Source organism: Pholis gunnellus, assembly GCF_910591455.1.
Source record: "Pholis gunnellus genome assembly, chromosome: 3".
Taxonomy (NCBI): Eukaryota; Metazoa; Chordata; class Actinopteri; order Perciformes; family Pholidae; genus Pholis; species Pholis gunnellus.
In genome coordinates, this window is record NC_136529.1 from 3,452,447 (window position 1) to 3,596,625 (window position 144,179).

Genomic DNA, 144,179 nt, shown 5'->3' on the forward strand with positions numbered 1-144,179 from the left:
AACCCACCGATACCCCCAGACACATGGGCTTTGTGGTGTGCGGTGACTCCATATGAAGCCTTGTCTTTTGACCGGATAGCTTCATATTGGTAAATCAAAAGTTGTTGCCGATTAGATGTGCGGAATGTTGCTCAAAGACTGTGGGCCAGTTTAGCCAGCCAACGAGCTAGCTAGCTAGCAGCGTATGACAGCATTTTCTCAAGCTAAATTTAATGTTTTAAACAGTCAAAACTCCTCCGCAGCTGGACTCTTGTTCTTGCAAAACTATTGCAAACATAATGTGGCATAATGGAGATTGTACCTGCTAAGTAAAATCATTGAAAATATACTGTCTGAACTGTCGGTGAAGTCAGCTTACCTAGTGCGGCGGAGGCCGCCATCTTTATCACTGCTTTACGGAAGCGCGCACGTATGAAATTAACTGGCGCGTGACGTGACGTGACGAAGTAAATAAGTAGCGTTAAGTTCATATTTTTATTTCATATAAATTGCTTCATGATATTGCTATAGTTATGCTTTTTACACTAGTGTTTGTGTGGCCGTTTTAACATTAAATAGCTGGACTGGATATAGTATATTGTAGTTATCTGTCATTTGATTCTTCCTGGTCTAAAAGAACATTTCAGATATCCACGCTGACGTTTGTCCTATCCACTATTTTATTTTTGATATGTTTGACATCTATAGTGAAATATTGGATATCTGCAAAATATTTTTTACATGGAAAAACTCAAATTTCAGATATCTATTATATAATTGTTGCTAATCATAACGTAGGTATTATCTTTTTGGACATTCAGGACAGATATCCACAATACATTTGTAGATATATACAATGACATTGTTTCTAGTCATCATTTACATTTTTGATATCTGAAATTGCATTTTTACTATAGCAATAATGTCAGGTGTACATAGTCACAATACATGATTGATATAAGAAATTGAAATGATGGCCTATAACAATAGTATAGTAGATATATGAAAATAGTTTTTCCTATTAATAATTATATTGCAGATGTCCAGAATGTTTATTCTAGATATCAAAAACGGAATCGTGGGTGCCTGTATCTGAAAGCCAATACACATGAATGGCAAAAGTGACGTAAATTTTCGGAGGAATAATTAAAATACGGATATCTGCAGTACATATCCAGTCTAGCTATAAACTGTAAAAACAAGTTGCAATAAATGGCATTTGATTTAGATTTGGTGCTACAGTTTCCTACAATATGAGACCGTGGTGGTTATTGGAAGTGCAGGTTCGCCATCTACTGGACATTACGGATAGTGTCAGATAAAAGGATAGATTCACTTTTTACTGTATCTCCTGTCTGGAACTCAGCCTGTCAGGTGGCCATGTGAACACTGAAAGGCTTCGCTTGCTGAAAACATTTATACCGGCCAGACAGAAAAATGTGAAGCTACCCTTTTAACTCGTAGCGCACATCAACCGGATGCATTTTTTAAATTGATACCTTGCTTATATTGTATTTGCTTGAGAACATGTGTGGTCATATTGGCAAATTAATTAATGAGTTTTACTATATTCATGACTTTTTAATTTCTCCTTTTGAAAAAAACAACCACTATTTATCAACAAAATAAATGTTATTGTTGGGCTTCCAAGGGTCATTGTTGTCCGTGGGAGTTGAAAAAACATTCATATAGTAGCTGTGGTGCTTTCAATCATATTGTACTGAAGGATCTTTGTTGCGATTTGTTCACCAAGTTTGTTTTATTATTTCAATTTCATCTCTCTTGTTATACTGAAATGACAGCCAGGAACAAGGACAACAAAGCTGGACAAATAAAGGTAAATCATAGGGATGTTAAGTCCACAAGTAATGAAATAATAGCTTTTTACATAAATATAAAATATATAAAAAGCACCAATTACCAACAATACAATAGGGAATAAATTGTCGATATACAGGTCAAGTGTTCTGTAAGTTGTAAACTATATGTGCAAAGAAATAAATACTGAATGGATCATGGATCTGAACTAGATCATTATTTATAGTATGTACATGTGAAGATGGATCCCATTGACTTTGAGACGATGGAACTGGGAGAGCAAAATTGCAAAAGTCATTCCTGCACCACTATTATGTAAACTTGAAAGTGAGTCAGACTTATGACCACTGAGTTAATGTCATTTTGCTGTAGGTCATATTGTACATGCATGCAATAGGGAACCAGTTTGGAAACCATATGGTATATCAACAGATGTACAAGTATTTGATGAAATTTCACCGATGACAAAACATTAAAGCAGTGGAAAATCTGTAGTCTCAATGGATTTGTCTTGAGCAAAGTAATCCTGGAAAATAGGTTTGAATTTTGCATCAAGATCTCACTCCTCTTTTTTCAGTTCTTCGTTGGCTCATGCATTTACTTTCCACCAAATTGTATGTACACTATTGGAGGTACGCTGTTCAAGACCAAACAAATAAACAAAGAGACAAACAATTAGTTTGCATGATATCTCAAGCGTTGTAAGGAGATTCAAGGGTTAGGGTCCACTAGGGCCCGTCATAATAGTGTGCACCAGGGTCATCATTATAGTATGCACTCGGGCCTGTCTCAATAGCAGTGGCGGGCCGTGGATTTTATACCTGGGCCTTCAGTGCTGTTCAACACTTCTAATAACCTCATTATGACGTCACAGCTACGGGTTATTATTTGTTTCGTGTAAAAGCCGCATATTCACATAACACTGCAACATTTGACAAATGAAATAAAATGTTACATGAAGCTCAACACCTAGCATATAAAACACGAAATGCAGAGTGCAGATACATGAATACGAGCATGACGGGACGCTGCGTCATTAACGGACAATACAGTCCAAATCAATGTAGCACAATGACAAACTCACAAGAGCAGTCGCATATATTCATATGACAACAAAGCAACAAATCAATCCAGCAGACCTGCAGCGGATCCACGCATTCCACCACACGAGCACGAGCCATTCAAATATTATTCATAAAAAGGCCACGATAGACAAGTGAACAGTAGAGATAAACAAACGAAGTTCACTTACCAAATGCTGTCTATCCTCCTTTCTTTGTTGACAAAGAGTTTAATCCCAGTACATCAGTTCCAGTAAGAAGTCCTTCTCCATTCATCGATGCCAGTCGAGCCTCCCCAGTTATATTTCGCCTGGTCGTCGTCGTCTTCCGCCACCGGTCGTCGTCTTCGGCCGTGGACCGGCGAAGGGCAGGCCGCGGTTGTGGAGCTGTTTCCCTGCGAACGTGGTCGTTGAGTTGTAGATCCACTCGAGTCTCTCCAAAAGTACCGACGCTGAGTTAAAATGAAACACATTCCCAGCCATAACATGTGCAACGCTTCTCCGACGCTGCCTACAAATCCTTTTCCTGGCTGGTCAGGGCTGCTAGCTGTGGGGTCATTTCTTACTGTCCAGTTTGTTCAGAAATGTCCTTGAGAAAAGCGTTCCCAGTAACTCCGCCACTAAATCCGTTTCTCCTCCTTCCGCCATTTCATATTAAAAAAACAAAGCTAGGTAAAATGTCTTTCAAATATTTCCACTTGAACTCTGTCTGCTACAACCAAAGCTCTGCTAGCAAGCATTATGTTTTGCGGGCACATAGTCACGTGCCCGCCCACTGACCAATCACAGCACACTCTGCACCTTGCGGCAGAGAGGCATCTGGACTCTGAGCTGCAGTAATGCTGACGTAACTGTAGACCTGCAAACTGCTCTGGTGCGTCCATGAATCTCAAAGTAAAGATCTGATTGGTTGAAGACTATGTCAATCAACAATATCGTCCCCATTCAACTTAACCTGCACATGGATTCACTGGGTGAGTCTGCAGGCCTGAGGCCTCTCTTCTTACCTAGAGACACAGAGGTGAAATCTGATTAGATAAAAGCTCTACTTAAAACAAGCTGCACTGGAAGCAGAGCAACTGAGGAACACAGTAGCTGTGCAATGAGATAATAAGATAATGCAAATTCACTGTGCAAAAAATCTTCAGAAAGTGCACAAACAGGTTGCTCGAACATCCCTGAGCTGTTAAAGTAATAATAAAATAAAAAAATGGACTAATATCACGAGTGGGGTTCAGCGGGTTACCCACGCCTCTCTGTGAAGGGTAGACACACACTGATCCACTCAGTGTGGCGCGCGTGCAGCCCCGGACATCTAAGGGCATCACAGACCTGTTATTACTCAATCTCGTGCGGCTGAACGCCACTTGTCCCTCTAAGAAGCTGGACGCCGACCGCACGGGGCCGCGTAACTAGTTAGCATGCCGGAGTCTCGTTCGTTATCAGAATTAACCAGACAAATCGCTCCACCAACTAAGAACGGCCATTCACCACCACCCACAGAATGGAGAAAGAGCATCAATCTGTCAATCCTCTCCGTGTCCGGGCCGGGTGAGGCCAAAAACCCACAAAATAGAACCGGAGTCCTGTTCCATTATTCCTAGCTGCGGTATTCAGGCGACCGGGCCTGCTTTGAACACGCAAACATCTCCGCGACTTATTGAGTGGCGTAATAATCGCGCGACACAACGAATCGATAATGAAATTCGTTGCCAACTCTTTTAATAATCGATTTTTATCGACTTTATCAATTCGTTGTTGCAGCCCTAGTCTCAATAGCATGCATAAAGATCCGTCTTAATAGTGGACACAGATCCGTCTTCATAGTGTGCACTAGGGTCCGTCTTCATAGTGTGCACTAGGGTCCGTCTTCATAGTGTGCACTAGGGTCTGTCTTAATAGTGTGCTAGGGTCCATCTTCATAGTGTGCACTAGGGTCTGTCTTCATAGTGTGCTAGGGTCCATCTTCATAGTGTGCACTAGGGTCTGTCTTCATAGTGTGCTAGGGTCTGTCTTCATAGTGTGCTAGGGTCTGTCTTCATAGTGTGCTAGGGTCTGTCTTCATAGTGTGCTAGGGTCCGTCTTCATAGTGTGCACTAGGGCCCATCAGAATTGAATTCCAATGAAATTGGAAGTGGATCCAGCATTTCTAAAAGGATTTCTAAATATTATTACGGCATCTTCGAACATTTGTGCCATTTTCTCCAGAACGTTTCCCAAATCTTCTCCATGAACCTTCATGGATGGAAGAAAAGTGAGAGAGAAGTTTTTGAAGGGTGAGTTTTTATTCCCATCAGTTGTGTTAAAGAACATGAGAGCTGAAGAGCATTAGACTGGAGAGTCTGTCACTGTTTGGATATGTGATAATGAACATAGTGGGAAAGGGAAGGTTGTCCTTTGCTCCACTTCTACCCAAACCTCCCACAGCCCTATGGGGCCAGCCTTCCACCCGCTCAAACCCCATCCCAGCCTGCCCAGCTCCTCTCTCCTCTTTATAGACCAGTTGCTTGTCAGAGTGGCCCAGAGACTTTGGATGAATGGCTCAGTGTTTTTCACAGGGACAGGCATGCCCATTCACACTCAGCTTTTCCACTTTTCAAACTCACGTCTCTGTCCCCGTGCTGTGAATACAGGCCTGTGCTGAGAAACTTAGCCAGCCACACGGACCGAGGGGCCCCTACAGAATCATGGCTATAATGGTACCATCAACTTCAAAAAAGGTTCCGTACAGTGTTTTGTATTTAGCTGTCACTATGTTGAGAGCCATATGGAGGCAATAGAAATGCTCAAAATCTTATAGCACCTTTCAGTGGTGCTTCTGACATGTTCTACATTGTAATGAATTGCTGTAAATGTACAGTGGATTTAGATAGATAGATAGATGTAAACTTTATTCATCCCCAGGCGGAAATTAGTTTGTAGCAGCAGCAATTTACAGAGTAAAATAAAATATTACATATGGAAATGCACAATATATACAGTACAATAAAATAACAGAGCAGATATTCAATTTGAAGAAATAGAATAATAAAAAATAAGATCAAACAGAATAACAAATTAAAATGCTAAAAATGCACAGTATATACAATGAATTATAATGGTATTCAATTAACAACTAGGTACACTAAACAGTAGTGCAAGGATCACCAACAACAAGCAACAACCATGTAGCGTTGTTGTAGTCATTTGAAGGAGGATGATCTGGCCAGAGGTGATTTATTATACAGTGTTATAGCAGAGGGCAGGAATGTTCTCCTGTATCTGTCCTTGTGACAGTGGAGCTGGATCAGTCTGTTGGAGAAAGTGCTCCGCTGTCCCTGCAGTAGGTGGTGGAGAGGGTGGTCCGGGTTATCCAATATGGATAATAGTTTCTTCAGTTACAATGGTATCGAACAGTATTTCATAATAACTGTTGTAACATACAGTTAAATACTCATCCTTCGCATGTAAATTAACAGTTAATGCCGTCAATTAACCATAATATAGCTATAGATGACCAGAATTGATCAGCATAATACAGTAATACAGTAAGTGGTGGAAATACTCTTCTCTCAGTTCAGTAAGTTACAATCCATCAACATCCTAGTTGATTGTAGGCTAATGTTTCCGCTATGATGATAGCACATTTGTATTAATCAAACTGCTCATAGCCCACTCATCATTTTTGAGCGACAAGATGTAATCGGCTGTTCCTGAACATGACTTTGGACAGAACATCTAGTCACCCTTCTGAGCACAGCCATGTGGAGATCAACCGAGGAGCCTAAAGCTACGTGTATATGTCGTATATAAACTCACATTTGAACTATAACATCACAGCATAATATTGGAGGAAAATAAAATGAATTGAGTGATGCAGCCATAATTCGCCTGCTGTCTCGAGCGTCTGCTCTCTGGTGTCCTACGGTCCGGGAATCCCCCGAGCCCCTGTTTTGTCCCCACTGGATTGTTCGCCGACGCTCTGCCTGCCTCCGGTGTCTGCTGATCCGGGAATCCCCCGTGTCCTCCGGTGTCATGCCACGGGTACCACACCGTCGACCCGGCCTGCACGCTGTGTCGGACCACGGGCTCCACACAGCCTTTCCTTTCTGTAATCAGCTGTGCTAATAAAGACTGTTTTCCTGACTCTATCTCCTGTGGTCTTGCAATTGAGTCCTAGTCCTTGCATTCCCGTGACAGAACGAACTGACCAAAAAATGGACTCAGCAGGCCACCGTTGGGATGGTCGTCTCCCTGAGTGGGTTTTACCGTTTGTGGGAACCCGCCCTGCCTTTAGAGGGGCTCGGAGGGTCCAGAAGGCAAACTGTGACTTGTGGGAGTCAGGGGACCAATGTTTTGAGTGCTTTTCCCCTGATTGGCATGAACAGTTTGCGGGAACCCGCCTGGTCTTGGGAGGGCCTCCGAGTCTTCAAAGGGCTAACAGTGACCTGATGGACTACCCTGTCAACCCTCGAAGGAAGCAGAGGAAGGGTCAGCAATTTCCCGTTCCCTTTGGGCCGCTGCAGTTGGACCCACTTCGGGAGATGTGTTGGGCCAGAGGAGGGCCTCCAGGGCCGCTGAACCTCCAGCAGGCTAGCCTTGAGCTGGAATTAAGCCACCCTGTTGCCCCCAAGAAGAGGCAGAGGCAGAGGCAGAGGAAGGGTCGGACCCCCATTCCCGCTGGGCCGGAACCGACTCCAGCTCCCCGTGTTCGGTCGGCAATCCAGCCGACTCCAGCTCCCCGTGTTCGGTCAGCGATCCAGCCGACTCCAGCTGTCACCTTCGAGCCGCAGCCTCTCCCAGTCGCCTCCGCCTCTCACAGTCCCGGCCGTTGCTGCCTCAGCTCCGCAGCAGTCCGTTGCTGCCGTCGCCGCCTCCGAGCAGCAGCGACCTCCAGTTCCAGTCGCCGCCGCCTCCGAGCAGCAGCGACCTCCAGTTCCAGTCGCCGCCGCCTCCGAGCAGCATCGACCTCCAGTTCCAGTCGCCGCCGCCTCCGAGCAGCAGCAGCGACCTCCAGTCCCGGCCGCCGCCGCCTCCGAGGAGCAGCAGCGACCTTCAGTCCCGGCCGCCGCCGCTTCCGAGGAGCAGCAGCGACCTCCAGTCCCGGCCGCCGCCGTCTCCGAGGAGCAGCAGCGACCTCCAGTCCCGGCCGCCGCCGTCTCCGAGGAGCAGCAGCGACCTCCAGTCCCGGCCGCCGCCGTCTCCGAGGCGCAGCAGCGACCTCCAGTCCCGGCCGCCGCCGTCTCCGAGGCGCAGCAGCGACCTCCAGTCCCGGCTGCCGCCTCAGCGCAGCAGCAGTCCCCGGACCCGGCCGCTGCCAATGAGTTGAGCCTGTTCTTAGCAGGCTTTGCCATTTGGCTGAGCCTCGCCGTCCCTGAGCAGCAGCGACCTCCAGTCCCTCCAGTGCCTGCCGCCTCCGTGCGGCAGCGACCTCCAGTGCCTGCCGCCGCCGCCTCCGTGCTGCAGCGACCTCCAGTGCCTGCCGCCGACGCCGCCTCCGAGGAGCAGCGACCTTCAGCTCCAGCCGCCTCCGAGGAGCAGAGACCTTCAGCTCCTGCCGCCGCCGAGGAGCCGCGACCCACAATCCTTGCCGCCGCCGAGGAGCCGCGACCCACAATCCTTGCCGCCGCCGAGGAGCCGCGACCCACAGCCCCTGCCTGTCCAGCCCAGCTCCTCCGAGCCCCAGCCTGTCCAGCCCGGCTCCTCCGAGCCCCAGTCTTCCCAGCCCGGCTCTCCCGAGCCCCAGTTTTCCCAGCCCGGCTCTCCCGAGCCCCAGTTTTCCCAGTCCGGCTCTCCCGAGCCCCAGTTTTCCCAGTCCGGCTCTCCCGAGCTCCAGTCGGAGCCCCAGTCTTCCCAGTCCTGCTCTCCCGAGCTCCAGTCGGAGCCCCAGTCTTCCCAGTCCTGCTCTCCCGAGCTCCAGTCGGAGCCCCAGTCTTCCCAGTCCTGCTCCCCCGAGCTCCAGTCGGAGTCCCAGTCTGCCCAGTCCGGCTCCCCCGAGCTCCAGTCGGAGCCTCAGCCCGTCCAGTCCTGCTTCCCCGAGCCTCAGCCCGTCCAGCCCGGCCGTCCACCGGAGCCCCCGCGTCGGAAGCAGGTCCGGCAGACCGGCCGTCCGCCGGAGCACCAGTGTCGGAAGCAAGTTCTGCAGTCCGTACGTCCGCCGGAGCACCCGGCTCCACCACGACTCCAGCCGTCCGGTCGCCCCCCGAGCACCGGTGTCCGAGGTCGTCTACAGCTCCGTGTCAGATCCGGTCATCCTGCCTCCGGACCCCCTCCGCCCACCCGGGTTGGCTTGGTGGCTGCTGGGATGTCCCTCCTCCGGACCCCCTCCGCCCACCCTTGTTTGTCTTTCTGGACGTTGCACGTCTGGGAGCCGTGCCTTGAGGGGGGGGTTACTGTCAGGATCCCTGTTGGACCGTGTGTGTTAACCTCTGGTTTTCCCCAATCTCCTCTCCTCATCTGGCTGTCATTTCCCTGTTTGTTGTGTTGTGCCATGTGCTCGGGGATTTTTCCTCTGCCTCCAGTCACTCCCATAGCCACACCCCTGACTGGTGCACAGCTGCACCCACTCAGCCAATTACCTCTCGCAGACTGACACACCAGACTCTAGTTACACTAATCCTTTCCCCTGCCACTATAATAACCCTGGTCCTGCAGTCTGGGGTTGTCAGTTCGTCCCGTCTTTCACCCGCTTCAACCCCGTATCGCCTGCTGTCTCGAGCGTCTGCTCTCCGGTGTCCTACGGTCCGGGAATCCCCCGTTCCTCTGTGTCCCAACAGTTCTTCTCGCCGACGCTCTGCCTGCCTACGGTGTCTGCCTCCGGTGTCCTACGGTCCGGGAATCCCCCAAGCTCCTGTTTTGTCCCCACTGGATTGTTCGCCGACGCTCTGCCTGCCTCCGGTGTCTGCTGATCCGGGAATCCCCCGTGTCCTCCGGTGTCGTGCCACGGGACACACACCGTCAATCTGCCTGCCCCCCGGTGTCGGACCACGGGTACCACACCGTCGATCCGGCCTGCACTCTGTGTCGGACCACGGGCTCCACACAGCCTTTCCTTTCTGTAATCAGCTGTGCTAATAAAGACTGTTTTCCTGACTCTATCTCCTGTGGTCTTGCAATTGAGTCCTAGTCCTTGCATTCCCGTGACACATGACTATAATTTTAAAGCTAGAACATGAAAAAACACCGTCTGTTGTAAAATAACTTTTGTTTGTTCTTATTCTTTTCATTTGAAACTCAACCAGCAGACCTTCAGCATGAGTTCAATATTCACAGCTTTGATGGCAGTGAGATGAGCAGAAATATACAATTTAACACTTTTATGGATCACTTTTATGGTTGAAACAGTTATTACATATTGTTAAACATGAAGCCACTTTGCTTTTGGGAGATATTTATTTATTATTTACTTCATAGGTTCAGAGAAGAGGTTTTATGTTTATGTTATATTCATTATAATGCATTGAACTATTGTGGAAATGAAATTAATATAAAAATATCTTGACGAAACCTTGAAATATTCTGGTGTATGATTGCTGTTTGCCAACAGACTGATTAATTCATGGTTTCTCCAGAGTTCACCTGAAACTTTCCTTTTTGATAACTCTTATAGTTAGGGCTGGTTCAGGTTTATAGTTAGGGCTGGCTCAGGTTTATAGTTAGGGCTGGCTCAGGTTTATAGTTAGGGCTAACTCAGGTTTATAGTTAGGGCTGGACTTCCTGGGATACACTGAGCTCTTCTCTCCTCCTCTCCCTCATCTTCTGTATACATTCATGTCCCATGGGACATGAATGTATACAGAAGTACACCTAGATCGTGATTGCGCCTGCTGCCGTGGCCCTGCTTGACACCCACTGCTACTATCATTATTATCATTACTGCTACTATTACTGTTATTATCATTCTATTGTATCCAGTGCTAGTAGTAGTAGCAGACAAATCTCTATTATTATATCTGCTATTACTGTTATTCTTTGTATAATCTTCTTCTTCTTGGACCCGGACGGGCCCCATTTGGGGTTTGCTCGGTTCCGACATTCGGTTCCGAATGTCGTAGAATGGACTTTTCATAAATACATATTATTAATGGTACACACATTCTATATACCGAATTAACAAAGAAATTCTGAGCAAATTAATCATGTAAACCATTCTACACACTGCAAACACAATTATACACCATTATACTAGCTAACTAAGAAGATTTTCCACAATATCACGTATTTTTCGGCATGAGTCGGTGAGCTTCGCACTCCACAGAAGGCTACGAACAAAGAGCTAACAACTAGCATGGCCGACCAATACGTCTAAGAGCATTCGACCACGAATCCAGAGATATCTTCAGAATGTCTCTCTGTGAAAGCATTACGAACCTGACAATTTTCAATTTGAGCTGTGTGCCATCTTTATTTACTATTAACCAGTAACATATACACAAGATTTACCCATCTGAACAAATCTCACAAGTGTTTCTGTTATTAAAAAATATATATTATTCAAATAGACGTTGTAGTTAGAGATCTACACTCTCTTGAGTATGGGTATGCAATTTTCGAGCAGAGGCCTAAAAATAGGCTGTTGTGCTATTACTGTTGTTGCTGAGCCTCTGTGTGTCTCCCTCCCTCTCTCTCTGAAATCCCAAAGAATCCCGAGATATCTTCAATCTAGAATCAATCTAGTTTTATGACATGAAGCGTTACCGATACAGTGCTCAATAAGTTCCGATACATCGTTTAAAACATTAAACAACAAATAATTATAACAAATATTACTTCATATTGTGTATATAAAGATATATGATGGTTTATTTTTGCTGACATAATTATGCTGAAAAATTAGGGACCAAATATATATCATGTTTTGATTACGTTATTTACTGACATGAATTTATAAATGAGTATCATAACATTGATATTATACTGTATTGTAAGAGCAGATAAGACCCCACTATTGTTGTCTTGCCTTTGAACTTAGTGGGCGGGGCTGAGTGATCTTTGAAATGTGTGTTGCTTATCTAGCTCCAGTCCTCATTACAGGAGAATCAAGAGAGTGCAGATGAAAGGCTTCTTTTCACAAGAGGGGACAAAGGATACAGAGTCCCAGAGATGACAAATGTATGCGGGAGGTTTTGTGATCTCTGTGTGGTCCCCATTGATATGCATCGGAAGTCTCAGACCGAGACGCGTCCTCTGTATGTGGAGGAGCGGATGAGAACTGGACCCCGGACATCACAGAGCACAGGGAATATTTGCAGCTTCAGTTCCAATCATACCAGCTTAATGCTCAATTCATTCTTGTTTCATGCTGCATTATAGCTGAAGACTGGTGATTGTTTGATAGCCCGGAAAATATGTATTCATTCATCTCTTTCATTCCCTTGTAATAGCTGACCTAAAAAAGCAGTGGTATTTAAAGTGGGGTCATGCATCCCCAGGGGTGCTGGAGAGAATCAGAATCAGAACCGTTTATTGCCAAGTACGTTACACATACAAGGAATTTGACTTGGTGACTGGTGCATAACAATAAACAATGAACACAGTGCAATAATCAAGACATAATTTAATAATAGAAAAATATTTAAATTTACAATAAAATGTGGTAACAATCAAACAGACAACAGTACTTTAAAACAAGTATATTATAAAAGTGGCAAGTGTATTTAAATATAGAAACATAGAAAGGATGTGCAACTTCCTTTCTCCGTGCTCTACACTGGCTCCCTGTAAGAGCTCGCATCCAGTTTCAGACTCTGGTGCTAGCCTACAAGGCAGTGAAAGGAACAGCTCCTTCCTATCTCCAGGCCATGGTCAAGCCCTACACCCCCGCCCGACCACTTTGCTTTGCTGCTTTGGGGTGATTGGTTGCCTCGTCGCTCAGAGGTCCCTGCAGCCGATCGACCCGGTCACGGCTGTTTTCTGTCCTGGCCCCACAGTGGTGGAATGAACTCCCCACTGACGTCAGGACAGCAGAGTCGCTGCCCATCTTTCGGCGCAGGCTGAAAACTCACCTCTTCAAGAAGTGCTAACCTTAGCCTTCCACTTAGCACTTATTGTATTCGTATTAGTTTGTTGCACTTATTGTATTAGTTTGTTTCTGCACTGTACTTTTATGGTTTATGCTCTTAGATGCTTGTGTAAACAAGGAGATGCACTTATGACTTCTGTTCTGACTAGTAGTTCTCTTGAATACCTATGTTGAATACACTTATTGTAAGTCGCTTTGGATAAAAGCGACTGCTAAATGACTGTAATGTAATGTAATGGAGTGTAGCAGTAGGAAATTGTCCTGGGGATGTCAGAGTTGTTTATGAACCCAAGAGAGATAAGTTAATATTAATACATCAATTCATTTAAATCATAGCTTTCACCCTTTAAAGCCAGTCATCAACTTGATCTCTGAAAAAGATGAATTAGAAGAAAACTGTAGGTCTGTGTGTTTGAATGGAGGTCTGTGAAGAGACAGACTATTGGGATCAAACCATGATGGAAGGCTGCACGGGAGGCGTGTCTCCGGTTGACCAGCAGGGGTCTATCGCGTACTATCATTTACCATAGTAGCGCACGCTGCCTTCACGTGCTGGGGGAATATTTGAAGCACACACTGACCACACCACGGTGGAAGCCTAAATATGAATATGACATGACGTGATTTCAGTAAAAGCTCCTGTTTACCGGACCGGTACAGAACAGATTGAGTCTATCTTAGTGATGTGAGAGTGAAGACACTGATGAGCCCCGCACAGTGTTCACTCGCTGCTGTTTAAAACACACTTTAGATCGCTCTACAAATAATGTCTCCTTTCTGTTTGTAGGCAGAGGGGAGTCATTATTGTCGGTTTAATGTAAGAAAAAGATTTTGTTTGGTACAAAACTATGTTTTCCTCCAAACGTGTGCAAAGTTTTGCTAGAGATGTGTTTTTGTTGCCGGTTTTAACACGGCCGTGTTTTTAAGTGTTTCCTTTCCCCCTTTAAGTACATTATCATGTATATGTCGTTATATTCAATAAAATAGCGGTGTTAATTCCAGACTGGCCACCACAAATTAGACTTGTTTTCTCATTGAATGAAGTAACTAATTACTTTATGGCTTGTGTTTAGGAAATACGAGGAGCACTTGAAGGCAGCAGGATATACCTCTCTTTGCCAAACCTCCCGGAGAGCTGGGCGCTGAGCGCAGCACCAATCCATTCCCACCACCACCACTCACAGGCTACATGTGGGGGAAGAAACCTGCCGAGGAAAACCAGGCAGAGGAAAGAAACAAAACCAAGCATTACTTTTCACTGCATGGACTAAGTGCGCACTTTTTCTCTCTCTCACTGAGGCGTTAGGTGTGTAAACTAGTGAAAGTTGGATACCCGAGAGGACATTTGCAAGTCTGGACTGAGCGACAATGGAATTTGTGATCTCGTAACCACGAGCATTAACGTTATCTGTCTCGGCGGATTCGTCTGCGTAACGTGTTCTAGAACCAGTTGCAAACAAATGGGATACTCTCAATGAAAACGAGTTTGCTTCGCTGGAAGGAGGAGTGAACGAGCGTCTGGAGCAAGTGGCTGAAGAGTTGTCCACGGGGCAAGGTGAGTAGAGTCTGGTGTAGCGTTAGTCCGCCTCCATCAACACAACATACTCTTGGTATTTTGCTCACTGAAAATCACAAGTGCGTATGTTTTTTTTACTCGTTTCCCTTGAAATGACGAAGCCTCATTCGTGTGAACAGCGATATCAATGGAGTCGTAATGTTACTTGGAACAACTTTTCACGACAAACGTGTGCATGTTTTAACCCGTGCCGACTTTACTTTCTATCATGTTAAGGCTCGTTAACCCACGCGCGTTAGCTAAAGTTAGCCTTCCAAAGAGTTCGCTAACTTCTCCAGTACACATCCTCGAGGCGTCTTCGCCCCGAGGCACGAGCGTTAGGCTCGAGCGTTAGCTCTCACCGATGTTCATTATTTTGGAAGATGTGTGTGACCGCCATTTAACGGTATTTAAAAAGGCGACGGGAAAAGTTGCCATCACTGGCATGGATTTCATTCACAAGCACAGCAGGTCACACAGCAGCCGACGGTTACCAACCAACCTCAGGGATAGTAGTTTAACGTTACTTCACATTGACGTTACATCCCGGCCAAAACATTAGAATTTTACAAAAGAGTAGTCTCTACATCACCCACCGTGATTTACCATGAAGGTGAATGAGGATTGTGTGATTAACTGGTCAGCCAGACTTTAAAAACTATTATTTTTGAAATCAAAGTATGATATTATTTCTGTGTCATGTGTTTGTCCGAATTGACCAGAGATGTCTGCTAAGTCTTATAACATATCTTGCATTATTTATTTAGTTGAGTAATTCTGTTTTTCCATACATTAAAAACAAAATGTGGTCATCTTTTTCATAGATGTTTTTTTTGTTCACGGAATATGTGCATGTTTCAACACAATGTGCCTTTTTAGAAAATCAGTTTGATGATCAAAGTTGTGCATGGAATAACTTCCATTCCATTGTTCTTTCAGGAAAGCGTAAGCTACTTCATAATCTTCCCATCACAAATGGCCTCTTCCTATGAATTGAGCAGCATAAACCTTAACCGAAGGCTGTGGTGATGATGCAACTCTTTGAGATCGGAGGGTCAGATGTTATTTTGAAGTATTTGACTGTGTTCACGCTTGGTTACAAGTGTCATAGTTGGCGCTCCATCACAGGGGCTGCAGTGAGAGTGCGTGACCTTTTGTGTTTTTCTGTCCCATGGGTGATGGTCTCCTCTCACAGTTTGGTGCTTTCTTAAACCGGCCATCTGCTCCTATTGCCTCATAACAGAATGGGTGGCTTAGTATAAGCCGGGAAATGAGATGGAATATCCCCTCCTGATGATGATTGCTCATCTATTTTAGAGTGTTGGTGGCATTAGGAATACTAGGGTGTGCCCAGACATTGTGCCTGCAAGGTCTTGATTGTCTTAACTTCTAAATGGATGCTCACATTGAGGTTTCTCACATTTACTTTTTGTTTCCTTTACGTTAATACCTACAAATAATTATATAAAGAAGATCAACACTTTTCTGGTATTATGTTATTTTAAAAGCGGTAGAGAGCAAGTTTAGCTGCTTTAATACATTTTAAGCATTATAACATGGTTTATTTTGTGTTTGACCAAAACCAAACTATCCTCAGTGTTTGAGCTCTAAAATAACAATAGGCTGCAGCTAGTGTACAACTAGTCCAGTGTGACAAGTATAAGGAAAGCTCTCCATGGCTTCCTCAGTTTAAATTGTGCTTCATGTCAGATTATAAGTGTATGCAATTACAGGGCATGTTTAAGTGGAGCCTCTCAGATAAGTGGGGAACCCCGCAGAACCAGTAGCCAGCACGTTCTTGTACTTGTACCTGGATAGAGTCAGACACCAGGACCCGGCTGTCTGGTAAAACGACCTTTGGCCCGGTGTGTAAATGCCGTCATTATGGCGAGCACATTTGACCTTTTTTAAAGGCTTGACCTGCACTCAACTGAGATGGAAATAAATTGAATTTTAAAGGGTGCCAGATCAATGAAGAGGACTATTTGATGTTTCAATCATTTCGGTTTAAAAAACAAAAACCGAAGACTTTCAGGGCCAGTTGATGAAACCAAACTTAAAGGGAAAATTGACCACCTTTTCATGTGGATGTCCAGCTGCAAAATCTGTTGTTCCTGCACGCAGCGCTCATCTAACATGACAGTGACGTAGTAGACGATGAAGAACTACAGGCTGTTTCAGCTAGACTGTCTCTTGGTAGCAAGACGCTAGGAGGAGATGCACTCTACAGTGTTTTGGCAGAATCAAATACTCAGACGTTGGAACCACAAGTTACAGCCAAAGAAAAGAGGCAGAGGCCAAGAGGATATGGCCAGGGTACCTGCTGGCGTCGCAAGCTCCACGCAATGCATCCTGGTACATGTCTGCACTGTCTGCATGGGTCAGCTTGCAGGAGAACTCAGCTTTCAGGGTTAATATAGCACACACAGGAATTGATTGGACTGATTGGACATCCACATAAAATGTGGCAGATTTTCCCCTTTAAAGCAGGAGACTTTAAAAGTCGTAAACACTTCAATCTTTACGATTTCTCAACATTGAACTAAAAAGAAATAATTTTACTCGACCAATGAGCATCAACCTCCTTTACCGACGTCAGCATTGGGCCAAACAAGACAGGAGTTGTGACAGCAGAGGTGGTAACGGGCCTCTCCAATAGACAACACTCCCCCTCACAAATATTGTGCCACAGTCAAGGTGCCAAAGGTCAAAAGGTGAAAGGGGGTTGGGTGTCAACTGCTCTTGTTTTCTGTAGCAGGCAGCTGGACTGCAGGAAGCACGCGGTGTCAAAACAGTTCACCCCCCCCAACCAAACAAACATCCTCCATACAAACTGGAGTCAACCGTTGTCACCAGCTGTAGTGAGGGCGAGCGTCTGGAGGATGAGGGAACACTCCCGAGGTTTGTCTCGCTCAGCAGCCGCTGTGTCATTGGTGCCGTTGTTCTGGTAATGAAGAGGCGGTGAGACGTCAAGGACAGACCTCTGGCTTGATGAAATGTGACTGGCTGGGGACAGAGTCGATTAAGTATGTGTGAACATCGCAGCCCGGATGGAGCTGTCATTGCAAGGTGCCAAGTCGGATGTGATAAAGAGAATAGTCGGGTTCAGGTTTCACTTGTGATCTGACCTAGTTGGAAATAAAGTGTTTAAATCCATCAATTTTTGCAACTTTGCGAAATCTGAGAAGAAAGTCTACTGTACACAGCAATGTGTGTGGAGGTGTGGAAAGGAGCGTCTCTCAAACCGCTTTGTCATCCTTCACTCAACTATTGAGGTTCATAGACGTGGTGCAGCACCGTGATGCTTTGGAGGAGACTGTTCTTATTCCAGCATGTGTAAAGGCCTTTACACACCACTTTGTTGTTTTTTTCGTGCACCCTCGTGTCTTAGAATCTCAATTCATTCCATTTCCTGAAAGGATCATTTTGGACCAGAAACAAGCAGGTGAAGTCAGCTGACAGGAAATCTATGCAGTGAACATTCTCTGACATCCAGTTGTGATCTCGCCCTTTGGAGAGCACGATCACCTCAAAGGGGGTCAAAGTACGAGTTATTTGGACTGGACATGCGAGCGCTGTGCTGGCCCGGCGGGGGGTCGGGGGCTCCTCCTCTCCCATGGCCAGATTAAATACTCAATTTAATTATGTCACTGAGCATTAAGTCCGTAACCTTATCAGAGCGGTCTGGCTGTTTAATGGGACTTTGTGAGCCAACAGATGCACCAAGATTAGAGACAATATGCTGGGGCTGCAAAGGGATATAAGTCGAGCACAGAATCTGATACGAGGTGCCCCCCCCCCCCCTCAAGATAGCAGACTTTAAATATAGCCTCATCTGAGGACAGTACAGTATGCATCTCAAAGTGTCGCTTATTGTCAATGATTTGAAGATGTTTTAATGCATCCTAATTTCCCGCTCAGCGGTATTCTGTACATGTGTTCTGTGTTGTAGTAGAGTTCTGTGACACAGTGATTATGCACAAACATCCAGATAAAAGTAAAAAGACAGCCCAGAGGGGGTGGTTTGTGTTTCTGAATATTGATGTAGAGTTTCAGGCTGATTTTAAAAGAAGTCCCAGCAGCACCATGAATATATGATGTTTCCCGTCTGTACATGCTACTGGGTAGGCTGGTATCAGGAGGTGCCTGGTACCTCATATTGGTTTATGAGGCTCTAAGCCCCAAGCCGGACAGGATCAAGCTCCGGTCCTTCTGTGTCCGTTATCTGAATCAGCAAAGCCTTCATATTTTGTGCTGAGGATGTTCTTTGATAACGAGAAGAGTGATACCGCTCCTCAGGATTCTCTGAGGGTTTAATTAGACCGGGTAGCCTGTTCAGTATTCACATATGTAAATGGAGACCCAGATTAACGCAGTGCTGTGGATTGTAAAATAGATTTTGAGTGTTGAAATCCCTTTGAAGCAGCAAGTGAAGTGCTCTGTGAGAGTGTGAATTATTAACTGTTCAGGGTAGTGTGTGTGTGTGTGTGTGTGTGTGTGTGTGTGTGTGTGTGTGTGTGTGTGTGTGTGTGTGTGTGTGTGTGTGTGTGTGTGTGTGTGTGTGTGTGTGTGTGTGTGGGGTCAGTGTTGAAGCAGGAGTACATGTGATGGTTTACTTCTTGAGAAGAACTCATTTACTTGCTAATATCATTGACACACATTACGCTTGAAGGTGTTTTTATGTCGAACATTTAACGGAAAAACACAAAAGTGTTAGAGTATACAAGACGCTGTTTAGTTAAAGTCCTTGTGTTGCTGTTTGCATTAAGACAACTTTAATTACTTGAGAAGTTCATTACATTTTGAGGAATGTAGCAAAGTATTGCAGTACAGTAGTAACTCGGATATTGAAATTAGCACTTATATGGAAAGATTTAGTGTAGAAAGCATCCAGTCCTATATGTGATGCAGAGGAAAATGAGACCATAGAAGAGGGAACAGGGATGTAGTATTTAAACGGTCCCGGTGTGGGGAACGAGGACACTGAGAGGAAGGATGTATTTTGAGTGTCCAGAAAGTAGAAGTCTGCTTTATTTTCTGCATAGGGATGTCGTCCAAAAATGGATATGGAAGTGGTTCTTTGTATACATACCGTGGTTCCACTTCTCTTTTCAATTCAAACTTCATCATCCGATCATGCAGGACACATTAACTGTCAACTCTCACTGTACACTGAGAGTTCACATCTCGCTCGCATTGGGATCTGATCAGCCAGACCACATACCGAGGTGGCTCACACTGAGTTCAGATCTCAGCGAGGTGTGGACACAATCCGTACAATTTATTAATAGTAAGTCTACATTACCCTGTGTAGAATACAGTAGAATACCCTGTGTAGAATATAGATAAACTGTATGCTGTATGTCAGGGGTGGCCAACCCGCGGCTCCCGAGCCGCATGCGGCTCTTTGCCCGGTTTCATGCGGCTCTTACGTTCATATCGAAGTTTGTATTTGTGTTTTTTTAATGTTCGTGTTCGCTTCGCTTGAGTTAAATACGGTATTTTCGTCAAACGCGCATGTGCGGCCACAGATTACGTTCCTCGTCGACCCATTTAACGCCGAGACGGACTGTTTGAAAGCCCCGCTAGTCACAGATGAGGCTGCGGCTGAGTTGGAGATGATCGATCTTTGTGAGGAGGACCAACTCAAACCTGCTTTAAGGGACGGGACCATTGAGTTCTGGAAAAGTGTGCCAATGAAAAAATACCCCAATGTCAAACGGGCTGCGCTTAAGATACTGTCAATGTTTGGGTCAACATATGTCTGCGAGTCTGTGTTTTCTACCCTGAAACACGTGAAATCAAAGCATCGATCTGTTCTGACTGACACCCATGTGAAAGAATTGCTTCGAGTGGCAACAACGGAATACAAGCCAGATTTGAAGAGGATTGTTCAAGGCAAGGAATGCCAGAAGTCCCACTAAGTAACATGCATAGTAAAAGAAAAACACTATTGTAAATTATTATATTTTTGTTTGTGGACTTAGTTGAACTGAGAGTTTGTCTGTGTGAGACAGTGCACACAATGTTCATTGTTGAAAATGACTGGCCTGTGGTCTTAGGAGTCAATTTCTGTCATTATCATATTGGTGTGTGACATTTACAATAAATCTGGCTGAGCAAAGGTATGTGTGTGTGTGAGGAAGGGATAGGGTGATGTTCATGTGTGCCCATGTGTATGATGTGGCTCTTTGCGGTAACACAGTAAAAAATGTGGCTCTTGGTCTCTGACTGGTTGGCCACCCCTGCTGTATGTCCTCACGTCTTTCTCACTCTTGTACCCTCTACAACCTCCATACAATTACTTTCCACAATTCAACGCTCCGAGCTCAACACTTGACACTTTCCGCAGCGCTCGTTTTCTCAGCGTTCCCCTGTGCCTGCATTCATGCATACCCGTGCTCCAGTATCATTTCCCATCCGTCTGCAGGGCTGAAGTAGTAGGAGGCCCTCTGAGAAAGGGGCCCAGCTGGTGAGATAGGGTGACACATATGAGAAGGGCTTTGTCACCGCGCTCGCCATGAGAAGATGAGACCTCTACCTGGGGTAGGTGAGGGTGGAGGGAGCACTGAACACATACCGCTGTTCTTCTGTACTTATGAGGTCCTTCAGTGGAAGTCACCAGCTCCTCTACCCTTAACCTAAGCTGTAGTCCCCTGTATTACCTTCAGGCAGAGCCTAATCTCAGTCTGATCCGAATGGACCCTAATTTTAAACCCAGATAATGCAGACACAAGATTAGATGAGTAGATTCTGCACTTGGCAAGATGGTCACAGTTAGGTTGCCACTCAACAGGTATTTAGGTTCACTGTCATTTTCTTGCAGTCTTGTTATTGATAAATACTGTAATTTACATATTAAGGCTGCAGCTAATGATTAGCTACAGCTATGGTGATTAATCAGTGTTCCCAAATGTTTTGCTTTGTCCACAACTCAAATATGTTTAGTTTTTCTGTCACAGAGGAGTAAAGAAACCAGAACATATTCACTTTTAGGAAGCTGGACTCAAAATCATCAAAATATTGATTATTGAAATAGTTGCCGATTGCGTTAATAGTCCATATTAAGTAATCGATTAAAAAGATTGTTGTCAAACAACAGTAATTTAAAACATGTTCATTATCATGCACTAGTAATAACTAAAATGATAAGAGGGTCTAAATAGTTTTCAGTCATAGCAGGTCACTTTACTTAGTACTTCAAAATAAAAGCACTCTAGAACACAGTAATACTGAACTAATATCATCACATACCTCATATTTCTCACACATCTACAGCTGAATAATGTCAACAGTATACCGTGACATTTGTTCTATAAACTGTTAGACTAGGCAACATGAACGACATTATTTAGTTGCTTTTAACAAAAATGTTCACAACATATACAGTAGTAGTGTGTGTTGTATAAGAATATGGCTTTTGTTTCAGAAAAAGCTCAACAGTGAAAGTAGCTGGAACTTTGATTAAGTACCACCTCCTGAGCAGTAGGTGTCCGTACTCGATAGCGATGCGGTCCCACCACCGTGGGTCGGGTAAGCGCTGTATGAGCACTGTGCAGTGCGGCGTTAATTAGCTAGCCAGTAGGACACACACACACACACACACACACACACACACACACACACACACACACACACACACACACACACACACACACACACACACACACACACACACACACACACACACACACACACACACACACAGTGCTTCCATTCACACAGTGGCTATCGGATGAAGAACTCTATTGGTATTATCTCTTTTAGGTACCGGTATTGCTACTGGCATCGTCATTTTTTTTAAACGATGCCCTCCTAAAGTAGATGAAGAGCAATGGAAATGAAAGCAGAAGGCTAAACAATGGCTACATGTTACGTGTTGTTAAGTTCCTACAGTGGAAAGGACTGTGTGACCTCATCGTACTGCGCCACACTGGAAAATGTGTTCATGGGAAAAGCTGGCAATATAGCCCCACCCCAAGAAAACATCCTCACTTCCAAGGTCTAAAACTCCAACCAGTTCTCACCGCTTTAGAAGTGCATGAACACACCACACACATGAATTCGCACACACATTTTTTCATTCACTTTGGACTGGACGTGCATGTGCAGACATTTTAAGGAGCTCCTTAAAATGTCTGCACATGCACGTTCCTGTACATGCTCCACAGCGATGTAGCAACATGCTAGAATGCTGTGCCTGCTCTTTGCATGTGTTGGTGCAAGAATTTTGCTCGTGGACACTTTTTGCTATGCTGGGTCTCTGCAGCCATGGAAGGGGTGGTCTGCAGGTCTTGGACCCCCTTCCTCTTCTCTCCGCAGAGGGGGAGACGAGAGAAAGTGGCCCAACCACCTTTTGTCTCTTTTGTTGAAGAGGAGGCTGAAAAGACCAGCCAACCAGAGAGGGTTTGTGAGGAAAAAGTGGGGGTTAGAGAGGTGAAGGCATACCTCAAGGAGAGAGGGGGGAGGAGAGTGAGAGGAGGATGAGAGGGTCTCCTCCCTGTCTGTCAGTTGGAGAACAGCTGGTGTTTACTGCAGACTCCTTCTCTGTCTCCTCAGAGGAAGGACAGGTGAGTGGGTGTGGCTGAAGAGGGAGTGTCCACCATCTGGGAGATAACCTCCAGCGTTTAGGCTGTGCCTTCCAAACAACTTTTAGAAAATATGCTTTGTGAACTTTCCTCAAGAGTTTGTTGGATTACGTTGATTTTAACACTCAGGCTATTTGTGGGCAGGTTCAGCGACTGGTAGTCGGTGGGAAATGACTTTTGCGCTTGCTGAATTGTTCTTTGCAACACATGGCCGCTTTCAGACAGGTGGCCATTCATCCGGGATTATGATTTGAAACAAATGGACTAAGAAGCGCGCTTGAAATACAATATCATTTACATGACGTCAGGCAAGCTAACTTTGGCTTTTGACTCCAGAGGCAACAATACAAGAGGCATCTGCTGTGGTGACTAGCCACGTTTTTTTTCTTTCTCACTTCGTGCGAGTGTGTGTGGCTGTTGGTGGCACGCAGACAAGCGTGAAAAGCTGCGTTTTGAAATACCGTCAGCTGACGGTTGCCAAGTGGCAACCATGAAAGCTCCTGGAGAACAGTGAGCGCTTAGTTTCCCTAGAAACGCCCTTTTTCTCAAGACGGCTCCCCCTAAATCGACTCACCCTCCCCTAACTCCCTTTAAACGCCCTTGGGGGAGGGACCCTCTGTCCTGGGAAAAGGGGGGTTGCTATGGAAAAGCCAAAGACGAATGTTGGACAGGCGTGCTAAAAGTTCAGGACCTTGGCGGGCTGCTGGTGGACTCTACTGGTACAGAACAATGTCCCAGGGATGTCTGAAACAAGCGTACCTAGCTTCAGGTATGCAAGGTGGATATCAAGAGAAGCCATGCCCTTTGAAATAAGACGGCAGGCTTTAAAATGGGCTCACAAGCAATCGCCATCAATTCTTCCCAGTGGGTCATGTACTCGTTCAGTCAAAGTAAGCAAAAACACAAAAAACAATCAAAATTGTTTTGGAATTACAATATTAGCATAGCATTAATTCAAACGATCAATTAATCCATTAAATATTGAATTGTTTCTAAGAAAGGACACATGGCCATCAAAAGTTACCAGTGCTCAAAGTCAAACATCCCAATTTCTTATTTTGTCAGCTCAAAAGCTTCCAAATTCCATCCAATGATGAAGACCATAAGATTGCTGTAAGTGGACCTTGAGTTAAGATTTGTTCAACCAAAAGTTTTCAGCTTGCAGTGGAATGAAAAGGAGAAAAGTGTTCCTGTCAGAAAAGCCAGTAAATGTTTGGTGTTTTAAAATCCTCGTTGTGATAACTTAGTTGCTGTCACCGCTGTGCTTATTGGGAGCTACTGGTAACCTTATGTTATCCTGTTAAAGTGTCACTTGTCATTTACAGACCGTAGACACGTTGCCTCGGCAGAGCAGTATTTTTACAACCTGCCTATCATGTAACGTTTCCTGTTGGTTCTCACTCCCACTGGGGTCAGGGGTCACGGGGCTCTGTTATCCTTGCATTGACACAATACTCCCTCAACGGGTCACCACCGACGCTTTTAACAGCACAGAGGTACTCGGGCTCCTGTTAAAATGTTTGTATGAATACGCGACTGCATCTGTGCGGGTTTGTGTGCGAATGTGAACGCCCTGTGAGCCCTCAGTGTTTCCTGGCAACCCTTGCCACTCGCTGCTAAGCTGAGCACAGTGTCGCAGTGTACAGGCTGCACTGTTGCTCCCACTGGGTTGGACTTACGAGGCTTTGATTTAGACATTCCTTAAGCCGATCTGAAATTTTGGTTCCGTTCCTCGTTTACTGTACTGTAATCCTGGCAAATAAAACCAGAACCACGCCGTGCGACTAATTCCCAGTCCGGAGTATGTGCTGTGTGTCTGCACACACGGTGCTCGGGGCCCAGCTCGGTGTGAAAGTTGTAATGTAATAGCTTACAACATACTAGACTTCTGTGTGTATCCCAATGAGCCTTGAGGCAGCTTTCATAAATAACGCTCCCTTCATGTTATTAATGGAGAGCTTTCGGTTTTATTTTTTCTTGCTTACTAGGAATAATCTTTTCCACCCGCTCTCCCTCAGTATCTTTAATCTGGCTGCAAATGAACAGGCCTCTGTTTCCAGGGTTATGGGGCACTCTGGAGGGGGGGGGGGTGGGGTGGTGGTGAGTGTGTATGTGTTTGCGTGTTGTTCGCCCCACCTCCAAAGTTCATGTAATTCAAGCAGCCGTTCAGCACAGTAGAAACCGCTTACAGTGATCACGCTTACAGTGACCAACCACTTATATGGATCAAAAAGCTCGGGACAGAATCATTCCTATACGAATGCTGTTAACATTCTTCAAATATAGTAATCAAGTAGTCCGCTCACAGTGTTCATTTTGAGTCTTTTAATAGATGACAACATATGGAAAACATTTTAAGACTACGGTAGGCTAACGTTAATTCATTATTTTCTTTACTCCCATGGTACTTTGCCTTGTTGGAACCTGTCTTCTTTCTGCCTGGCTACCTGGACACAGGTACATGGAAATCTTAACAAGTCTTTTTCCTCTCAATGAAAATTGAATGTTTACGGGCCAAAGCACCTTTTGGTCGGACCCGCCCTCGTCAAGTGGATTGATAATGCCTGGTCACGTAAAGCCACCAGAGGCAAACTGCTGATTCTCTGCCGGCTCAGAATGAATGTTTGTGAGACCAAACATTGTGGGTGTGCACGTATAGAGCTCAAACCTAGAAAGTCTGAATCTCTTTCTGTCTTAGTCTAATATACATATCATTCTTAAAGCACTGGTGTAAGTGGATACTGTTTGACATGGAAGTGGGATATTCAGGTTCATTATCATGGTGTCAATCTAACCATGCATACCAGCCGGCCACCCTAGCAACTTTTTACATTGTAATGAATCTTCTGTCCTGTAGACAGATAATCAGCAGACTATCTCAGACCGTCAGTCGTTAACATTCCTTCCATTGAGATGTCAACACAGCCCAAGTCCTAGGACCTGCAGATACAACCGGACCGGTGACAACATATTGAGATGGTTTAAATACATAGTGTTGCATAAAATGCTTTTGTTTATGTTTTCATTATTGTATAATCACCTGAAACTAAGGTTTTCGTTAGCTTAGCGTGAACCCTTGATATCTACAAAGGGAGCTGGTCCTCTTCACGTAGTCCTCCATGTTGCACCGCCATGTTTCTACAGGAGCCCAGAACGGACAAACCAAACACTGGCTCTAGAGAGGGATGTTCACGTTTTTGTAGTAACTGTGGTACCACAAGCCAAACCGTGTGAATTTTGTTGCTTTGAAATTAGGCGAGGCGAAGGTCCTGAAAGACCAATGTTAGCTGAAGAAAAAAAGTTATAACAATCTGCCAAAATAGTTATAATGTGATTTGATATTATTTCTCCACATTTCCATTGGGTGTTTTAGACATTTGGAAACAGTGTAGTGTTTTAAAACGGCTAACTCCCAACTGTGGAAATCAAACACATGGCACTGCTGAAACAAAATAAAAAATATAATTGTCTGAAATAAAATGAAGAAAAAACCCAGTTTTGCATCCTTAAAATCTACTTGGCCTCCTCTCACTTAGTTTCTCTTTGAGTACTAAAAGAGCAGGGCAGTAAAGTGTTGGTGGTTTACCTCACGCGCCACTCAGCAGGAACGATGATCAGCGAAGGGAGCCGTAAAGTTTTACAGCTCGAACTACCCCTGCTGTTTAACACTATTGCTGCATTTTACAGAAACACATTAGACATTGTTTCCACTGGAGCAGCTCAACACTGATTGTTAATTATCACGTGCCTAGACTTTCACCATTGTGAGCTTATGTTACCGTCACCTGCACACGGCCTATTGTTATCTTAGTTTTGTACGGGGCTCGGAGGCTAAACATGGAGATGATATGGCATCTTCTGTAGTTTGTTATATTTTTCATTTCATATGATTGCTTGGAATAACGATTGGAATTATGATGAATGTGTATGTTGCTCTGAATACACTTCTTATCGTGGAAAACATTGCAATCTAATAATCTGCAAATCCTTAAAGGCCTGCACACCCACACAGGTTTTTAGAGTTATTTGGGCGGATTAGACCTCCGCTCAGGTTGAAGGTAGGCTGAGTCATGGTGGAAAATTACATGGCACTCAAACAGTTAGTACACGCCTACACAGTCCTGGAGAAGAGGTCCAATACCAAAACAGATATATGTAGACTGTGCTGCCCCTCTCACAACAGTCCTAAACACGTATATATTGGTTTGATATAATTTTGGGTACATGTTTTGGTTTATGTTTTCAATTAAATCAATTAAAAAAAAATTTCTGAAGGGAATTTAGTGCTTCCATATTCATCTCATATTCACGTGTTCCTAGAAAAGTGACACATTGTATGCAACACACATAAGGACTCTGACATGTGTACATGTCCCAATGGGGTCCAGCCGGAGTGGATTCCAGGAGCAGGAACACAGTTTCAGATCCTCCACATGCAACAACACAATCTCATCAAAAACACACACGCACTTCTACCATCCAGTCACACAGGACGATGGCTTTGGTGCCACTTATTCCGCTGTGTTAGGGCTTTACCCAAAATATATTAAAGCCACTATGATGATCTTTAATTTAGTGTTGATTCTGACGCCCCCTGTGGACGAAAGCTGCAGTGTTTGTTTGTTTGATGTGTGATGTAATGAGACAGTGGGAAACTGGGACCGGTGATGGTGAAACCACGTTGAAAGCTCTCCGTCTTCATCAGGCTGAACTCATGTTGGGTCTGTTGCTTCCAAGTTATTTTATGAATGAATCAGACTGTTCAGCCATGTAGTCATACCAGTCAGCATGTTACATGTAAAGATGATTAAACCTCTAAATCTTCAGGAACTCCTGCTGTTGACCTGTGTCAGTCTGAGATTTTAAATATAAGTATTCCCTCCAAATCCCAAAACCCTGTTGGCTGCTTGGTCTTTACCAGACAGATGATGTCCTCCCCAGGTCCTTATCGATCACACATGTTCAGTCTGCTGCCTATTGATCATGGCCAACAAACTGATTACTATAGTGACCCCATGTCCTGTGTAGTAGAAGACAATCAGAAGGCGATGGCCTCATTTAGATCCCTTGCTCATTAGTGTCACTGCAGGACTCTAACCTCTGCTGGATTTGATTCGCTAATGTTTGCTTTTCCAATATTTTAATGGAATTTATGCAGTTTTATTGAGATGCGTTACTTTAATCAAAGCTATTTTCCTAGCTGCGGTGACGGGGTTAGCAGCTCATGAAGCGTGCGGTTCTCTCGTGGACTTTACTTGACGGGAGAAGCAGACTACAGGTGTGGACGGCTAAACAAACCAGTAATCCTCTAAGAAGTTGGACCAGGATCTTACCACAAACCTCTGCTCCTCCTGTTGGTCTTTTTGCATGAATGCACTTTCAAATTATGTGTTGTATTGAAATCAGCAATTGTGTAGACATATATTGAACCCTGAATGTGTGCCTCATCTCTTTGACAAACAACCTGTGTAGTGGTGCAGCGGATCAGAAAACTCGCGGTTCAGATCGGATCACAGATCGGATCAGCACTAAAGAAAAAAACGGGAGCAAATATAACTTGGAGATCCCTGATCTTGTTGTTTTTGCCGCCGATACCAATTGCCGATCATTGATGGTTCATATTGTTGTTTGATTATAGCAGCTGGTCTACAAGGCTTCAGACTCAATCATAGTGCCCATGTTAATAGTAATTAAGGGAGATGTCATTCAGTCCAACAGTGTGTCTAATGGATTGGTTTTTAATAGTTTTTGGACAACAGTGAAGCTGTATGGCACAGAGGAAGAAGATGTATCAGGGTTTAGAGTAGAGGATCATCAGCCTCAACCTTTAGACCGTGTGGAGGGGAGCCTCTCTTTCTCATAAAACAGAAGTAGCTGTGCTTGTGTGACTGGCACTTCATCAGATTTGAAATGTTGCAATCCCATGGGAGCGCTGGCTGCCACCGCTTATTGAATGTAGTGGAAACACGGCATGGACGTGATGTGATTTTCTCCCCATAATTTGCAAGAAATGAAAATTAAACAACCGTTCCCTATGGTGAACTAGGCGTCGGTCCGGCTCTGTGTTTCCAAATCAGACAGATTAAGATGCATCATGTACATGTCGTCTGTGGGTCAGTTTATTAACACAATATTTTCACGCAAAGAACAATGGGAAACACCTTGTGTTTTTGTATTCTAAAAGTCAGTGATGCTGCTCTGTCAAACTGATGTCCTGATTTAGTGAAGGAGGTGTGGCCTGTATAACAGCTGTACTAAATGCTGTAGGCTTCATGGGTTTGGCACAGTGTCAGTGGGGTATATCCTGATTGATTGCCCTCGGGCCTCTGCCTTTGCTGCTGCATATGACTCATTAATCAAGCGTCCTCTGAAGGCAAATAGAACGAGTTCACACTTGGTCCTCGCTCTACTTTGCGTGGATTTGAGGAGGACAGGCTGTGGTGCTTGAGGTGAAGTTTAGTCTGCCTGCTGTTGATTTAAGCTCAACATCGTCTAGCTGCTGTCTGCCTCGTCCAGATCAGACTGACTGGTGTAGTCTTTGACTTTCTCCACAGATGTGTGACAGTGCTTAAAAGGAGTGTCTTTCCACTGAGGGCCCCCTTCATACACGTTCCACCCACATTTCATTCACATAAGACCGCTGTCACAGGTTTATCTCCAGCCTGCAACTGTAGTTTCACTATACAAAATAAATCACAGAAGTAATACAGTTTTAGTTTCAGCTTTCTATGCACATGCGGCCAAACCTCTGCTCCTTTTGTCCCTCTTGAAAATCTTTACTCTTTTTAAATGAGTCAGGAAGGTCCTCAGATGTTTGAACCTCAATAAATCAATTCCCATTTTGTATCACAAAGCCCGTTAACCAAAGTAAAATATTTTTCAGTGGCAGCACTGATGTCACAAAGCCGGGTCAGGTGACGTGCATTGACCCATTCAGTGTGGGATTAACCTGTGACTGTGTGTTGGTTACAACCCCCCTTGATTTTAAACTTAAAAAACAAACACATTTTGATAAATGTGGTGGGAACAGGAAACTTTTACAGCACAATTTTAACAAGCTTTATTGCAAGTTGTGTCTTATTGTAGATGGCAGTGTTGGACGGTCCACCACTTTGAAATATTTTAACAACTATTAGATGGATTACAATACAAATTCTGGACAGACATTCATGTTCCCCAGAGGAAGAAGCCTACGGGATTGAGTTTAATTGTGGCACACACTTTAATGTTCCCCTCAGGATAGATTGTAATCTTTTGGTGATTCCTTAAATTCTTTTATTGCGTCATCATTTTGATCTGTCCAGTGGTTTGGTTCACCACCAAATACCTGCAAAACTAATAACATTCCCATCACTAACCTTCCCCAACCTGTACTGTTGTTTAGTTCTAATTAGCCAATGTCAGCAGGCTAAGACGCTAAACTAAGTCGCTTGTTGTTTGACCAGTCGCAGCCCCCTTAAATGCAAACGTCGTCATCCAAAATAGCATCTAATCAGCAAATTTACTTTGTTCATTCATCTCCAGCATAAAGCACTTCACAACAAGCAAAGTGAAGCATACAGGGATACAGAACTTAAAGATAGATTGTGGCAGGTGATGGTAGAGCAGCTTGGAATTGGGAATGGTCACATAACAAAGGACATGAACCCATTGCACTTACCCTAGTTGTGTGTGTACAGCTCTCCTGTGCAATGAGGCAGTATTGCAGATGTTTTGGGAGAACTCATGTCACTTCCTAATGTGGTTTAGATAATGTGAGTAAACTGTCTTGCCTTGTTGGGCTTCACTGTCACTGCGTTTCCAAACGTGAGCAAGTCCTTTGGTCTTATTTTGTAGTTTTTGCCACGTCGGTTACAATAACCTTGTGCTCACCAAAGTAGTTATGAGCGCCAATTATTCATGTAGGGCCGTAATGCATTTAAACACTAAATTTAAGTTCTATACCGGGTCTGTTTACCAGACAATGATTCAAAGATGCATTTAAGGTACATTGAAGGGAATGGCGTTCCAATCTTGCAAGAGTTTGACTTCACACACGATGAGGGAGTGTGTGTGTGTGTCTATAGATAAGAGATTATTATAACATCTTCAGCTTTCTTTTGTTCAGGAATGTTTTTGTCACATATTAAAAAAGGCAGTGGTAATTAAAGTAGGCAGATGAGCTGTAGTCGATGACCCTTGTGTGTGTGTTTCCCCCACTGATTTAAAAAAAAAAAAATCAATCACGGCTGGGGGAATTGGCACACATGCCATGTGTTGTTGTCAGATTATGGTGATGCGCTCATCCGTTTGTGCATGCTATTAGAAAACATGGCTCTGCAAATGAATGAATTGGCCACAGAGGCAATGTGCCGCTTGTCATGTTCAGCGTGAGAACACAATTAGACCTAATGACCAAGCTGCCGCTGGAAACCGCTCATCCTCTGTCTCATTAAGGCTTAGAGACGGACGCCCAGGCTTTCATTAGTTCACTGTGAAGTTAAAAGATTACTTCCCAGAGAGATTTCTGCAGTTTGGATGTGGTGACACATTTGGCTCTGGCTCGAAGGAATTCTACCGCAACACTATTTTGGTTTCAGTTAGACACCAAGGCTGCCTTTCTCGCCGGTTGGTATAACCTCTGTTCATTCTGAGGCTGAATGACCAGATGTGTGTTGAGGAATGAAGCAGGATGGCATCAGTCCTGTGCTCAGTTGTATTTAGACCCTGTGCAGATTTTCCAAGGAACAGCTAGGAGAAAAAAGATGAGATTTCTGGTATTTAATTAGAGAGCGCCACAGCCAAAGGCACACTGTCAAAGGTAGTTTTAAGGCCGACAGCTTAACGACCTCCGGAATGGTGGCACTGTTGGTCTTGGTAACGCCGTGTCATTTCCTCCCCTGAAGAGCTGTTTTTCTTTAATGTGTTTAGGATACGTACATGTTCCAGCGCCGCTGAGCCGACAAAATTAAGAAGCCAGAAAAACATGTGCAGGCTAGCATGTGTACCAACTTTCCACAGCATCGCCAAGTGGAGGGTGAAAGCTCACACTAATTTTAGAAGTCCATCTTTTTGAAGTCTGTTTTCACACAGGAATCCTTTTTGAAGGACGTGTCTCCTGTTTACAGAAAATAAATCCCTCCACTGTGCTGTGGCAGGGATATTTGTGTTTCCCATGTTAATCTGACCTGATTTGAGTTGAGTCCGTTCCTTCCCGGCGCTGTCAAATGGTCCCTGTCTATTTGGGTCCGTGGACATGTTTGAGAGGACTCCTGGGTGGGTGGTCCCTCCTTATAGTCCCTGGGGTCGGGGGTGGATGTTCGTCCGCCTTTTTTGGCCCATGATTCACTGGTTTTGGCAAGGGCGAGCGAGCACGCCATGTCACCAGTTGAGTCACTGTACATTCCTAACAATGGCACAGTCCCTTTTCATGGCCACAAAGGGAGCCATTAAGGCTCAAATGCATCTGGATTCAAACCCCCCCCCCCCCCCCCCCCCTTAACGTGAGAGTACGCTCGGCTGTAGTTGTGCGAGTGCTCTTGCATAAGGTTTTTTTCATTTGGCCCAGCGTCAAAAGGACCATTGGCTGAAGGACACGGCGTCACGGCTTCCAGTCTCAGAAAGCAGGCCATACCCACCACTGTCCTCAAAGTAAAGGTGCTCCAGGCTCTCTCTGTTTGCTCAACCTGATGAACCATTGTGTGACACAAGTCGACTTTAATCCGTGAATAGGAAACTCACCGAGGGGAACAAACATCAGAGCAAAGACCGCAATCCTTCCTGTTCCTATCGCGTCAATCCTATCAGCACATCAATCTCAGCCCACAATTCCTCCAAACAGCTTTCTGCACATTCAGCTTCAAACTTGTCTTCACGCGGCTCGGCCTCAGGCCTCACCCAGTCAGTCATGGTCAAAGAGGAATCAAAATAAGAGTTAGTGAGTGTCTTGCGTCAGAGCCAACTTCTCACCTGAGGGAATCGCCACAAAACAAGACTCGACTCGTCCTGGCCAGAAGGCAGAGGTAGGAGCCGTGGGATCATCTGGTACAGGGCTAGTTACTTTAAAACAGCCTTTTCTCTTCTTTTTTTTCAACCTCGAGGGAGGATTGGAAAGACTCAAAAGTTTGACCAAGCTCCCTCCAAGTGAAGGCAGCATTCCTTGACAATGACTGTCAATGGAATGATTCTGCTTTACAGCTTCAGGACACCTGTGGTGAAGGACGAGCATAAAATGAGAATTCACTCGGGTTACCAAAGCCAAGAAGAACGAGCTTCACCTTTCAGAATTGGGCCCATGCAGCGTGGTTGTTTGAGCTCGGAAATATGCACTACAATAGAATTCAGTGACATTTTGTTCAACCCTTTGTGTATTACATTTTGACAGACTACAGCTGCCACTTTTTATTTGAGCTACTGTTGGAACGTGGAAAAAGTTAGATCCTGTAACTGTCTTGATTGACTTCAACAGGCTGAGGAAACAATTGCAACACTAGACTATCTGAGCAGTAATGGAGCAAGCATTTGGGATTTGACACAATGGAAAATTGTCTGCTTGCAACTGCTTTATGGTATGTGTCCACAGGATCCGTCAATTCCACGTTTCCCTTTCAATGTCCATGTAAGCAGCGGTGCAATGCATTCTGGTAGTCCCACTTTGCATTTTGAGAGAAGGGCCTTTCCTCAGGCTACTTTGTGCAACTCCCAGAAAAGTTTTAAACTAACCTTTGTGGATCTAAAAGGAAGATGGATACATGGCTTATTTCTCGCCTCAAATATTTTCATTAACAAAGTTTTGGTACTCATTTTCCTACTATAACAGAAAACTGTCTTTCAAACAAGCTGCCATGTTTGTCCGGTTTGAAATCAAGGATCAGACGAGTGATGCGTTTGTTCTTTCAGGTACCTAGTGGCTCATCAAGCGTCCAATACTTGTTGTCTACCCCTTGCATCCAAACTCGCCCCTGTGGACACATACCACTGCCTGTTTTATATATTTTTTTAACTATACACTTTGGACTCATGTTCTTCTGAATGAGAGGCCATATGTCATGTCTACTCTTCTCGGGGGCAGCCATTAATCTTTGTTATTGTACTGAATAGTTGTCCTGTTTGAGAATCAGAGGCCCTCAAGAAGACATGACCGGTGTTGCAAATGGTTTAAGCTCACATTGTAGAAGGCATTTTTCAGCCGTTGACTCCCGCTATCCTCATCTGTTTCCACATCATGGTTCCTCAAAGTCTGTTTGTGTTGTACTTTATGTCACGCTTTTGCCTTTTTAGGGCAAAAAGCTCTAAAAATGCCCTCTGTGGATTTTCTAACTGCTTGTCTTCCTCCAGGTTTGGACCAATCCGCATTGGAGCCATGGACCGATTGGAAATGGCAGCAAAAGAGCACTAAACCTCAACAGGTAGAGCATTAAAATGTTCCCTTTTCTTCTGTGAGTGGGAACAGTGTAAAGGTGATTTTTCTTCTTACACCAAAATAAAATTGGTGGCAAGAGGGCGATCACTTTTTCAAACTATTCAATTCGTCTGAATTACACAATGGCCCGTGGGATTTGTTTCCTTGTCCTGCGGTGTCAAGTCCACCACCCCCCCAAAACCGCATCCCGCCATACTCAGAAGCTATTTAAAGTGTCAGCGGCTGCTCCCAATTACCCCTCCCCATGCCATACCAGAAGCTCAGGCCATGCAAACGGAGGCCTCCCCACTGCGACTTTTATCTGTTTGTTTTCATATTTCCCTTCCCTCGGTCGGCCCTCCTCCCTTGTGCTCTTACTGTTTTTGCCTTAGCCAAGGATTATTGTGTTTTTCCTCCAGCTGACCTTGGTTATGTAAACTAAGGCCTGATCCCCCTTTCCTTGATACTCCTCCCTGTCCCACCGCTTTGCCTGGCTCCTATCCTCTGTGCGCTCCCACAAAGCCCAGTGTTTTGATTACATTGTGAAATTGGAGCCAGGACTATTTATTCCCAGGCCGGGATAGCGCGGAGGACCTGGTTGGAGAATAAGCCGGAGAGGGAGTAGCCAGGAAGCTTTTGTGGTTGAATCAGGCGGATGGTGTTGGTGGGGTGAACTTTTTTATGTCTTCTCATAACCTGTCTTTGTGGGCTGTGCATCCAGCCAGCTGTTTCAAATAAACAGAATGCCCCAGGGTCACATCTCACTGTCATTACAGTGACAGTGACTGGCCCAGTGCTTTGAGACATCATCCAACCGTTCTTTGGCTGGAGGACCAGGCTCAGGCCCTCTTTTTGGGAAGCAAAAGAGAGACACACACACACAGAGACACACACACACCTAAAGTGTTTTTGAGATACCAAATCTTCTCTCTGAGCTTTACAGCAGGAATACTGTGCAGTTAGCAGAGAGTGGCTGAATAATCATATTTACAGAGGTGGCGAGGTGCAAGACTGCCGTCCTGTTGAACTGAGCTCCACTATTGCACCTCTATATTATATATTTATATATCTTGACCGTTAACCTCTATGGAAGGTTGTAGTGCTGGGCGGTATACCGGTTTCAATTTCCCGTACGATATGAATTTTCCACATACCGTCGTACCGGTGCATAGCCAGAACATTGCTAACAGTCTTCAACAGGCTGCTAAAGATGGTGTTCGCCACCGAAAATAATAGCCGTGGAGCTAGTTCTTATCTGTATTGAGACGGATCCCTAGTCATGGTCATAACTTTATAACAATTAACAACCCAGAACTAACGCTCTTTAACAGAGCAAAACACCACAACACAACAGTCTGTGACACATAAACAATTTGTAACACTAATAATTGTACATTTATAAACTTTCACCGCCGAACTGCATGCTGGGTACAGCTCACTCGCCTGCTAGCACAACAGTCTGCTAACAGCTGGGAGAGGCTCCGTCCTCCAGTAACGTTACATTACAGAACAGCGATGCAGGATAAACATAGACAGACCGGAGATGCACCGATAGAGTTTGACACATATGCAACGCTGATTACGTGTAATATGTGTGGTATTTGTTATAAATGTACGTTGGTACGTAGAGGGTGATACGAAGCTGTACTTGGAGGGGCTTAGGACCCAGGGGAATGTAGGTGAAGGAAACCGAAAGAGACGGAAGACACGCCACACAAACAGCTGTTCACCGCTCGTCACGATCCTGTAGAACAGATTCTCAACTGGTGGGTAGTCGCGGACCCGTTTTCAGTGGGTCGCGGGCCTTTGCCTTCAAGCAGCGGAGTTATTCACGCTCCTTTCCAGCATTTACGGCACTTGTTCAGCGGCGCAGGAAAAACACAGGCCAATGCAGTTTAGCCAATCAGATAAGGGTATTTTGATACGTTTCCTTACTCCAGTGAGATGTACCCACACCGTGACACAGGGAGGAGAGACAACGAAAGACATCATAGAGCAGATCTCATGAGAATCCAAATGTGAAAGTTAAATATCTGTGGTCGATTTTACCAATTTAAATTGCTAACAAGACTGCATTCCCAAACCAGTGCTGTGAAAACATTGAGTTCAAAGTATTTATTTTCCACACACTTGAACTCATGGTGAGGTGTATGAGTTCGAAAAGAATACGTGGTACTGCCAAAGTTAGGCAAAATACCGTGATATACATTTTTGGTCATACCGCCCAGCACTAGAAGGATGCAGGACAATACAAATTTTCTGCTTTCATTTCTCCTAAACCAGTGAAATATTTGCCGACTCTACTGGTTTATTGGGGACCGGACTGAATCCATCCCCCAATAGGGGTGTAGTGGTCTGATACATGGATTTACATTGATGACCTCATTGGGTGGTTCCAGACAGAAGTAATCAATCCACACGAAAGGCGGTTTCTAACCATAAAATCTCTACTCATAGTTTAGAAATTATGTTACCTCATTTACAGGGTTTAAATTGTGATAAATGAAGTGAAACAGTGAATCAGATACCATTTTAGACGACGATGTTTGCATGTACCGTGGCTCTGAGTGGTCAAACGGCTTTTAAAGGATGCGAAAAAACAAACCCGGTTCCAAAACTCTAATGACGCACAACGTTTTGGACTCTGTGTGATTGAAACAATGTGAGGTTATATTTATTTTTACATTTCAGATCAAAACTACGGACTCAGTGTTCAAAGGTCTTTAGACTGCACCATTTCTCTTGTTGACTTTTGTCTGGCTGACACTCTTACCTTGAATTTCTGGACATGGACATATTTAGCTACAACATTGCTCAGAGGTTATCATTGAGTCACCTTGAGTCTACATCAACTCTGCACTCAGCTGAGTGCTGAAAACAGGCAAACATTTAAACCAATGGCTCGCTCTACATGACCCTGGGTCACACATTTCACTTCTATTACTTTGTTCTTCAGTTCACACACCGCTCCTCCTCCACTAGCTCAACTGTGTGTCACTTCTCTGTCTTTACCAGGCAGCAACCTCCAGTTCTGCCATGTGAAGCCAACGTGCAAGTGTCTTAAAACCTGCAGTATCTCTACTGACCAGCAGGGGGCGACTCCTCTTATTGCAAAGTAGCAGTCTGGTTGAATAGAAGTCTATGAGAAAATGACTCTACTTCTCTCTTGATTTATTCCCTCAGTAAACATTGTAAACATGAGTTTATGGTCTCAATATCTAGTCTTCTTCAATACAGCATGATGTTCATTTAGTAAACTATGGTCCATTTAGAGTGAAATTGACCATAAAGCAGGGTTTGCTTTAGGGCGGGGCTACCTTGTGACTGACAGGTGGCTGCCGCTACCAGAGACATATACGGCGTCTCTACGTGACTCCTCCGCATTCCAAATATGATAACTTCCATTCAGAAAAAATATGGCGACGGCCGTAATTCAAGATAACGACGTCGAAATCGACGAACTTGTGGCTTCATAACGGCAGTCCACAAACCAATTTGTGACGTCACCATGACTACGTCCTCATCTTATATACAGGATATGGTCTTTACCCAGCTGATCAGTACACACACACACACACACACAGTATTGTAAACACACACACATCATTTGCTTAAACAGGTCATAAATGTATCCATGTATGTAAATGCAAAACATTCTAATACACAAACCCTGAGGCTCGCCCACACACACTTGTATACACACATTTCCATACTTGAGTTAGTTTGGGAATCGGGTGAAGTTCAGTCGTGCCTGTCGATGTTATCATTAGTGAAATATTGGCTCACTATTGTTCTCGGACCATACAATGGTGACACACACACACGTGCACACACATCACATAGCGAGGCCAACCGGAGATGAGCAGCCGAGCATTAGATTACAGGGAAATGATCAGCCAGGGTAGACAGGAAACACTGCAGGGGAGTGAAGAGTGTGTTTGGACAACTGTGTGTGTGTGCTTTCTCACCACGGAGAGTCTCATACCAAAAGCAAGCAGAGCATATAATGGTGTCATTTTAAAATACACGTTTTGGTTCGCTAGAACACAAAATATGATCATTAAACATTTAGCTGCCTCTGCACACAACGTGACAGAGGTGAAGATGAGAAAATGTAGCCGCACTGATACCAACTGTGATCTGATTTAAGAAGAGGATACGCAAAGCAGGGAGGGACTCTCACATGGATCTTCTGTTGTCTTCATCCAGGCATGATTATTCTAGTGGTATTAGCAGAGACAGAGGGCTGCTTCTCAATCAAAGTCCTCAGTGAGACGCCTGAGTTTCACTTCTGACTTGTTTCGTTGAAGATTAACCCTCTTTTTTTTCACATTTGCATGCATCAGTTTTTAGTGTTAACAACAGCAAAATAACCTCACCTGAATAAAAAAAATGTAAAATGAGAAAATACTTGATAATAAGATGAAGTAAACATGCTGCGGCGGCTTCGCTGCGGTGCTCCAGCTTTTTTGCATTTTTTCACCACAACCGGCCCATCAACACCCTCTAGAGATGCACGACACCGACTCAAATACCTAGATCTGATACCAGTGGAATTTAATTCCTGCATTTAAAAGCTTTACACTCTAATTGTAATTCCTGTACATTACAAGTTTCTGGTGTAAAATGTATTATTTTAGTGATAAATAACATTCAGTAAATTTGAATCTTTATTTTTAACATGTTATTTAACAAAGTTGGGAAAGCAGTGTTTAAGCAGTGCCTGATGTTGCCTTATTCATGAAATAGTGTTCGCAGTCACTTCCACACAGTGACACCCCGTCCACCAGCACAGTCTGCACGCTGTGCCAGCTAGCATCTGATCACACCCAATGATTTGAGTCCTGATTCACAAGACAACATTCATACATTCAACAGTCATACATGCGCTTCTTGATTGTAACAAAGACGTGCTAACAGCTGTTGTCATATATCGATTTGAGTTGTGTGGTATGCCATAGCTCTTCAGCCTGCATCATGACCGTGTGTTCCAATGAAGCAGTGGCAATGCATAGACCTCTGCAGAGAGGGATGGATGGGGGGGGATTAGTGCTCTTTTAAGCGTATCAGACATCTTAACTAACATTAGGGGGTTTCATAAAGAATGTGGAGTGATACCAAATAAACCTGATTAAATGAGCCCACACTGCATCCCCTGATGAACTAAAGTCACTCTGTAACACTGCTGGTGTGTTTGGCTTGGAGGTCGGGTTTGTCACTTCCCGTTCGCTCTGCCAGGTTCACTTACTTGGTGATGTGTGCAGGTACTCCTCCAGAGCCATGTGTATTGCTTTGGTGAAACGTGATCCCAAAGGGTCTCGAAACCAGATGAGAATGAGACCGGTTTCTGCTCCATGAAGGGGTGTCTACACTGCTCCAAATGAACCGGTCCTCTCAGATGGGTGTTAAACGCTGCTGCCAGCAACCGTCCGAGTCAGAGTGCGACTCAAAGCGAGGTGAGACTTGCTGATGACGATGGTTCCTCTCTCGTAGAAGTGCAAGAGTCGGCGCTTTCCAGTTGAGAAGAGGGTGTTAGTTTGGGAGAGGCTTTCTTTGTCTATGCGGAGGAAAATAAGTTATGTATTTTCCATCATTCATTAGACTTCCAATTAGGGATGGTTATTATGATTTTATCGTTACTAGTACTCTTATTGGTCAGTTTCCTTATACTCTTTATCTGTTGTTTTTGATTATATTGTGAGAATCACAATCAACATTGCTTTATTATTCTTGTATTTTTTGCAAATAGTCTTTCTTGAGCAGCAGTAAAAGTAGTTCCAAAATCAGTAAAATACATTTACAACAAAACAATGAGTGATTTTCTCTGATTTATTATCCTGTTCTTCTGATCAATCTCCTTATGGCATCACTAACGTTACCTGCAGTGGACGAGGATGGATGCAGATTGATGTTCTGCTTGTTGGCTAAATGTTGTGATGAACTGCTGTGGTTTCCTCCCTTACTTGTGAGGGTTTTACTGCAGAACCGCTAACTCTGGACCTTACCAATACTCTGGGTTTTAATAGTTAAGAACCGTTCCATCATCCGCTGTTGGTGGGCAATTAATGCTTTGCTCAGTTTGTTTTGTCAGACCAGACTATCGTAGAGGTTGATATCTTTTTCTGAAACTGAAGTATTCATTGTAATTATGGAAATGTCCTATTTATTATAAACAACATGAAAAGATGATTCAATCCTCATTACTTCCATTGAAGCAAAGTCCCATGTTGTGAAACGTTGCTGCTGGTTGTTAACATCACTGGTCCTCACCGCTTTGTGGATTAATGAACGCTGCTTTCCAGGCTCCCAGTGGAACATGTGGACGGGGTGTGGTGTGACTCATACAAACAGCTTTGTAGCCACATGGCAGAGTGGTGCTGCTGAACCATACCGGTTCCCTCTGAGGTTAAACGATATGAAACGGGTTCATTCACATCATAAAAACGGTTGACCCGTAGTTCTGTTCCGTGGTCCGTCTGATGAAACAAATGGACATTCTGTTTACCCCCTTGAGGAGGCGATCGAAACCAACCGACCCCCAGATGTGACCAAATGGGACGTAATGATGTTTGTAATCGGTACTTTAGTGGCTTTGAGTCTGTCGGCGGTGCATCCATTATCACTTGGTGTGTGTTGTTGTTGTGGGTGTGCCAGAAGGATGTGGTCCTCTCTGAAAGTGGCTGCTAATCATAAATCCGTTCTCCAGAGGACTGTAAATCACTGACGGGCATTTGTTCCACGGGACTAAATGTTCCAGACGACAAAGAAGAGTCGGGCTCCAGCTCAGCCACACATCACCAGAGCAGGTGTCTTGTTGGAGAAGCTCACCGACGGCCACCTACAGGCCTCTTCACACCGAGCTTTCTTTCTTCTTTTGGTGCAATTCATTTTGTCTACGTTTTTTCCAAATTTTATAATATAATAAAGGCATTAACCTATCACGTTGTGTGAAACGGACATATTCAAGACGTACGCTACAGTGTACAACAACCAACAACACTGTAGCCCCAATCAAGACCGCAAACTTTATCACTCCTTTCAACCATGACAAAGGCAGGACAGACCAGATCCATTCCTGCTTACCTTTCACAATGAAAGCCCCAGACATATACACTGTGTAGCTGTTTACCAGAGGGAACTCGATAATATATCTTACAGTACCTTAAGCTATGCAACAGTTCAGCTCAGACAGACAGCCAGACACTGTTCTGGGTCAATAGGATCCTGGTCCTCTACCTGCATGAATCGAGTCAAACCTTTTGTTGAAAAAGTGCTGCAACTTTTGCAAATTCGCATCACTGCCGGTATGAATAGTTTTGATGTGAAATATTCACAGCTGAGTATTTAGCATTTTTGTCTATACATCACACCGCGGGTGTGTGAAGGCCCTTTCCATTTCCTTCTTCCGTTCAAGTAAACCTCTGTTCCTCCTCTGTCTGTCCGACAGGATGTGAAAGTGTTAAACAAACCAGTGATGTAACACCGAGCACGATCAAACCGCGCTCATCTCCTCGGCCTCAGCCAGACAAGGTGACTTTCCTGAGCGAGGCAGCGAGCAAAACAACATAATCAAATCATGTCATTTAGTCGTCCTCTCTTCTATTTCTTTACCTTTTTTTCTTTTTTTTTTCTTCTCTGCATCTTCACATGACTTCCACAAACGAGTGAGAGCAATGCAGAGTAGAGGCCACTCGCTCATTTCACTGATTGTGTCCCTTTCATTTCTTTTTTTTCTGGAAATATAAAGTCACCTCCAGTCCTCTTTGGCTTCCCGGACGAGCAGAGCAGGGTGCAGAATCTCAATCGCTGCTTGACCATTTCACTCACTCACTCAGGCTTTTCAGCAGCCTTAAGCTTCTTTGTCCATTTGGTTCCATATTCCCCCTCCTAATGCCCCCTCCCCTCCTCCCTCCTTCAAGATGCTCCAGACCTTCAGGATTTTTAGACCCAGCAGGGTTGAGTGCTTTTTCTGGGTGGTGAACCGCTTTTTGATGTTGGAATTCTGCGCTGTCAAAAGTGGGGGGAGGCTGTGAAAAGGTGAAAGAAAAAGTGGGTCAGCTGTGGTTTTCCCTTCCGTATTGTGCGCCACTATGAAAGGAAAACGCTGAAACAAGGTTTGGTGTGGAAGGCCTTCAGCCTTTGTTGAGATCTTTAACACACCCCGACTACAAAGAACTTTGTCTTTAATCTTTTGTGTGAACCCATACCCAAATTTCGGGATGCAAATTTGGCCAAACCCCTGAGAAAAAGACTACAAAAGCAGAAGCAGTGCTGCATGAAATGTGAGTCTTCATTTTGGATTCAGCCCTAATTAGCGCGTCTCAGCTGGGCCGTGGCCTCTGCTTTTTGCTATTCAAATGTATTAAAATGAGAGGATATGCAATTTTCATGCTCTGCTGTGGTTATGTTGTTTGGTTTTGATTATTTGCTTGTTCGTTGCTGAGGTTTTGGCTATGCAGCTGTGTGAAATTCGGTGCTTTATCATCTCTTACAAGATTGAACAAAATGTTCATAATACCCAGAACAATGAAGTGTGCTGTCTCTGTTTCTAATTAAGACAGTTTGCTAGATTTCCAAACGATGAGTCTTTCCAGACACATCTTAACCACGGCGAACATCTTCATGTCCTCTTCTCCTCCACCGTGTCCCGTACCCTCTCCTCTCTCATTTAACCACCTCTGTTCTCCCTTCCCCCTCCATCCATCCAACACGGACTACATTAATGGACTGAGAAAGAGTAAAGACTCAGAGACGGAAAGGCAAATTAGAAAGGCAAAGCTGGACAGTACGGGGGGAGATGAAGAGAGAGAATAGATTGAAAGAGACAATAGACCGATCAGGGATGGAGGCAAGATTATACCCAGAGGGTTACAGTTAAACACATGAGTCTGATCAATAAGATGTGCTCGCCCCGAGGGAGCAGGCTTGACCCTGGACACACACACGCACACACACATATCAGGGGATGAAAGGACAATACACACCCCATTTTTCACGCTCCCCCTCCTCATCCCCTACACATTTACACTGAGACACCATCACTGGTCTCTGGGGGGTGAGGAGGCTGACAAATTGGAAACCTGTCCTCACTGTTTCTTTTTGCTTTAAACCACTGACCAATTTACCCGTTGCTAAGCCCCGCCCCCTGCTGCTACGCCCTCAGAGCGACGTTACCATGGAGCCCACACTGTCACTAACTGCTCTCTCTGATTTAAATATTATCTCATTTTTGGAAAATGGAACAAGCTATTTCAGAGGGAAGCAGACAGAAGGGTTTGATGTACTGTATATCCAGGATGTCAAACTGGTTCAGCAGTGAAAACTGGTTAAAAGTGAACCACACATCACCTGGTGATGGAGACAGAAGACAATGAAATGAAGGAACAGTGTTCCTGTAAAGAGGAGTAGGTCTTCATTCACTGTCACAATCATTAAAAAAGCTAAAGCAGCATGTGTATACATTCAGTATACCTTCAGTAACTAGCATAGCATATGACTGCTAATGCTAGTTAAAGATGCGCTAACGTACTCTGCTAATGTTAAATCCACGAGGTTTAGGTAGGAACATGACGTTTTCTTCCAACCTTTCTGGGTAACGAGTATCCCTGTTATACAATGTTAAACCATGACGAGCTCCAAATCCACCACCAGCCTGAACATGAAGAACATATGGAACCGTTGCATGAGATTCTATCTACATCTGAGTCTCCATAGGGAACATGCCAACGTAAAGATGGTTGAAAATCACAGGAGAACAAGCCGCACAATGTCACGGCCTGAAGGAAGCTAATTAGTAATGCAGCTTGGTCGTGGAGTGGCTCCTCTTGAGTCGTAGAAGATCTTTGATTGCCGATGCCGAGCTGGAAGAACCGGCCCAGACCTGCTGCTGTGAGGGAGAATTAATGAAGACATTCGGGAATTGAAGCAGCACTGCTGTGTGCGACTCTGTGTTTGTGCTAACATGTCGATTTAGATGTTTGTGTGTGTGTGTGTGTGTGTGTGTGTGTGTGTGTGTGTGTGTGTGTGTGTGTGTGTGTGTGTGTGTAATTACCGGTCTCTAATTTACTGCCTGCTTGGGCATCTGTTACCTGACTCTTTCAAAGCCCACAGATCCAAAGGAGTGGCGACCAGCAGCCTGTGAAACCAAACACACTTAGTATCCTCATCTGCTGTTTACTAGCAGTGCAAACCCATCCGACACCGGAGCTGCATATAGCCTCGGTGTAAACAAAGTGTCGAACAAATGGATTGGAGATTAAAGTTGTGAATTTACTGTGTAATGTGTAATTACTTGCTGGTGAGCAGCATCAGTCATGGTGAGACACAAAGCTGCTGTGAGTCTGGCTCTATCGGAGCCGGCCAGCAGGGAGGACAGAGTAATGACTAGTATTTAGGCTGCTGTCAGGCCACTGTGCTGATAACAGTGTGTGGGAGAGACTGTGGAAATAGACTGTCAATCCTTCAGTATGACTCCCATAACCACTGCAGCACCCCAAACACACACACACACACAGTCACACACAGCCACACACACACAGACGTCGACCAAATGGGGTAAGATAAAGTTCGGGGGAGTTGTTGTGGAGCTTTAAGCAGGCAATCCAGATATGCTCTGCCCCTTGAGGGTTTTGAACAAGGAAGAAATAAACACTTTTTTTCCTCTTCTGTGGTGGGGGACTGAACCACATCAACACGATGAAGTGCTACTGTGAGAGGCCGGTCCCTCCCTTTAATTAGGTCTTCAGAAATCTCTATTGCAGAGATGTGATGCAGACTGGAGCTCTCCACTGGTCCAGTTGGGTCCTAGTAACCCAGACCCGTCTGATCAAGTTTGGTTGTGTTGCACTCTGCTGCTGATCACGTCGTCCTCGTCCTCTCAGGAGAATTTGAACTGCCCTTTCCGTTCGTTCTATACATTGTTACCAGTATTGTTGTTGGGTCTGTTCAGATCAACTGCTTTTTGGATCCGGTCTCATAATGCTCCCCTTTCAGACGCATGTGGGTTTCACACAGGTTTCCTGCATGTCTGTTCTGTATTGAGTCATGAAGACCTCTGATGCAGAGCATATGGCAGAGACATTAGCAAACCCTTCAACACAACCTAAGGCCATGTCCACTAGTGCTGGGTGGTATGGCCAAAAATCTATATCACAGTATTCTTTTTTTTTTTTTTTTTCCTTGACTGTTTTTATATAGGTTTATAGTGGCTTATGCTACTGTCAGAAGTACATAGAATATAAAAACATTTTAATGTCATCGTGTATAAAGGCTTTGCTTACTATGGGGTGTGCTCGTTTGATCGTATAATGTTGGGACAGCAGTGTGGCTGAAGTATTGTCTCGCCGGTAAGACGTACCTTGAATCCAGTGTTTTAATCATTGCTCTTTCTCGACTGTCTGTAGCGGGACCATGTCCTTGCATAGCTGGATCGTTATTGCGTTCGTAATGTCGCTCCACCGCTTGCTTTTCTTGTCCTATGCAGCGCCTCGAGCAAATGCCTCTTCAAGCGATGTGTGACCCTTTGGCTTCACTGTTTCACTCACGTTAACGTTACTGGTTGACGGCCTCGAATCCGACGGCTGTAATCACACTCTTGGTATTTCAACTCATGTTTTCTGCTGAGGTGATGGAGTAGGTTGCTCGTTTTACCACCAGCGGCAACAACAGTGGCTCGACAAACTTTGCAATATATAGTCTTTTGGACGTCGGATTTTTTAAAACCAAAACACTTCCAAACAGCAGACACGGCTCCTCTCTTGGGCACAGACTCTATCGGTGCATCTCCGGTCTGTCCTTGTTCATCCTGCATCGCTCCTTTCTGTTCTTTCATGTAACGTTACTGTAGCGTTACATTAGTCACGGCGTGACTCTCCCAGCTGTTAACAGACTGTTGTGCTAGCTAGCGAGTTGTACCCAGCATGCCGTTCGCCGGTGACATTTTATAAATGTACAATTATTGGTGTTACAAATTGTTTATTTGTCACAAACTGTTGTGTCGTGGTGTTTTGCCCTGTTAAAGAGCGTTCGTTGTGGGTTATTAATTGTTGTTATAACCATGACATATTTAGCTGCCTGTTGAAGAGTGAGAGCAGTTGTTTCGGCTACGCACCGGTATGACGGTGTGTGAAAAATTCATATCGTATGGGAAATTAAAACCGGTATACTGGTATACCGCCCAGGACGAATGTCCACATTACTCCGTTTCCATTTGAAAAAATATGTTTTGCTACATTTCCACTGAGCGTCCACACTACGCCGGCGTTTTGGAGCACCAAAAACGGATACGTTTGAAAACTCCGGGTTGCGTCTTCGTGTGCGATGACGCCCACACCCGCGTTCGCTACTTGATTGGTTCTTAGCAGTCATGACGTCTCCTTCCCTGATTCGTCACACGCCTATCACGTGACCCTTACCTGGAAGCTCAGAAACAACAACATTGATTACCGATCGACTACCAGGTTAATTTAACATGGACAACTGATTACAGGTGTTGCTGACCTTGTTGTCTTTACTAGCAGCTGTTGTTCAGTAAAAGTCTGTATTATTACGGAGGAAGTAGCTGTTAATGGAGCGATCAGTGACCAGCAATGCTATTCAGTAGGACAGATAGTTAAGCCACCAGCAGAGCTACGAGTGAGAACAGACAACACAGAGGAAACGAGTGAGAGACGTGTGTTGACCACATTTATGGACCCATAATCTAGTAAACTTTTGTGTAAGTGTTGATTTTAAAGTAAATTTGATGTGAGAGAGAGGGAGATAGAGTAAGACCTGCAGCGCTGTAAGTCTTTTAAAACTGTTTGAGTTTATAGAGGAAGATTTTAGAGAAGATCTTAAGTATCAAACACAACCTTTCATTATTAAAGACTACTTTATTACTCTGTCGTATTTCTTTTTAACTAAGCAACCAATCTACTTCCTGTTTACATCGACACCCACGTGCATGCCCAGTGTACGTGAAGAGCCACGTGATATTCGTTTTCAGCCGTGTTAGTCTGGATGGAGATCAATTCGAAAACGATGCTGAAACACCGCGTGGACGGAGATTGTTTTTGTTTGAAAACGGAGTAGTATGGATGTAGCCTAAAAGATGCTGTTTAACTGTGTTTCCCACGGGATTTTGGGTGGACCTCAGACCCTGTAGAGGGGTCAGGGGGCATTCTCCCACGGAAGAAACTTTTGTACATTTTTAAAATTGAATGCATCAATCTGGTGCACTTCAGGAGCAAAATGAAGAGGGCAGCGAAATCAAGAACTGTGTGCTCTTGTAAACAATTGAATCCTAAAAGTCATTGGTTGTATTGATATGAATGATGACAACAAAAAGTCACTCCCAAAGCCTGGTGAACGAGACGGTGTCAGTGTTTCAAGGACCGAGCTGGTGGGTTGCTGACTTCGCCACAGACCCACAAACTGTCAGACGCACCGAAGACGGTCCGCCCCGGTAGACGGTCGTGCCAGGAGCAGGAGGTCCCGTCCCTCCACGCGGCCACCGTCACCTCGGGCCTTTTAAATCCTGTCGGGGAAAGGAACTTAACTCTTCCACAAACAGTTTTCCTTTTTGGTCCCTGGTTTATGAGGCCGCAAATATGCGCTGTAGTGGTGACGCCCCTCCGGAGGCAGCTGGTAACTCCTGTCCCAGGTCATGGGAGGGCAGTAGCTGGTAGAACCACTTTACTGAATACAACACAGTATAAATCCAGTATAGAAGTAACGGTATTTAAATCAATATTGAGACAGCAAGAGTATGAATGAGAACCGTTATCAGGGCCCGTTATGGACTGTGTCAAAATGTGACTTTAAGGGAGCAAACACACTGCCACTGCAGACGAGAACAAACAGAGATGTGTTTGTGCATAGTCCATGGCAGAGTCAGGGTGTGGTTGTATGGTGGCTGGAGATCTATTGTTGTCTGATTGTGTCTGCCTAGTTATAATCCTGAACAACCTGCAAGAGTGAAGGTGTACACTCTAACCCTGCATGGGTAGGAGGCTATGTTACAAATCAAAGTTTTACTACATTAAGGGTCAAACACTCGCCGGTTTGGTTCTTCTCACATCAGCAGGGTGGCTGTAAGTCCTTATCATACAGGAGAGCAGCGTTGATGCTTTGTTCTATCCAGTTTCTTTGTAAAATAAAAGTCCCATCGCCCTCCACAAAGCCGCTAACCCCTGACCTCAAACTCAAACGTCTGCTCCGTGTGGCCGATTACGCTGCTGGACACGCCGTGACTGAGACCCGAGCAGGAAGTGAATATGGAGGCCTGCGTCATCGCTTTCACAGGGCTCCGTTTTCTGCCTGTCCAGACATAAATGCAAACCCGGGGGTTTTCAAACGAAAGGGCAGAAGTTGTGTGTTTTTCAACAAAAACCTATTAGTGTGGTTGTAGCTTTAGTGGGCAACACACACACACTGATGGGGGCCTATTGTGTTTTTAATGTAGCTCTTCATCCCTTGTATTGGAACAGAAGAGGTACTCACATAGTACCAACCAACCCTAACAAGCAAATACGCACTCCTTTTTTCCCCCAGCCTCCCTTGTACTGCCACCGAGGGGGGGGGGGGGTGGATGCAGAATGGGACCACTGGTGCATTTTGATTGCACCTCGACGGTTGGGATGAGTCATAAATCAAACCGGTGAGCTGTCTCAGCTCCCAATCATCCCCCACATGCGTCCTCTTGTCTTAAATTTGGTTTGGTCTGGTCGCACTGGGAGTTGAATGGGAGCGTCCTTACATGCAGATGGAGGGGGTGAGGTGCACCAGCAGCCCCTCCAGGTTTAGCTCCATGGGACGGGCACGTTGTGGATTTTTCTCTCCGAGTGGAGAGGGAGTGCTGTGGCTTTTACCTCCCGGGGCTGGGAGGAGGTGCCCTGTCATAACACCGAGGTGTGTGGGGGTGGGGGTGTGTGTGTGTCTGGGGGGGGGGGGGGGGGGGGGGGGGGAGGTTGTGACACACAAACAGCTTATCAGTGCCCAGGCAGCTGTGTACCTGACGCTGTTTAATCTCATTGATCCCATTACCAGCAATGGTGTTTCTGCGCTGGTGTCAGAGCTGGATGTGGTGCTCGGTGTTGGACGGATAGCCGTACACTTCACTACGTAGAAGTCTTAAAGGAGCACCACAACATTTTGGGAAACAAGTGTATACTAATGTTGACGTCAGTGTTCTCTTTGTGTGTCTAGTAACTATTTCTATCCAGTTAAGACGAGACAGGCCAGCCTGCTTCCATCCCAGGTGAAACGGTGTAGCCGTGTTTCCATTCACGTATTTTGCCGAATACGTTCTGACGTAGCGAACATTCAACCCACATGACTAATCAGCTGTTTCTGCTGACAGTGTGACATTTGGTAGTTGGTCCTGTGGGTAACATACAATCAGTTGCCAGTTTATTAGGTACACAAAGCTCAAACTAATGCAGTGTAGTCCAACAGCTCTGCAATAAGAGAACTCCCTTCCTGACAGTTAGACTGTTCAGTTTTAGTTGAAAGTGTTTTGTTTCTGTTAGCCCACCTTATTTGATACAAACGGGTAAACTGATGAATTTTAAAATGCGCTGGCACTAAAAACATACAAAAGTGTTATTTACAAATTTGCACTTGCATTATTATGCTATATTATCATATCAGTGACATGCAATGGTCTAAAATGACTAATATTGTTTATCACCATTATTTCTGTGAAACAATATGGGATCTGTAGATGCTTTTTCATGGATAAATAGACGGGACACATTTTTTACAGTGTGCCAGTCTCTACCCTCATTCACGCTGTCTTAAGGGTTTTCACCTGTGTTCTAGTTGTGACACTGATGAGGGAAATGTTTTGTCTCTTCTCAGCAAAAGGTCCCCGATCTCCATTGAGCACCACGTCTCCTGCCATCGTGGCTCAAACCTGGAAACTCCACATCTAGTCTGTGTCCAGGGACTAACCTCATCCCATCAGCGGTGGAACACTCTGGATCAGGTCAGATTTGTTTTCTTCAGCTCTTTTTTTTTTTAATCAAATACTGAAATGTTTGGGCGGATATGGGTGGAAATAGCTGGACTGTGTGCTGTTGTTGATGTACCTGCGGTTCTGCCTCCTGGCTGGATGAAAGCAGAGTGCTGGCTGCTGCCTGCCTCCCAAGGTCAGGTCACTCAGACCTGGTTTGGATGTGAATGATGCTCTGGGTGAGCTCAGAGCAGAGGCGCTGTTATCCCTGCCTGTGTGTGTGTGTGTGTGTGTGTGTGTGTGTGTGTGTGTGTGTGTGTGTGTGTGTGTGTGTGTGTGTGTGTGTGTGTGTGTGTGTGTGTGTGTGTGTGTGTGTGTGTGTGTGTGTGTGTGTGTGTGTGTGTGTGTGTGTGTGTGTGTGTGTGTGTGTGTGTGTGTGTTGGTGACCCTTGTGCTGTCTGGAGCACAATGATGAATGAGACCGTTAGTGGAGGTGTGAGACTTGACTGCGGATTTCTTTACTATCCAACAAATGTACTCACACACACACACACTACACGACTCCTGCACACAGTATTATTTACAGCCAACACATGACTGTTTTCTTCCATTTATTCCCCACTGTGTGTGGCACTGGGTATTGTTTGAAAGGTTTTGGATGCAGATGTTAGTGTGATGCACAGGTTTTGATGCCTTACCTTTCCCTTCATCAAGTACTGCTGAGTATTTACATATTTTCCCTTTCGTTGATAAGCAAAACATCTGTACATGGTATTTATACCACGTCTTATAGAGGATTTGCAACATCAATGCTGCATGTGCAACATTGCACAGTATATACCCATGATGCACAGCAGAGGTTGTAAAACCGTGTAATGAAATAGCACTGGCTGGGATGATTTCACAGCTGACTTCATTCACAGTTTAATTGCCTGCAGTTTTAAATTGCATTTATTTTTAAAGCAAGTTTACAGGATACTGTGCCAACGATTTTTTTTGTACTATATTTTTTGCATACAGAACGTAGTTATGTGGATAATTTACCTGTCGACATAAATCCGACATATAATAAAAAGCCGTTTTCTGCATGTCAGATTTTTCAGTCGTCCGATACATTCAGAGCTCAGGAGTTACCGAATCTTGTGTTGAGACAATATTTAAAGTTACCAGAGGAACTTTTAACTGTTATGAAACCGTCTCAATTTACTCTGATTACTCTATATACCCTGCATCAGTAAACAAGACCGTCAGAGCAAAGATTGGCTACTTCTATATCTCTTTAATTCATGCTCGTCATCGGTGCCACTGTGTCGGATTCTTGTGAAATCGTGCAGGTTCACCAGAAACTCCTTCAGCTCAGACTCCAGCAGAGACCAGCCCGTCACGGACAGACCCAGATCCGGCCCCGGCGGCTCCTTGCGGTCCCCGCTGGGAGCCAACACAAAATGGAAGTTCCTCGTAGAAGCAGTTTTGCACAAAGAAAATGATAACGTTGCATACATTGTAAGCTTATCAGTGTCAGTTACCCTCAAGAGTGTGAATGCACCTCTGCTCCTTTCAAATGAAAGCCTTTCATTTCTCAAACCTCACATTTGATGAATGCCCAGTGAACAACCTTTTAAGCCACCACACAGCTGAAAATATCCACAAAACGTGGCTCAACCCTAACCCAGAACACTGCAGGACCCACCCAAATCCAAATATCACCATGCAACCAGCAGCACACACAGTGACGTTATTGTGTATATTCAGCCACAGCTAAAACCGGCCGCTCCACTGTGTGCTTCTCGGAGGACCAAAAGTCGTGCACTTTTCAGACGAAGATCCATTTTCAAGACCCTTTTATGTTCCCTATTGTCTAGTGTAACAGAAATAATTGAAACCCCATTCCTTCAGGTTCCTCTTTAAAGGCGAGCTGCGCCGTTGAGATTTAACTGTATATTCCCAGTTGGAGGTGAGGCTGGAGCTAAGAGGGAAACGTTCCCTCTGTGAGCATTTAAATTTGAATACCGAGAGCTTCAGAGATGCTGCACTATTTATGGTGAGCGAGTGAAGAAAAGAGCACAGGGGTCGGGGGGTGAGGCGTTCCTGCATCAGTACTGCCAGCACTCCAGACAGAGCAGAGGGAGAAATGGAGTAAAGAGGGGTGAGTCTGTAATACAGTGGCAGCAGTAAGCCATGGGCCTGGCTGAAGGTGTAGGAAAAAGTAAGGAAAGATGTTCTTATTTCAAGCTTTCATTTTGTGTTGATTAGACCTGTGAACAGAAGTGGTAGTGTTTGAGTCCCTTTAGAAAACCTACTGCAGCAGGGTGCGACAGTCTGCCCCGCTCAGTCCTGGTTCTGGTTCTCCCGTGCCTCGACAGGGGATGGTGACTGGTGAAGCTGCATGATTTGGTCCAATTTGGACCCGGCGGCACCGATAATAAGCATCAGGCCGGAGAGGTAAACATTTAAGAGATGGATGATGCTTGTTATTTTCCTACGTTTGCTTTTGAATCCGAAATAAAATAATAAAAATTCCATATAATATAGCCATATGATATTAGCGGGGGGTCATTTACCTTGATAAGGCACTCCAGACAGTTTTTGTAATTTATAGATGACTCCTAATTTTAACTTTATGAATCAGCTGTTCAGCTCCTCCGTAGCAGCGCTTTCAAAGCGAGCGACAAGAATAAATAGAAACTGTTCATCCGACTAAAGTCCAGCTCAAAAATAAAAACTGTGCTATCAAAGCGATTCTGCCGCTGACGCTCAGTCCGGACACGGTGCCGCAATCTCAGGAAGAGTTGAGACACAAAGTCAGTCTGATACATTTTGGAGGCCACTGAGTAACTTCTTCAGAGTAACAGGCCAGTGGGCAATGGTTAATGACCAACATTGAGTAGCTTCATTCATTTAGCTAAAATCAATAAAATAAAGTCCAGCACGGAGTGTTAACTGGGAGCAGGAGAGGTGCCAGTTCACCTCTTGGGTACTGCTGCAGTGCCTTTTAAGCAAGGCACCAAACCCCTAACTCCTGGTATCACTCTGACATCTCCCCAGTTCTCCAACAGTTACTGCATGTCTCTAGCCTCTGTGTGTGCATGTGTGTGTATTTTGGGCCTATATAAGTGTAGAGAAAAAATATAAACAGAGTGTAAAATGAAATTTCCCTGAGGGGATCAATAAAGTTCTTCTCTTTGCATTCACACCACACGAGGATGAGACCCCTCCGTTTGCAACAGGTCTGAGTCCGGCTGTTTGTCTGTCAAATGGGCTGACACAGGTGAGTTCACCATAGAGGTTAGGTGTCAGTTGGGACGTAAACGGCATTTATGCAACCTCAACTCAGACATATTCCTTTTTAATTTGCATGACGTTCCTCTGGGTGTCAGTTCTGTCCAACCAGCATGCTTTGCTCCAGCCGGTGGCGGCTCACCAAGGGTGTCCCAAAACCACGATGGCAAGTCCACCTTCAGGGTGGTCCGCTGTGGCAGAGTAGGTTTGTTGTGAGAGATTACTCACAGCTTCAGACAGCGTCTCCATTCTCAGCCTCATCGCCCTGAAAGGTAACTCGCTGCAGTTATCATGGTGTTACATTAGGTCATGTGACACATTGTGGCCTACACACACACACACACACACACACACACACACACACACGCACTGTCTACCCTCCCCATGACATATGCAGAAATATTAACTACATCTGCATTGTGAGCAGCTATTAAGAATCCCCCCCCCTGAGCTCCATAATTGGCTGCTGGGCTGTGTCTCCCAGCCTGGAGCACTAAAGATGCTTTCAAAAAATTTATAAATAATACATTACTCATTTTTACAATATTACTTTCTTTGTAGAGTAATACATCACTGATTACACTACTTTCTAGTTACCTAAACTGCAGAAGTACATCTAGATATTATAAAATGGAACGTGGTAATATTATTTTATAGCAGGTAATCAAATCACAGAAGCTCAAGTTTATTGCAGTCTGTACAAATAAAGTGGTGCTACTGTATAACCTACTGCGTGTGTTCGTATGCCATTTTTGCCCCGGTAGAAAAGAACTGGCAGGGTGACGGGGAGGCAAAAAATCCAGGTCTGAAAAGTGGACCCAATGTTAAAATGCCTTAAAGCTGCATTCTCTCTAATGTCCACCAGGGGGCGACTCCTCTGGTTGTATAGAAGTCTATGATAAAATGACTCTACTTCTCTCTTGATTTATTACCTCAGTAAACATTGTAAACATGAGTTTATGGTCTCAATCTCTAGTTTCAAGTCTTCTTCAATACAGCATGATGTTCATTTAGTAAATGATGGTCCATTTAGAGTCAAACAGACCATAAAGCAGAGTGTGCTTTAGGGCGGGCTTACTGTGATTGACAGGTATCTGCTGCTACCAGAGATGTATACGGCGTCTCTACGTCACCGCTACACATTCCAAATATGGTCACTTCCGTTCATTGGCTGCAAAACAGGGCGGGGCTACTTTGTGATTGATGGGTTGCTATCACAGCGTTGTACGGTCTGAGAGTTGTCCGTGTTTTCATCTTCGAACTTGAACCCATTCACAGTGTGTTTTCAGTTCATCAAAGTTAATTGTAACATTTCGTCTCCTAAAAATGTCTCAGCTGTACTTAGCTCCACCCTCTCCTCTCACTTCTGGGTTGTAAAAAACTAAGATGGCGACGGACAAAATGCCGAAGGCTTCAAAACCGTAGTGCACAAACAATGGGTGACGTCGGGTGACTATGTCCACGTCTTGTATCCAGGCTATATTAATTACACCATACATTACATTGTCGATTCCAGCGCTGCAAAGCAGCAGCAGGTCCAGCACAGCGATGCTCACCTCAGAGAGGAATCCACGGTGTTTAACAGCCTGGTGCAGAGCGGTGGCCGCCTGTGGTCAACAGGAATGTGTTTGGGGTAGAGATTATCTCCAAGGGCCCTCAGTGGTTGTTTGGTGGACTATGGCTTGTCTTATGAAAAACAAATGTAATGTAATGCCTCTCACTTTGCTAGAAAATGCAGGAGTGTTACCCATAATAAAACATTCCATCATGGTCAGATATCATTGTCTTTGTTTGCTCAGCTTTCTAGGAAACAGACTTCTAGTAGATTTGCGATGGTGTTGCTTTTAAAGAGAATCAGTAGCAAGAGCAAGCGGAGATATTTTTTGCTGAACAGATCTGTTAACAAATAATTAGTCCTCTTTGGTTCAGCCCCCCAGAGACTCCGACTGCGTGAGCGCTTGATTCTACGTTTGTCTCGTTTATCCCCCCATGTATCATCCCATTAGCTGCTCACGACTGTGGAGCCTGCGAGGCCCTTCATGTTTTTTTTAGTTTTTTGTTACTGTGTCGCTGTGAAGCTCATTTAGTCTTTTTTTTTTTTTTTTTACTGCACTCCACACTGCAGTCCAGTGAAAAGAGCTCCAGCAGTGGCCCTCAAACTGTTTTACGACTTCACGCTCACCTTTTATATGTTATGCAACAAGCCAGACTCCGCAAGCAACACACACACCCCAATGTTTTATTAAGGCAACACTATGGAAAAGCAGCATTAGCGGCATGGGACCACAAAGAGCCTCTTTGTTCGGTCGGTGTGTTTTACACACACACACACACACACACACACACACACACACACACACACACACACACACACACACACACACACACACACACACACGGCATTCAGAGAGGACCAGACAACACAGCAGTCCTACTAACATTTACCCTTCACTCTCTCTGCGCTGCCCTTGTTATTGCTCAGACCGGCACAGAAAGGAGCCTTTATGTGTGTGTGTGTGTGTGTGTGTGTGTGGGTGTGTGCGCAGGTCTGCCCTTCCCCTCCCCAAGAGCACGCTATCCATGCTTTGCTAAAATCTCCTCTACGGGCCGTCCTTCAAGAACACTGCCTTTTTAATATTATCCTCAGGTTGCCACAGCTAACAGCCGCTCAGAAAAGAAGACCCATGTTATAAGGGAAAGAGGATTATGGGGGGGAGGTTCAGTGTTTCAGAGGACCGTTGGAGGCTAATCCTTCACTGAGCTCGGCCTCACAGCAGCACGGCTCATCTGGCTACTAGAACCTAAAAAGTGTCCGGTTCAGTTCTTCCCCATCATGTAGAGCAACATTCGTGCTCACAGCGTTGAGTCCTTGGTGCCTGGTGGTGGACTCCATAGTGACAGCCTTTAGGTTCCATGTTGACATGTTTCACGTCTTATCATTATTAGCATTATGTTTTTGGGTTGTCCATCCATTCGTACAGTGCAGTGATTACATCATTTTCCTGGCTAGTATAAACTAGGCTTTAAAAGCAAGGATCAACAGATAATACACTCTAGGGCAGGGGTCTTCAACGTTTTTTAGGCCAAGGACCCCCAAACTGATAGAGAGATGGAGCAGGGACCCCCGACTACATATATTGTATACATTTGTGTTTTATATTAAACTGGGCCTGGTGCCATGTATAAACATACCTTGTTATTGTGCATTCAATACTAAGCTTTTCAAATAATACACAGGTTGATATATTCATGTTTTTATTTTAAACGTGCAGATACAGTCACTGCCATTTAGAAACATACTGTGTCAGCTGATGCCAATGCCAATATCAACAATTGTATGATAACCATACATACAAGCTATTCAAATTGACGTTTTCATTTTAAACATAAATGTGGAAATGAAAGTGAGTGATGGCCTATTAGTGCCACTGCCATGCAGAAACATAGCTGTTATCTTGCATACAACACTGAACTATTACAATAATGGACAGATTCATGTTTGGAAAAAGAAAAGACCTTTGGTCTAGAGGAGTTCCTCTTACATAACACCAGAGCGACGTCAGCGGATTGTTTGCTTTTTATTAACAGCAGTTAAAAACTTTCAAAGCCATTCAGACTAATGCAGTCATGAGAAGTGGTATCTGTTAGTTTCACTTAGAGATACCGCTAAAGACAGATCAACATTCTGTTGAGTGAGGAACGGATTGATAACGGCACAGCCATGCACTGATGACATGTGCAGAGGACCAGGGTCTTTATTATCATCTCTATTAATGCCTCAGTGACACAATGATGATAGGAGTGTCCAGAGATCTGTTTCATTGTATTTCTACCTGACAGTCTGAAAAAAGAGACTCAGTTGTATATCCATATTAGATATTGTTTTGCATTCATGAGCAAAGGAAATACTGATGAATATGCAGCTTTCTAGTAGCAGACGGTGGATCATTTCAGATAATTGTTGAGCCGAACTCTTCTTACTGTAGAGGAACATTAAAAAATGATAATTAAGAATAAGTTGGAATAATTTAAATGGACTCAGAATGCTGCCAGAAAAGATAATCCCTGACACGCAGCCTTTTTGACCTCGCTCTCTCGCACTCCACTTCACTCAATATTATGTGGCGTATTTGTGGTATTAAGCTTTTCTTTTTACTCCATGTCTTGTTGAATAATCCCAGAGCTGTCTCCACATGTGGAAAGAGGACTAGACATTTTAAGCATGTAAAATTATTATGCCAGGAAACAAAGAGGAAATGCCACGATGATGTTATTAATAAGCTTCCTCTGCTTCATTTCCACTTTTCACTTTCAGTGAAGTGAAGTGTAAATCCACATTGAACGGATCTAAGCTCTGGTAATTCTGAATGTTTGTACGATATTTCATTGCAATCAATCCAATAGTTCTTAAGATATATTCACTGAAGTGGTGGACCGACTGCCGGACTGATCAGCTGACACGGACTGAAACTGGCCGATCCTAAGTCCCGCCCCCTTAGTTACTGTTGCAAGAACAGACAAGCTTGACAAAAAGAAACATGGATAAGCCGGTTCCATTTAGCCGCAATATAGAGGCTGACAGAACGTATATATTCAACGTAAAACTTTTCCCGTTGTGTCTAAATACATGACACCAAAGTCTGAGATACTGAGAGGCGGCAGGTACTGTAGCCTTACTGAGAGAAATAAATAAAGGACAAAATCACGCAGCTTTACCAGGAAGTCCTTGAGCTCAGACTCCAGCACCGACCAGCCCACCCTGGACAGACCATAGACTGTGTATAAGAAGAGGACGTAGTCATCCTGACGTCACCCGTTGGTTTGTGGAGTTTGTTTTGAAGCCGTCGATTTTGCCATCGCCAACTTGTTTTGCAGCCAATGAAAGGAAGTGACCATATTTGGAATGTAGAGGAGTGACGTAGAGACGCCTTATACGTCTCTGGTAGCAGCAGATACCTGTCAATCACAGTAGCCCCGCCCTAAAGCATCCCCTGCTTTATGGTCTGTTTGACTCTAAATGGACCATCATTTACTAAATGAACATCATGCTGTATTGAAGAAGACTTGAAACTAGAGATTGAGACCATAAACTCATGTTTACAATGTTTACTGAGGTAATAAATCAAGAGAGAAGTAGTCATTTTAGGAAAAGGGGAAGTTGACTGAGGTTCTAAGCACAAAGCGAAAAAGGGCGGGGCTGAGGAAAGGTCAGTTGTAATCCTTAGAGCCATGCATGGCTATGCATTATTATAGTGCCATCTACAATAAGTGTAGTATAGGTACCCTGACGTTGGATGATTAAATGACAAGTTATGTCATATTTTGACCAGATTTCACATCAATGCCTGCTTCGACCTTTAATATCTTGTAGTTTGGGGCATCCGTGCCAGATTTGGAGACAATGGGCTTCGTGATCTTCCAGGAGTTTACAAAACACTTTTGTGTTGGACTCTGAAACAGCCAAGACAGGAGCTCAGTTGAATAGCAGTTTCAGTAAAACCACAGCACTGGGCCAGTGAGCATCATTAAAAACAATTTGAGAGAGTTTGGGTTGGTGTTGTGAGTGTGTGCTGACTGGCTGTTGAGCTCCACACACACACACAGGAAGAGACAGCAAAGTGTAGTTTTTAATGTGGATGTTGCTCGGGATACGGTCTTCAGCTCTGTTGCTAGGAAACTTGCACCAATCACGCTTCGTTTCTTAGCTGCACTGTTGCTTTTGATTCTCGGAGTCAGCATTGCGCTGACGGCATGAAATCCTGTACTGCAAGGCCAAGTAGCATTAACAAGCTGTCAAGGCCTGAGGGGGGAGTGTGTGTGTCTGGTCCCCTCTCCGCTGACTAGAGTCATGAATATGGAGCAGCTTCTGGCTTTATTCGTTCACTCACACACCACATCAAACAAAAGATAAGACTGTCAGAGCGAGGCTAGATCAGCTGACAGCACTGGATCTGGTGAGGCGTCGAGAAACCCAGGTGGAGGTGAACCAGGGCTGGCTGGGGGATCCGGAGGGAGTGTGTAGACCAGGTGTTCTCTGAGTAATGTGAATACTTAATCATCATTTAAGATAATCATAAAAATAGATTACCTGAAATGTCCATTGTAAAAATCCATTCCAATTTGTAACTTTTTTGACTGAACCGCTCATTTGAAAGTGTCTGGCTGTCACTCTGCCCAAAGGCCTCAGCGTGCTTCAGAAGAAGTGTCAGTCTTCACAGGACTACCACTGGCCCTTTACTTGTGCTCCACTGACTGTTATCCCCATTTCCTCAATTTCATCACTGTGCTGCAGCCAAGAGGAGGCTGTGACAGCAGGCTTTTTGAAGGCATGTCGTACAATCTGGTACATTTGACGCATGTTGAGGCCTTACAGACTTGTAATCAGGTCTAAAGCTGTGTCGCCACAGGGTGGAATCATTTTGTGCTCAAATTGCTCACTGCTCGCTCCAAAAGAAAGTTGCGTTGTATTTAATTAGGGCTGAATTGAGGTTTTCTTTATATTCAAAGCTTCTATTGAGTTTTTCAAATGAAGTAATGTCTGTTGTCGTATTATAAAATAAAATCCTTTCAACAAAATGTCTTAATTTGAATAATGTGATTCATCGGACTAATGAGTTAATTAGATCATCTTTCTTGAATAAATACAACTCATCAGTGCGTGCCTCTGTTTGTGTGAGGCAAACAGTTTATTAAATACAATGTAAATCTTGCCTTTGAAAGGCTAAACACCAACACATAGCACAATATTTCGCTGGGTAAACACATGGAGTGAATTTAGTAAATTATTGCATCTGTCTTTTTCACCTAACAACCCTCTGGAGTTATTGGAAATGTTTGCATCACACGAGTCTGCAACAATTCTACGCAGTCACCAGTGGAATCTAATTCTATGAATAGTACAATATTAATAATATCAGTGTAGCCTCATTTTTATCTGCAACCGTGCTGACAGACCGGCTTTAAACACGATGAATAGACATGCACAGCATTCACACGTTGATTAGATCACAGCGTTTGTGTTTAAATGTAGGCTGTCATATGGCTATTTAAAACATGTGTCTGGTGGTTGTTCTATATGGCAGAAATTCTGGAATATTTATTGCTTTATTGACCGGACAAAATCGAATCTAGCATTAACCCTGGCTGCCAGTGTTGCTTTAATCTACAGTATATGTCTTATAACGTCAACGAGAGCCTGATTCTGACCATGAAAGTCTTGAATACTTTAGTTTTACTGTTGACATCCTGTTAATGGATGTATTTGTGGCTATTCAGAAATACAGTGGCGCTGCATGTGAATCATTTAGGGTTATGTTGTAGCCATGCCTTTCACCCGTTAAACATCACAACTCGGCATCTTGTGTATCAGAAGGTCTCTGCTCTCTCAGCCTGCTCACCACGTTGTCATTCATGCGATCACTGCTACTGTGAGCGCTGTGTGTCCAGCCGCCTGTAGGCCCGGTACTGCTGCTGTGCTGCACAACTTAGTGATTTAAAGAAAGGCAAAAAATAGCTCTTGTCCTCCCTTCTTCTCCTCTCTGTCAGAGGAGTTTCTGCATTCTTTCTGATAATGTGTGCATAGTTCTCCTCACCATAATCAGCATGTCAAAACACAAGCTATAATTTGCCTGTGAAGGCATTGCCTCATGAAAACACAGATGTGTGCACACGCTCACATTGACTCTCGTCAACGTTGGTGCTAGACTTTGTACGGCCTACATGATGCATGAGGACTATGATGTCTACAGATTTCTATCCAGTAATATCTTAAGAAAAAACAAGTTGACCCTCTGAACCACAAGCAGTTTGAGTATGTTTTTTGCTCTGGTCACAGTTTTCTCTATGTGGCCTTTATTTTCTCTGCAATATAGAAGTTCTGCACCTCTATGGAACCAGCACAGTTATGGCTAGAAGAAGGCATAGCTCCAACATGTCTTTGGTGCTGTACAACACCGTTACAATGCTATCAATTCTTAGGCGAGTCAATCATGGCTTCCTAGTTGCGCTGAAGAAAGCAGAATTTAATGTTCTTTACAGAATCTTTTTAGAGAAAGCGGTTTATTTGTGGTGAGATTTTAAATGAGACATGTAGAATATGATGTTTTCGATTAAATATCTCAATGTTACGCTTTGTGTTTGGCTGCTTTTTCTGACAAAATCGTTCGTCACACGTGATGTGTTCAAGGACCGTCAGAAAGATGACAATCTGACAATAATGACGTTTTTTACAGCCTCTGGTTGTGATAAACGGTGTAGTTTTGCTGATTGTTTAAAGAAAACATGCTTTTCCATCCCGCCGGCGGGTTCTGGGGTTCAGAGGGTTCTAAACAAAACCTCACCCAGATGTTACGGTGTTGTTTCCAGAGGACACTGTCGGCACAGTTCACGGTGCTCAGGGTCCACGAAATAGAAAGTGAAGAAACCGCACCAAAGCTGTCTGTAGCATATACAAGACCGCTGGTCCTCCATGTCCACCTGTGCAGGCACAAGATGGCCCACAGTGTGGAAGTCCACTTGGCCCGAGCTCAAGGCAGGCTGGAGCCACACGCTTGTGTCCATAACTGGCCCAGGATCTGCGGTGGGCGGGGACGGAGCAGACCAATGTCAAAGGTCGTGTTTGGCTAATTAGCTTCTGGATGAGTGCCGTCCAGCCCACCAGAGCTCCTGGTGGAACAGCACAGCTATTCACTGCACGACTTCTGGAGCTTCCAGCTGCTGTCTCACTCCGTGCCTCCTGCTGGTGGTGGCGGGGCCTTGCTGCTCTCCTGCTCCACCCTCTCTTCCAAATATGGTCGCTTCTTGTGGCTCCAAAAATACGAAATGGTGACGGAAAAAATGCCAAGCTAGAGGCTTCAGAACGGTAGTCAACAAAATAACGGATGACGTCGCGGTGAATACGACCACTTCTTAAACACAGTGTTTGCCTCAGAGCTCATTCTGACTCTTATGTCAAGTGTCTCTTCCTGCGGTCATCTTTTAACTCTTTAAACCACTCAGACCCCTAAGCAGTTAAGTGTGTGTGTGTGTGTGTGTGTGTGTGTGTGTGTGTGTGTGTGTGTGTGTGTGTGTGTGTGTGTGTGTGTGTGTGTGTGTGTGTGTGTGTGTGTGTGTGTGTGTGTGCACCCTTCTATTCTGTGTTTGTGTGCGCGTCCCATTGGAAATCTGCCATCCACAGTGACTGCCCCGAACAATGGAATTATACACCAGGATTCAACAAACACATGCCACTCTATACTTTGCCAAAGCCAGTGCGGTGCAGGGGTTAAAAGCATGCACGTGTACACTACGCATCTGCCACTGTGTCCAACAGCAGACAGTAAGCCTCTCACATAGACGTCCTGTGACTAGAAACACAACAAACACTTCCTACCTTTAACTTTAGGATCATCACTTTACCGTTTAAAGCAGTCTAAATAAAACCTGTCTTCCTTTTTCAAAAATGAATGAATTGTTTTAAACACAGTAACAGAATATTGATTCATATTTTTAAAAAATGGGATTGGTTGAGTCTTACAAATCCCATCAGGAGCACTAAAAGGAGGCAGAAGAACCTTGTGTTCTACTGTCAGGCTGTAGTGACACTTTGAGTAAATGTGACTAAAAATATTTTCACTAGCAACCGTGGCTTTCTAAGACTCAGTGGAGATGACACAGGTGACATATAAACAATGTCTTTGGCCGGGATTGAACACGGGCTGTTGTGTAGTTTTGTAGATGTGAGTTATAACTTCGCCTTCAAACATTAGTGCTTCTCCGCTGGAGTGCGATCAAAAGTTATTGCTCGCACCGCCGTAGACGCTCTAGGATGTAGACGCTCCTACGATGTGAGCCGCACCTGTCTGCATCTGAGTTAGGATCCAGATAAACTGGTGACTTTAATGGCTTCCAGTCTGGCAGCTGTGGCTGTTTATGATCGCCCTGATGACTCGCTACTTGCTTTCATCTGTGCCCTCGTAACATCTAATCCCACCACAGACATCATGATGACGGGACTCAGCGGACTGTTGCAGCGACGCTCGGAGGTGTTGCTCACTTCTTTATTGTTCTGCTGTTTGCTTAAGTGAATGCACTGTAATAGGCATATAGGGTTATTGTGCTGTGTTATTTTGTTTTACAGACTGTAGCTGGTAGGACCATCTTGTTTTGGCTTGTCTATTGACTTAATGATGAGTTAGTGTTGAGCTATTATTCAAAAGAGGAAGATAGAGAGATATCAAAAGTTAAAAAACACTTTTAGACTTCTATTTGCTCTGGTGCTGCTGAACGTGAGTATGAATATCAAATCTTAAAATTCACGAGCTTACTTATTTTCTTAATTGATTTCTGACTTGCTGTGCTGTTTTGAATGAAAGTTGATTTCCTTCAAACGAAATGAGAAAACTGTCACAGTCGACAACGGAGTGAGATATGTAAACGGTAAAAAGAACTCAAGTGATGCAGGAGGCGTCCTTTAGTGGCCGAGGTCACATCTGACCTCAGCTCAGTGAACACCACTGATTGACGCATGCACACGTTTGGTTTAGAGGCTAGAGGGGATCCCTGAGAGCGGACGTCCGTCCTGTCTTGTGTCCAGGCTCACCCTCTGTCCCCCCCGGGGGATTCTTGAGGGCCATAAACATTTAACGATCATGGGAACTTGGTTTAGCCACCCAGCTCCTCTGCAGGGACAAGTGGCTCTGTCCACCGAGCCATGTCCAGAGAACCCACTGTCCTCATCCCTTAAAAGGACCTAATGAGGGAAACTGAGGGACTTTTTATGTGTTAATTTCTGGAAGGACGTTTTCCGGAAGAGAGCGCAGGATGATGATCCTGAGGAGGGGGGGGGGGGGCCTCCTCTTCGCCCGCTCTGCCTGAAGTTCATCAGCCGAGGAGGAATGTGTTCTTTTAGATGGGCGGCGATTGGCGGGATTTCTCTATAAATAACTTCTTGTCAACCAGCCAAGCAGGGCTGTCCAGCTCCAGCAGCAGCAGGCCGACTAATGCAGACACCAGTAACCACGGCGCTTCTGCACCAGCCTGTTAAAGGGAGAGTTCAGTTATACGAGGTACTTTTACATCGTCAGTGTATTGACTACAGTAGATGGAGTATAAAGAAACCGGCAGGAGTACCAGCACAGGAGCAAAGCTATATACTGCTGTGGATGTATTTCAGACACCTAAACATATATCAGTTGAAGTGTACGTCTATTTTTAGACATTCTTTACAGCTTGAGCTTAGTCTATACTTGCCGTAGTGAAGCCGACACGAGAAAATGACGTAGTCCCGCCCTGAATGTTTGTGACGACACGTGATCACCTGACTGTCTCACATACACTACCGTTCAAAAGTTTGGGGTCACTTAGAAATGTCCTTATTTCTCAAAGAAAAGCACTGTTTCTTTCAATGAAGATAACATTAAATTAATCAGAAATACACTCTATACATTGTTAATGTGGTTAATGACTATTCTAGGTGGAAACGTCTGGTTTTTAATGAAATATCTACATAGGAGTATCTGGAGCATCACATTTGTGGGTTGGATTATACTCTCAACATGGCCAGAAAAAGAGAACTTTCATGTGAAACTCGCCGTCTATTCTTGTTCTTAGAAATGAAGCTATTCCATGAGAGAAATTGCGAAGAAACTGAAAATTGACACGAAATTGTCTGGGTGACCCAAAACTTTTGAACGGTAGTGTAGTTCACTGATAAAAACACTATTTACAGGTCTAGGGATTATACTAAGGAGGCCAATTTGTTTTTAAATGTTTTAGAAACAGGAGGTCCCAAAAATCTTAATTTGAGTAAATATTTTACAGGATATTCAACCTTTGTTTGTATGTAATAATAACGTGTTTCTTTACAGGACTTGTACAAAGGCCATAGAGTAGTCCATGAATTTGAGATGTGAGTTTACAGATAATTACAATCCTGAACCGCCCTCGGGCCTCCTGCGGGGTGCTAACGGTTTACACAGCTCGTATATCGCGGCAGTAACAGTTGTGCTGTGGAGACCAGGAGGATGCCGGCGGCCGGTGTTTGTGTAATGGAACACCGCAGGCTCTCACAGCCACTAAAGCATCCTTTGTAAACACTGTTTGTTGGTGTAAGACAGTGGCTGACTGCAGAGGGCTGCGCTCACTAAAGGCCTCGCTGTGTGTGTGTGTGTGTGTGTGTGTGTGTGTGTGTGTGTGTGTGTGTGTGTGTGTGTGTCTAAAGTGTACAGAGGAGGGACTTCTTATTACAGGCGTGTGAGTGTGCTCGTGTACGTTTGTGTGTTGATGTTCCCAATCGTGTCACTAATTAGAAACCTGTTTTATTTTCCCCTCCCCCTCGTACTGAGAATGAGGGTGTTGAATGGGCCATTATGAGTAGACACTGGAAGTATCTCTCTCTGTCTATCTCGCTCTCTCTGTCCCCCCCCCCCCCCCCCCCCTTATTATCATTAGTCACATTCCATCAGTACCCAGTGAGCACTGAGGCTTGCGAGCACATGTTTGTGGCGATTCCGCTCGTTGTTTCCACCTTCTCTCTCTCACCCCCGTCTTCCCCTTTCACCATTGTCTCCCCGTAACCCTGTTTCTGTCCACTAATGTCACTCTGCCAGCTCTTTCATTTCAGCCCCCCCCTGCCGTTGCCCCTCTCTGTCTCCTCCAGAATATGGGATGGCTGAATTGAAAATGAATGAAAGGCTGGACTCAATGAAGCGGATGATGGCTCAATTGAATGTGCCTCTCAGGAATGCCTGGTGGTGTTGTGCAGTCCTTTGGCTGCAGCTCAGGCTCCAGTCCACTTGTGCTGTGTTGGGTCGATTCTTCTCAGCTGGTCCTGTCCCTCTGCTACGTGTCCTCTTAACAATACCTTACTAGTACTAGTGAGAAAGTAAAGCGATCTCTGATTAGAGGACTGAGGTGGCTCATCGCTGTGTGTGTGTGTGTGTGTGTATATATCTGTGTAAATATATATAAATACACACACAGTTTATATATTTACACAGATATACATGTATGTATGTGTGTTTGTGTATATACCTGTGTTTTTTGTTTGAAAACCTACTTTATGATATGAACTGAGTCGACTTACTGTTTCTGCAGACTGGGCTGGAACAAGGTGGAGTCCATCACCTAAAAGTAAAGGAACATTTAGATAAAGCAATTACACGGCGCACATTTCCTCCTCTCTCCTCTCATCAAACTGATACATTTTGGCTTACTAAAGTCACGACCAAAAAAAAAACCCCTTCTACTCGGAGGCGAAATGTGATTTCTAACGTTAGAGAATCGAATCACAGGTCCATTCTCTTGTTCTCATGTGTCTGAAACTGTGAATGAAGTTGAGCCTGATCGGATTATTCACTGCAGGAAAGTGAAACCTCTTCCAATTGAGATCAGCTCGGAGCAATGGCCGTTCAGTGTACTGTAGTTTTTGGCTATTTGATTTGCAGCTTTCAGCAGATTTAGAAAGAAGAGGAGTCCTTTGGCCCGTTACTGTTTGATGAGTGGAGTGACAGCCTGCACGTTTTCAGCGCTGTGCTCCAAACCCGACCTTGTTTCTGAGAGGAGGAAACAGGAGAAGCAGTGTATTTGTTGAACTAGTGCTTCCATGAGTTAACATGCTTGTCATTCCTGTCTCGGCTCTGCTGGGCTCTGGACCGGTGCTTTCTCAGGATTATCTGCACAGGGCTGTAAAGCTCCTTCCCACCAGAGAGTCGTGACATGCTGACTCCAGAGTTCAGGCTCCGGGGCCACAGAGAAGCTGCTATTTCACCAAGTACTGAAAACTCTACCCCTCCCGGGGTCAAAGGAGCGAGTCTGTCTTTTGCTTTAGATCTGATGATTTGGGGTTCGGTCACTGAGGCATCCATCAGTCTGCTTGACCTTTGTGCTCTGCTCGGTCTAGAACTGGAGGTGGTTCTACATTGAGCATGCCAGTGAGTGGAAAAACAAACATGTGCACGGAAGTGCCTGCTGAGGAGTTTTAGATTCAAATCACATTTGGTTGATATTCTATAGATAAGAATGATCCTAATTATTGTGCTCTAGTAAATATATTTCACTCCGTCGTTGGCCTCTTGCCAGGTCTTTACCCTCGTTCCCACATACAGGAGATCGCCACCAACAAAGCCAGCTTTCTAATGCTCCCAGTGTGGCAGCAAAAGAGGTGTGTGTGTGTGTGTGTGTACACTTGGTGAGGACCGGCCTGTTCAGTGGGTTGAATAGTGTCTTTTTCAGTCTGTCCCCCCCCCCCCCCCACGTTTGGATAAACCCACTGGAGATCCGCCTGAACTCGCAGGAGATATTCCTGCTTCTGTGCCAGCGGTGGAGGAGGAGAGGCCGGTAGAAAGAAAGAGGGAAATAATGAGCGGGAAACGGGAGGCTTTACTGTATATGGAGAAGAATGGGAGAACTTGCTGTCATAACTGACTGCTGAGTTTTACAGTGTTACACAAAGTAAGCGTGAAACCACCGATCCAGGAGCTCAAACAAGGGAACTCTACCCCTTCTCAAGCTTCTCATGCCAGCTTCTTTTACCTCAGGGCAACTTGCTCTTCTGGCAGGGACTCTGAAACCAGATGGTTTTGTACCTTGTATCCTAGCAATGAGGGAGGATTGTATACTGTGTGTGTGTGTGTGTGTGTGTGTGTGTGTGTGTGTGTGTGTGTGTGTGTGTGTGTGTGTGTGTGTGTGTGTGTGTGTGTGTGTGTGTGTGTGTGGCACTGAAAGGCCTCTTGGACTGACACTACTTGGCCTCTGCTGAGGGCTTTTTACACGCAAAAAAAGCGGATGTAGCCAGTTAGACATGGGTCTGACAGGAATTTCAATGGGTATGAGCTTCCCACGACTCTTAGTGGACTGCAGGGATGCCAACAAATACAAGGTGTTTGAACATCACAGTCTGTGATAATGTCCTTTAGCGTGAGGTTTGTCATCTCTGCATTAGCTGCTGTAAATCACACTGGGTATTCTAGCATAGAAGGCTTGGGTATTACGGTATACCAGGGTATTTAACAAAAAATATGCTGTACAAGTAGCTTTAAAGATGCAAATAAATATTTTTCCTCTTACCTGTGGTGATATTAATCAATCTAGATTCTTTTGGTGTGAGTTGCCAAGAGTAGAGATGTCTGCCTTCTCGGCTTGTGGTGCTAAAAGCGCCAAAAAATACATTTGAATTCTCTACAACAATGTCTGTTTGACCCTGTTGTTGGCGGTTTCATTTTCTTTTCTTTCTACCAAGCTACACCCTCAATCTACTCATGGACGAGATGCTCGTGACAGCGCGAGATGTAAACACGAATGGCTGTAACATTAGCTAGCTCAGTGGTGCTAGGTGAGCTAGCGGTATGGAGTATAGACGCACACTTCCTTCTGTGCGGGGATGCAGTAGGTGGGTGTAGTTTTGTTGAAAGAAAATGGACCCTACATTAAAACAAGGTTTTTGGATTATCTTGAGTAACCGGGTCATGATTTCATGAACACAGACATCTCTACGGCTGATATCTCCAACACTGCAACTCGTATCAAAACAATCTAGATTGATAAATAGCACTACAGGTAAGAAGAAAAATATGTATTTTTGATTTTGGGGTGAACTGTGAATTATGTATGAAGTCCGCTGTAATGTAATATCTGTGAGCGTAGCAGTGCAGTGTGCAACAGCATTTTCCCTGTGTGGCCCTCAATCATATGCTGGCTCCTTAAATTGGCACTCAGTCATCACAACTTTGAGAACCCCTGGTTCAGAGTATACTGATGTATATTCTCTCTCCTTTGTGTTGCAGGTTGCGTCCAGAAGGATGTGCTTTTAAACCTGAGCAGCTGGGAGGTCAAGAGGTGACATGCCTCTGTAAAACACCACTGGAAACAAATGGTGAGGAGTCAATGGTTCACATGTCTCAGAGAGTTTGTTACGCTTAAGGGTGCTTTCACACCTGTAGCTGGGTTCATTTGATCCGGACCAAGGGGAGAATGAAACCTTGTTGCAAACTTGCTGGCTGGTTCAGTAGATCCATCGTTTGTGTTTTAGATCTCACAGTTTAGGGGCTTAATCTACCCAACTTCCTCTGAAGAAACTCATAAGAGACTTTGGCTTTTGTGATTTACTCACGCCAGATATTATAAGAGCACATGGCGACGCAAAAGAGCCCTGCCGTCGTCGATGCTGCCAGGTAAACAGTGTAGTTGGTCTCTGGCCATTCATTCCTGCTCACCAATCTACCTCACGCAGGGTATGGAAAACTGCAGGTTATGATTGGTTAGAGTCCACTAGTAGCCTACCATGTCTCTCAGAGTTCATGACTTTATGATTGCCTAATGATACATAGTCGTGTTTCCATTCATTTGTCAAGGGAATTTTAACTGAACTTTTAATATACCGTACTGAAAATATAGGCGCAGTTTCCATCAACTGGTTTGGAGCGAGCAAACTAGTTTATAAACCATCTGACCGTCTACGAAAGTAAAACGTTTTAATTGTTTTTTCATGTCAGCTAGTTGCATGTTTCCTGTTTTCTGGAGACGAAGACGAGCTTTTGTGGTTTATGGGACTATCAACAGCTGATCAGTCATGTGAGCTAAATGTTCACTACCTCATCATTTATTTGGCATTTCCATATCATCTGTTTTTTGACAAATGCGAAACCCACCTTAAGCTAGCGTAAAACGTTTCTACAATTGAGGAAGTTTTATCGAATTTTGCCGTTCCCATACAGCTTTCCTTATGTGCATAAAAATATGTAAATGGTAACACAGTTATTGACACAATGGCCTCAGCAGGGAGGGGTCTGGTCCCAGCATTAGCTAGCTAGTTGCAGTACAGACATGACCAAAAAAAGGTTTCTGGAACTAAATGTGTGACCATATGGGGATCCATGACATAATGTATCTGTGTGGAGGTCTGTCGCACGAAAACTTTTGACGACTCCTAACAACTTGTCCTGTCTTCTGTCCACCAGCTCTGCTGCCATGCCTCTGGGGATAGCGCGTCGTCTTTCAGGGTTAGCAGTCCAGAGGCTGCTGTCGCTCCTGCTGCTAGCCGTCGGCTGGCCCCTCACACAAGGATCAGACTCGTTCCCCTCCAGTCTTTACCCCACCTTTATCCGGAACGACACTCTGTTTGAGCACTTGGCCCTGCATCCCGACCCCAGTGTGAGTCGGGTCTACGTCGGGGCCCGGGATCACCTGTTCCAGTTGGATCGGTTCCTCCAACTTGAACTTCAGGCTGACACCGGACCTGTCACAGACAGTCGGGAGTGTTTACCTCCTGTAACTGAGAGCAACTGCCCTCAGGCCAGGCTCACCAGCAACCACAACAAGCTCCTGCTGGTCGACCCTTACTCCATGGAACTCATCACCTGCGGGAGTGTCAACCAAGGAATCTGCCAGAAACGTAATCTGAGTTCTGTGGATGAGGTGCGTTTCTCCACAGAGAGGCCCGTGGATACTCAATACGTAGCAGCTAACCACCCCAACGTTAGCACCGTGGGACTCGTGGTTCGATCTCATCCTGACAGGCAGCCAGTACTGTTTGTGGGGCGGGGTTACACCAGCAGCCACCCACCTATTTCCACACGAAACCTTGCCCAGGCACCCATTTTTTCTTATGAGGAGACCGCCAAGTTGGCCGTGGCTGGCCGTCTCTCGGAATACGACCATCATTTTGTCTCATCATTCGCCCACCGTCAACATGTCTACTTCCTCTTCTACAGGCGAGACCTAAAGTCACAGTCACGGGAGTACCGCACCTACGTCTCTCGTGTTTGCTTGGACGACCAGGCCTATTACTCCTACGTGGAAGTGCCCTTGACATGTAGTTCCAGGGCAGGGAAAATTTACAACCTTTTGCAGGCTGTCCAGCTTGGCCTCACCGAGGACGGCACGGCGAGTCAAGGCTCAGAAGTTCTTCTCGGTGTCTTCTCCACCCGTTTGGCTTCATCGACTCTGCCCAGCGAGGACTCAGCCCTCTGTATGTTTAACCTCCAAGACGTGGACCGCAGGATTAACGCCACCAGAGACCTGTGCTACACACAGATGGGTAGAGAAACAGGACTGGAGGCGGCCTACATCGAGTACGAAGTCAAATCCAACTGTGCCAACCTGCCCGAGGTGAGTTGTACAGTTTGCTTGTTTCTGTGGTTGCTTACTAACAATCGCCCAATACATAATTGATTTGACTAAAATAGAAAATGTGTCCTAGAATGTATGTGGTTCAGACAAATGACCAATGAGATGGACCTGTAGAAAGGCTTTTAACCATCACTTTCTCCAGTGAAACCGCACAGCGGTGAACACGCTGAACCAGATAGCAGTTACACTGCTCCACTCCCATGAGTCACTGTGTGTAATTGTATGTTTGTGTGACAGGGTGTTACTGAAAAACGGCGTGCATGCTAAGAATGACTGCCTACAAGAATAAGAGTGGCCTTGTGTCCTTTTTTTCACATGCTTCCTACTGTGCTGTTTCACATTAGAGTATATTTTCTGTCTCTGAATGAAAAACGTGAACCAGTCACAATCAAATAACCCACTATACTTCGCATACACAAGTATATGTTGTCCAAGCCTTTTTTATTATCTCGTGTGTGTGTGTGTGTGTGTGTCCATGGATGATTTTGCATACTGCTGCACCAAACTGCATAATGTTATTGGTGCTCACTTATGGCTGCATGCTTAAGGACCTCTCGTGGTTGCAGTGACTCACACATCCTCAAAACACCTTCAATTGCTTGTTTGATACTGCAATTGATTAACTGCTGACTCCTCACTACTCCTAACCGGCCCCCAGCTGGTAGGAGCCACGAGTGAGACACAGTGGGGGGAAACAGTTTGCTTACTTTTATTGGTTTGGACAGTGTGTTTGGTAAACGGCTAACGGAACTACACACACAGCTGCTGTGTTTCCAGAGACACAGATTGTTTTGGTGCAGACATCTGCATAGGTTAATATTAAAGCATATCAGTTGTGTGAGGAGTGCAACGGAAAAACACATGTGATACACTTGCAGTCTAGACGGGGGGTTAGCCAATTGTGGGCCGTATGATGCAATCAATCGCACAATACAGCCGTGGTCGTTGCAGACAGATCTGGTTGAGAGCTCTCCTGAGTGCAGATCTCTCTTCTTTTTTTTTTCTGTGATGACTCTATTGAATAAAAGCCTCCACCTGCATCTGATGGTGTCCAGGCTTGTCCTATTCCAGCAGTGACATTTGTATCAGACATTTTTTTAACAGACAACTGTAATGCTGTGGAGGAGGGATTTAATTAGATTCATCCATGCACATGTGCATTAAGGTGTTTACTGCATGTAAACATGGACTTGGATGGACAGCGTGGGCTAGTTTGTCATCCTCTTCTATTATCACAGCTCTGACCCCTCAACCTGTGCAGCCGTGTACAACAGATCGGCTCTAGGGAGAAGGTAGTGCGGGCAGCGTAATTTAATAGTGTTGCTGGTCGGAGAGAGATCGATCGGCGGCATTAGCCGTACTTAGTGGGGTGGGGTTGAGGGTAATGTTTAACAAGCCCTGACAAGGACGGATAAAGGCACACCAGTCGGGGACAAGGCTCTGAAGGGGAAAGACATACAGAGACACAGATTACAGTGGAGCAAAAAGTGAAAGTAAAGTAAGTAAAACGGTGGGGTAGGAGGAGGAACGGGTCGGATATGAATATATGTTTGTGAATATAAATGTGAAAAGAGGGGGGGGGGGGGGGGGGGAGAAATCAAACCATATGGCTAGAGGGCAACAGCATGAAGAGATTTGGAGCCGAAGAGATTTACAGTGTCATTAAGATTTCAAATCTCAATTGGATTCCTGTACACAAACAAAACCAAAGCAGCTTCATCCCCGTTCAGTGTTTGCCAGGACAGTCCAGCTGCACCAGGGACAGACCATCACGCGAGGTCTAAGCTGTGCGGAACAGGCTTTGTTATTGAAGATGAGGTTTAGGACTCCTACCAAATACTAGTGGCCGAAATGCAACTTAAGCAGCCTGAGCTGTTATTACCTCCCTCAGTGTTTGTGGTGAATCTCCAGATGGTGGAACAAACACCTTGTTTGTTTGTTATGGAGCAGGCGGCGACCTCAGTTTGTGAAAAGTGAAGCCAATGGGCAAGAGCCTTAAACTTGCATTCTGTCTAATGGCCATCGGGGTTTTTTTTTTGTTTTAGAACTTAAACCCTTTCATAGTTGTCATAGTTGCTTATTCAGCGTTTGGTTGTACCTAACTCCACCCCCTCGAGTCACTTCTGGTTGCAAAAAACCAAGATGGCGACGGCCAAAAGGCTAAACTCAAGGCTTCAAAACCGTGGTCCCCAAAACCAATGGGTGAAGTTATGGTGACTACGTCCACTTCTTATACAGTCTATGGTATGGAGATCAGAACTGCGTCCATAGCAACAGTCTTTCTAATAGTGTAGTAATACAGTGCAATCACAGGCTCTCATCAGCCAGAGCAGTCTATAAGCTTCCAGGCCATGCTCATAGACCGGATGTCATAGCTTCATAACTATTCCAGTAGTCATCATACAGTTTAGGGTTATTCTTAGCATGCAGTCACCCTGCTTGTTTTCCTCCTATGGTTGGCTTCTCATCGTGTGGACTACACTGGCCGTCTGAACTGTCCTTCACTCCCCGTGGTTAACTTCATCAATACATGAAGCTACTCGGACAGCTATGTTATTACACCAAACTTCGTGTTGGACAGTTTTGTGACGCATATCAGCAGTCTCTATTTCTCAAGAGCAGGCCAAATAAGGAATCCATTCATAACAACGCACCAACCAGCCAACCACATGTAATCCATCAAAACAAGGAGCCTTCAACAGCCAGAGCTCTCAGGTTCATTGCCTTTGCTTCCTATTGTCGAGATGACCGATCATGAAGCAGCGACCCCGCTTTCAACCGCCGTTGTGGAAAAATAAATTGCCCCGAACGAAGATCAACAACAGCGCCGCCAGAGCAAAGACTCCCTACTGCCAAACTGTGGAAGCAAAAACAAATTGTAGCTTTTCAAGCAGCGAGTGTTTAAGTCGCTGGAATCCAGCGAGTTTGTTCCCAAACCACTCCACAATAAATTCTGCAGGGATTTTACTGACCACAATAGGAACACAGCTGTTTTATTTTTGGTAACGAATAACATTTCCCTTGATGGGCTTCTTTTTGAGCAACACAAGCACAAATGATGTGTGTTGTCTAATCTCCATGTCACCTGACATGATTTTGCTCTGCCGTGTCCCCGCTGTAGAACACTCTGAATGCGTACCCCTGCGGCTCTGACCACACCCCCAGCCCGATGGCCAGCAGGATGGCCGTGGAGGCGGAGACCATATTGGACAGCCCGTCCGCCCGTCTCACCGCCGTGGCCGTCAGCGTGAGGCCGGGACACACCATTGCCTTCCTGGGAGACTCCAAGGGGAACCTGCACAAGGTAGCGTGAGGTCACAGATTTTAAGCTGTGTACGGACACACACACACACACACACACACACACACACACACACACACACAAAGAGGTGTACGTGTTGAATATGCGCTTACTGTAATTTTGCAGATATTCTGCTGTTATTGATGGAAATATGAAGTAATAGTCTGGCATACCCTGCAACTTTTGAGTTCATGCCCTATTTGGGTAACATGTGTTGGGTGTTTGACTGTAATACCTGTCCCTGTACAGACACGGTAGTTACCCCAGCAGACACTCTTCTCTGTTCTCTGTTCACCTCCAGAGGCTGGCCGCTCTCTGTTCATGTGCCAACCAGTGAAGGTCTAAAATAGTCTCTGTGTGAAGAGGCAGGCAGGCTGATCTCAGCACTCCAGAAATAATCTCAAGAGTCCTGCTGCATCTTCACTTATGTTTCCACCAGATTTTCCCATTGTACTAACTCAAATGATGAGAACATAGATCTCCAAAAACATCTGTGTGTGCCGGGTAGATCAGTGCCTCTGGTGACCCATAGCTATTAAAAAGATGTTGTCTGGCTCATAGATTGATGAGTCATAAGGTACCTGCTTGTAGAAATAGGGAAAGTAGTTGAAGTTATATTTGAACACTGTTATTTAGTATTCTGTTATCATTTTTACCAGTTTCCAAACAATTTCTGCTACCATGGCCTGATGAACCTGTTAATTGGCCCAAGGGCAGAGAGCAAAAGTGCAAAAGAACAAAAGTGCAATAACATTTGGTTTGTAAACACTTTAAACAAATAAGGTGCTTTTTAACAGCAGTATTCTTTTCATACAACTCGTGTATTCTTCTTGTGATAGTGCGTCTTGAGGGAGGCTCAAACGCCATGTCGATGTGTCCTTGAGCAAGACACTTAATCCCAAAATTGCTCCTGTAGCTGTGCCTACGGTGTAGAAATATGATCGAATCTGAATTGTAAGTCGCTTTGGATAAAAGCGTCTGCTAAATGACTGTAATGTAATGTATCAAATATATTACATTTTTGTCTACATTTCTCTTTGAGGTGTTTTTTTTGGTACACCTAGTTCCATCTAATGTCCATCCAATACAACTTTTTTAAGCTCATCAGAATCAGTTTTTGTTGACACCAACCTAAATTATGCCAAGCGAGTGGACAGTATTCACATTTAGAGGCTTAGTGCCAGTATGGAGGACAGGAAGTAGTAAATTCTAACGTGTCTTTGTATAATAGAAGCTCATTCTGCTTTAAAGGGGGATGCCCCTGCTGACTCCGGGGTCCCACTCACTAGAAATGTCCCAACCTTTCAGTCACAGTGAGCAGCCTGTGAGCGCTCAGCTCCATGGCTGGATCATGTGAAGCTGCTCTGAAGTGACATTGTCCTCTGCGAGGCTGTCAGTTTGATTCCCAAGGTGTTGCAGCTGAATTTGGGGGGGGGGGGGGTTGAGTCACGATGGGGTCATGTATGGCAGCGTGTCTGTGGGTTCAGACGGCGGTCAGAGTGAAGCTCCGCCAGACGCAAGGAGACACAAGGAATGTCCTGATGTGGAAGAAATATTGAATAGAGAATGTCAGCTGAGCATGTGTATAAAAGCAATGTATCACACCAGGGTTGGACTTGTTGATCACAGAATACATTTGATATTTTGATGTTGATTTGTAATAAGTGGACTAAGCTAGAAGGTCATTGGAGCAGGGTGGTTTTGGGAGGCCCCTTGATATCAGGAGTTTACAGATCCACACACAGTCGGCTCTTTGTGTGGCTTGTGGTTGAGGCCCCCCCCTGCACATGCAGAAGTGGCACAATGACAGCCATTAACGTATTTCTGCACAGTTACGTCACACAGAGCCAGAGCCAGCTCAACAGCGAGCCGCACAGCGCTGTGACCACAAAACGGAGCTACGTGCTCCAGTTGTGCGCCGTCACCGCTGACTGGCAGACCCGTGCGCTTTCCAACAGAGCGACTCATTCAGAATGATTGCGAGTTACCGGTCAGAACAGCAGACAGTGTCACGGTCATTAATGGATGCATTGTCAGTCTGTGTCCTCCTCACTGCAGCCACCAACAGAGAACATTTCAATTGAAACTGTGGCAGCACCCTGTTCACCTGATGTACTCCGTGTGAAAGAAGTATGACCGCTAGATTCTAGTGTGGTCGGGCAGACAGAACAAAGTGAGCAAACATTTTAAGAAAGCTCTTTCTTTTTTCAATATTAAATATTATAGGAACAAAGTTGTTATTCCTCAGTTGTCTTTCTTTCATTAATTCATTCATTCATTTCGTCATTCATTTACAGTCAGCCTGTGCCCTCTAGTGGCTGTCAAAATTAAAGTGACAAAAAGATAAATAAACCTTTGTTATTATTTAAATATGTCTATGTTGACGTCTTGTATAAAGGTATGTTCGGACAGAAGGCAAAGCGTGTCATTTGTACGGAGATGGCCGCCGGATCACTTGAGCACTCTGTGTTGAGTGGTTGAAAACGGAACAATGTACCAACTGTGCACATGTGAGCTGTAAGCTAGCCAGTCTCATCTCCTTCATCTGTCAACCTGTCCATCTGTCTGTTTGACGCACACCAATTGTGGAATTGGAAGTGTATCAGTGCATTTGCGTGGCAGCTCGAAAACTCACCAGAAACTCTGGTTGTTTTCGACATTTCCCTCCAGTCGCCTCCACGCTGACGACAGCTGTGCCGGAGGCCTTTTATTTTTTGGGTTATCCGTCCCTCCATCCATCCGGTCCATTCTCAGGAACAAATCAAGGAAATTTCAGCAAATTTGGAACAAAAGTCCACCTGGACTCAAGGATGAACTGATCAGATTTTGTTGATCACAGCTCAAGGTCACTTTGACCATACGTCCGTCCCATTCTCGTGAATCAAGCCTCATGTTGTGTCTGAACACGTCATGTTGTGTCTGAACACGTCATGTTGTGTCTGAACACGTCATGTTGTGTCTGCTCACATGCCCATGTGTACAATCAAATAGGTTTCTGTAGCCTAATTGTTTGTCATACTGGCCCTGAAGGGATCAATTTGCTGTTTTTACTGATTCAAACCTCTTCACTGAGTTCATATCACGTTTCCTTTATATTTTCCTGTTGCTTGAAACACAATCTAATCTTCGACCCTCTCCAAGTTTTGTTGACCTCCAGTCTCTGGCAGGTAATCATGGTGCAAAGTGATTGGCTAATTGCAGTTAGCTGCTTGGAATAACTAGAGGGCTGAATGGAATTAAGATGGAGTTCAAGACACTGGAGCCAGTATGACATTAGGGGAAGTCAAATTCCTGAAACCTCACCAGTCTTCTAAACGGTTGCATGAAGACGCGTTGCTGACCAGTGAGGACTCCGCCTCTCAATGTTTGTTTTGTCGAGGTCTGCTCATGGTGGAAGAAAGAGAGGGTTTGTGCAGCTAGCATGCAACGGCTAGTATACAGCTTCCAGTTCAACTCTCTGTCTTACATTTCCCACTCCTCTCTTGACAGTCTTTATATTTTACATCTTATTTGACATATTTTGTGTTGGGCTCAAATTTTACCCTGCCCTCGAAAAACCTTGAATTTGTAGAATTCTGTGTCCCTTCCACTCTTTCACTTGTTTGAAGAAAGGAATGTCATTGAGTCATCTGTTGTGTGGTTACACTAATTTGCTGTAATATGAATGGACAGATATGAAAGCATGGACAGTCTGTCTTTGAGGAGCTGTGGGATCAAAGAGTGTCAAAGCTAACCTCAAAACCGCCACATACCTGGAGGACTTGGATTAGGCTGGCATTATCCTGGCACGCGCACGCACGCACGCACGCACGCACGCACGCACGCACGCACGCACGCACGCACGCACGCACGCACACACACACACACACACACTGTGATATCCTGTGAAACCTGAACTCACAGGGCAGATGAGGGAATCCACACTTCCTCCTGAACTGTGCTGGATCTTCCCATTAGGGTGATTGCGTCTTTCTTCCAGCAGAGTTCCCCTCACAGTGGAGTATCTCACTAATGACATCAGATGAAAGCTGATGTTCAGGCTCCTGTAAATAACATCAAAGGGCTAATGTGGAACAGTTGGCCAGGCTGCCCTCCCGTATTAACCCACATTACAGCAGCTCCGCAATTTTAACAGGCAGCACAACCTCAGACGGCTCACGGAGGCCTCCTGATCTTGTCTGGTTGTTTCTGGGCTCTGACTATCTGGTTACATTTCTTTTAACACTTAATTTCCTTTTTATTTTTGTGGTTATGTCAAAATACATACACAAAATGTGTTTGCACCGTAGACTGTATATAAAACTGGATGTTGTCACCGTGACGTCACCTATTGGTTTGTGGAATGCCGTTATGAAGCCTCAAGTTTGGCACCTTGGCCGTCGCCATCTTGTTTTTTTCTTTGGAGCCAGAAGTGAACCTGTTTGGATGAGAGGGTGGAGCTGTGGACAAGTGAGGGGCTAGGTAACGTTAGCATAACAAATGCAAAGTCCAGCTAGTGCTAGCTTGATTAGCAATGTGCAGGCATAATTCATGTCAACTGTGATGGTATGCTAATTTTGGCAAGCAAGAAACAGGCTCGTTTGTTCTGTACTTACTGGGAAACAAAACAAGGGCCGACCCCTAAGAGTCTTTTAGTACACCGAGCTGAGCTAACGAATCAGATATGGTGAGCACAGGCACCGATATCTGCTGGCTTGAATTAGTGCTAACATATAAATAATAGCACAGACTTCTTGAACAGTCTGTTAGTACAATAAACTGCACAGCAAGCCATGTGATTTGTCTCATAGCTGCATGAGACATTCTCCAAAAGGCACCAACACCACAAGCACGGCCGAGCTAGCGGCTAGCCACCTAGCACCCACCTGACACTCATAGCAGCCACACCCTTAATTATGCATAGCTCTAAGCCTTAATGTCATTTAAATGGGTGAGTTGCATAAAGATTCACTCCCCCATACAGTTATGATCAGGGAAATTAACTTTAGAGACCCAAACTGTCTGTTGTTATAAGCTGTACACATGTTTGTTCCTGCTGTAAAGTTGGGCATTTAACCATCATGTGGTGCAGACTAATCTAGATAAACTTAATATCCTTTCAATGTTGTTCCTTAGAGTTTAAGGGGAATTCCACCAATTGTACACACCAAAGTCTGAGTGATAACTGGAGCTATAGTGGAGTTACCCTGCATATGCAGCTGTGTAAAGGCTTTAGTGTCTCCAGATAGAGCTGTTTGAAGTCTGATAAATGTCCTCGAGTGATGTCACTTGAGTCAGCGTTGACAATACGTTTGGAGAGTAGAGTTAGAAAGAAGTGAATTTACCAGACCTCTGTAGCCCGATGCTCATCTTTTTGAAGCTAGAGACTCAAAGTCAGCCGCTTTTAGCATAAACACACACAAAGCACCAGTTCCTCAACAAGGCAGAAGAAAAAAGAGAATACTCTTGTTTTTCTGCATCAGTCCTATTTCTAAACTGTCCATGGTAAGTCTGAACATGTCAAATGAGTCCAACTCTAAATCGGAGCACTTTTTGAGTTCCTTGAGCTTCTTCTTCCCATTTCTCTTAAACTTTGGACAAAACAACCGTTCGCGACATCAAACGGACTTTTCAAAAATGTGCTCCATTTCACAGGGTCACATTTTGCATTGCAGCTCAGTGCATATTTGTATGTCTATTAAATCCTTACATAACCCCAACATTCATGTGTGTGTGTGTACATTTCCTCAGGTGTTCTTGGGGCCAAACGGCGAAGTGGAGGAGTACTCCGTCATGTCCATTCAGCAGAACACAGCCATTAGTTCGGACCTCATCCTGGACCAGAAAGAGGAACATCTCTTCATCATGACTCATAACATGGTATAAGCACACACAGATAATTTGCGCTCTTGTAGACTCATTTCATGCTTTGTTTCCTCAACGCATCCTTCCTGTCATGTAGTTGTACAGCTAAAGAGAAATAATTCAGACTCTCTTGTTTCTGCCCCAAATAGCAGCCTGTATTTAGGATTATTCTAATGACCATATTCTCATTATGCATTGTTCCACTGGAAAAAGTGGGCCACCTATTTTTTAATCAGATTTCTGGGAGCTTAGTGAGCACGGTATTTGCACGACTGATCATGATTGTGTTGTCCTGGTTGCAGCTGCAGAAGAAGCCCGTGGCTGAATGCCAGCAGCACCCAGACTGCCATTCCTGCCTGCTGGCCCACGACCCCTACTGTGGCTGGTGTGTCCTGGAGGGAAGGTGAGATAAACCACCTAAAGTCCTAATCTAGCTTCATATAACGTGTGGCTGAAATTGAATTGAATTACAATTGAATTCTAATTTCTGACTTCAGAAAACACTGTCTCAGAAAGTCTCTGAATAATAATAAACCATTGTAAACTTCAGTCTATGTAACCTCACCTGAACAGCAGCCACCATTGCTACAAATAATAATTACAGATAAAGCTAATTGCTAAGACGTAGCGTAACAGTAGAAGAAGTCGAAAAGCGTGTTATGCCACTTACGCTGCAACGTCTGTCTAAAGTTTGCTATTTAAAGTGTGCGCTCCTATTGCTTATGTTTTTATTTCTAAGAGGAAGAATGTAAAATACATTCAAAATGAACATTTCACAGCAACGTGAGTAGTTCATTTTTTAATTTAACTGAAATAAAATGTGGAGTGTTGACATGTAGTGTTGTATCAGCTGCTGGCACTCTCGTTAGTTTTCAACGTGTTTTTGCCAAGTCATGTTTGAGTTTGCTCCGGTGGGGTTGTGTTTGAGTCTGATGAAAGAAATCTTCGTCTCCCTCCCATCTGTGTCTCCTCCCCTCTCCTCACTGCTCTGCCTCACCACCCGGCCTCCCCCTCCCTCTCACCTGGATGTTTTTCTCTCTGCTCCTCTCTTACCATCCTCACTCCATCTGTCATGTTCTTCGTGCCTTCATAACAGTCCCGTTTGTAAAGTTTCCTTGTTAGGAATCTGTTTCCTAGTTCAAGTTAATTTTTCTCAACTTGTCACACACTACTTTTATTAGATAGTTTTAGAAGCAGAAACCAGACCCCTCTGCTAATCACAAAATAACATGTTAACAGTCCAGGGAGGAGTTATTGTGCAGTTTTACAGTCACAGTATGATTTATGGATTTGCATTATACACCGAAGGTCATTTCCATGCTTCAAGTGTAAATGGCTGTTTTATAGAGTTTGAGAGACAGATGGTGAGCTGAACTTGAAATCACAACACACAGTGACGATGATGTCGGCGCGTGCTTTCCCTCGCAGGTGTGTGTTGCAGTCGGAGTGTTCTCGTGGGAAGCAGCCGGGTCAGTGGCTGTGGAGCTTCGACATGGAGCAGCAGTGTCTGGCTGTCCAGGACCTCAACCCCTCCAACGTCAGCAGGGAGGCGAGCAGGACGGTGAGTCTGCAGCACAGTGACACAAACCTGAGCAGCGATGGAGCAAAAGAAAACTCTAGACGTACATCCGCCCGCCCGTACACACATCTGCAAAGGATCTAAGGGAGGATGATCAAAAGCATCCTTTCTGGTTTCTGCTGATAAAACGTCCACCTCAAGCACCTACAGGCCTTTTCCAAGAATATCTTGCAATACCTCCCCCTCAATAATAACAGTCTCCTCACATACCAAAACACTGTACGCCCACATATCACCTCGCCGTAAGTCATCCAAGACTCCCTTATCAGCCGGAAGATCGTGTGTGTGTGTGTGTGTGTGTGTGTGTGTGTGTGTGTGTGTGTGTGTGTGTGTGTGTGTGTGTGTGTGTGTGTGTGTGTGTGTGTGTGTGTGTGAAGATAGTGATCAGAGCCCTGTCATGTCCTGGTGCAGGAGAGAAGTTACAGTATCTGTCATCTGTGTAGAAGATGGTGCCTGTGGATAGCAGCATAGGCAAAAACATTTGTACAATACACACACACAGTGTTGCATCATGGGAGATGACGACTCAAGAACATTTAGTCTTTTAAGTCTAAATACAATGGGTGGGTGTGAGGTAGACCAGTCAGGATCACATGCATATTTCCCTGGAATTGTAAATGTTAGAGATGCACTGATACAAGTACAAGTACTAACATGTGTAGAAAAGAGGTTCAACACAAAACTGGACAAACCGATCAAGTACCAAACCAAGAGGTAAATCTCGTCATATTTATCGACTGAACATGGCAGAAATGATGTGGGCCATTAAAAGCAACGTCATGATGCTGGTGCAGTGCCCTTTAGGAGCCGACTGCTTATCTGATAAGCAGAATGCCCACAGCATTTGAGCCGGCTATAGCAAGACTGTACAGAGAATGAAAAGGTCACTTTTGCTGGCTTGATCCAGTGATGTTTGGAGATTGCTCAAAGTGTGTTGGGGGAGCAGTGGAGTAACAGATTTGGACACAATTCAAAATAGCAGAAAATTAGCTTATAAGGATAGATTCAATAGGACCCACAAAATCCTGAGAATTACTGCTCAATAGTTACAGACCAAAACGTAACGTTCATGGTTATACCGCCACCATCTAAAATCTCTGCTTTTCTTTGTCTCCTGAGATAACAGCTTGAATATCTTTAGGGTCTTGGGTTCGAGCAATTTAATGACAGCTTGAGCTTTAGGAAATTGTTATGAAAATGTCTCAATATTTCTTAAAATGTTATGGACCAAATCATGCATTAAAATCATACTAAATAATAATTTGTATTTATTAAAAAAATCTGGTACTATGATTTGGGGAAAGAGTTTACTTTAAGAGTTACTAATTGATCTGAATGGAATCAGTTCAGGTCCAAAAATCAACACACGGTGATCTATGTCCTACTGCCGTCCTGCAGTGGAAGCCACGCCCACCGGAGGGAAAAACAATAAGGACTGACACGCTGACAAAATGCCCGTTGCTAGCTAAAAACGGGAGATTTCTGCATGTCAAAGGACTCTTTTAGCAGCCTATGTCTACCAGTCTTTCAATCGGAAGATCAGAGGTTCGATCCCCGGCTCCTCCAGATGGGCGAGACACAACCCCCGATTGCTGTCGAAGGCTGTGCCTGTGGTGTTTTAATGGGTATGAATGAATATTCGTGATGCGCAGGTGGCCCCTGGCATAGTAGCCCCTCCCATCAGTGTATGCGTGGGTGTGATTGGGTGAAAAAGATGTTGTGTAGAGCGCTTGGAAGATTAGAAAGGCATTATATAAAAACAAGTCAATTTAATGCTTTAGCTTAACTTACAAAAATATAGTTATCCTAAAACTGATATTTGGACACTCTGTTTGCTGCACACTTAACGTTCGACATACTGAGAGTCAGGATACACAGTTGTCCCATTGGTCCCGATGATGTCCTCTTAAAGGCTCAGTTCTTCTGTTCAGCAGCTTATAAATACTGTGTTCGGGGTTCTTTAACTCGTTGGCGGTGCCTCCCACCACACAGCGGCTTTGTGACAAGGAGGCACCTTCACACAATGCAAAGTCAATGGAGAGTGATGAATTGTCTTCTCCTCCGGTGTGGGCGGGACTCAATTGCGCTCTATACTCTCTGATTGACAGATGATATGTTGGAGCTGTAGGCGCTAACACAAACCCTACATGGCTGAGGAGGGACGGTGGGGCCAAAATAGAAAGAGTATGACAATAAATCAAGTATGATTCATGCTCCTGCAGCAAGGGAATCCATTTCAGTTTTCAAATCAAATGACTTCACACTGACATTTACAAGTGAGCAGATCCGATGAATCAGTCATCATGACCTTCAGTGTCCTCTGTAACAGCACAGGTGTGGCCTCAGTAATGCAGAGGTTTCTGTCCGTTAACTATATCAATAACTAACACTTTATCTTCCAGACGGGGAACTAAAGCCGTAATCTATACCGTCGCCGAAGCCACCAGACTCCATCGGAAAAAAACAGTCATTTTATCTGGTGGAACAAAGAAATTGCTGATCTACTGCTGCCTTGATCAGTTGAGATGATCTTATGAGCTCCATTTCTACACTGTGGTTTTAAAACAAACATGGATCTGATGAGGGTTTTGAAGTCTCCCACATGTTCAGTAGCGCTGTCTGAAGTGATCTAATAGGAGTTTGAATCTGTTTGTTTTTTTGTCTTTCGCCAGGTGTCTCTGTCAGTCGCTGGACTTCCAGTGTTAGAGAAAGGCGAGTCCTACTCCTGCTTCTTCCAGGACAGTCACAGTCCTGCCGCTGTCACCGAAACCGGGGTCACCTGCCATTCTCCCGACACCAGAGTACCCGCGGTGCCTCCGGGACAGGGTGAGTGCTCCTCAACCGCAGACCTGAACGGTCTTTGTTTCTGGAACAAAACCGATGAAGCTGACGTTTAATTACCGGTTTGAACTTTTCAACTTTGCGACAGGAGGATTTGTCTGCATTCTGTTATGAGATTATTTTTGTGCATGTTTGGGTGCCCAGGCAGACCATACACGTATGCAGTTCAATCCCTGCGTCCATGAATGTAGGCTAACCCAATCCATTGCCCCTAAAACCAGCTTACACAGCAGGGAGTAATCTGTATTTTAAAGCATACAACTCCCAATAAATGTATTTCATCGAGGGATTCTATGCTCGATATGTGCTTTGGTTTTCCCTGGTTTGTGTGATTGTTTAGTGAGCTGAGAGCAGAGTGCTGCTGCTGTAATAAGTCAGCGGCAACGATAAAAGAAGATTTAAGGGGCTTGTTAATGAAAACTGAAGCCTCTACAGAGGTCACCCTCACCAAAACATTCACATGATTTGTGTGTGTGTGTGTGTGTGTGTGTGTGTCTCTCACACACACACACACACACACACACACACACACACACACACACACACACACACACACACACACACACACACACACACACACACAGACACACAGACACAGACACACAGAGATTGGTTCCCATGCCTGCATTCCTGAAACTTGCAGCTTGTTGTAGTTCTCAGGGTGCGGGGCTCAGGAAGAATCAGCCCGGGGGGGTTTACTGAGATATGGACACACAGGCTGCATTTAAGGATCTATCTGTGGCTTACCTTTACTTAAAGAGGGTTAGTGCCCATGCTTACTTTATAACAAAAAAGGGCAACTGTTGCTTTAAAGTTGGAGATCAGATTCTCACCTGACTGCTGCCTTTTTAACAATGCTTCTCATTTGAACTGATGCAAAAACACGTTGTACCATTTTTTTAACTCTGGGTAGGCCGGACAAGATAACTATACTATATATAAAGAAATAAAACAAATAGATAAAATAAAACTATGCAGCCAAAACAATAAATAAAATGGACTCTTGGGTTCCGTTAACAAAAGTGTGCGATGTCTGCGCTATGCACAAATCTTAAAAGGCTGTTTATTCTGGCATCACTTTTTTACGTAAACAAAAAGTAAACACAACGGGCAATGTTGAGGTCTTCTCCATATATTGTACGATAAATGATCACGGTCACATGGATTGGAGGCGACCGGTACATTTTTTTTAATATTACCCAAACTGTGTGTAGTAAACAGAGTTTTCGACTTAGCGTCAGACGGCGCGCGAGCGCCAAGCATGAACGAAGGCGAACAACCAACTAGTGTAACCGGTAAAAAGCCAGAAACCAACCTCCACAGTGCAGAGGAGGGATTGTAATTAAACGACCAAGCGGCGCGACCACTTGCGTAGTCGTGTACTCTCACTACTCAACACTTTAGGCATGCTCACAGTTTTATGCACACAGCCTGTATCCAGAAACCATGTAGACAGACCTCAGACATTACATCAGTGTGTACAATATTATTGTAATTAATGGTCAAAACTATGAAAACAATATCCAAATGTAATAATCCATAATGTTGTATGAAGTGTACCCATGCAGTGTATCCTCATCCAGCTTTAAAACGTGTTCTGTGTTGAGCAGTGTGTTTCTTTCTGCTCTGTCTGGGCTGAGGATGGAGGCTGCACATGGCTCTATTAGACCTCTGTGGACCAAACCTTCTCTCACAGTGTTTTGGGAAACATCGTACTCATCCCAGACTTTCCGAATCGGAGACGATAAGCCCTGGGAGAATATTTCCAGAGCCCCGTTCGCTCAGCGCAGTCATGATGGGGTTTCCTCACGCTGTCTCTCTCTCTGTGTTTTGTGCTCCTCAGACTTCGTCACAGTCACCCTGTCTCTTCGCTTTGGGGATGTCACCGTCACAGCGAGGGATTTCACCTTCTACGACTGCACAGCTGTGAAGCAGCTGTCCGGCAGCGTGCCGTGAGTTAACCATGATTTATCTGCTCTCCTGTCTCCTCCCGCTCTGCTCATCAGACCTCGTAATCAAGTCTCCATCCGAGTCTGTTGGTCTGAATTTTGCACCCTGTTCAATCTTTGTCCCTCCATCAATTCACCCGTCTGTCTTTTGTCCGTTTGTCCATTACTTCTCACATGCTCTCCTGCTTGTAATACTTACAACAAAAAATTTAATTTAATTCATCCAGATGTTCTTTCATGTCCATGTACCCTATTTTTCTCCTTACCTTTATTCAATGAAGTTCTCTCACTGAAGTATTCCGAAACCTCATATCTATACAAACCTCAGGCTGATGAATGCCACGTCCGTGTGATTTGATCACTAGCATAACCGACTCTCCTTGCTACGTCAGGCTACGTGCTCCACTCCGTTTGTGGACACGACATCCTGCTGTCGGACATCAGCAGACCACAACATATCAAATGTAGCAGTGTCAGAGGTTGTATTTGGGACCTGAAACAATTAGAAACTCTGAATACAGCTGTAAAAATCAGCAGCGTGTCGTCGGAGCAGCACCGCACTGACAGAAATGCAGAACAATGATTTGGCATCTTTTAAAAAGCAAAGTGGCCTATAGATGGGATGAAGTCCAGCGGATGTGACAGCTATGGAGATGGACAGAATGTTGTGCGGTTGATGCTACGCTGTCGGATACAGTGCTGGATGTCCTGTGGACAGAGACTTGCATAAAGACCCTGAGGCAGCTGTTGGAGTGAGAGAATCTACATTTTCTTTTTCTTTGCATAACGGTATTTCTCTGTAGAGTTCTTTCCAGCATGATGTCAGACACTTATAATAACAATCTGAGTCTGTCAGTGGCAACAACAAGCTCTTTCATTGGACGAACATTGACGGTGAGGAGTTGCCCCGAGACATTACATTACAGTCCATTTAGTAGCTGCAGTCTGCAGCCTTCTCCTCTAAAATATTGTTTCCCCATTAGTCACTTAGACACAAAAACATGGGATAGTGTGATCTAGGTTGTTCCCCTTTAAGTCAAACAGGGTACTTGTCCCTTGGGAAGACGGGCAGACTGCAGTATCTGTATGTGGTTCACAGGTCTAAACCGCTCAAGGATTTCCTTCCTCCCTAAGAGAAAAGTCTCGGCGCGCGAAAATTGGTGAATCCCATAAATTCTCATGTACAAATGTGTTCCTGCATGACGCCATTGATTATTCATCTTTTCGTTCTTCTTAAGCAACTTTCAGTAGGCTCAAAAAACAAATAATATCCCAAATAGCTGTGTGTAGCACTCCCGCTGGGTCAGGAATTACAGCCCGCATTATTCTATCAGGACTGTGTTTACAACCCAGTGAACTGGGTGCTCTGCAGGTGAGGACAACTCCCAATATACTCCCAGTAACAGAACGGGAAGAAAGCTGCTCTATTTTGATGACTTGAAGAAGAAGTTAATGATGAGCCCTGATCGAAGTGAACATCACTGTGTGGAATGCTGGTTTGTTGTCCTTCCTGACCTCCTCTGTGTTTCCACACATGCTCTCTCTATCAACCTCTCTCTCTCGCTCTCGCTCTCTCTCCCTCCCCCCCGAGACGGCTCTGCTCTGATAAGAAACTCAATTAAATTACATCACTGACCTTTTTTGTACCACTGGGGCAACATCGGCAGCAATTGGATTACTCTGTGTGCTACACTCTACAGTAGCTGTATCTCTTTTTGTCCTGCAATACTTCTAATAGACCTCTCTCCACCTTTCTCTTCATACCTTCACTTCTTTTTTGTCACCTCTCTGTCACATCCTTCCACTCCAGGCCGTTATCTTTGATCTGTACATCCTGTCGTTTCTGCGTACAGTTGCCGCGGTTGCGTTCTGAGCCAATGGGGCTGTAACTGGTGCGTTCACCAGCACCTGTGTACCCACAAGCCCACCTGTGAGGAGGGGGTGATCATCTACAACCAACATGTAAGTTACACAGAATGCACCCACGGAAGACGCAAGTCCTTTCTGTGCGACTTTCGTCATCCGATCACGTCAGAACGTATAACTGTGAAGTCTGTACGCTTCCAGATCGGATGTTAGCCAGAACACATGCCGGGGGGGTCAATGTATCAACTGTCACCCAGAGGTCTCCTTCATCTTCCCCCAACACGGGAGTAAACGTGAAGAGAGGAGGAAAACCGAGTCTGTCTGAGTCCTGTTAAGTTCCTACTGATTAAAACTGCTTCAAAATAAAATATTTTAGAGAACAAAATAACAAGGGACTTTTATTGTGAAGAATTTATAGGAAATGATGTGCTCATCCAATGTTTCACAGCCGCTCCTTTGACCAGGAAATATATCTGATCACTATCTGATCAGGCAGGTAGTTTGGACACACATATGGACACAGCTGAGATCTGATCTGGTGAATGTGATCTCAAGTCACATTGAAAAGAAAATTGTATCTACGGCCTAAAATACACACAATCACAACTGGTGTACCTTATTACATAAGACATTTGTACTCTTAGTGTACAAGTTATTTTGGACAAGTGTTGTATTGTAAGTCGATCACACACGAGCCAAAGGGTTAAATTGACTGTAGTTTTCTGATGTGGGTTGCTGTAGATCAGAGGAATGGTGTGAAACCATTGGCTGGAATGTGTTCCTCGCATCACCTCCACACACAGTGTGCCTTTCAGGAAAACATCAATTATATCTTTAATACACATTCTCTCCTCTTCATTCAACTGCTGCACAACACAGTCACTCATTTAAGTTCTGAGATAAAACGGGTGCCGAACAAACAAAAAGCTTCGGCTACAGGTTCATGATGCTTTTTCAAAATAAAAGCACTAGAATGTGTTGGTGGGTTTGCACTGACTACTTGAACCTGGTAAGTAAATTAATGGATTTCCTATTTCGGTAGAATGTCTTTTTGGATACGTTCATCAGTGCCCATACATGTTATGTTGGGCCTCATATGCCAAAACAAGCATGTACTTGTAACAGAAGTCATTGCTGTCATAAGCAGTAGTAACAGCAGGTCATGTTTAACGTCACATTTAAGTTCAGTTATTGGTTTTTCCATTACCTCTCATCCATTAGTGTTTTGTTTTTTTATTTTCGGTCTCACCCTCTCCTCATGTCCTCCCCTCCTCCTCCCTCCCCCAGTTTAAACTCCCCACCTCGGCTCCTCCCACAATCCTATCCATTAAAGTCATCACAACAGCCACTACCACAACGGCCGCCCTGACAACCAGCACCATGACAACCACCACGACAACTCCCACAACAACTATCGCCATGACGACAACTATCGCTACAACAACCACCTCCGCAGCCCCCGTCACTGTGGCAACCACTCAGGAGCCAACCACCCCTCCTGCACCCACTACTCCACCCGCGACCACCACCGACCCTGAGCCAACAACCCCGCCCATCACCCTGCCCCCTCAGCCTGCCAGCACCCTATCATTCACCACACCAGCACCCACTCCACCTCCGCCCCCAAAGGTCACCACCAGCCAGGAAGAGGAGACTGAAGCGGGACAGCGTTTTGTTGTCACAGACGGTGCCGCCGCCACACCCACTGTCGTCATGGCAGCCACGGAGTTGATGCCAGTCACCGTGGCTGATGGTCTAAGTGGAGATCTGGACCCCGTGGTGCCTTTGCTCGTCCCACCCCACGAATCGGATTCCTCCCCCCTGGAGATGGTGACGGAGGCACCCCCGAGCGACACCCAGGAAGCTGAGGGAGCTCTGAGCCTGGCGGAGCCTCCCAGCCTGGCGGAGCCTCCCACCCCGGCCTCATCCGGCTTCCCCCTGCCAACGCCCTTTCCCTTGGGCGAACCTGGCGACTCCGAGCACCACCTCTACCTGGACCTGACCCAGACTCCCACCCTGATGCCCACACATGACTCCCCTACTGAGGCAGGAATCCCGGGCACCGACCCTGAGGTGCTCCTCTGGCCAAAAGAAGAAGAAGAAGAAGAGGAAGAGGAAGAAGAAGAAGAAGAAGAAGAAGACGTCCACGCCGAGAGCACCGTCCAGTCAGAAAATGACACAGCCACATTTTCCGCTGCCACCGTGTTGTCAGGTGATGGCGAGGTCGACCACGCCCCCCCATCCTACCCCCACCTGCTGGATACTGACTCAGAGCTGGACTACCAGTATGATCCAGCTGACGCCTTCCTCCCGGTGAGTTCAGCCGCCCTCCTCCTCCTCCTCCTCCTCCTCCTCCTCCTCCTACTTCTTCTTCTTCTTCTCAAAGCTTCAGCAGCCTCCCAGCGCTCCCAGCTCCTCACTAGACTCTGTACTCCTGCCCTTGGTTCCCTGCATTCTTTTTGTTGTTTTGCTTTTGCTCCCAAGAAAAACAGCTAGCTGCTGTTTTTTGATTTTTCACATTTACATTTTACATTTAATCTGCATTACTTTTAAAAACTCACTTTGGAGGTTTCATGTTGTGTGTGTTTGCAGTGAATGATGACGGTTACATTCACTGTGGCACGCAGCTGTGCACACCTGGATCGTCTCTCCACAAGTAAACTCATGCCGATGATTTGAAAGATGCTATAATCACTTTAATAAATGACACATTCATGTAAGCACTAAGAAGTTTGATCTGCAGCATCACCGTGCCACCTCACTGGAACAGAGGAAATAGTGTGCGTGAGAACCAGAGAGTGCGATGGGGGGGCTTGTGTGTTTATACTTTGCCTGTGTTTATAGGGGGACGAGGGCTCCTATGTCAGCTGGGGTTCTTCAGCTTGTCCCTGCGTGGAGAAGGTCCAGGGTTCATCACTACTCCCTGTCAGAGTGGAGAGGAAGATCACCTTACTGGCTCGTAACCTGCACCTCTACCAGGTCCCCCCCCCCCCCCACACACACACACACACACACACACACACACACACACACACACACACACACTCACACACATATTTACACACTCTCAGCCTCAACACATGTCAAGGATGATTCTATCTGCCTGGCTGGTGATCCCTGCACCAAACACAAGTATTTGTGTGTTCAGGATACGGAGCTGGACTATGAGTGTGTGCTGGTCATTGAGGGGCAGACAGTGGTGGTGGACGCATACGTGGAGACTGATGACATGAATCCATCAAACTTCGACATCACATGTCAACTACACCAGGTCTGTAAATGTGCACACACACACTTTCACACACACAAGATTTCTGTGTTGGTTGATTTACTAGTGGGAACAGCAAATTGTGGTTTATTACTACAGTTCCCAGAATACTGCAGGCAGCAAAACAAAGTATTGTCGTTTTAATTAAGAAGTCAGTCTTCCATCATTCTATGAGCAACTATGATCTGATTTAGTCTTCAAACGGCAAAAGTGGAAGTAGCTGGTTACCTGCTCTACAGCTCTTCATCCAGCAGCTAACTGTGACTGTTCCAATAAAATGCCGTGTTTGTTGAGGCATTTTTTGATGAACTATAGCGGTCAGTATCTAGTCTCTGAAAAACGCATTACATTACTTGTGACTATACCTTATAATAAAAGTAAACTGGTGTTATTCCATGTACATGCTTTTAATGACAAGCTACAGTAGTGGGACATGTCACACAGTTCATAATACTGCAAAATATATAGATATTGCAATACTTTCATCAGTGGGACAGATGAAACAAGTCACTATTGTTTTACCTCACTAAGCGATAGATGGTTTGCAGACTTTGACATTTAATAAAATGTTGTCCAGAGTATACAGACTTTAACCACTGGGGCACTGTTTACTAACCCGAAGCACCAGATGTTGTTTTACACAGAACCATTTGAGAAGCTGTTATTGTAAACAGTTTGAAAAAAGGGCAGGCACTTTCAAAAAATATTTGGCAGGTGATTGGATGAACCATCTGTCAATCAAACTCTTCTAGAAAAGTCTTCGGTGCTGTTCTTTTTCTCTTCTTTCAATGAAAAACTACTCTACATTTCTGATAGAACTGATGCTATTGCAGCATCTACGCTAACGTCTTTAGGACCTGCTATTGTTGTTTTGAACAGTGGCATTTTCGTCACACACACCAAACCACGCCCCTAGCTGCCGATAGCTCGTCATAGGAAGCTGACTGATCCGAACCACTGTGGTTCGGACACAAACGCATTACTTGGGTCATGTCTACCCACAAGATGCCAAACTGTCGCAAGATGGTTGAGGTCTCCAATGGTTGAGGTCAGACATTGAACTCCAATGGTTGAGGTACTTTTTAAAAAAATAAACCATCTTTTGTCCAGTACGCATATTTTGCTCCAGTGGAGGAATACAATGCCATGGTGTATGTGAAGAGGAGGGACACCTTCCATGTGGACAGCTCTGCTGATCTATACGGTGAGAACCTGTTTTGTTTTGTATGCACTCACCATATACGGCTATTATCTTCCGGTAGTCTTCTCTCCAAACACGCTCAATGTCAACGCTCTTGTACACTGACTGATGCTGCTCCTGTGTGACTGCTCTGCCCTCAGTGACTCTGTATAACTGCGCTGTGGGCCGCTCTGACTGCAGCCGCTGCCACACAGCCGACCACAAGTACGGTTGTGTGTGGTGTGGTGGCGCTCAGGCCAGCTGCTTGTATTCAGACTCCTGTAGCGAACCTGTACAGAAGACTTGCCCCGCCCCCGTCATCCACTCCGTGAGTACTGACCTTTGTCCTCTTTGCTCGTTATTTTCATTCAATATTTGAGGTACTCACGATTTATCTTCTTATTTAAAGAGGTCTTGAAGCTCTTGAAGAAATACATTGGCACTTGTTACCCTACCCATCCAGAACGTTTCTAATTACATGATGCTTCCTCCTGACTTCCCTCAGATTGAGCCACTCTCTGGCCTGTTGGAAGGCGGCACCATGGTGACCATCTCAGGCTCCAACCTGGGCCAGAAGGCTGAGGACATCCTCCACTCGGTGTCAGTGGCCGGGATTCCCTGCACTGTCATCCCCAGCCTCTACGAGGTCTCCTCCAGGTACAGACCGACTGAGCATAGAAGAGATGTGAACTGAGCATAGACTACAAACATACTCAAAGGCATTTGGGTTTGTTGTCATTCCCTTATCACAGGGATGTCAAACTCGAGGCCCGCGGGCCCAATCCGGCCCGCCACGTCATTTTATGTGGCCCGCGAATCCGCCAGCAAAAAAAAAAAAAATGTAAAGTTAGACCTCATAATAGAAATATCCCCATAGTCAAAATTATGAGATAGAAAGTCATAGAAGCAGCTCTTTGGCTGGTTACTCTACATTTAACATGTAAATGTATTGTGAGTACATTGAAGACTTTAAACGTGGCTTTACGACACATGAAACACTTCACGTGGGATTGTGCAAACGCACCCTTGAAAGGATTTTAAGCTTTGAACAAAGTTATTGTAATAACTTGTTTGATATTTTCTTTAAACTTTTATCGAGTAATGTGGGTTTATTAACCCTAAATTAAAAGTAATAATAACAGTTATAATAACAGAAATGTGCTTAAATATATTTTTACATTTATATAACTGCATGTACAATATTTTAACACTTGAATAAACAATAATCAAATGCAGAGACAGTTATTTACCAATATGTTAGGAGTAGTTACATTTACACAGTCTGACATTTACATCCGGCCCTTTGAGGGCGACCGTGATGCTGATGTGGCCCAGAGTGAAGATGAGTTTGACACCCCTGGTTTATCAGCTGAACTAAACATTTCCAGGATGCATGTCTGATTCTGTTTTATTAAGAACAACTATGTCTGTCTTCCAGGATTGTGTGCAGAACCAAAGCCAGTGGAGGAGAGAAGGTGGGCTACATGTCTGTAAAAGTGAGCGGAGGAGAGTTTGGTCTGTCCAGCCAGACATTCAGCTACCAGGTACTTTAGATTACATTTAGTTATGGTAGAATACCATAGGTAAGGTTTTATTAACCAGTTGTGTTGTTGAATTAGCAAATAGCTAAAGCATACGTCCTCTCCTCCCTCTCAGGACCCATTTGTGATGGGGGTGGCTCCTGAAAGGGGGCCCAAAGCTGGAGGGACGTCCCTGATGATCATCGGACGAAACCTGCTGACAGGACGTCCCTCTGACCTCGGCATCACTGTGGGAGGAGTATCCTGTAACATGTAAGACTCTCTCTCTCACACACACACACACACACACACACACACACACACACAGGTCCACATTATTTAATGGTTGAATGATGGTCTTGTTGATACCAAGTTGGCTTTAATATAGAAGGTGCAAATGCTGCTATTTCTCTGCGTCACCTTAAAGACTTCTTCAATCAGTGTGACCTTTAACCTCCTTGTGCCGGGGGCGGGGTCACTCTGGGGTCACTGAAGAATCCCATCATTTATGAATGTGTCTCTCATCAGTGTGTCAGAGGTGCAGAGCTCCAGTGTTCAGTGTGTGACAGGCAGCAGTAATAAGACCGGAGACCAGCGGGTCACCCTGCATTACGGCAGCAGCCAGCGCCACCTCCACACCTCAGCCTACCGCTACACCCACAACCCCAACATCACCCACGCCACGCCGGCAAAGAGCTTCCTAGAGTGAGTCCGACCTCCATCTCCCAAACCTTCACCGCTCATTCCTCTACTTAGAAAGTTGTTGGGGGCCAAAAGTGCCGTGGAATTTACGAATGCTCTGTCTGTTCAGTGGTGGTCGGCTGATCTACGTGTCGGGCCACGACCTGGACGTGGTGCAGGAGCCCCGGATGGTGGTGACCGCCTCTCCCTTTGGGTCTGTCAGCCAGAATAAAAGGAGGAAGCGGAGAAGGAGGAAGAGGAGTGTGGAGAGGACTTTGGGGAGGCTAGCAAGGATGGTCCCTGAACCTATCTGTCCCAGAGACCCACTCTGCTCCGCCAAACAGGTCTGTGTGCGCGTTGCGTTATTTTCTAAAATGAAAATAAGTTTCTTCCTCTACTAAAAGTATTTTTCTGCTCCCTCCCTGTCCCATCAGTTCACGGAGCGCTGTGAGGTGAACTCCTCCACCCTGATCCTGTGCCGCTCTCCTATGGTGGACTCCTCCTTCCGGGGGTCAAAGGTCACCACAGAGTTCCTGCTGGACAACCTGCGCTTTGACTTCAGCAGTCTGAACTCGCAGACCTTCAGCTACGAGGCCAACCCCGTCCTGCGGCCCCTCAACCAGCAGGACCCTCTGAAGGTCTACCGCTACAACCCAGGCAGCTTCATCCAGCTGGAGGTCAGAGGAGAGGCGGTGATAGGAAGCAGCTCTGGGAGTAGTGGTCTTATAAAGACTGGGAGTAGTGGTCTTATAAAGACTGGGAGTAGTGGTCTTATAAGGAGCAGCTGTGATAGCATTGGCACTTTGGCACATTTCTATTTTCTTTTAATTGCAACAGATTTTGTTTCTAAGTCGTGTTATTGTTTGTGCTTCTGTCGCAAAGACAACCTTTGGTTTTCTTCAGAGCGTAGCAACTACCAACAACACAGTTGGCAGCATAGCTACCGCTAGCAGCCTGGCTACAGCCCAGAGCAAGAAACAACCGTTAGAATCCCAATTTGTACTAGAAACCCAGATCCCAGAAGTAGGTTTTGAGTGTTTGCCGTCTTAGTTCAGACTGCGGAGCCTCCATGTTATGTTATTACCTTGATGTGTAATTGAACACCTGTCCTCTTCGTCTGTGCTGTCAATGGAGCCTTCAAGCAAACAATAGAGGCAGACAGAACGACATTTCACTTAAAGGGAACCAATCTTGAAGCAGATGGTGTCCTGATGCTACATTACACTGTGCAATCACCATTTACTTCATAATAATACGTTGAACTAATTAACATGGATATTATCATGGTGATGTTATCATGAAAGTTCAGCTGAGGCTGCTGGCTGTTGTAGTAGGAGAGGTCTCCAGTCATGGACTTGTCATGTCTACATTTACATATATCACAAACTCATCACAGATTCATCCTCTGGTGACCATGAGAGTTTGTTTGCACCACATTATGTTTAATCTAGTAGGACATTTCTCACTTGACCAAAGTGTTTGACGTCAGTCTAGGAAAAACAGCAGAAAAGTGTTAACATAGCCTCGGGCAAGTACTTGAATTGAGTGCTAGTCTATCATAAACCACTGACTACAGTCCTGAGTGTCAGCTGTGGTGTTTGTCAGTGTGGTAGGACAGAAAAGTAGCTTATTACAGTAAATCAAACTTTTATAAAAACAGTCGTCACAGAGAAAGATGTCAGTAATCAACTGAATCCATATTGTCTACTTTTAAATCTAACAATAAGATAAAAACAAAATATGATTAAAGGTTTTTCACTTTTTTGTACCTTCTGAAAAACTGAAAGATAAATCAGAAGTTGCGTCTCCGTGTGCTCTCAGGGGGAAAACCTGGACCTAGCCATCACTAAGGACGAGGTGGTGGTGTTGGTGGGGGAGGGTGTGTGTGCCGTTAAGACCCTGACCAAAAACCATCTGTACTGCGAGCCGCCGCCTCAGCAGCCGGCACCAGGACCCAACGGCAAGAGGCGCGAGGGCTCCGACAACCTGCCTGAATTCACAGTGAGTCTGTGCTTTAAACTTTAGAAAAATCTTTACGTCTTCTTGAGCATGAGACACGTCAAGGACTGTGTGTGTGTGTGTGCGTCTGTTTCAGGTCCAAATGGGCAACCTGAACTTCTCCCTGGGTAAGGTTCAGTATGACAACCTCAGCCTGTCCACCTTCCCCTTGGAGGCTCAGATTGGAGTTGGGGTCGGTGCGTCCATAGTAGCCCTCATCGTCCTCATCATCGTGCTCATTTACAGGTTGGTGTGTGGACCCTGTGATTCTGTGTGTGTTCCCCGTCTAGCTGAGTGGAGACACAGAGTGATTTATAAGTCGGTTAACCTGTTAGTGATCCGACAGCCCACTTAGAGTTAAGATACTGGTGTCATATGAAACTAGACGACCTACTGGGTGTCGGGAAGAGGGCTAAGTAATGCTCCACATTTTGGTGTGGTAAGAACTGGCATTGCCATATTCACACACACCTCACCTCAAGATATGAGAACGAAAATGAGTTCTATGGTTCCCATGAGTCTCCCCTTTACAGACACGCCCACTTTAGGATCATCACATGCAGTACAACTGTTATTTCCGCCCTTTTTAATAATAGTGTATTTGAATATTTCTGCGTACTGGGGTCCCTCAAGTCTTTAAATTGAGCATCAATTGGGGTTGACTGGACAGCTGAGCCTCTTTTATTCATGTGGGATGAAGTCAGTCCTCATAGTAGCCATTTCATTGTAGTGAGACTACTTTGTGAAACTTGACATCGCTGTATAAAATGACCTGTTGTGACCTCTAGCCTCATGAATGTTTACAACCACAATCTACAGACCCAGATCATTCAGAAGCTTTATTGACAATAAGGGGTTTCTGAGCAAGTTCCACACCAGAAGTGCTCGCCATCCAATTGCAGAGAAAAAATGCAATTCTTGTAGAAATCTCCAGAAGTCAAAAGTCTTAGATACCAAATCACAGCATGAGTTTTTCTATGGTGTTCCACAAGGTCTTGGTGTCTTAATGTGGTATTTTGGAGGGACTTTCTTTGATCGTTTTTTGTCAGTTCTCCAGTAGTTAAAATGTGTTACATTTAGCACCAAATCTGTGTAACAAATGATATCAACCCGAACAGTTTGACCCAGTGCTAATTGCGTCTCACATGAATCTTCATGTCTCCAGCTTTCAGATGATGTACACCTTCTATGTGACCTTTTGATCCCTGGACATCCCCTATCCCCCACCCCTATACAAGACAGGGGGAGGTCTCCAGTGTGTGGACTTTGTGACCACTAGCAGAGCTAAAGAGCAATGTTTTGATCATATTGAGAACTAATTAGGGCTCATTACTAAACATCATCAATTCTGAGTACCGACTAAATTGTAATTTCAAGCCCCTTTCAGACACTCCCCTCATTACATAAATGTGACGGCAATTAAATCTTCAGTTTAAGAAAAAGGGAAACACAAGTCCTACTGGGTTTCCATAAAACTCAACAAGTCTGAACAGAATGCCGTCTGTCAGGTTCTTTAATGCACAGAAATAAAACCTTTTAGTAAAACAAGAAACACTGAACTATTTAATATCAGATCAATGTGTGTTAAAAGAAAGTCAAGCTCTTTGAATCCATGGCAACATTATACTTCCTGTTTACGTCTCCCAGAGCACTATGGGAAGAGTAGGATCAGGGTAGTCACCTTTGGGTGTTACCTAATCAGGCAGTGTTTCCATTGTGACCCCTGTGATTAACCCTGATCCTTGCTGTTGGGGGTTTGTTGGCTCAAATTACTTGAGTCAAATTACTTGAGTCAACCCTTTTCACAATCTCACTGGATTCCCACTAATCCAGTGTGAAACTGGTATTACTTATCCTCTGTCTCTATCCCTGCCTGACCCTCTGCTCTTGTCTCTGCCCCCCCCCCCCCCAATATCAGGAGAAAGAGTAAGCAGGCTCTGAGAGACTACAAGAAGGTCCAGATCCAGCTGGAGAACCTGGAAACCAGCGTGAGAGACCGCTGCAAGAAAGAGTTCACAGGTAAAAGAGCAGTTATGAAGGAGAGCGCAGGAAAGAGAGGGAGGAGGTTTGGAGAGGAGGGCCAGAGACGGAAGAACAAGAAAAGTTTGTTTTAGTTCGTGGAGGCCAACAGATCCGCTTTGTTTTCGCACTGGCCACACTGCGATTATCCCATTACATCACGCCCCCTGGATGAAATGTTCCTCTCATCCCACACGGCTGCTGCAGAGGAGTTTAATTTTAGCCAGCCAGTGTCAATATTTACCAGCTCCGACCTCCCAACACAGTTCCCAGCACACACTTTGAATATATCATGGAGTCGAGGCTGAAGGCAAAAGGGCTTTTAGCGACACCTCCTGATCTTTCACCCCTCCTCCTCCTCCTCCTCACTCAGATCTGATGACAGAGATGATGGACGTGTCCAGCGACCTGGTGGGCTCTGGCATCCCCTTCCTTGACTACCGGAGGTACGCCGAGCGCATCTTCTTCCCCGGCCACCGGGAGTCTCCGCTGAGGCGAGACCTGGACGTCCAGGAGTGTCGGAGGCAGACGGTGGAGCAGGGCCTGGTGCAGCTGTCCAACCTGCTCAACAGTAAACTCTTCCTCACCAAGGTAGTCGCCGACGGCGTCATGAGACTTTAAGACGACGCCTACATTTTGAACACGGGGATAATCTGCCGCTCTTCTCTTACTCTCAGTTCATTCACACTCTGGAGAGCCAGCGGACCTTCTCTCCCAGAGACAGGGCCTATGTGGCCTCCCTGCTGACGGTGTCGCTGCACGGTAAACTGGAGTATTTCACCGACATCCTCAAGACCCTCCTCAACGACCTGGTGGAGCAGTACGTGGCCAAGAACCCCAAACTGATGCTGAGACGGTAAGAAGAAGAGGTCATAGGTTAAAGGTGTTAAAGATGAACAGCAGGGATTAAAACTGTGTGTTCCTTCTCTCCAGAACGGAGACGGTGGTGGAGAAGCTGCTGACCAACTGGATGTCCATCTGCCTCTACGCTTTCCTCAGGGTAGGTCACCAAAAACATTTCATCTCAGTCAAAAACGTTCAGACCACCAAAAGGGACAGGTTTTTAAGTTTTCTTTAAGTTATTTTAGTACAATTTTAAAAAGGGGTGGAGCCAGACATTCGGGGCTCAACCCAGACCTGGGGGGGGTCGAGGGGCATTTTTTGTTTCTATTTACGGCAGCTATATGCACTATTTTTCAAGCCATTTGATCATAGAATACTTAAAAATCTAATAATAGGATACCTAAAAGTCAACACCTGCTTCAGTAGCAGAAGACCTTTCCTGCAGTCGACTTGGCTAAAAACAAGCCTTTACTTGTGTGTTGCAGGCCACATTTTAGCCTTTGTCGTGGCTCAAAGACATCCATGGAAAAGTTTTGGTCTAAGTTTGAACTGCAGCTTCCACAGATTACGTCCATGTTAGTCCATCGGTTCACATGGCTTTGTGTAATTGTTAATGGAAAATAAAAAAGATGAACCAGGTTAATTACCTATGTATATGTTAGTTCTTGAAGAACCATAAGGCCACTGTATTTATCATGTTTAAAAAGTGATGTATCCCATGAGTGGTTTCCCAGTGCAACTTTAAAAAGTGCTGTCCAAAGGTTTAAGTACTGACATCTGTGAAGTGCCATGGGGAGATTTCACCAGCAATGTTCCCATATAGAGGGAATGGTGTTATAAAAAAAGAAGAAAGGCCTGTGCCCATCAAAAGTAGTCGTAGTTGAAGACTTTCCTGATAGACTTTGATTTTGTAGAATGTAAACTTTTCAGCCTCTTCGGCACAAAGTTGCAAGTCACTGATTTAAAGAATGTCCTTGTCCTTTGAGACCTTTGTTCAGTGCTAATTGACTTCAGTGTGTGTGTGTGTGTGTGTGTGTGTGCGTGCGTGCAGGACTCAGCGGGGGAGTCTCTCTACATGCTGTTCAGGGCCATAAAGCACCAGGTAGATAAAGGGCCGGTGGACGCTGTGACCGGCAAGGCCAAGTACACCCTCAATGACAACCGCCTGCTGCGAGAGGACGTGGAGTACAAGACCCTGGTGAGGAGCACTCTGACTTCAGACCAAATGATCGTTGGCATCTAATTAAAGAGTCCCAGACATCCACCTCGACCTTCAGGAAGTTTCCTTACTCCCCCTTTTCATCCTCTCACCCCTCTTTTCACTCTTCTCCCGCAGACTGTGAATGTGTTGGTGCAGGGCGGCGGAGTGAACGAGAGCCAGCCGCTGCCCTCCAAAGTGCTGGACTGTGACACCATCACACAGGTGAAAGAGAAGCTGCTGGATCAGGTGTACAAGGGCACCTCCTTCTCCCATCGTCCCCATGCAGACTCCTTGGACCTGGGTGAGAGTCCGTACACGCCGCATCGCACACCTGCCGCTAAAAGGGAGCAGTGTGCATGATTTAGTGACATCTAATGGTGTGGTTGTTACTGCAACCAGCTGAATGCACCTCCACTAACCCCTCCGTTTTCAAGCATGTAGAGAACCACAGTGGTCTTCAGGTAACATCAAAACCTGAAAGGCTCTCTAGAGCCGGTGTTTCATAGTTACAGGTGATTACACACCAATGAAAACATAGTTATGAATACTATATTCCATTTCTGCTAATACACCCCCTGCACTCTGACCCTTTAAATCCATTCTAGCCTTTTTTCTATTCATACTGGCACGTCTGAATATTTTCCAGTTAAATGAGAGAAAGTATAAAGGGTTTTCTGTTCCATTAGTTGAGCTGTGGTGCCCCCTACTGCACGACACAAATAAATACAAGGACAGTCCATTCATTGGTCCGTCTTTCACCCAAGTTCTCACCGCGTTAAATGACAATGTGTGCTGTTAATACCAAAAGAACCACAACTGACCAAAACACCAGCATGAATACATACTGGAAAAGCACCTACAAGTGTTTACACAAATATATTACATTTAGTTAATCGTGTAACCATCACATACTCCCACTTTGAAGGGTTTACACGCTCTGTGCTCACCTTGTGGCTGCTGTGTGTCGTTCAGAGTGGCGCTCCGGTGTTGCCGGTCATCTCATCTTGTCAGACGAGGACTTGACGTCAGTGGTTCAGGGCAACTGGAAACGCCTCAACACGCTGCAGCACTACAAGGTCAGAGGTCACGCTCCACTAACACTGTCACTATTTCAAAGGGGGTTTGTGATCTAGTATACAATACAACTGTATCCTTTGTGTTGTTCATCAGGTCCCAGACGGTGCGACGGTAGCGCTGGTCCCTCGCCACACCAAACACATTCACCATGACAACCATGACTACGTGGCGGGAGAGAGTGAGTTAACATGTGTTATAGTAAATAATAAATCTGCTCATGGGGATCAAACTGCCACCTAAAACCAACAGAATGTTAGCCAACCACCTCTCCACACGTGTACAAGTGTAACAGTAACATGCCGGTGACCCTGAACAGTCTGAGGAGCCTGAGTCCACAACAGTCAAACCCGACTTCATGTTGGAAACATGTGGTTATGAAACACAGGATCATTCCATTCACGCTGTATGGGGTGCTGAATGTCTGATTCTACATAGAATGGCTTGGCTTCTCTCAATAAATCATGATATATAGCCTTTGTGATGAATATTATCTTGTTGACAATACAGAAAAACAATGTAGACTAAGAGTCACTCTCCATCAGCAGCATCTTCACGATAACCTTGAGAAAGGCTGAAAGACAACAACATAAGGCTGAGCAATTGTGCGGCAAATAGTATTTTTGTAAGTGTCTTCATTGACACCAGATTTCTTTATAGTCCAAATGAATCTCTATAAATTCCCATAATAGTTTTTGATTTATCAAACATGAAGATGGTGAGCTTTGTGTATATCAGGGCACCACGAGTCAGTGAGCTGTACTAAGTGAAGCTTGTGAAACATTGACCTGTGCAGAGACTCCCATGCTGGAGGATGCAGATGAAGGAGGAGTGAGGCTGTGGCATCTGGTGAAAGCCAGCGAGGAGCCCGAGCTGCCCAAACACCGCAGAGGCAGCCTGAGGGAGAGAGAGAGGGCCAAGGCCATCCCTGAGATCTACCTGACCCGCCTGCTGTCCATGAAGGTACACACACACACACACACACACACACACATACAGGAATGTGTGATTTTGGTACATATTGATTCAAATGGGAATCCAGCAACAGCAGTCACTCAGCAGGACAATATCATATTTTCACTACACAATAAAAGTAAGTCACAATAACAATAGTATCGCTTCTACAGAACATTTTAAAACAAAAAGATAATAATAATAACTTGACCAGTCAAATTCATCTTTAACTTTGTTACTAACACATTGTCAGCACTTGGTCAGTGGCCCTACGCTTTGAACTATGAACATGACTCACTAGTTCCCCTCTAGCGTCAGTTTCTGCTCGTTACATGTATAGTGATTTTCAAAATAAACTTCTATGCTCACAGGAAATGCACAGTTTCCGCTGGTTACATGCCTACAGTGTCATCTCTACTTGGTTTGTTTTATAACAAAGGTACTTTATTCTGTTTAGAGCTGGCCTTAGTTAAGTACTCGGTTACCGAACATAATTAAAGTGAACTAAGTCCATGTTGACTTTGATTCACACGGGACATGAACAGCAGTCTCCTAGGTGAAGGCCCTGTTTGTTTGACCCTTCCAACCTCCCCGCCTTACGCAAAATGTCTCGCTCTATATTCTACATCAGTTGCTGCGAAGTCTAATAATGACACAGGAGCAGTTACATTGGAGCTGAAAGCCCGTTGAAGGGTGCCTCGGTATCAGACGCTGAGCGGCGCTGACCAAGCCTCTGTATTTGAGTAGTTGGGAGTGAGAACGAGTTTTGTTTAATGTGCGTTTTTTTCTCTTATTTTGGAAAGTGAATTACAGTCTGAACACTAGTGTCGGGAGGTGGAGAGAGACTGTGTAACCTTAACTGTACAAAAGTGGGATATCAGAAGCCCTGTGTCATTTACACACCGTTAACATATGTGCATTAGGAAGATATCAATATTTCATAGTTTACACATCACTGTTGTCATCGATACCGGTATATAACAGCCGCCCTCATGTCGCCCACAGTGAACACATTGACACACGCGTACATTGATGGGCACTGAATCCTTTTGACTCTCCTCCTCCTCCTCCTCCTCCTCCTCCTCCTCCTCCTCCTCCTCCTCCTCCTCCTCCTCCTCCTCCACGCTCTTCAGGGGACGCTGCAGAAGTTTGTAGACGATCTGTTCACAGTGATCCTCAGCACCAGTCGTCCCGTCCCGCTGGCCGTCAAATACTTCTTCGACCTGCTGGACGACCAGGCGGGAAAACACGGCATCTCCGACCCCGAGACGATACACATATGGAAGACCAACAGGTACAGCATGGACACATGAGGAGATGAGGATGACATTGTCCAGGAATGTGAGGGGTTCAAAGAGATATTAGATTTTACCCACGGATCAATTGTATTTCATGTTTGTAACAATGAGTTCCAACCACTTGAAGCTGGATGTTAGAAGGAGTTAGCGGTTCTAATGTTTCCTCTGCCTCTCCAGTCTCCCTCTGCGTTTCTGGATCAACATTGTGAAGAACCCTCAGTTTATCTTTGACGTCCAGGCGTCGGACCACGTGGACGCCGTGCTGACCGTCATCTCCCAGACCTTCATGGACTCCTGCACCATCGCTGAGCACAAGCTGGGACGGGTGAGTCCGGATGGGAGCAAAGCAGACTCTTCATGCTCATCACAACTGAGAGAGGACTGATTTAAACACAGTTGTTTGGGCTTTTCAGTCGGCTCATTTTCTACTACTGAAACAGAACAAAAGGCTTTTTCAAATACAGATATCATGGAAGACGAGAAGGAAAGGTTGAGGCTGTAATTGATGTTTGTTGACTTTGCCCTCCCTCTCTCTGGTGTCCTCCCCTCGTGTCTTTGTGACAGGACTCTCCCATCAACAAGCTGCTGTATGCCAGAGACATCCCCCGCTACAAGCAGATGGTAGAAAGGTGGGTTCAGACTCTAAAACCTACACCAAATATTATTTATAATGCATTATTAACTAACTGATGATGATGCATGATCTGTTTATAACACTGTATAGCTCTAAGCACTCATAAATATACATTTCGTTTTCTAACATTAATCATAACACACTATAGAGCATGTTTTAGTGAGGTCAAGCATCATAATACTTCATAACTAAAGGTCACTCACTGACATTTGTTTTGCAATGATCATAGTGTATTATAATCCCCATAGTTTACATCATAATCACTGTTCTAATGCATTATAATGGGATTAAAAATGACTAAGTGGCCATTGTTTGCTTTAAGTAAAGCTAATAATTAAATCTATGCAAAAATATATTTTCACTTTACTCAAAGCAAACAACCCCTTGGATTAATTTATAATCACATTATAATGCATTACAGCTATGGAGATTATAATACACTATGATCCTCGCAACAACAAATGGTCTGACCATCAATCATGAAGTATTATGGTACTTGAACTTAGTAGTCATTAAATGCTTTATTAAATGGTATGCTTATTGTTATAAAGCATTCTGAATGTCAATAAGTGCCTATGATTATGACAATTATACTATAAGTAGATTACAACGCAAGTATGTTTATAGTTCTCGGCTCATTTTCTCTACATTTCTTGAAGCTCTCTCTGTTAGTATGAGATGTGTTCTTCATCTTATTAAAGCCGTGTGTCTTCAGTCTGTCGGGCAGGTGAAGTTGATCACAGTTGCCTTCCTTGCAGGTACTACGCTGACATCAGGCAGACCATCTCAGCCAGTGACCAGGAGATGAACTCCGCTCTGGCCGAACTGTCCAGGGTGAGTGAGTGCAGCCTCAGCAGCTCGGAGGAGAGCCGTCCACAGACCCACAGGTGGACGTCTAACCAGCATGCTTTGTGTTTCAGAACTACTCCGGAGAGCTCAACTACCTGGTCGCACTGCACGAGCTTTACAAGTACATCAACAAGTACTACGACCAGGTGTGTTTATTGCTCAGTCAGTGTATCGTGGTGCAACACAGAGATGGCGTGAGAATGTGCTCAGTAAAGTCCGATCAACGGTGGCTTGCTTTACAGCACTCATTTGTGTTTACACCGAATTCTGGAGGTCGGTGTGAGATATCAGATGTCATTTTCTCAATATTTAGATGAGGCATTGCACGTAAAAATATTAGAATAACAGAGCCGGGGGAGGGGGTATTATTCTGAAAAGAAAACTCTGAATTTATGTGAAAAGTCTAAATAGTCTCTCAGATTAAAGTTTACTGGGGTAACACTAATCTAGGAGCAATGAAATTCAGACTCCAGATGGCGTTACCTTGGTTTGGCACAATTTCTGAGGATTTATGACTTAATAATTTCAGAGGAAATCAGTGTTTCTTTCCCATAAATTTACGACTTTGACATTTTTTTTTAAAGAACTTTTTTGGTATATTGCGTCTCTTCCCCGGCTCAGTACTTTATGTATTTCTTTACCTACAACGGCCCCAACACACGGTTGTAGGAGCTGCATGTTAGGCTGGCTGCTTTTTTCGTCTGAGAGAATGTGTTTCATGTCGAAGGAGGAATAAGCAGCTTCTTCTTCAGGCAGGTCTTCTCTTCCTGGCCACACAGTTGAAGCTAAAACTGTCCACTGACGTGAAAGCTGGTCAGGCGGACAGCCATGAGTTTTTTAGATGATAGACAGTATAGTATATTCAATATATTTGTTTTATTTGATGTATTTAGGTCCACCGTTTGGAGAAGGAAAACTCCTTTAAAGGGAAAATACAACTGCTACTTTTTTCTGTCAGTTTTACCTTATTGGTCACGTGGTTTATGTGTGTGTGTGTTTTTATTTGTAATCTTTCAGTACATTTCTGCTAACGGGAAGAATGCATTTTATTTTTGTGTCTCCACCCATCACTGTGCCGTCCTCAGATCATCACGGCTCTGGAGGAGGACCCCACGGCCCAGAAGATGCAGCTGGGCTACCGGCTGCAGCAGATCGCAGCCGCCGTGGAGAATAAAGTCACCGACTTGTGACAGAGGAGAACACCCAACAGAGCTGCAGCAAACGGAGCGGGCCGGAGAGCGGGAGGGGAATCTACAGACGGGCGCCCTGCAGGTTGAACTGAAAAGCAGGAGAGCAACAAACACTTCCTTCTTCAGGAGGAAGGGTTGGAGGGAAGGAGTCGTGGGGTTTTGAGGAAACGACAAGGATCAGAAGTTAACGTTGGTGTTGACTGAGGATCCATCTGTGACTTCAGTCCGGACACGAGAAGCATGACAGCACATGGACACGAACAAAGACGCCTGCTGTCCCCACGTTAACTTCATCAAGAGACACTTGGAGGTTAATCTCTACACAACGTAGCAGCTTCTCCAGCTGGTCTACAGTCAGCTGATCTGATCTGAAGACTGATCCCAGTGTGATTTTAATGTCACCTTTTCCCCTCCAAGTCCATTTTATGAAGCGGTACCTCTTATGCCTTGTGTGCTTCTCGCTGTTGTATGGTCAGAAGTCATTTCTTTCTTTGTGTGTGTGTGTGTGTATGGTGATGTGTGTGTGCAGTTATCCATATTGCCCTGGTTGTTGATCTCCACCTCGTACTGTCAAATTTCTGGTTCCTAGTACAAAGTTTTACCGGTTGTTATATTTTAGATGTTGAAACCTGAGCTTCAATATTATGTCTCTGAAATGGTCACAAAATAGTTTTGACGCCCCTTTTCTTTAAGCCAATCAGCGAGAGTTTAACAAGTCACTGCCACTCTACCTCAGCCTGTTGTGCTGCACCAGACACCAACACCACCGTGTTCATTTTCATCAGCGGCTCCGACTCGCCCTCACATCCACATACATCAAACCTGTTGGAGGTTCCCATCTGCGGCGGTACAGACCTTTCTAGTTTTTTATTTTCTTTCCTCCGTGTGAGATTGGAAATCGGAGCCTGCTCGTTGGAGCATTTTATTTGGTACTTAAACTGTTTACCGTGTTTTTGTTTTCTTGCTTTTATACTTATTCATGTGTCTATAGTGTACGAGTCACTGGAAAGATGTTAGAGGAACAAGCAAAAAACTAATCCTTCCATAAAGAAACTCCAAGGAGTGGAATCCTAGTGCGCACCGCAGTGTTTTGTTGTGTCAGCAGTTCTATTTTGTACATTTTTAAACATTCCTTTTAGGTTTTAAACAGCGTATTGAAATCATGGTTCGCCTTGTTCCACTCCAAGCCGGGGTGATGGTACTTGTTTGTTTTTTTTGTTGGTATTGACGTCATGGTAGGTGCACAGTTCTGGTATTGAACACAAGGTGGCACTGCTGGACGTGCTGGAGGTATGTATGGCATTTAGTTTTTACAGGTTATACATTGATTACGCTACTACTGGTTCAGTGGGTCGATCTTATCACACTGCTCCTCTTTCAGTTAGAGCACAGAGACAATTATGTACATGAGCTGATGTTTGCGGATGTTTCTTTTATTTAACTGAACAAAGACGGACAAGGCTTCCTAGGGGTTAATGGAGCTGTGTATGGTTAGACATTTGTTGATGCTGGATCTATTAACCCCCTTTCAAATAGTGTCCCACAGCACGGCCCTTTGTGGTTGGGGTCAGGGCTTCATGCAGGTTCATATGTAGGTTATGGTTAAGCATTGCAGAGGTTTGAGTGAATGCCACGGGAAACGCAAATTGACAGAGATTCAGACTTTGTGCCAACTTTGATGCGGTTTGTCAACGTGCAGAGAAGTCTCTGCTTAAAGTCAACAGGTTTTCATACCCAGTCCCCGGAATCAGTGACCAAAAAAAAGAGATGAGAATGTAGCCCTTAGGTTTATTACTACATTACTTAACACACAAGCAACTAATGACTGATGTGGACGGATGGTTTGTTTGTCACACACTGTCGGCTCAGAGAGGCGTGAAAGCTCAGTCACGATGAAGACAAGCCATTTGAGGGAAAACTAGAACTGTCGTTAGGCTGTATAAATTTGGCGATGTAGAGCAGGCTCTGCAAGGAGCAGTTTTAAGGATGTTTCTTATTTTGTGTGTTAATATCATTGTACATACTGACCTAAAAATGTAACTGTAGTGTTTTAACCTGTTTTAATAAGAGAAGGCGCAAATTCTCACAGATGCTGATGTAATAAAATATTCTTTAAATGATTTTTGGATTTCTTTGGGGGGAAAGAAATCAAAATGTTTGCATGTAAGTGAGTATCAGGGCTTGATCACAGCTGTGTTAATGGACAGGATGCCTCTGATGGTGAAGCTTGTCTGGGGCCAGATTATCTGATGCTATGCGTGTTCATGAGGCGGAGATTACCATGGAGACCAGGACGCTAAAATGAAGACAACCAATTCAATGCTTGTTTAACAAATACATCTCCTGTGTAGCCTCCTAATGACTACCGACCTGCACGCAGTGTATCGGTACGCAGCTGCAGCAACGGGATACAAAGCGAAACATTTTCGCCTGTCCACATGTTTAAATAATGGAAGGAATTGTCATTGTGGGTTTCAGTAAAAATTGTAAAAAAGTGGGGGAAATAATTATGAGATTATAAAAACGTGTTCTCGCGTGTATAACCGCGGTGACTATGACACATCTGCATTATGCTCCCGCATATCATCGCTACATTTGTAATAGCGCCAGAAAACCTGCACCACCGCACTCGACAAGAGGCAGCGTCCTGTGCCAACAAACACAAGGGTCCAAGATGGAGTAACGCTGAAGACAGCACAGTCGGGAATCCCACTGAATGTAATTTCACATTCAACCAGAAATTGTATCCGTCGCAGGTGAAAATCAGGACTTCCAGAAACCGTGGGGATATCACCGTCGTCGTTCCTGCTGTCAAGCTAGCTGTGCAGAACAGGTAACTACAGGCAGCTAGCTGGGCTGAAGCTAGTCCAGTTAGCGGTAGCGGCTAATGCTAATGTTTGCTACCGTTTTGACAACAGCTGTTGAGTAAGGGAGGTTGTCTCGGCGTTAATTAACTGCCAGGGAAGCAGTCACGTTTAGCATGTTGGTGTGATTCGTATTCTTCCTCAAAAAGCTCATCAGTCTAAATGAAAGCTTTCGTTGCTAACATTAGCTGCTTTGTTCGCGATGCTAATTTGAATGATGTGTAGCTAACGTGTGTGGTGAGCTACCAGCGCTCACCTGACCAGATCAACGCTAGCTAGCTGTTAGCTAAACGTTGTCTAACGTGAACCTGTTTTGTTACTTTGTGGCCGTCTAGCTGTGTTATTTGTTTTTGTTATCTGCATATCGACCTCTTAATTGAAGATAACGTCATATCACGCTCCGTTCTATGCTGAATACGGCCTTGCTTGGCAAAGTAACGACATTTTAAGAAATGATGCAGTTCAATTCAATGAGTAAAAACCAACACATTGCGACAGTTAGCAGTAGTAAAACCAGCTTTAGGTGGGTAGTTTAAGGCTGCGAGCTTCAGTTCATTCTATTAACATATGGATGGTGGAAACATTACAAGCTAAGAGGTCAGGTCTGCTCTCAGAGGCATGGAGAACATATGGGGAGCTATTTAAATACGAGCCCGAGGAATAGAGCTGAACATGTTTCAAAGAGCTCTTCAAACTGCACACTCATTGGTGTGTGGATAAATAAATAAAAAGATCAATGCGAGCGAGGTATATTTGTCATTTGTAGTCTAAGATGGCCAGCTTTGATGACAGTGGTGTCCTGTTTCATGTGGGTAAGTGATGCTGAGCACTGTTCTGCTTCATTACAGTCCAGAATGGAGCCAACAGAGCAGCCGGGCCCAGACTCTCAGGAGGTCAACCCTGTGTTCCTGCAGCAGCTCCGGGAGCTGGACATCCCAGAGGAGGCCGCCAAACAGGTGGGCCACATTTCCAGCAACATTCAGTGATGACTGGGACTGTTGCATTGTGACTGTGGTATAGCTGACTTTATGGTACATCAAAATGTCTGAAAGTGTACAAACATGCATACTTCATACTGTCATCAGTTACTCCCTTATTTAATGGGATCTCGATAATGCACACTACTTTTGAACACTGCCCATATTTGAACTGTAGCTCCCTGGTAGGGATTCATTCACAGTGCTAATCACATTTTCTATGAGTGACAATGGCACATTTCTACTGTGAACGACCCCATTGCTGACCTTGAATGATCAATACTATATAATGTGAACACTGCATTACTGGATTACTATTCTATGCTAAACGGTCCAATTCACTGCTGTTATATGGACAATATCATCTCCCCATCAAATTCAATTGTTCATGCTAATTGTCGTCTGGGAGCATTTCCACCATACAGAGCTGGAAGCTTATCTAACACAAGAGGGTGACTAATGCTGCATTATATCATATCATGTGAGGGGACAAAAGCATTTTATAGCTAGAATGATAAAAATCAATGACAAATGATTTTAATTATTATATTTGACTCCATCACCATAGCAACATATGGTCATGTGTGTTTCGTTTGGCGGTGCTGAACAGACTAGGCTTCTCTTTAATGTATCAGCATACAGACTGGCTTGGTTTATTGCTGTTACATCCAGCAGCTCAAAACCACCAATAGTTGAATATCCTAACTAATAATTCCGTATTAACAGAGCCGTGTGATTGAACCAATCACATCAATCACTGACTGAATGTATTTAATCAGAATCGGCTTTTTTGGCCAAGTATGCATGCACATACAAGGAATTTGGCTGTTTTTGTTTTTGCATCTCTCGCTCATTGCTTAGTTAATCAGCCAAAATGGCATGGCCACACTATCATTCACTGCTCTGACCTTTTTCCCCATTGTTTCTCACCACTTCAGGCACTTCTACACACACGGAACGTGTCTGCAGAGGAGGCGGCAATGTACTACTTCAACAAGCTGGAGAATGAGGTGCCCATAAGCTAGCCTTAGTCCCCACAGGTACACCGTGGTACTTTAGCCCTCGTGGAGTTTGTCCAGAGCCGAACCTCAGTGTCTCCTTTTGTCTGCTCTCACCTGCAGGAGGAGGGAGACGATGACCTTGTGTTCAAGATGGTGTTTGTGGTGAACATGGACCTCGCCATGGGTGTCGGAAAGGTGAGTCCAGCGGCGCCAATGTGGACTGTGTGGGCTATATACTGCGTTCAAATGCACGGCCCATCTTAAAGAACATGTCCTAATATTTAACAAACGTGGTTTGTTGCCCCACTGGCTACAAATATTGGAATGACTTTTAGCTCTTAGCCCTATATTTAATCACCACTATCTCTGGTCTAACAGTGAAAGCTGCTATAAGTGTTCTGTTATTTCACGAAACATGTCTTTAATTGCATTCGTCTGTAATTTTCCACGTTCTCCCAATAATTGATACCTAACAGGTTCTGAGTGGGAGAGTTTCTGCTCTTATCAAATATTGTCTTTAGCTTGAGTTTGCATTCTAATAGAAAAGAATGAAATGTTTTTTTTCAATGCAGTTATCTTTATCAAGTTTAGTAAGCAACTTGACTTGAACTTGGCCACAAGAGGCCCATGAAGGCGTTTTTAGTCTAGCTGTAAACAGATCCCTGCTGAGGTGTGAGCTCTGTGTTTGTGCAGGTGGCGGCCCAGGTGGGCCATGCTGCTGTGGGTCTGTACCAGGCTCTACAGGAGAAGAACAGCTGGAGGGAGATGGCCTGGAAGTGGGACCACAGTGGGTAAGGCCTGCACCGTGTGTTGGTAGAGAACATGTCACTTGTAATTTAAACAACCACTAGTGCACAATCACCTTCACAAGGAAAACAAAACGTCCAATCAGGAGGAGTTTAAACAGCAGCAACAAAAACGCTGTTCCGACTTCTCTGGCAGATAATATGGCCGGCATCTTCACATTAAAAGTTGACCACCAGGTTGAGCACAAAGCGTCACCGATGTAATCAAAGACTCCGCCCCCCTCGTCTCACCGCTGTCGTGCACTCTGTTACCAATGTTTCATTGCTGATATTAACATTTCTTTTACATACATCTTTTGTCCGAATTTATAATATAGTTGAATAATTACGTTATTGATGAAAAATAAATGCATTGTGTTGATACAGAGCCAAGAAGGTGGTGGTCCAGGGCACCAATGTGGCTCATCTACTGGAGCTGCAGGCCCTGGCCATGAGCCTCAGCCTGCCCACCTACCTGGTGCAGGATGCAGGGATGACCCAGGTGAGGGAAGCAACATTTTAGAGTTATCTTGTGTGTAAATGTCTGTAGGTATCACCAATATATTGTCAAATTACTGATACTCGTATATCTGGTTAAAAGGCGGTTGTGTCAGTGTTGGGACATGAAGACATTCTCAACCCTTCTTGTGTTGGGCAGGTGGAGGCCGGGTCCCGCACTGTGCTGGCCATCATGGGCGAGGAGGAGATGGTGAACAACGTCACTGGGAGTCTGAAGCTGCTCTGAGGGGCTCAACCCCACTGGGGGGAAGGCATTGCTCTGCAGTGCCACTGTGCATCCAGCAGAGGGCAGCGTTTCCCAGCGGCAGGCAGAGTCTTGGCATGCAAGCTTGTAACAACCTTTTAAAAAGAAAAAAGAAAAAAAAAGACCTAAAGAACAAGGGAAAACGAGACATGTCCCAACACCAGAAAACACACACCCTCAGCCATTTGTTTCCCTTTCATTCTTTGTCTGAGCCGCTTAGTCGGCCGTTAAGAGCAGGAGGGGAGACCAGTGGTTCACAGGGGAACGGGGCGAAGGCAGTGGATTTATTTTTCTGGTGACCTTTTTCAATCAGGCCACCTATTTAGAGGAGAGTCTTAAGATTAGAATCCTAATCAAGCTTCAAACACATCTAGTCTGTGGTCCAGTTTCAGATATGGCAAAGTAAAATCATGTATTTTTGGTGGCTGACCAATATTGTAATCATGCTTATTCAAGGGGCAGTGTACTGTAGAATAATGCATCATGTCATTATAATTAGCATAGCAGATGTAGTATTTACCCGTTTGATTCACTACTCCTGAGTGAAGAGTAACTTATTAACTCATAATGCGTGAACACTCATTTTTTACGTTGAAATGATTTTGTGTCTAACTATTCTCCCAAAGATCCCTATACTTTGAATACATTATGCCTGTTGGGGGCCATATAATGTCTAATCTGTGGTGTGCCATCTTAAACAGTATGCACAGTTACTGGACTTTGTTATATTGTTTTTATTTTCTTTGTGTAAAAAGAAGAAAATCCTCCATTTCTTTGACTTATTGGTAGAGTTTGACGGTGGGTGAGAAGTTGTGTGGATCCAAAATGTCATGTAGTAAAGGTGTGCGGGCCCAACTTTATGCACTCTGACTGCCTGTGGTGGATAGTTTACACTTTTAAAGTTGGTCAATTTCCAGCTCGACAGATACTTCTGTGTATAGCAATTCTTCTGGACCTGGTGAATAGTGGTGCGCACTAATAATCTTAATACACACAGAAGGATGTGTGAGCTGTTGTGTGTCTATGTTCTCACTAACAAATATTTGTGGGCATGAGCTGCCTCTCCCAGAAGTCTTAGCTTATTGTCAAAGATTTTATTTGTAACAAAAATCTTTAAAAAAAAAAGAAAAGACTGGCAGTGGCATGCACGCAATATGAAATGTACATTTGAACAGACAGTCGGAATCCCAAAGTTATGTCAATTTTAGTAACATGTCCACACTTTGATACCTCCTATGTTATACAGTCATTTATGTGAGTGCTTCAGACTATGGAGACAATTAAAAATGCCTCCAGATTAAATAACGAGCATCTTGAATCGTTATTCACGCACAAACACACATACACACACACTGCTCATGAGGGAGATTTGCTGGCAGTGGACGCATTGTGGGGGATGGGTTGAACGCAGCCATATTGCAGTGCGTGGTTATAGCACTGGCCATATGACATCGCTTTTTCACCGCAATAACAATGGCAGTATTGTGAATTATGGCCGCTTCCTTCCATGGGAGTCCGGCGGAGGGACGTGTAAACTGTCCTTCACGTATCACTCTAATGATGGTCCGTGGGAAGTGATTTAACGGAAAACAACCGGAGAAGTTGCTACGAAAACTGACGTGAAAGTGGCGATTTATAAGTGAAATGATAAGTACCGTCAAACATGAAGTCAATGCACTTATATGTGGCTCTTTTGGCTGCTATGGGGCGTAACGTTAGCAGTTATATAATTAATCGACTGTTAAAAGAAATGTATTTTGCCTCGATTGTGTCGACACGTATTTCAAATCCATGGAAAATAGTATCTGGTTGGACTAATTCAATGCTACCGTGCGTCGTTACATTTATCCGTGCTACCATTTTAACGGTCTGTCAGCACGTCCATCTCATTTCAAGGGACGGCCGACATTGTACGGACAATAGCAATTATACTACAACCGTATCACCGAGTTCACCTCATATGTATCCATACGCAAATGCAGCCGTCATTGTGTTTCCTAGTAATTATTTATGAAGCTCGGAGTCTTCAATAGTTTTCTGGAAGCCGCACATCCGCAACAATTGCATTACACTGCTGTCTAATTCCGTGGCTTGTAAGACCTGTGCAACAAATGACGTTGGCATTTATCACCGCAGCCAATCACAATCGCCCCCCACAAGTCTCATGACAGGACAAGAAGCCAATGGCGTCACTGCGACTATATGTTTATAAACAGAAGTCAAAATGATATAATTGTATCTTTTCAAAAATGTTTGTAAATCCAGTGTGCGGTAGCTAAGCTAGTGACTTTAAAATATTTAACAGGAAACGAGGGCTGCGTGTCAATTCTGTTCATCTAACTTTTATCATCACAACATAGGCTGCACTCGGTTTTTTTCGCCCGTTCTTTAAATACAACTTCCAGGAATAGTTTGTATTGAGTAGCTGCTGATTAGAAGTACTTTCGTTGTGTCGGTCACATTTTCAGTGTCTGCAAAGTGTGGGAATATAAGTAGGAGGGACCAGAAATAAGTAGATGCAACCCAGGAGCCCTGGTCAATTTCCCTGTCCAACCCCTCACCAGATGCTTGCAGAGCGACACCTCATACTCCACTCATCTGACACACCGGTAGGTGGAGCTGACCCAGCGGGCTAACCCTGCCTCTGGTGTCCCTGGAACTGGGCCCCAGAGACCCCGTGTAGCTAACGCTTGCTCATATCTATGAAAGCTCCTTCGACGTTAAATAGATGAATATAACGCTCAAATAAAAAACATAAATCCCACTAACGAATTCAAATGAATTCCATGGCATTCAAATTTAATAACGAGCATTTCCCGGAATCTTTGACGGTACAGATCCTTTGTTGGGTGTCAAATTGTCCGCCGAATCCAGCCACTCTCTCTTGCTCTGCTCCTTGTACGCCAACAGCACACGCATATTATAATGCAACTGAAAATTCGCACCCCTCCTCTAAACAGTGCCCGCCCCGTCTGACGTAGTTGACGGAGAAAAAAAAAATCGATGCTGTAATTTAGCTAAGACCTGCAACTATCGCGCGTGTGTAATATGACTGACACATTGCTGACGAATCATTGGCGAGAGGCGGGACATCGCAGCAAGGGCCGCCCAAGGAGAGAGCCCCTGCACTGTCGCCAGGGAAACCCCGTGGCGTGGTTGTGTGTCAGTTTCGCTGGGACCCGCGGTCGATGCCGGTGAGGAGGGGGATGGGCGCCTCTGCGAATGTAAGGACCCGAGACAGAATCAGAGCCCTGTATCACATACAGCAGCATATACCCCATTATAAATAGCGATAGTATATGTAATACACTAAAATACATGGATTTATCCACCGGGGATCTATAATAGACACTCAATGGATGCAGTGCACCTGAACAGGACAGGGAATTTAACTTTCTGTCTATGCGTGGGAGACACTGAGAAGTTTGTTTCCTACCCCTGGAGAGGGAGCTACTTTTAAGGGCAAAGGATACAGGAGACTCCGAGGCCGACCTACAGGCCTACTGGTCTGTTTGGATTTGATGTTGGGATACTCTAAGGACCCACTGTACATGCGTTTGCCTTGCTTGTTCAAGTTTGGAATGCCTCTTTAGGTGAGTACTTTTAATTCGTGTTCATTGTTAATATCACCCTCTATAGATGGAGGCAGTAACTCAAATGTTAACATAAGTAATGTTATTACAGACATAGTGCTCCATGTTTTCAGTCAACCAAACATAGCTATGAAGCTAACGTTAACCAACTTGGCTTACTACTTAGCGTCCACTTATGTTTATTAGAACAAGTTGGTTGATCTTTCCACTTTAAAGTGACTTGCTTGGCTAAAAGGCTCCATGTTGATAGTCTGCCTTGCAGGGCTGCTCTTAGCTGTGTCTGGACTGATCTTCCATGACTTTTTGATCAGCTCCTCGTGTTGTTTTTTGGTAGCTAGCTTGTAAGTCTGGGAATTCATCACATTACTAGTTTATAAAAGCGAACATTACAACATTATTTCAAGCAACCGTGTCCCAAAAGCTCTCAACACCATAATGCAAGTTTCCAAGAGTTTGACTCGTGTAACGTTTAGTCCATTAAGGGTGCCCTCAGTTCAGTTTTTATCTCAGTTTTCATACCAGGAATGATCCAGTAATACATGGCTATGGCTTTAAAGTTGACTGCACTACCAATTAGATATATCGTGCTTTGCCCACAGCCCAGTATGATACAAATTGGCGTCGTATTGAAGTAACCTTTAATAAATCCACCTTGGGTTTAAGCAAGTTTCTCTAATGTGTTTCCGCAGAGGCTTAACATTCCCTAACGTTACCAAGTCAAAACAACACCACCAGCACATTATAGGGACTTCATTCGCGTTTGTTGCATAGTTATTAGGTTGAATTGATAGAATTACGTTGGACCTGCATACCAGCTCTTGGGCAAGGAAGTTCAGACTCAGACCGCGTAAGGTAAAATGCAAACTTGTTTTGTTCGAACCAAAACATGTATTTGGCTCTGCTCTTTTGACAGCAATGTGTTGAGTGTTGTTCTGGGACCACAAAACTGTCGAATTTTGTAAAAGTTATTCATGACACAACTTGCAATTTGATCATTATTTGCGACTCCTGTTAGCCAAGCAACCAGCTGCTGTGTTGGTGAACGTTAGCAGACGAGCCACAGGCAACAAATGCTATACTAGCCTTTAAGCTAACTTTCTGGATGTTTTCCAGTTGATTGTGTCCTTATTGTGAACCAGTGCTTTGGCACACACTCGGTGGACCTTCAACGTTACCTCTGTATGTGACGACGTATTTATAAGCGATTGCAGTAGGTTTCTGGACTAATACGTTTAGTTTTATGAAAAATATGGTTTGTATCATGGTGGTGTTTGGCTACATAATGTTAATGCATTTGTCTTTCTGCAATGCATTCCAAACTTCGCTCTGGCGTGTGAATCAAGCTGAAAGCTAGGTTGTGTTTTCTCTATTTGTGCTTGTGGTTTTTTCCCTGTTTCCCGTTCCGTATGTGTGTGTGTGTGTGTGTGTGCGCAGCAATCAGAAAAGCAGATCTGTAGGGTAGTGACTTGCTCTTCTTCACCTCCCCCACCTACCAACCCCCAGCCTCGGTGGCGGTTAAGAGAAATGAGTGGTATTTTAGAGGGGAGCTCTTGTTTCCTTTTTTAGCCTCCATTTTTTATCTCAACGTGTGAGTAAGGGCGAGTAGCATTGTTGAGTCGGAATGCAGCAGTCACAAGTTTCGACCAAGTTAGAGACCTCGTAGCTGTTATGTTTATAAAGACCATTCGGGTTTTTCTTCATTATGAGAGAAAGCTACATGATTTCAAGAATCAAGACCTGGTCTCCAGATTAAGCTATGCCATGTCATTTTCACGGTGTAGTTGATAATCATTTCCAGATTAAATGAAACGAACATAACTGCGACAAGTGATACGGGGAATGCCTGAGAGATTCTTGCCCTGCGTGTACTATGTTTTTGGTGAGGTTATTATATTTTTCAGGACCCCGCGGTTCCCGAGCACTAATGGCTGCCCTAACCGTCGCCTGAGTAGCTGTGCTCCACTCAGCTGCACCACGGAGCCTCGCATTGTGCTGCGCCCCCGAGTCCGTCCAGCAGTGGACACGGCGAGCACAGAAAGAGAGGCGTTATTTGGCTCTATCGGACGCGGTTATGTCAATTAATGTCACCGGATGTGTGACAACATCTCCGCAGGGATATTTGTGTCTGACCTGTCGTAACTTCAGATGGTCATACTTTTAAACGCATCACTCTTTATACTCAGCAAAAATCTTAGCTTGAATTGGATTGAATGTTTTGATATTACAAAATCTGGTGTCACGGTGAATCGGTCACAGTCATATTTAGGTGCTTGGTTGCTCACTAAAAGCACTGCACATACTAATAGAGTACATTCCAACCAAACATGGTATTTAAAAAAAACACTTAATAAGTTGATTTGAGATGGAAAATAATGTATTTGTGGCTTCAAATAACAGTGTATTTTTCCCATCTGGCGTCGACTTTGCTCCATGAGTACAAAGATTACACCTGTGCCCTGCTGGGGCCGTTCAGCCAGCACCAAGTATTTGGATTGATCCTCTTGATGCCTGTTGGAAGCCAGATTGCAGCGCACTGTGCCTTGTTTTGATTGGTTGCGACTGACATTCTCTGAATATGTTTCACATCTTATAATAGACTGTGTGGGCTGCAGCGAGCAAACCTGGCCTCTCGGAACCCATCGGAAAGACAAGCCCCACCAGCATTTCCCCTGACCCTGGCGTGCCTTTTTAATTTACCCCCTACCCTGGGAAAGCTAAGAATGAATTGCTCGGCTGCATGTTGTTGCTCTGCCTCGGACTGACCCGCCATGTTGTTTTTTTTCCAGGCCTCTCAAGCAGCTTCCGATTATGTGAGATACATGTGTTAGGGGTGTTTAATTACAACAATTGGTGAAAGAGCAGCACTGTGCGAGTGGATCAGTCTGCAGGACGGACCCAGTAGTGGCCTCTGAAATGTTGGAGATTTGAGGAATGTGCAGACATGCAATGTTGGCCTGGCCCAGTTTTTTTCTTGTTTACTGAGGAAATAAAGTCTCATTCACATTCACACAGTGGTTACAATCCAAGAAATGTAATTGTTGGGTGACGTGCCCTTGAAAACACATTTAGAATATGTGAGCACTGCGTTCTGATGAGTGTGGATCTTACTACGTACACAATTTAAACCCTGGTTTGTGTGTGCGCGCACTAGTACAAGACAGAGTGAATCAGGATGTTGGCCCATTTCCAAAAGAAGAAGACAGGATTCTGTCTCGATGCAGACGGTTGGAGAAGAGGGAGCAGGGGGTGTTGCTGTCAGGAATGGGGGGGAGCGCTGTCCTTTTAGCTTTTCATTTGCATGCTGATGCCGCTCTATCATTACATGGAGGGCAGGTGTAGCTATTGATATGTTAATGAGGTTTGTGTGTGTTGTGCCTATGTGACCAAGTCAACCAAGCCAGTCATCTACACCTCTATGGAAGCAGAAATATCAAATACAATACAAACCGTGAGAAGCACTTGTTTGCATTTTGTCTCTAGAATGTTGTTTGACTACACTGCATTTTATTAGCAACTGTCTTATAAAAACATATTAAAATGTTTAGTCACATCTCTACGTATATATATTTTTTATTTACTTAGCATATGAAAAGTAATGCTTTTTAAATTTATATCCTGTCCACCCCCCCCGATTCCTTCTGTTGTGTGAGTCTGCCATGAGATGCTTCCTGCCTTTGCTTTTTAATTTCGGGGACAGATGCCGTACTGGTCCATCCAGCTTCCCCTCTCTCTGCGTCTCCCCCTCTGCAGCTGCCCGTGTGTTGTGTGTGGCTCGCTGTCTTGCACAACGGGGTTAAAAACAAGTCGCTCTGACGCCTGCCTCACCAGCGCATTCCTATTGGTGCAGGAGCTCTGGAGCTGCTCCAATGGGGCGCAGCATTTCCTTCTGCGTTGGGGGAGCGGTGTTGCAGAGGGCTGTGCTGGTTAATTCTGTTTCGTGCCGAGAAGCAATGCTTCTTGGGAGAATAATGGAGGAGGAGGAGGCTCGGGGAGAAAAAAAACAAGGCCGAAAGGGGGGGGTGAGGCAGGCAATCTACGTAATCATCTCTCTCTCTTTCTCTCTCTCGCTCTCCCTCTCTCTCTCGTTTTATTGCACCCTTATGTTTTGTCCTTCATTTCCTTTTCTTTCTCTCACTGTCACGCTGCCTTTCTTGTGATACTTGGCCGATCGTGTAGCAGAAAAAAAATAAAAAAAGCTCACCAATATTCCGAGTTGTCCGTCCACCTTTAGAACGGCAGGCAGACATTTTAGGCTTCACCACATTAACCCTCCTCTCTCTTTCCCTTCCCACCCTTTCCTCTGGTCCCACTTGTTTCTTTCTTTCATGCAGCCTAACCAAGGAGTGCAAATAATGATTAAATGATTCAAATACTTTGTGTGAGGTGAAACCTAGGTTGCAAAATCTACAAGCACATTTCCAAGTGTTTGCTCAGAGGGTGTTGTCAGAGAGAGGGAGAGAGATTGAGAGAGAGAGAAAAACAACCAACCAACCAAGAAGAGCGTTTGCACCAAAGTCAAGCCACTCAACACCAACCTGCTCACAGCTGCCCTGTTTTGTAATGCACAAGAATGTTTTTTCAAGGTGGAGCCAGGGTATGCCCTCGTGTTGCTCTGGATAAGACTAAAGTCGTCCAAAAGAGGAAATGGAAATGTCATGCAAATGTGTTTGTCATGCAGTGAAATCATGTGTGAGAAACGGCGGGTGTCTCTGGTTTATGTTATGCCAAAGCATGAGCTCATCTAACATCAAGATGGCTGTTTTGGCCATCGTGCCCTATGCGATAACTACTTAGAAAACATCCCTCCCCACATTTGGGAGTAGACATGGCTTACCCTCAAAAGCTCTTAAAATATTAGAGATGTTCCGATTTAATGTTTTCCTTCCCGGCCGATACGTAGCAATCCAATACCAGTGCTTAAAATTACAAAAAAGGGTCCAAATTCATTACATTAGTCATTTAGCACACTCTTTTATCCAAAGCGACTTACAATAAGTGTATTCAACATAGGTATTCAAGAGAGCTACTAGTCACCAGAAGTCTTAAGTGCATCTCCTTTTTTAACCTCTTCAACTCCTCTAGGACGTCCGCGTCCTCGACCCCCCCCCCCCCCCCCCCCCTTCCGTTCTTACGGCTTGCCTACAAAAATTACGTCACAAAACATGGCCGTATTTGCTATCCCAGCATGCACAAAATCCTCATTCTTGCGAAGAAAACATAGATTTTCTTTTATTTCTTATGGATTTTTCACAAAAGGAGCCCAAACACACTGTCCAAAGTCACCATGACCGCTGCAGCATTTCGATGGCGAAAGATACAGTACAGACCCGACTTTACTAGTGAATGTACTAGCGGATGTTACTATGGAGCTAGTGGCTTCAGAAAACGCTGGTACTTACAGTACAAACCTAATCCTTCTTACATAAGCCGTCAACCAACGTGGTCATAATTTTCATTTTTTTTCTGATGCTTCATTATGGTGTGTCTGTGTCTAAAAATGACTTTGGCGATCACAATGACGGCGGTTTTCAACACTGCACTATGTTAGCATCTGGCTCAGCGTTGTGTGTTCACTGACAGTAATGTATTGAAGTCAGGAGACCGAGCTATCTTTACCGTGCCCTGAAAACGTGGATTAGCTCGGTTTTTGTTTGACTGCATTTCATTAGTAACAGCTAGCGATATGTTTAGGCTTGTCAAGCCCTTCGTCTAGAGGAGACTTAATGCTTTCTAACGATGTATTTATTGCGTGTGCAAATTGAGCTGTCCTGGTGGTGTATACAGTCTCGTGTAACGGAGCTGCCCGCATACTCGGTCGTGCGCTTAGTCGTGGCTATTAGGCACAGCAAGTCTGCTACTTACATACCACGTCTTCGACCATATATACTTAGTTTTTGCAATTTGCAATGGCTAAAAATAAAAGGGAATTTATACAATGGCAAAATGTTTCTGTATGACCTACAGGTCCTTTGACACTTTCACAAGGAACTGTAGGGCTTTTTCTTTCTGGCAAGACCTCATTGATGCATATAGTCGGAGTGGTTCAGAAGCTACAGCCATTTTAATTTGGGTATGTCATTTTAGGCGTTGCTCCAAAATATAAAATATCTATTTTATATTGCTGTGAAAACATTTCCAGGATTTTTTCCAATTTCTCGCGAAAAACATGAACACATCATGATAGCGTCATAATTGACCTTTGTTCAAAACTACTGAATAGAACTTTAATCCATCATAGTGAAACTCTACACAGCCAAACATTACCTAGCTCGCCTCCTGCCGATTTCAACACAGATTTGTTGTTAACAATGTGGCATTATCATGGAAAAAATGTGTTTAACCACAGCTGTGTAGTACTCTTTAGCACAAGTGCAGTAGCAATTGGGTAGGATGTTCAGATAAGGTAGCGAGTGACAAATGTCGTCGTTCCTGTGTTACGTAAATGAGCTAATGCGTGATGTTACCGGTGTATCGGATCGGTGTGTAGACTTGACCATAACCGATCCAGCAGCTACACAGGAGGCATTCCAGATACTCTCATGGGAACAGCTCTGTTAAATGTAACCTGTGAATCTCAGACACAACGGTGAAGATTATGGGTTGGGGTTTGACTTCCAACCCATATATATGGTTAATTTTTGTTTTTGCATAGTCCTTTTTTTTCCTCCTAGGTTACTGAGCCTCAAACGGACAGTGCTTGCGTTGTTTGCCCTGAAACAGATGATTGATTTTGTGTCATGCTGGCCCTGCTGTCGACTGCTCCCCCACCGCCACCTCTCATAGCACCTACTTGGCCTTTGTTCTCCATTGTGTGTCTCTCATCCCCAGTCTGGTCCCGGTCCATTCAGGCAGCTGGACATTGCTGTGTTAATGGTGGGCCACACTGCGCTCCCAGGACTCGCGGCCGTTCAGCATGACAACAGCTACATCGCCTCCAGAGTCGGTGGCGATAATATCCCAGCCTTGAAATATAGTTTACATTTCTCACGTGGCGCCAGATGTTTGCATCATTCCCTCATATGTCATTCCTTTAACCCCACACCTCCAGACTGAGCTTTGTTGTTTTCTATTTGTGCAGTTGCATGGACAGTTAGCTGATGCAATCGTGGCAGAGGCCTCTGATTGTGTTACTGTAGTGAGAAGTGTTTTGTTCCATTCTATTGCATAATAGTTTTAGTCAGCCTGGTTCAGAGACAGAGTTGTGGAAAGACAACTTGGGTAACGTAGTGATTGATGAGCTCTTGTAATAGCACACTGGGTTTTGGCTGTGTGAGTGCTTGCGCCTCTCACTATTTTTCTCTCTTCTTGGTTGTGCTCAAGCTCATATGTCCCCATGACAATGGAAGTCATTGTGAATCACAGAGTTTAGAAAATGAACAACATAGATTCAAGTTTCATTTATTGTCATTGTAAAACACAGGTCTGCACGGCAAAATGCAATCGTTTATGCTCCACAAGAAAAACATACAAACAGTGGTGCAGTGTCGGCTCCTGTGGCGCTTGGTCTGGCTGGTCTGGGTGAGTGGTCTAAAGATGTGGCGGGCGGTGATCGTCTACCGCTCATAATCCAGTCCCAAGATTCATTTGTCCGATGTTGATGTATGTCTGTCATAGGCCAAAAGAGCGGAAATCCAATAAATTAGGTCAGGGCGGCATAGCCGACAAATGTCTATTGATCATTTAAATCAACCGATTGTTATGAATTACCAGGAGAGAAAAAATGATGGATTCAACAACTTTATTTTGATTGTAACCACCTGACCGTGGGTGGTTTCTTGAGATGTAGCAGACGAAGGTCGCAACTGTTGCACTGGTTTCCTACACACTCAACAGTGTTCTGCTATCCGTCAGACTTAGAAAAAAGCTAAACTAAAAAACATTAGATTTTTTATCCACACTGTCCACACTCATTTTATCACTTCACACTGTTTCTGTTGCAATGCTACATGTCGATGGTGCAGCGGAACAGTACACTGTTAAATGATTGGCTGCACACTCATCATCGAGGTATACGATTGGCTGTTTGAGTCACGCTTGGGGTTTGTTCATGCAACCGAACTTTCCGTTTTCTCTGTGCTTTTCTGGCTGTTTTGCATTCAATACATTCAAGTGAAACTGTTGAACATTCTATGACACAATTGTCTTGTTATTGATGAAGTGTCGATCACAGTATATCATTATTGTTTCATTGGCTAGGCCTACAACAAAAGGCAAAATAATAGTTGGGATAAATACCTGTGCTAAAGGCCACTGTTTCACATTCGCACTCTATAATCTTGTTTTCCACTGGTGACGTATGAAGCAGGCCACTAGTGAGGGGCTAAATGTTAAGGTGTGTGTGTGTGTGTGTGTGTGTGTGTGTGTGTGTGTGTGTGTGTGTGTGTGTGTGTGTGTGTGTGTGTGTGAGAAATCAGATCTATAATGAGCCTTGCTTTCTCCCTGGCCACATAATCCCGTTTGTCTTAGAGGCAGGCTCCATTGATTTGCCTGCTTTTTCATCTTTAATTTCCTCCTGCTGTAGCTCAGAGTGCAGCATATACGGCAGATATATTCATATTCTTCCGACAGCAAGCATGTGTGCGGGGGCAGACTGAGGGGGCTGGTGTAATCTCACTGGACTGGATGTGTTGTGGAGGTTTTATGAGGCACAGGTGGACACTGAGCGAGCGTGGACAATGTGTATTCATGTAGGCTATGTGTAACCCCTTCTAGCGTTCTCCTTAAAGCTATATTTGGACACGACATTGTGGATATACCACTTTCCCATGTTGCATTGATTGATACCATCCAGGACAACCAATCGGATACCGTATAAAGCAAAATATCTGTCTCTTATGAGCTTATCTGTCCCGTTTGTTGTTTTTGTCTTTGTGTGTCAAATAACATGACTTAAACTTGGTGGCATGAATTAAACAGTTTCTTACTATACTACTACTGCAATATTGGAAAATATGTGATTTAATGTTAGCTTGTGCTCGAAACATTTAATTAAGTTATGAGTTCATAATCAAAATGACACGTCAAGCCTGCATTTCCAATATCCTCTGATTGATGTGGCCGTTGATCCCTGGAGGGTTTTGTGCAGTCACCCATCCCAAACATGTTATTGTTTTTGTGTATTGTGTAACGGGGTTTTGTTGTCGCAGCTAAACATTGCATTGCATGTTTCCCTGGGACCTTATCGTCCCCAGGATGTAAAAGCTTCTGAAACAGTATTTTGACCATGCTACAGTAAGGCTATATCCAGTAAGGGTCTTGCGCTCTCTCTCTCACTCTCTCACATCACATTTACTTTAAAACCAACACTTACACAAAAGTTTACTAGATTATGGGTCCATAAATGTGGTCAACACACATCTCTCACTCTTTTCCTTAGTTTTGTTGTTGTTCTCACTCGTAGCTCTGCTGGTGGCTGAAGTCTCTGTCCTACTGGAGAGCATTTTGCTTTTGTTCATTTACAGTTTATCTACGGACTTCACAATAGTTGAGCAGAATGAAATTAGCATTAATAAGAAAAGGAAAGTCCTCCGTTTTGTGTCCATCACCCTCCCTAAAGCCGCTAACCGTGACTTCAGACGTCCGCTCCGTAGGGCTGATAACGCTGGTCACGCCGCTCACTAATCGCTCCAATAACAGCTGCTTCCTCCACAGAAATGCTTTAACTGGACAACAGCTGCTAGTAAATACAACAAGGTCAGCAATGCCTGTAATCAGTTCTCCACGTTAAATTAACCTGGTAGTCGATCGGTAATCAATGTTGTTGTTAATGATTTTTTTTCTTTGCTACCTCGCTGTGGTAATGCCGGGATTTGTCTGTGCAACATGTCCACTATGAAACTTGGAGGCAGAACATTTTAATAATTTTTGTTATAACTTGGAATGGTCCTCAAATCTTACTAGGTCCTGTTGTGGCAAATGGCTGGTGCCCCTTTGATGGAAGGTCAACTCTGTTTCCATTAGAAAACACTGAACATGCTAGCTAGGACTTTATAAACCAATGGTTAGTGGTGGCTGTATTGTTCAGCTTGTGTTGATATTTCTTTTTCTACAAAAAAAAAAGAATAATGCAGCTTTAAAGGAATAGAGAGGCTAGCTGTTGCCCCAAGTATTATTTTTTCTGTTTTATTGGATAGACCGCTTGGAGAGAGGCAGGAAAGGAAAAGGGATGATATAAAAAAGACTCAGTCTTGATTTATGGTGCGCACATTCTACCGGGTGAGCTACCTGTTTACCGTCTTTATGCTAAGCTAAGCTAGGGGTGGGCAATATGGGCAAAATCTTCTCTCAAGGTTTATATAATTTTATATCGCGGTATGCAACACGATACAGTAAATTCAATTAAGAAACAGTTTGAAAATAGCCGTGCTGTATATCATCAGGATCTTCCTTACAAAGAAAACCTAAAGTGTCACGTGAGACAACACAAGTTAAAAACAAAAGACTCCACGTCCTAAAGCTTTGAGAATAGAGAAGAATCCTTTCAAGTGTTACAGGTTTAAATATATACCAGCCTGACTTCAGTCAGTGAAGTATAAAAATCACTCAAACCAGTATTTTAGAGTGTACCAACAATTTGTTGATGACAAAAGCATGCAAGAATTTCTGCTGCAGTGAAAGCATTATTGCCAAATGTGCTTCCAGGGGACAGGTTTCTACCGTTGCATGGTGTATAACTCATATCGCCTAACCGTTTGCTGGCTGGTAAGTGGGTAAGGGTATTTCTCATCAAATATTCCTTTATAGTGAACATAGGGTAGTGTTGACAAAAGGTTTAGCATCTATCTTAATCTCCAGATGCACAGTGAGGTCATACAAAGTTTGAAGTTACTGAGTGAAGAGCTGCCTTTGCAATCCCTTCACCTTACTTTGAACAGAAGTGCCCCGCTCACTGTGAATAAGTGCTTGTGTCCATGCTCCCTTTTCATTTGTTCAACTACATAAGAGTGTGAGTGGAGGCTCAGCTGAATTGCAAGAGTTGGTGTGAGGGTGAAAGGACATTGATGTGTTTAGCTTTATGTTTGGGGTTGTTGTCTCTTATCTGAAGTTCAGTTCTATTGCGGACTGGAGCAGGTTTTCCTCATCACACATGGTGAATCTATGTGCAGATTCAACACAAAATTACTCTATTTTGTATGTTGTAAAGTAACCAAGATGGTGTGGCATTGTAATTGTCCAGTTATGGTGCTGGCGAGTGACACCTGACAGTGTAAAATTGTAGTGGTATAATATCTGGCCAAGCTACTTCGGCCTCAAATCTCCAAAGTCCTTGTTGATAAAATGTTTAAATTAAAATCGAGGACCATACTATCTATGGTTGAGGAATAGCCTCTACATGGCTCTCAACATGGTGCCGGCAGCTAGTAGCTAGCGGTGGCCATTAGCTCAACAGTAGGGCCACACACACACACGTATACTAAGCACAAAGTAACTCTTGACAACAACACACACAGAGGGAGGGCGACTTCATTCTCTGCTCAGGTAGACATTACTCCACTTTGTCTTTATATAGAGTTGTTTGCTGCTATATTGTTCTGAATTTTGAATTTAACACCTTTTGTAAAAACAATAACATATCATACCTAAAGGTTTGACTGTGAGAATCAGATCAACTGTTCACTTCCTAACAAATCTACCAATCTGCAAGTGAAGCAGTGTCACCTAGAGATGGACTAAATGAGGTTCTGACGGGCATCATTTCAGACAGCAACTCCTGCTCAACATAGAACTTGTTAAGAACACAAACTGTGGCTAAATACAATTTCAGATCTTGCCATTTGAAAAGTGCATTAGTTTGAATCCTAATCTTGAAAACTGAAGACAAACTATGTTGATCAGCACATCTCCACATGTCACTCCGAGGAGCGTAGTAAGAATAACATGAATCATGAATCTTATGAATCATTATCATGTTTTGCCATCGGGGACAGTGTCGCTTCACGTTTTCATTTTAGGAGCAAAAGCAACATATTGCGTTGTGGAATTCATACCAAAAGCAGTGTACACGCCATGGACACTTTCTTTTTCTATTGTGGGAATGTTTTGTGATGATTTTTACACTCATAATTCTGACACAGTAAAGAGGAAGTGGTTTTTTGAAACAATTTACGTTTCTTTTCTTCCACGAAGCTGCTATTGGAACAGTTGTTTTAAGTTTTCATGTTGACCTAATTGCATCCACTACATGTCAGTATCTGAATCATACGTAAATCAGTGTAATATTGAGTCCATGGAGTGGGATACACTTTCTATAGCTACTGTATCTGCATTTGCATGACTCGTCTTTGTCTTTCAGTGTGTTACTCAACGCTTACCAAACTGACACTTTGTATGTTTGTACCTTTTGTACTGCTGTGCACTTGCTCTCATGGTTGGATTTGTTTTTGTCCTCGCTATAGTACCCCAGAGGTGCATTTAGATATCAAAGGATAATCAAATGGTTTGTTTTAGGAGCGTGTATGCCCGCCAGCCAGTACTTAGCAATGTGGGAACACTGGTGTGTTTAGAAAGAACCTGGGAGAAGGGAGAGAGTTATGTGAGAGATGATGAAAGAGAAAGGGTCTCCTCTTGCTGTTCATTTTGTGTGTATGTCCCTCCCCCTTGGTCTTGTCTCCAAAATGGCCTCTGTTCTAGTGGAAGTGAAAAGACTTTGTTGAGCCTGCTGGTAATTTGAGCCCGGTATTCATGGCCAGAGGAACGAACAAGGAAGGGAGGGAGGTGCTGGAGGAGGAGGAGGAATAGGGAGAGAGGTAAAGAAAGGCTTTCCTTCTTCGTATGGAATTTACCTCCCTAGTTCACTGTCTGCTTCTTTTGGAAGAGGCCCAAAGAGTGACTCCCTTTGTGAGTTAGGTAGGAGTGAGGTGGCTATTTCTGTGAGGCAGCGATCACGGGGACAATAAAGAGCCAGTGGGGTTTGAAAAGGTTCTGGATTGGGCCACCATGGGATCCACTGCATGCCATCATGTCTAAGTATGTTACAAACTCACGTCAACCATTTCATACTGTCCTCTTCTCAATCTAACAAACAAATGAGTCTTAAAGAGGCACGGCCCTCGAAAAACCAAAATCCTAATTGTTTCCTGCCTGCCAGTATGTGTGTCTGTGTCCTCACCTGTATGTCTCCGTTGAGGCCACAATGTCCCACTTCTGTAACCACAAGCGCGTGTGTGTGTGTGTGCGTGTGTGTGTGTGTGCGTGTGTGTGTGTGTGCGTGTGTGTGTGTGTGCGTGTGTGTGTGTGTGTGTGTTGGGGGGGGGGGTATCCAGCTGGATGGGTTGACATTCTCTGTGTGACAGTGAGCACAGCTGAACTGACCTTGACATTATTGGAAGTCCCCAGCCTGGCTGTGGTTGCCCTGGTGCTGGAGAGCAGTCTCTGTAGCCAGGGGACCATTACAGAAATGTCACGCGTCCTGTTGCTCTGTGCTAGTAAACCAGTCTCTGTTTGAATGTTGGGGTTGTGTTTTTGTTGTAGCTTTTCTTTTTTTTTGTAACATGTTAAGTGGTGAATCAGATCAGTTTGGTGTTTTTCGGTGACCTTGCTAGAAGCGTGTGAACTCTGGGAGCACAGGAGGGCCCGTTCCCGTTACCGCAGCCGTGGCTTCTGTCTCTGGCTCTGCTGTCTGACTGGGAGACGGGCGAGCGAGGAGGAAGAGAGAGAGAGCGACGTGAGCCGAGGAGTGTGGGTCAGTGTTTCAGCAGAGTGTGGTCACATGATGAGAGGGCTGGGCCTCAAGTCGGATGACTCACCCCTCCAGGTGTCTGGGAGGAGGGCTCCTCCTGCTGGTTCCTTGCGTTAGTGCATCATAACGGGAGGATGGACGTGAGCAGAGCTGTGAAGCCCCTGGTTGTTTTTCTGCTCTTTGAATAGCCTCCTCCCTACCCCTCCACGCTGGAAGCCTCTGTATGGATGAGAGACGGGCCTATCGGACCATGTCCATACGCAGTTATCCTTTCAGACGCAGGCGTGTGAAAGCTCTATGCTGCTTCTTACATAAAAGCCTTCATTGTCGACATGAGTCAGCAAATTTGGCTCTTCATTAGGCGTGTGCGGATGGTTTCCCTGTGTCCCCGTTCAACAGCTGTTTTGACCTCTAGTGAAGGAGTCCTGTGACAGTGCTTCCATTTGTGATCAGGCCTTCATTTTCTGTCAAGTCATTTTCCTTTAGTAACTGAATTGTGTCTAGCTAGTGGCTATCTAACGGGTCCGTTTGATTTATAGTTATGCAGCATGTAAACATTTGTTGAATAATGCCAATCGCACAGAAGAGGAACAACAGCATTCCATGTAGGTTCATTTCCACTACACCTGTGCTTTTATAAAATCCCCACCTATGTTTTGATGTGGTGAAGGTTAATAAAGCAGTCTATAAAGCATCAAATGGAATACAGTTATATTACCTCATGTATTTCATTATTTTTTACATATAAACATAAACAAATTGAATCCAATAAACACTACAGAGAGGTGAAATGCTGACCCCTAATTGGAGCATATTTAAAGGTAGCATGTATGTAAAACTCAATAAAAGCACACAGATTAAAAACATAAACAAAAGGCAGTCTGGCTGATTCATCCCAGAGTAGCCCTGCATGAATCAAATTGGTAGTGGAGATCAAACTTAATCACACATTCTGATTATCGGGTTGCTCACGCTCTGTCATGGTGTTGTGATTGTTTTTGTTATATTTATATAATTTATATTTGTCTTTTATTTTTTTAAAGGTTGACTAATATTTCTTCAAAATGTCGTCATCCATTCACTAAATGTAATATGTGAAATGTAAATAAAGATATAAATTACCCATAATATCAGTTGTCGGATGCATCAATCCTAAATGTATGGAGTGCACAGTTAAAGACACAGTGGCCAGTGAAGTGCAGTTTTGTTTTTTAACCCATCGCAGCACATGACACAGTGAGTCATGTAGCAGTAAGTTGGTGCGTGTCCAGGTCCAGACTGATGGTGTTGCTCTCTCTCTCTCCTCAGGTCCCCCATGACCGTGAGCCGTGGGCTACGGCTCGGCGGCGCCCCACCTCTGGAGTGGTCCGTCGCTGTAATTGGGGCCCTGTGATTCCCCCCCTTGCCTCTCCTCCTCCCCCCCCCCCCCATCCCATCCCATCCTGTCCCTCCCCTCAACCTTCCCCCCTCCTCCCCCCTCTTCCCCCCCTCCTACGCGTCGCTGTGCCGGACGTCATGAGCATAGTAATCGCGCTGGGAGTCACCACACCTGAAACGTCTTACTCAGATATGGCTGCTGGATCAGAGTAAGTACTGGCTACAGGCCGGGCGGCTGTGCCCTCATCTTCAAGAACTATTCCGGTTTTGCCCATCAGTTTACTAACAACTTACCCCCCCAACTTAACTCGCTAGTGTGTCTGTGGATGCGGCGACGTTGCTCAAATGGAACAAGTACCTCAGGTTGTAAACAGACTTCCCGTTTAACCTGATCATCTACTCCACCCGAATAGCTGCTGCAATGCAGGTGCTATTAATAACAGGAGATGACTGGAAAAGCAAACTACGGCCAATGTTGAATCAGAAACAGGAATGTCCCATGATGCTGAGCAGCACCTGACCTTTGACCTACCGTGCGTATGTAGTTGTGCACCACTTTTTTTTAATACTTCAATATATTAAGGGTTTTTTTGTAGCAAGGAAAAACAAATCCCAAACAAGTAAAGGAATAATAATAGTAAATCATGCACCTGGCAAAGAAAGACCAGGAGGAAAAATCTAATTGAACATAAATAGATAAATAAGAGAAAAACAAAATACATCAAAACAACCATGCAACACGCCAACAACATTGTCCGTCACTCGTGTCAACCATCATTTCAGGATCAGATATCAAAAATATATATTGGAAGGGTTCTATACACAGCATTATTAATGTTAGGATCTAGATTTGCACAGGTGAAGTAGCATCCTGTTTGAAGAGAGGACCTGTCTTCTTAACAGATAATGAGCATCAACAATGAACAGAGTCAAAAAACCTGTGCGGTTCGGGAGGGTCACCAGCCAAGTTTCTTGTTCTGACAAATATTTTGTCCATCTTGCTATATATGCGTCTTTTCCTAATCTCAGAAGGAAAGTCAGTCTTTCCATATCGTGAATTTTCCTTAATGATTTCAATCCAATTTTCTACTGAAGGTGGGTCGGTTTGTAGCCACTTACGAGTAATTGCTTTTTTTGCTGCTACCGTTAATATTTTCAGGAGGTATCTGTCATTTCCTGTTACTCCTTCTGGTAGATCACACAAATAAAGTGACTTGCATGTGAATAAGATCTGCTGACCAAGAATATGCTGCATAGTTCTCCAAACGTTTTGCCAGAATGTTTGTATCTTGGGGGCATGCGCCCACTTTTAAATGCAGTGGTGCTTTACCATGAACAACAATGGTGTGTTCACTCTCGTCTTCATGCGTAATTAAGTGCTGAAGATAAAGTTTAATATGGGGGTTTGTTAGCGACATACGTGATTGTCTGACCACAAACTCTGTTCTTTTGTTTTTGCCTCTTAGCAGTCGGGTTGGGGGAAACAAAATATCCTCATCAATACCCAAAAGTATTAATATAACTGTCGACTGGCACCATTGGACTGTTCTTGGTAGTTCTATATATGAATCTGCTGTCTTTATTTCTGTTATTTTGTGTAATGGTACTAGGCGCTTTGTTTATTGTGTTTCTATGTGTGAAAAAAGACCCAATAACAAAACAGCCACATGTAGTCAATGGCCAGAACTATGAAATGAAGTAGTAGGGGCTCTCCTTTCCCATTCCATTAGAGGTTTGGGGTCAGTAACCTCCAGTGGTTTTTAAGGAGGACCCAGGGGATTCCCAGCTAATGCAAAAGAGCTCAAGTTATTCCCTTTAGAAGTACTAAATACGTCCATGCAACGTCGCTGAGCCCTCCCCTTTTTGTACACGTTTCTCTAAAACTAGCATTTTGGGTTGTGATAAATATACTATATAAGTCTGCAGGAGAGACCTGAAGAGATGGGAAGTGCTTTACCAGACAGAAATAAAGGAAATGCTGTATGTGATGCTTCAGTCAGGCCGGTTGCACATGAGCCCAGACGCGTCTAATGTAATCCTGACTCCTGTACAGGGCTGGACGGTAAACACAAGGACGGCTACTGGCGTTTTGTTTACCCCACCAAAGTCTCTTCTGATTCAGACATCTCAGTGATCACTTTTATCTTCATATCACCAGAAAATGAGTAAGGCAGTTGTGACTTCATTTGAAGCAATCACTTCCTGTTATGTGATATTACATAGCACTGGGTGCAGAGTGCAACTGTCCTGCACAGCTATTTCTTATGCCAAATGTAGTGACGGAACAAATAGTTTCACCACCAATCACTGTGTTCATACACTCGCATAGAAACTGCTGTTATGTTTATTTGGTAGGGGCCGTGCATATTCTTAAAACATCATTGTAAATGCCAAGAGGCTTCATCTGTAGTCCCTGGACAAATGTTAAGCTAAAAAAAGCACACGATTAAAACTACAAAGTGATTCATCATTTATAAGCATGCAGAGAATATGAATACAAGTAGAAACATCATTCAGGACACTTTATACACTTTCAAAACATATCAGTCTTGCACAGCAGAACAAGGATAAAATGCAGGTAGATGAGGGACGAGGACAGACGGGTGACAGCAGACAGACCGAGGGAGGTTCAGCACAGACGGGTTGAGGACAGTAAGGTGCCATTACGGTCAAGTGCCGACCGCTTTACGTCTTTGACATGAAGCTATGTATATCACACACAAGAAAACTATTCCCCAAACACACCTCTCCCTAATGGATTTGAGGTGGAACTAACTGACACTGATGTTTTGCTGCAGGCAACCCATAAAATAGGGCCTATTTAATAGGTTGCATAGTCATTGTGTTATGGGCTGTTTTGTAATATTTTTAAATAATATTAGTATTTAAATGGTGTAAGTAAATGCAAGTAGAAGTAATACCTTTGTCATTTTGGGGTGCCCCTGTGGATGCATACCTATCGAGGTAGACTTGTATCGTGTTCTCTCCACTTCAGCCCCTAGGTTATGTGGAATGCAGTCGGTCTCCCCCTCCCTCCCTCCCTCCCTCCCTCCCTCCCTCCCTCACAGGCCCCCTATAGTTTCCTCCAAACAGGAGGCTCCATTCATCACGTGATGAGATACACGGTCTCCACTTAGATATGCAGAACCCAGCGGTTTAAATGAGACGTTTGGATTCTTTTGACATTTTTAACTGTTCAAGATTTGGAGGGCAAGGGGGGGGGGGGCACGATTCTGCACTGTCTGGCCAGATCTCAGCTAAAGGGCAAAAGGAGTTGCATAACATAATGGCCTCCCACATTCCATTTCCTAAAAATCTGCTCTCTGAGGCTGGAAAGCAACCTCAGGGTTGTGGCGCCATCTAGTGACCGACTGATGTATTTATTGAAACCATTGTTTACAAAACAGCCCAGGAAAAAGCATAGTGGCAAAGATGAAATGTTTTATACATGTGATACTTGTTTTTGTCATTCCTCATAATAATGCTTGTTTTTGGGGGGTTTTCAGCCCTGAGTCAGTTGAAGCAAGTCCTGCCGTGAATGAAAAAAACTACAACAACCACAGCTGTGGCAGCGCACAGAATCATGGGTATCGGGGACTACCATATGCTGTGAGTTCATACAGTTCTCCTCCAATCAATTCTAATCTTAGCATGTCTTTATTATACCAAATGTGTTACTCTCTATTACTCAAACATAGACAAGTAGAAACATTTAAAAAGCTAAAACAATAACTCATTTTAAGTCTTTTCTGGTTTTCTAATCTGTGTTCTATAGAAATGGAGCAGTAAGAGTAAAACTAAGGGTTGCCAGTGCTTCTAGTCTGATTGAAGACATGGATGTCTGTCCTACTGTTAGTCCTGTGTAACCACACGCTACTTCCTTTGTTAACAGCTGTACTGTTTCACATACCTGTGTTTTTTTTTTTTTTGCCCTCATTTTCATTCGTCTCCATTTTCCGTTTCCCTTTTTTTGCCTGAACACCCACGTTGTTTGAAGATGCAACAGTCTTCCGTTGTGTGTTGTCAGGATCACAACTATGGCGCGCCCCCTCCCCCCACCCCACCTGCCTCCCCGCTCTCCCAAACCATCATTCCCCGCATGGACCTCAACGGCGTCGTACGCGGCTCCCGCTACCACGACGCCACCGAGGACAACTCGGCCGACAGCGACAGCTCCTCAGAGGAGGACGGGGCCGTGGCCGGCTGGTGTCACTGCAGCCTGACGCCGGACGGCCTGCTCATCAAGTGTGACAACTGCAGGTGAGCGAAGAAGCACCCGCCAAGTCTAGATCCTGGAGCGTGTAACAACCACACCGTCTCGCAAATTCATGAGAAAGAACAGAGCAGGTGGAACATTTTGAAAGTCTAGTTATTATCCATACATCTCTGTTTGAGACTTTCAAATGACATTCACTGCTCATGATTAGGACCCAGTGTGGTGAGATTGTAGCAGCATCAACATGATCACAATTTAGTTTTTATTAAATACAAAACTTTTGTTTCTAAACCTCAAATTTAGCTTTGGTCACTCCTCAAACTTAGACATGGCCCATTTATGTGCCGATGGGTTTTATGTCCTTTTTGGTTTGCAGGGGACTCGACAGGCGGAAAGGAGCAGAAGGCCAACACAGAAAACCCGAAAATGTCTCCGGTACTATGTCTTTTGTCTTTGTTTGGTTCAATCATTTCCCCATAGCAGTCTGTAAAGTGCTATCTGGTGACCATGGTTTGTGGTTGTTTGTAGCTGGAGAGAGCAGTGCCACCGAGAGTGGTGACGAAGAGGTGTCGCCCTCCACCATCTCCTACACCGCCACCCAGCATACGCCCACCAGCATCAAACTCACCGTCAACCGGGTCAAAAGGAGCAAGTCCAAAAAGAGAAAGAAGAGCACAGAGAAGGCCCGCGGAGCACTGAAGGGCAAGAAAGTCAAGGTATGCAAACTGGTGGAAGCAGAGTGAATCAGGATGAGTCTAGCAAACAAATCTATTGACAGATTAAAGGAAATTATAAGCTCAAAGCCCAATATCGAGCTGTTATTTTCTTTGCCACAAGCACGCCCCATTGAGATTACCTCAATGTTACTGATTGCAGAACAGTTGCTGCTTTACATGTCCATGTATTGATATGGGTTCATCTTCCTTCTCTCAGGCTTTCAGAGAGGGTTCTAGGAAGTCCATGAGGATGAAGGTGAGGATTGGAGTTAATCCTACGTTTATGTTAAAGGTCCCATATTGTAGAAAGTCAGATCTCCCTGTCTTCTTTTGGTTATAAAGCAGGTCTAGGTGCTATATAGATACCGTGAAAGCATCAAAAGGCTCAATCCACGGAGAAACGCACACGGCTCTTATTCAGAAACTGTTCCTTTAAACGAGCCATCAGGACTTCTGTGAGGCTGTGATGTCACAGCTCTACTGTATGTAGAAACAGTCATTCCCTGCCTATAATGGCACTAAAATAATCAACTAAATAGTGCTAAAACAGAGCGTTTCAGACAGTGGGTGAATACAGGTATATTATCACAGACAGTGTGAGAAAAATAGTTTTTTGAACATTAAAGCATGTAAACATGTTCAAGTAGAGCCTAACAATGAGGATGATGTGTCTCCTTAAAGTTCTACTCGGTGCCATCAGCCTCATGCTTTAACCCGCTCTGTCTTGTCCTCTGTCTAGAACTCAACAACGGAGGCCAGCGTGCTGGATGAGAACACGGCAGAGGGATGGGAGAGCAGGATCCGCCAGTGGACGGACCAGTACGAGGAGGCGCTGGTAAACCAGTACAGCGCCGATGTCCAGACACTCCTCCAGCTTCACCGCGCCGCCAGCACCACTGTTTCAAAGGCAGAGAGCAACACGGCGGTGCCCCTCGCCACCACACAGATCCACGCCTCAGTCGACGCCATGGACACCATCAACCGCACTGAGCTGGCCTGTAACAACACTGTGCTGGGCTCACAGATGCAGGTCAGCCCACGTCCTGAACCAAACTCTGTATTGATTCAGCTTGTATGTCCCAATGTGTGCATGTGCAACAAACGGTACCATTGCAAATGATGCTATGTAATCATTAAGGCCATAACAACACATGAGATATAGTCAGATTACATCTTAGTTACTGATTTTGCATGTTTGCCCTGAGGGCTTGGTCGATACGGCTTTTAATAATACCTCGATATTTTTACACGATGAGGCAATGTATATCTTCATATTTTCTCTAACTGTTTGATTAAACCCTTTGGGCATAGAGGTGGGCAATATATGGAATATACTCGATGTACTGACTGCTTGTTCTACGTGAGATGTAGTAAATGAACATATCGCGAGAAACAAGGACAAATATTAATAGTCGCGGAATTTTTGAGACTGCCTCTGGTCACGAGCATGGAGCACCTGCATGGATAATAACCAGTCACAATTGTGTAATTATGCGTTAGTATGACATGTTTAAAATGTTTCTGCATTTGCAAATAACTGGTGTGTGATGTGACATTCGCAGCTCCAGTTGGGGCGGGTAACACGAGTGCAGAAACACAGGAAGATCCTACGCGCAGCCAAGAACCTGGAACCAGACACGCTCATCATTGAATATCGGGGGAAGGTCATGCTCAAACAGCAGTTTGAAGTCAACGGGCACTTCTTCAAAAAGTAAGACATCACGGTGTTTGTATCATTGGGTTTCTCCGCAATATGCTTTTTAAATGTTTGGGTGCAAAGACGCTCACAGAGATCCCAGTGTTGATACCACCGTCGTCATATTTTTCCCCAGACCCTACCCCTTTGTGCTGTTCTACTCGAAGTTTAATGACGTAGAGATGTGTGTCGATGCAAGGACCTTTGGAAATGACGCCCGCTTCATCAGGAGGTCCTGTACACCCAACGCCGAGGTCAGCCAACAATCTCAATGCCTTTCTGCGTAGCTGTGAGTTCTGTCAGGCTGCTATCGTAGAATCTTTTAACTGAGATAACTCGCGCATCTGGTCCCTTCTCCAGGTCCGGCACGTGATTGCTGAGGGCATGATCCACCTGTGTATCTACGCCGTCAGTCATATCACAAAGGACGCTGAGGTCACCATTGGATTTGACTACGAGTTCAATAGCTGGTCAGTACTGCTCCTAAACCCTTATCCGTCTTTCCACCTGCCTGTGACCCAGCCACTAGAAAGCTCCCATCCATAGAAAGTAACACAGGTCAAATCCAACTATCTGTACCACATTCAAGTATAAGTGGTAATGGTCTATGTTCTGTCTAGAAACACATGTTGGTATCAGGAGTGAATCAAGTAGGAGTTTGCTTTTGGTTTACATCAACAGTTGTTGCTGCTTTAGGATGTCTTGTGTTCTGTCCAGTTTAATCCTTTCTGTCTCTTAACAACCCTCAGTAATTACAAAGTGGACTGTGCCTGCCATAAGGGCAACCAGAACTGCCCGGTGCAGAAGCACAACCTGAGCCCCAGGGAGAGCTTGCTCAGCGCCCCCTCGCTGCTGCCGCCCTCCGCTCTGGCAGGTGCTGAGACCCGGCGGAGAAAAGCCCGGAGGAGAGAGCTAGAGAGCGGCCTCGCCGGTGACAGCAACCAGACCCTGAACCAGCACCAGGAGGCCAAAGAACTGCAGGGGACCAGTGACACAGAGGTGTGTGTGTGTCAAGCTTAGGCCACATCCACCCTACTACGTTTCCATTTTAAAACATATCTTTTGCTACATTTACACCTAGCCTCCACACTACTAGTGTTCTACAACCCTTAAAATGGAACTGCTACCGACGCAGTTTTAGTAAAAAAAACTCCGGGTTTGCCTCAAAGGCAGAGACGTAGACCTTTGAAAATGATGACATTTAGATCTGCATTCGCTACTTGATTGGGTCTTAGCCGTAACGACGTGTCCTTCCCTGATTCATCACGCCGCCAGAAGACAAGAACAGCAGCCTTGATTATCAATGGACTACCAGGTTAATTCAACATGGAGAACTGATTATAGGCGTTGTTGAGCTTGTTGTCTATACCAGCAGCTGTTGTGCAGTTAAATTCTGCATAACTCTACGACTGAGAAAGATCTTAAGTATCAAGCACAAAACAAATGTGTAACAAAAATGTATTGGGCTGGATGTAGCCTTGAATGAAGGGATCGATCAATACTTTTAAGTTACCTTAAGGTTAAACAAAGATCCTTAGATTTAACTCCATTACATATGAGTGTGTCCGCAAACGGGAAACGTGTTCTAAAAACTGTGCTTGAAAATGTTAATATAGCATGTTTTCCTCATGTGCTATTAGGAGAGACCGCTGGATGAGCTGAACGTGGAGGAGGGAGAGGAAGGAGAGGTGGATGAAAACGGGGTGGCCATCTCCAGTAAAAGGGTACGACATTTTAACTTTTCTCCCAGTACAGCTGTTACACTAATTTAGCATTTGTGTTTGCTGTGACAATAGATTCCAATTCCAGCATAATACATCAGTACAAGAGAAAATGTTTCCGGTAACTCTCTGCCCGTGTAACTCCTCTCTTGTGTCTGTGCTTTTTCACGTAGACGTGTAACAACCTGGAAAGGAGGCGCAAGAGAGTGGGAGGAGCAGAAGTCAAGGAGGAGGGCGTGGAAAGTGAGGACGGGGCGGGAAACCCTGCAGGGAACACTCCTACACCCCACAATGTCGGAGTGGGGGTCAGCACACGGCGCTCCAGCTATGTGATGGTCAGTGACTGAAGTCCGGTTGTTCATCCATATCTGTTCATCTTTTTTTAATACATTTGTTTTGTTGTTCATTCTTTTTCAGGACGCGCCGTCTACTGAAGAAAAGACCTCATTACCCAACCTGCCCGCACCCATCGCCCCCCCTAAACCCGCACGACCCACCAAGCCTCGGCCCAAAAGTCGGATCTCTCGCTACCGGTCTAGTTCGTCCCAGCGAGCCCGGCGGCAGCGCCAAGCCCTCGCCCAGCAAGCAGCAGCAGCAGCGGCAGCAGCCGCCGCGGCAGCGATGGCAGCGCCGCCATCAGCAGCCGACCAGGGTGCCTGTCTGGATGAGGAGGGATCTCAGGGCCCGTATGGTTCTGAACACGGCCACGGAGAGAGCGGTCTGGGGGGTCATCTCCTAGACGGAGACGGCCATGGTCTAAACTGTATCAATAGAGGCAACCTGCGTTACCCCAAGACCAAAAAGGTTAGAGGACCCTAGACCTTGTAGAAATGAAGTGTAGGATTTACAATAAGCTTTCTTATTTATGTTGTACATTCCTATCAACTGCAGAGTTAATCATTGATGCGTCTTTGTTCTCAGTACCTGGTGACAGAGTGGTTAAATGACAAGGTCCCTGGAGGGGAGAAGGTCCACCAAGAGGTGCCCGTTGAGCGCCCGCTACGGATAACCACTGACCCCACGGTGCTGGCCACTACCCTCAACATGCTGCCGGGCCTCTCCCACTCGTCGCTCATCTGCACCGCACCCAGACACTACGTCCGCTTTGGCTCCCCCTTCAACCCCGAGAGACGCCGGCCCCGCCCGCTCCAAATGGACGGCACTTACGGCTGCTACAAGAAGGTGAGACATGCCGCGAGGTATTGTCGAGAGATGGAGGACACGGCTGTACAAATATTCAATGAATAATGTCATCCATGGTGATTCACATTGAGTGCTAGTATTAGAAGCTTGTCTGCAGGTCCTTTAACAATTTACCAAAAGTTGGAAGCCTGAGCAGGATAGTTCGGGAGTTTTCAAGTGGCTTTGTACGAGGTACTTCTTCATAGTCGGTGTATTACACAACCAGGAGTAGCAGCATGGGAGCAAATCAATGTACTGCTCTGGACGAGGGCAGCAGCAAAACTTATTTTTGATACCTAAAAAGATCCCTTCAGACAGATAACTGAAGCTGTTCTATCCATCAATGCTCTCTTCAAAGCCACCAGACCATTTTACCTCTCAGAACACAGGAGTAGCTGGTCTGTTGCTGCCTCCATTGGTTTGTGATATTGTGTGACTTTGGTGAATACGGGCTAACCATTTAAACACCCGAGTCACACAATAACACAAAAAAGCTAACCTGACAAGGAAGTGCTCGATCCACAACTCCCGTGTTCTGTAAGGTAGAATTGCAGTTTTTGTCAATGGAGTCATATGACTTTGGCGAGAGCCTAGATAATGGCTTCAGTTTTCCGCCAGGAACATCTTAAATACAATATTCTTCATGTAGAATTTTAGTTATCTAAAAGACGTCCACAGCAGTACATTGATTTGCTCTTGTGCTGCTACTCCTATCTGTTTCTTTAATCTCCATCTACTCTAGGTAATACGCTGTTTATGGAGAAGAACCTCATACAACCCCACTTCAAAACACTCAAACTATCCCTTTAAATTGTCTGAAAATGTCTCTTGAATCCCATTTTTAACTCCTACGGTCTTGCACCGTATGCTGTTGTTTTGGTGAAAAATGACCTGTCAGAAGAATTTAAAGTTCTTGTTTTTACCATCATTATACCCTAAATTGGTCATAAAATGTATTCTACCTAAAAATGTTAATACTTGTGACTTCCAATCACCTTGTAATATGTTAAGTTATAGCCAAACCATTCTTCTATTATACAACTTAAGACTTTTCTGAGAGATTGGGTTAAGTTTAAGGAAGATGTTTTTAAATGTCTTCTAAACAAACACTTTAGTTTTGTTAACCCGACATTACTGTTGTTTCGATACAGAGATGGATAAAGCAGGTGGAGGATGAGAGCTGTTCAGCCAGTGTGGAGGATGGCACAGAGTCCACCTCCTCCCAGCAAAGTACCAGTAGCAGGTCCACCCCCAACCCCCTGTCCAGCGGTACGTACATCCCCACCTCCATCTGGATGACGCATTTATTCTGAAAGCACCAAAGCTGGAGGAAGAATGAACGTTAGATCAGAACTAAGGAACTGGGTGGTATTATTACTAAAAGTACAACTAAGTGAAGGTTGCAGTCCAGATTAGAAGCATGTCTCTCGTCTTGTTTCGATACCTTCTTGATACTAGAAGTGTACTCTCTCCTGTTTGGTCCAACTCACCTGTGTTATTCACGTTTGTAAAATCCCAGATGTCAACGCACCGTTTAAGAAGCGCCGCTCCAAGTACGCAGCGGAGACGACACCCGCACCCTCGGACCACCTGCTTCGCCCGCTGTCGCCCATCTCGCCGCCGCTCCCGGGGGACTCCCTCCACCCTCCGCTCCACAACCCCTGCGGCTCCCTGCTGCCCAACGGCCTGGTCTACTCACCCATGCCCTCGCTGCCCGCCAGCCGCTGCAACACGCCGCTGCAATTCGAGGTGAGGGCACAGCCACAGAGACGCACCTAGATTCACTGAGACAGTTGTCCGTCAGAGCTCACGTGGTGCATGTG

The 144,179-nt window shown here is 44.7% G+C and overlaps 4 protein-coding genes across 6 annotated transcripts in view; 3 read left to right on the forward strand and 1 right to left on the reverse strand.

Annotated features, from left to right (window-relative positions):
* ube2v1 (ubiquitin-conjugating enzyme E2 variant 1) overlaps positions 1 to 396 on the reverse strand; it is a 6,818-nt gene extending 6,422 nt beyond the window's left edge. Inside the window, exon 1 of the mRNA XM_079186159.1 lies at positions 359 to 396. Within this exon, the coding sequence (XP_079042285.1) occupies positions 359 to 380 (22 nt within the window). The 5' untranslated portion in view covers positions 381 to 396. The remainder of the gene's footprint in view (positions 1 to 358) is intronic.
* Positions 397 to 14,151: 13,755 nt separating this feature from the next.
* Positions 14,152 to 109,876, forward strand: plxnb1b (plexin b1b). The gene is made up of 40 exons (XM_079185120.1): positions 14,152 to 14,412; positions 34,317 to 34,387; positions 50,221 to 50,347; positions 69,355 to 69,443; positions 70,528 to 71,677; positions 74,820 to 75,002; positions 80,730 to 80,858; positions 81,146 to 81,246; positions 82,272 to 82,404; positions 85,095 to 85,248; positions 87,107 to 87,215; positions 89,066 to 89,174; positions 90,366 to 91,391; positions 91,923 to 92,057; positions 92,227 to 92,349; positions 93,457 to 93,550; positions 93,688 to 93,854; positions 94,032 to 94,183; positions 94,965 to 95,070; positions 95,183 to 95,319; positions 95,575 to 95,751; positions 95,858 to 96,071; positions 96,162 to 96,404; positions 97,549 to 97,728; positions 97,823 to 97,971; positions 99,644 to 99,744; positions 100,118 to 100,335; positions 100,422 to 100,600; positions 100,678 to 100,744; positions 101,639 to 101,785; positions 101,924 to 102,089; positions 102,761 to 102,864; positions 102,959 to 103,043; positions 103,659 to 103,825; positions 104,950 to 105,110; positions 105,292 to 105,439; positions 105,679 to 105,743; positions 106,507 to 106,582; positions 106,669 to 106,743; positions 107,683 to 109,876. The coding sequence occupies exons 5-40, from the start codon at positions 70,538 to 70,540 to the stop codon at positions 107,785 to 107,787; spliced, it is 6,825 nt and encodes a 2,274-aa protein (XP_079041246.1). The 5' UTR covers positions 14,152 to 14,412; positions 34,317 to 34,387; positions 50,221 to 50,347; positions 69,355 to 69,443; positions 70,528 to 70,537; the 3' UTR covers positions 107,788 to 109,876.
* A 531-nt stretch (positions 109,877 to 110,407) lies between these two features.
* On the forward strand, positions 110,408 to 115,315 carry LOC306715773 (putative peptidyl-tRNA hydrolase 2). The gene is made up of 7 exons (XM_079186242.1): positions 110,408 to 110,620; positions 111,500 to 111,607; positions 112,567 to 112,638; positions 112,750 to 112,824; positions 113,323 to 113,420; positions 113,802 to 113,916; positions 114,073 to 115,315. Exons 2-7 carry the CDS (start codon positions 111,506 to 111,508, stop codon positions 114,157 to 114,159), a joined length of 549 nt encoding a protein of 182 aa, XP_079042368.1. The 5' UTR covers positions 110,408 to 110,620; positions 111,500 to 111,505; the 3' UTR covers positions 114,160 to 115,315.
* A 17,520-nt stretch (positions 115,316 to 132,835) lies between these two features.
* setd5 (SET domain containing 5) overlaps positions 132,836 to 144,179 on the forward strand; it is a 20,655-nt gene continuing 9,311 nt past the window's right edge. Inside the window, exons 1-17 of one of the 3 annotated variants that reach the window (XM_079186610.1) lie at positions 132,836 to 133,034; positions 136,332 to 136,434; positions 136,823 to 137,085; positions 137,418 to 137,476; positions 137,570 to 137,757; positions 137,975 to 138,013; positions 138,497 to 138,787; positions 139,320 to 139,468; positions 139,590 to 139,707; positions 139,814 to 139,923; positions 140,203 to 140,452; positions 141,094 to 141,177; positions 141,348 to 141,509; positions 141,592 to 141,978; positions 142,096 to 142,356; positions 143,508 to 143,625; positions 143,876 to 144,105. In XM_079186610.1, coding sequence (XP_079042736.1) covers positions 132,964 to 133,034; positions 136,332 to 136,434; positions 136,823 to 137,085; positions 137,418 to 137,476; positions 137,570 to 137,757; positions 137,975 to 138,013; positions 138,497 to 138,787; positions 139,320 to 139,468; positions 139,590 to 139,707; positions 139,814 to 139,923; positions 140,203 to 140,452; positions 141,094 to 141,177; positions 141,348 to 141,509; positions 141,592 to 141,978; positions 142,096 to 142,356; positions 143,508 to 143,625; positions 143,876 to 144,105 — 2,883 coding nt within the window. In that variant the 5' untranslated portion in view covers positions 132,836 to 132,963. The remainder of the gene's footprint in view (positions 133,035 to 136,331; positions 136,435 to 136,822; positions 137,086 to 137,417; positions 137,477 to 137,569; positions 137,758 to 137,974; positions 138,014 to 138,496; positions 138,788 to 139,319; positions 139,469 to 139,589; positions 139,708 to 139,813; positions 139,924 to 140,202; positions 140,453 to 141,093; positions 141,178 to 141,347; positions 141,510 to 141,591; positions 141,979 to 142,095; positions 142,357 to 143,507; positions 143,626 to 143,875; positions 144,106 to 144,179) is intronic. The other 2 variants (XM_079186611.1, XM_079186612.1) reach the window with 2 other exon arrangements.

Coding starts and splice junctions, on each gene's coding strand:
- plxnb1b (XM_079185120.1), top strand. CDS start 70,538: ATGCCTCTGGGGATAGCGCGTCGTCTTTCAGGGTTAGCAGTCCAGAGG. Junction 92,350..93,456: donor TCACATGTCAACTACACCAG/GTCTGTAAATGT, acceptor TCTTTTGTCCAG/TACGCATATTTTGCTCCAGT. Junction 102,090..102,760: donor TGCAGACTCCTTGGACCTGG/GTGAGAGTCCGT, acceptor TGTGTCGTTCAG/AGTGGCGCTCCGGTGTTGCC.
- LOC306715773 (XM_079186242.1), top strand. CDS start 111,506: ATGGAGCCAACAGAGCAGCCGGGCCCAGACTCTCAGGAGGTCAACCCT. Junction 112,639..112,749: donor TCAACAAGCTGGAGAATGAG/GTGCCCATAAGC, acceptor TCTCACCTGCAG/GAGGAGGGAGACGATGACCT. Junction 113,421..113,801: donor TGGAAGTGGGACCACAGTGG/GTAAGGCCTGCA, acceptor GTGTTGATACAG/AGCCAAGAAGGTGGTGGTCC.